The 113,383-nt window shown below is 38.2% G+C and overlaps 2 protein-coding genes across 6 annotated transcripts; one reads left to right on the forward strand and one right to left on the reverse strand.

Annotated features, from left to right (window-relative positions):
* Window positions 1–2,305: 2,305 nt before the first annotated feature.
* PITRM1 (pitrilysin metallopeptidase 1) lies at window positions 2,306–30,432 on the forward strand. 2 transcript variants are annotated; one of them, XM_027906722.1, is made up of 27 exons: window positions 2,306–2,393; window positions 2,586–2,688; window positions 3,499–3,605; window positions 4,174–4,325; window positions 4,770–4,884; window positions 4,982–5,078; window positions 5,461–5,621; window positions 6,865–6,991; window positions 7,714–7,802; window positions 8,346–8,474; window positions 10,239–10,352; window positions 10,766–10,862; window positions 15,163–15,297; window positions 17,223–17,361; window positions 18,782–18,898; window positions 20,008–20,140; window positions 20,828–20,948; window positions 21,736–21,812; window positions 22,111–22,276; window positions 22,401–22,501; window positions 23,491–23,611; window positions 24,399–24,470; window positions 25,599–25,711; window positions 26,244–26,369; window positions 27,589–27,734; window positions 29,352–29,454; window positions 29,963–30,432. In XM_027906722.1, exons 1-27 carry the CDS (start codon window positions 2,356–2,358, stop codon window positions 30,054–30,056), a joined length of 3,093 nt encoding a protein of 1,030 aa, XP_027762523.1. In that variant the 5' UTR covers window positions 2,306–2,355; the 3' UTR covers window positions 30,057–30,432. The 2 variants fall into 2 exon arrangements, with proteins under 2 accessions (XP_027762523.1, XP_027762524.1); XM_027906723.1 differs by lacking the exons at window positions 2,306–2,393; window positions 2,586–2,688; window positions 3,499–3,605; window positions 4,174–4,325; window positions 4,770–4,884 and having other exon boundaries at window positions 5,059–5,078; window positions 5,465–5,621.
* Window positions 30,433–31,043: 611 nt separating this feature from the next.
* Window positions 31,044–75,138, reverse strand: PFKP (phosphofructokinase, platelet). 4 transcript variants are annotated; one of them, XM_027906725.1, is made up of 23 exons: window positions 74,882–75,137; window positions 66,874–66,947; window positions 59,720–59,797; window positions 57,275–57,464; window positions 54,622–54,787; window positions 53,897–53,941; window positions 53,688–53,796; window positions 53,146–53,241; window positions 51,705–51,797; window positions 51,216–51,341; window positions 50,562–50,626; window positions 49,808–49,877; window positions 47,020–47,166; window positions 46,093–46,163; window positions 45,634–45,721; window positions 39,529–39,681; window positions 35,888–36,052; window positions 34,761–34,822; window positions 33,663–33,774; window positions 32,785–32,884; window positions 32,456–32,461; window positions 32,056–32,161; window positions 31,044–31,580 (listed from the first exon to the last, which is right to left on the reverse strand). In XM_027906725.1, the coding sequence occupies exons 1-23, from the start codon at window positions 74,964–74,966 to the stop codon at window positions 31,430–31,432; spliced, it is 2,358 nt and encodes a 785-aa protein (XP_027762526.1). In that variant the 5' UTR covers window positions 74,967–75,137; the 3' UTR covers window positions 31,044–31,429. The 4 variants fall into 4 exon arrangements, with proteins under 4 accessions (XP_027762526.1, XP_027762525.1, XP_027762528.1 ...); XM_027906724.1 differs by lacking the exon at window positions 39,529–39,681 and adding an exon at window positions 44,545–44,697 and having other exon boundaries at window positions 74,882–75,135; XM_027906727.1 differs by lacking the exon at window positions 32,456–32,461 and having other exon boundaries at window positions 74,882–75,138.
* Between the last annotated feature and the right edge of the window lie 38,245 nt (window positions 75,139–113,383).

A 113,383-nucleotide genomic window follows, 5' to 3' on the forward strand; every position in this document is an offset into this window, starting at 1 on the left:
AAACACATCAAAGACAATAGCAGAAGGAAAAAAATATTTTAAAATTGGCCAAGGTGTAGTATGAAAGACTTCCATCTTGTGATTAAGTTTAGGAATGATGTTTGATGTATTTTGAAATTCCTGCTCAGACTGGTTAAGTTTGTGAAAGGTTGCCTGTCAAACGCTATGTCAGTGATATGAAAAGAGACAGCCAGAAAATCATCCTTCCAATATAAACATCAACTAAAAATAAATAAATGTCTGCAGCAGAACGCCAGCCTGATGTTCCATTAAGATGAATGTTATAAACCATGAAGCAAACTAAATATTGATGACAAGAAATCTGTAAAAAGAGACAGAAGCTTATGGTCAGATTAGGAAACTGTTAGTAAAACTATGGAACTGAAAAATCAACAGAAACAGCAGTATAGCCTTTAATATAAAATTTGCTGCAAGTTAACCTTGTGTCTAATAACAAACCATAAGCATATGAGAACATTTAGAAATATTTGAAAATCGAATCATACAGTGTAAACTCATGATTCTACATAAGGCTCAGAAACACTTTTTTTAATATGTTTACTCTTTGGAGAACATTGTTCATTGTACGTTTATGGCATGGTTTATTTTTAGCTTGGAGAAATATAGAAGAATCACGAGTGGTTCTTCATGGTGTTAAAAACGTAGTTTCTGGAAACACATACTGAAAAGAAACATACTGGAAGCAGCTCCTATCAAAGTGGTATGACTTGAACCTAATCTGAAAAAAAATACAGAAAAAAAGGGCAAACAGAGGATGTGAAATGGTGGAAGGCAGGGAGGAAAGCAGGTATAATGAAAATAGGGAGCAAACAAATTGCATTCACTACTGCCCAGGATCTAAGCTTTACAGGAGTTACTGGATCTTTTCACCAGCCTTAAAAAAGAATGAGAAAGGTATGTAATGAAGACAGATGACAGGTTATATAGGTTAATGCACAACATTTAGACTCTAACTGCAGCAAGTTATTGGCTTTTTTTTAAATTTAATTTAAAAATTAATGAAATGGGAAAATTACATGGAAAACACAAACGAGGCAATCAAAGAAAATGAAGGGTGCTGGAGCAACACAGAGCCATGTGGTTCGCAGGGAGGTGGCAGATGTGCTGTAGGGCAGTGAGCTCAACAGCAGGGGCAAGAAGGGCAGGTGGGCAGTGAAGGTGACAAAATCCCTAATAGGACTGTTCGAGCAGGAGGAAGGCAACTGCATGCCAGACAGAGAAGAGGAGATAAAGATCAGAGATGGTGGAGACAAAAATTCCCAGGATGCTTTACATTCCAATTTTTTTAGTTAACATCAGGGCCAAAGAATTGAGGATAATTGGCATGAGACGTGCCAAGCACCCGTCATTTACCATGGTTTTGTTTAAAATCCCACGTAGTCTCTTTTGGCTTCAGGCCTCTTATGTCCAAATAGATAATGAGGCTCTTGGGGATTCTTCAGGAATTGGTAATTTGGTGGCTGTATTTCAAAGGTGCTATCCTTCTGGTCAACCTCACAAATGTGCATGTGAAATCAGATTTCAGGCTACTTCCTCACAATCCTATTCATTCACAAAACAGAAGGAATAAAAGCCTAGCCATGTACAAACACTTCGCTGGTGGGTACGATGACATCCTGCGGAGCTTCATTGAGGTCCCTCTTACACTGACTGGGAAAAGTGCATGGATGTCTCCGAGCTTACCTGGACCGCACTGCCCCTGTGCGGGACCTCGAGCGGCTGAAGGGGCTCTGCACACACAGGCATAGCCCCATGGTTAGACTCGATGATCTCAGAGGTCTTTTCCAACTCAGCTGATTCTGTGGCTCTGTTACAGCCGGGTTTAGTCCCCCACTTACTGCTGGTGACTTCGCCCATTCCCTCACCAAGTCTTTGCAAGAACATTTCGGTGCACTGGCAAGTCAAGGGCAAGGGAGCGATGTGGCCCTTGGAACACACTGATCTTGGGTATTTTGCCGTTTTGTTTGTTTTGTTTTGATTTGGAAAAGCAAACAACACTCTAAGCTCAAAGGTCTCTCACAACCAACGGCGCTTTCGATTTTCCTGAGAACTTACTCAACAAGGCAAAGACGTTTCCAAGAGATTATTCCTCCCACCCGAGACCAATCCTCACCAAAATGTCAAATACACCCCTAAAAACCGCCCCCCCGGGGCCCCACCGTGCCGGTCCGGCGAGGAGCCGGCGCGGCCCCGCCCGGGCAGGGCGGGCGGAGCTCCCGGGGCCGCCAATGCGGGCGGGGCGGCCGCGCCTGCGCCGGTCCCGGCCGGGCTGACCTGAGCTGAGCTGGGCTGTGCAGGGCTGTGCGGCCCGGCCTGCCGCCGATCCCCGCAGCCATGTGGAGCCGCTACCGGGGGCTGCTGGGCCGCGGCCGGTGAGGGAGCGGGGGCCGAGGGGGCCCCGTGCTCGGTGCCCCGCGGGGAACACCCGCCCTGCGCTGCCCCGGGCCCCGCTCGGCCCCAGCACGGGCAGCGCCTCGCCGGAGGCCGGCGGGACCCCGGGCGGGAGGGACGGTGCCTCCCGCGGCCGTAGCGCCGTTTGTTTAAAGGGAATTGTGTTGTTTCAGGTGCCTGAGTCGGAAGTCGTGGAGGTGGAAGAGCGTTCCCGCGAACGAGAGGGCGCTGGAGTACAGGGTGGGCGAGCACATCCACGGGTTCACGGTGAAGCAGGTGAGCGTCGCCCGCCGCTTGCCTTTCCCCTGTGCCTGTGAACAGCAGCTTTCCCGTGGTTGGGAGGCACCTGCGTGGGGCCACTGCACACTGAGGACTTATAAGGGTGTTTTGGGCGATCAGTCAGAAAAATGATGCAGGAGTTATTTGTAGTTACCTCTCTGCAGTCAAATTCTGTAGGTGCCATTAACACATGTTCCTATAGGGAGATAATTCTAGAGCAGATAGTGCACCCCGGGAGTTTGTGTGTCTGCTGCAGAAGTGACCTTTCGGTGTGGCCTCCTAAAAGTCCTGCCTGATGGCTGAACTTTACTGTGTACTGTTTTATGAAACACATTCAAGCAATACTCTGTCTTTTACTTTTAACACCTTTGCTGAGAGCCTGTGAGGGAAAAAATAATATGTTGAATTTCTTTTCACTTTTTTGAAGAAAAAAGCAGAAAGTTAAGGTTATTTTTAGAAGCAATTGCTAGTGACAGACCTATTGGTAGAACAAGGTTCCTTGGTTTTTCTTTTACTGCCCTAACCACTGGCATTTAATTAGATGCATTTTCTTTGTATTTCTAATTGAATTTCTTTCTATACCATAAGACTATGGTTCTTTGCTTGTAGTTTACTTTCATTGGGTTATTAATTTTATTTTCCATTTGCATAATTCCTTTTTCCCATCAAATCATAGGAACAAATATTTAATTCTCTATAAGATAGTAATATGTACAGGATCAACAAACTGAACATTCCTATGTCATCCATGATCTATTTGAACCAGTTTCAGTCCTACTACCCTACAGATGTTTTGTTCCAATGCAGGTGACAGCTGTTCCTGAGCTGTTCCTGACTGCAGTGAAGCTTACTCATGATGGTACAGGAGCCAAGTATTTACATGTGGCTCGGGAGGACTCCAATAATCTGTTCAGGTAAAACATTATTATATGTATAACACGTTCAATCTCAGCATCACCCTGTGGTTTTTGAATTGTAATCTAGCTTTGTGACTGGATTTTTCTGTAAAAACAGAGGGTAGTACTTCCTATGTGGATCTCCTTAGAGTTTTTCAGATTGGAACAGATGTCATGAAGTCTGTTGTTCTGTCTTCTGCTCTTAATTCAGATGCAGTTCCTCAGACATTTATGCAGGTGGGCCTTGAAAATTTCCAAAGGCAGAGATATGCAACCATAGCCTTCCACGAAGTTTCGTTTGTTTTTTTTTTTTTCTGAGCCTTTTGGGTAAAAAGAAATCTGTTTACTCATGTGCTAAGAGCTTCTGTACTACCTCCCGGAATAGAAGTGCAGAGGTTGTACACCCTCTGAAAGAGGTGGCTGAGCGCTCAAGAGTCTGAAGAACCCAATAACTCTGCATCCTGGTGTGTGTCACATTAGCTATCAGCCAGTGATGATTTTCCCATAGATCACAGCTGTAGGTAGGAGTCAGGTGGGCTTCTCTTCACAAATGAGTGCATTCCTGACTGTGCTCTCTGTCTTGCAGTATACAATTCCGAACCACTCCCATGGACAGCACTGGGGTCCCACATATTCTCGAGCACACGGTGTTATGTGGTTCTCAGAAGTATCCTTGCAGAGATCCGTTCTTTAAAATGTTAAACAGGTCACTGTCCACTTTTATGAATGCATTCACAGGTAAGCCAAAAGTAAGTAATACCACTTAAAATGCATGAGGTTTTATTGCAGTACAGCTGTCTGTTGGCTCTCCTTAATTTCACTTTGGGGAGCCATTTTTATTAGGTGTGAATGTTGTGAGTGAGATGTTAAAAAGCTAACAAGGCAAGACAACAAAATAGATCTTGTTCATTTGGCAGTAACAAAGTCCCAGTAGAGCTGGAGCTTTATAGTATACAACAATACATTTAATTCTTTATATGTATATATGGCTAAAGCAAAGCTCTTGTGGTAAAACAGCTGCAGTTTTAAAAGTCCATGTATTCCTCAGCAAAAAGACATGTCATATAGTAAGTTTCTTCTCTTCCAGTTATTTATATGGATGCAAAGTTAAAAATAAATGATGGCAAAATGCACCTTAGACATTCCAAAATGCTGATCTTTTTATGATCTTTTTATATGCAGCTAGTGATTACACACTCTATCCATTTTCAACACAAAATCCCAAGGACTTTCAGAATCTCCTGTCTGTGTACTTGGATGCAGCATTCTTTCCATGTCTACGGCAATTAGATTTCTGGTAAGACAACTTGAGACTGAACATAAGGTGCAAACCTTAAAGTGAAAAAATCAACAAAACCTTCAAACTCCCAACATTTCTGTTATTAATTTTTCAGGCAAGAAGGTTGGAGGTTAGAGCATGAGAACCCAGCTGATCCTCAGACACCTCTAGTCTTCAAAGGAGTTGTTTTTAATGAAATGAAAGGGGCATTTGTAAGTTTTGTGAATGTTTGGTTTAAAATCTCACACATGGTGCATTATTGCACCAGAGATTCTCATTCCTTTTGAAAAGTCTGTTGCATCTGTTATATAGGTACGAGTGGTTTTTTTTGTTTGTTATTTTGGGGGTTTTTTTAAGTTAGCCTGTCAAAGGTTTTTTTACATATAAAAGAGCTCTAGTGTATTTTATTGTAGAATTTTATCTTAAATTCACACAACATTTTAATAAAGTATGTGGGACTGCAGAACTAAATGCTTGTATGTGAGGAGGGGGTTCTTGAGTAAGTTGGAACTCTGAGGTCTTATTATTGAACACCTTTTATCTTTAAAATGTGTTTTGATGACTTTCACTGAAATATGGTGTTTTCCTCTTAAGACAGATAATGAGAGGATATTTGCCCAGCACATGCAGAACAAAATTCTTCCTGATCACACTTATGGTGTAGTATCTGGTGGAGATCCGTTATGTATTCCCGATCTTACATGGGAGCAGCTTAAACAGTTCCATGCCACACATTATCATCCAAGCAATTCCAGGTATCTGAAACTGGGAAGTAGTGATTTAGCACTTTGTCCATTTTTTTATGAGGGTAAGACCACCAGTACAGTGTTTCCATCCACATGACCAGCAACACAGATAACCTGTGCCCTACAGCAGTACTGAAGAAAGGAATTTTTTATAGGAGGAGCAGTGACGGTATATTTGAGTCAGGAAAGGGAGATGGCTAATTTTCAAGGTTGTTTCTGTCAGCTTGATGGTGAGGATTTGTTTTGGGGGTTTTTGTTTACAGATGTTTCACCTTGAACTCACATGGGCTGGGGGGATAGGGAGCACACTAATATGTATTTAGCAATAATAGTAAAAACAGGTAGTATAGATGAATCTAAGAGTTCCTATCCTCTTTGAAGTCAACACAGATTAAGTTAAAAGTTACAAATTAATAGCTGTTAATTTGCTCCCAGATCACATATTACTGTAGTGGTTTCTAAATAATGGATCTTTATTTGAGTCAGACACTAATTTGGTTGCTGCTAATAAGGTATTTAAGCTGAAAGTCAATTTGAAAGTTATATGGAGAGAAGTAATTGTTTCTTCTGTACTAATTTTATGCTCAATCTGTTACTCTGATTAATTCACTTAAGGAACATCAGCTTGTGTTGTGACAGTGAATGTACCAAATGTTGTTTTTCTCGTCATCCTAAGTATTCTGCTGTACCTGTGTTTAGATTTTTTTAGCTGAGGGGTAAAATTTACCTGAGACATGCCTCATGATTATAGAGTTCCCTGGAAGTCTTGTAGGTATGGGAATTGTAGGTCTTGTAGGTTCAATAGACTAACCCAAGGAACCCAACTGTGTTTTATAGATCATAGGCATAGATAATTGTATTTTATATTTTATGTGTGAGGACTGTAAGAATTTTGTCTTTTGAAACTTGGGAGCACTGGGTTTCTGGCTTCAGTTACTAATATTTTTTCTTGGATCTTTGTATGTTGCTGCAATAGAATAAATTTAAAAATATAACCACTGAACATAAGAAAAGTCATAATGCATTTTGAAGCCTCCAAAGCATAAAACCAGCTGAAAATTGTGGAATTTTACAAGGAGGTCTATGATTTTTACGTATGTTCCAAATTGGTGGGTCTTTAACTTTGAAACATTGTTTGTAAGGCCCCTCTCTAGATGTAAATGAATTATTGGAAAACATATGACATTCAGAATATATTCTAAATACCATGTGAAATCTGATGCTTAATCCCAGTCTCTTACTTGAAATGCAGGTTTTTCACTTATGGTAATTTTCCACTGGAGCAACATTTGAAGCAAATACATGAGGAAGCATTGGTAAAATTTGAAAGAATTGAATCAAAAACTGACATCCCGAAACAGAAGCTCTGGGAAAAACCTGTAAGTAAAAAAATCAAACCAAACCAATCAACCAAACCCTAAACAAACAAAAACCCCTCAAACAAAACAAATACCCACAAACAATTAAACAAAAAGAAACTGTATACATCCAGTGTTGGAAACTGAATATAGCAGGTTAATGTTTTAGCCCAACCTACTGGAGTTAGTCTTTTCTTTAGAACTATGTAAACAAGCTGAAGTATTTTTATCTTTGATTGCAGTGGGGGCAGACTTTGTTTATTTTGAGTTTCAGTAATGTAATGATTGCATACAGTTGTTTATTGTTTCCAGTTTGCAAGCCCCTCGTCATTTGAAGCACTGGTGCTACTGATAGAAATATTGATACTTAGTGTCAGGAAATACTCCTTCTAATGGTACCCAACCCTCCAGATACTGGTGTCAAAAATATTTTTTCCATTCTCTCCTTCCCATCTCCTCCTTTTCCTCCTTGGCTTGTCCAGAAAGTTTTACCATTTTTTTTTGAAACCCAGAATGTTAATTATGGCCAGTTTCTTCAACCTCTTCGTTATTGTCCACTTTTAAAAATTGAGATACCACTCACATTTTTAAGGATATCCCGTGTTTGTGTATTTGCTTACTCATGAGTATCTATAAAAACATTTTAAATCTTTAGAAACAAGATGCTATGAAGATACAAGCAGTCACTTTTTGTTTGTAACTTCTGCTCTTGTTTACTCTGTATCATTTATTTTACTTTACAGAGAGAACACAGTGTAACATGTGGCTTAGACTCATTTGCTGCTGATCCTTCCAAGCAGACAACTGTCAGTGTCAGCTACTTGTTGACAGAGTAAGTATATAAAAATGAAATTCTGAATCAAAGGCTCATTTTGGGACTTTAAGCAAGATGCAGGCATACTTCATGTCCCCTGTCCCCTTGATAAATGTCATCTTTAAGGGTAGAAATGCCGTAGGAAAATCAGACAAGTCCTGCTTTAGTGAATGGAAGTTTAATTGCTAAGCAGAATTTGTCTTTAGCAGATAGACATAAGGAAAATCAGGCGTTTTACGCAAAATTCAGTGTAGTGAGACATTTGATAACAGTGTCTTCCTTTTAATTTCCTGCCATTTGCAGGCTTTTCTGTATGGCCTACTAATAACTTATCTCCCCTTGCAGCCCAGTTTAGCTTGCTTTACTGATAGTTACAACAAGTGAGAGACACAGAGCTCTCTTAGTTCCCTAAAGTCTGGAGCAGTGTTCATAACTGACAATTATTTCTCCCTGGCTCCCACTACATTGTTTTGTAAAAGTAATTCTGAAATGACCTTGGTGATGCTGGGTGTCACACATTTGTAACTTGGTGGTTTTTAAGAACTGTTAATTTTTCTTCAGTATTACAGACACTTTTGAAACATTCACATTAAGCCTGCTGTCTTCACTGTTGGTTGATGGGCCGAATTCTCCTTTTTACAAAGCCTTAATTGAGTCTGGTGTTGGTACAGATTTTTCTCCTGATGTTGGGTAAGTGTTACGCTTTACATTTCTTCGCTATAAACAGTATAGAAAAGTTAAAAAACGGTACTAAGTTGGGAGAACTCTTCTCATGCAGGCAGTTTATATGAGAATAGTCTTATTTTAAAATTAAAACTTACTAAGAGTTTCTTTTGGTAAACTGTAAACCGTTCTCAAGTGTAATTTTTAGCTCATCAAATAATTTGATAGACGTTAAGTTAGTTCAAACAAAGTTGTATTGTTTAAAGCTTATGACCAACAAAAATGGATAGATGTTGTAAAACATGATACACCTTCAGTGCCCTAATTCACTTACATTTTTCATCTTGGACATTTAGTGTTACTCAAAAGAGTTTGGTAGCTCTTCTCTGTACCGTGTTGCCTTTTTTGCTGTAATTCTGTGATCTAGTAGGTAGATCTGTCAGAAATTTGCCCTTGTGCAATTAGGTGTCATCAACTTGCCATCACCTCAGTACAAACGGGTATTTGAGCCATCTCTTACTCAAACTAGCTCCTGCAGCCTGTCCTCTGAGTGGCTTTGTGCTGCAGCCTGAGGGTGGGTGGATTGTCTTCACTGAACCACAGGCCCAGCTGCTTGTCGTATTTTGCCTTTATTGTCCGCACAAAGTACTTTCCAGGCGTGATTCATCTGACTGATTTTTAGACTTGAGGATGACAAAAATCATGCCTCAGTGCACTGACTGTCTCAGGTGTTTGAGTGGGAAACCTTACTATGCTCATCTGTGATTTTAATGTCTTACTCTGCCTGGCTTGACCAGTCTCTGTGTGAAGTCATTGGCTTCCTACAAATCCTGTGTCATGCATGCCAGTGCCGTGCAGACATCTTAATATTCCAGAGCATGGCAGTAGAAATCCATCCTTAGACACTGAAATGTAGTGACTGGTTTGTATTTTTGGTTAGCTGAGGCTTTTCCAGGTCGGCTCTGACACAGGATTGAACTATGCAGTGAGCTGGCTTTAATTTACCTTAGTGACTGTGCCGATGAATCAATTTGCAAGAATAAGTTTGGGTCCAGAGATCAGTACTGTAGAATGTAATGCCTGAGCCTACCACTGAATTCCTGTACTTTTTGGACATGGAATAGTGCTTGTGTACGAGCTGATGAGCACCTGTTGCATTTTGTGTACTGGCTTTGGTTTGAACTGTTTGGCGTTCCATATTCCTGTAAGTGCTGATTTGTCTCTGTAAAGATGAACTTTTATGAGTAACCCTGCCTGACAACTTGGGGCAAGATTATCTTTACTGTTGTGATCTTTTTTTTTTTTTTTTTTAATACTGTTGATAATAATGGCAGCAAACATGGAAAACTTCACTTAGACCAATTACTTTCCAAACTCTGCTTTAAAAGTACCATTCCACTCACCTGCCTAAGTAGAATGTATGTGTTTGGTAATATATGCAGATAAAGTTTTCACCTCAAAAAGCAAGACTTCTTTCCCTGAAAGAAGTTACAAATGAACGGGAAGATTAACAGCAAATACCAGCTTTTCTTTTGTAACTTTTTTTTTCTCTAATACCATATGCCGTATGTTTTCTTAACAGTGGCTACTACTACTGAAATTGAACAAAAAAATGCTTTTAAGTTCCATTTCTTGCCTCTTTGGTAATTATTTTTCATTCTATTTAGCTTTAAAATCTTGTATGTGTGTGTATGGAGAAATGATGGGTGTTTTTTCTCCTCCTGCTTTTGTTGGCAGATCTAACACTTAAATTCTAGTACTTGCCACTGAGTTGGATATGTTTTATTCTAGGTTTAATGGCTCAACAAGAGAAACTTATTTCAGTGTGGGTCTACAGGGTATTGCTGAAAGAGATATTGATACTGTGAAACAGATAATTACTAGAACAGTCGATGAAGTTATTGCGTGAGTAATGCCTAATTTTTGAAAATACTGTTAGTTCTTAGTCTTTTAGGTATTAATATAATAATATGTAGGAATAAAATAACATATATATAATAACATACCTTAAAAATTTAGTTAAATTACAAAAAGATGTCAAAGAACCAGTAATATTGTTCAATACTCTTAAAACTTGTATCTGCTACCTCCTCTATTGTAGCTTTTTTTCATCAGCGTAATCTTCAGGAGTTTAATGATATTAGTGCAGTTTCACTAAATGACACAACATATTAATATTATACCAATTTTAATTCAGTGTGGAAGACATTATGTTGTAATGCTTCCTTTGTCGATAATATAATTCATTTTCATAACTTCATTTAAAGTGATTAGTGTTAATGGATATGATTTCCTTTTCTCATCACCCCTTCCCAAAGGAAAGGATTTGAGGAAGATAGGATTGAAGCTCTACTTCACAAAATTGAAATCCAGCTGAAGCATCAGTCTACGAGTTTTGGACTTGCCCTGACGTCTGTAAGTCTGTGTGTTTTTTTTAAGAAGAGAAATCTCTACTGCCTATATCTTTATAAAATATGGGATCATTTTGTAGGCTCTTGGTGTGTAAAGCTTTCTACTTAGGGGCTTTTCCTTTGTCAATCTCGTGTTCATCTCTTTTTTCAGTAGCCGTCAAACTACCTCTGGACTCCTCACTGTATGACTTAACTGGGCAGTGAGCCTGTTGTCTCTGCCTGAATAGTAGCTTTGATTGCAGTAGCACTAATTACTTCTGTGAGGGGCATGCCATACTGGCTCTGGGAACTGTATGTTTTGGCTGCATGCCTTGTGTGTTTTTAAAAGCCAAATAGAAGGACTGTATTTTTCTATGGAATTTAGGATTGTGCTGCTATAATTTAATTTCAAGATTCACAAGTGAAAATGTACACTAATTCAATTCCTGGCCTCAAATTTTGATACCAAAACTACTATGAAAAACGTGTTCCACAGCAGAATGTGTTGTCTATAAGAAGTCCTCTACTCATCCTATAATTAGGAATGAGTTAGCTGCAGTATTTGCAGTCAGTGGGTCTCCTTCAGCCACTCATTCTCTAGTGTCCTCTCTTTTGTTCTGCTCTTGCAACACCTTCAGTTGCTTGATGGCTCTTTGCTTTCTGTCTCTTAAGTGATGTATATTCTTCAGCATGAGCAGGAGTTCACTCCTTTGGCATGTACAGTTATGTAAAGAAGTGGAGCCCCAGATTAACATGAAACCTGTAAATGGGAGGGTACAACCAAAAACTGTTTAAAATCAGGTGTCCGTGCAGCCAGGTAGACACATTGTGGATACTTAAGTGCTTGTCATGTTTCACAGTAAGATCTGTAAAATGTACTTGACTTTGGTAGCCAGTACTTTGTAGCATGTCTTCAGATGGTGGGAGTGATTCTGTCTGATGAAATATTTATGCATATACTTATCTTTTAACATTTTTAAGTCTTGAAGTTGATTCAGCTCTTAGCCCCTAATTTTAGAACAGAAAGCTCTTAAAATTCCTTGCTTTTAAAGACCAGTCTTGCAGCATTTAGTGTTGGTACTTCATAGAGGAGGGTTATATTTCACTTTGTTTCTCTGAGGTCATGTTTTAGAAGTTGACTCTGAAGAGGGCCTGAAAGGGACTTAGTTATAACTAAACTGATCATAGAATCATAGAATGGTTTGGGTTGGAAGGGACCTGTAAAGACCATCCAGTTCCAACCTCCCTGCTGTGAGCAGGGCCATCATTCACTAGATCCAGTTACTCAAAGCCCCCTTCAAACGTGGCCTTGGACACTTCCGGCAGTGGGGCATCCACAGCTTCTGTGGACAATGCGTTCCACTGTCTCACCACCCTCACAGTAAAGAATTTCTTCTTCATGCTCAATCTAAATCTGTCCTCTTTCAGTTTAAAACCATTGCCCCTTGTCCTGTCAGGAAAGGTGACAGGACACCAAAAGCCTCATCTTCTCCAGGCTGAACAACCTTAAGTCTGTCAGTCTTCTTTGTAGCAGAGGTGTTCCAGCCCTCTGATAATTTTTGAGTCCCTTCTCTGGAATTACTCTAACAGATCAGTGTCTATCTTGTCCTGCAGGCGCCAGAGCTGGATGTAGTATTTCAGAAGGGGGAGCCCCTGGTGGTCTAGAGGGTAAAAGCGCTGCACTGTCACCGCAGAGCCCCGGGTTCGATTCCCGGTCAGGGCCACTCCCCGGGCAGATGGAGCTCGTTAGCCCTGTAAGGCAATCCATCTACGTCCTGAGGACCTCGCTGCCACCGTCCAAGCTCGCTTGGCCCCGGCAGATGAACCTCAAGATTAAAGGGTGGGCTCAGTTCTGCGCACACTGTGTCTCACCTAAAAAATCCAATGCGCAGGCTGGAAGGTGTAAAGACCTTCCCCGGTTCTTCGTTCGCGAAGACTGGCCATTACTGTTTCAGAAGGGGTGTATGGAAGTGGAGAGGCAGAATCACCTCCCTCAGGCTACTGGTCACACTACTTGTGATGCAGCCCAGGGTATTATTGGTTGTCTGGGCTGTGAGCACACACTCTGGTCTTATTCACAGTTCTCATCTGCCAGTATCCTCAAGCCATTCTCTGCAGGTCTGCTTTCAAACCATTCATCATCCAGTGTGTACTGATTACTGGTCATTGCTCCAGTCCAGGTGCAGGACCTTGCACTTGTTGAACTTGATGTGGCTGACGTGGGTCCTCACCTCAAGCCTGTCGAGGTCCCTCTGGATGGCATTCCGTCCCTCCAGCGTGTTGACTGCTCCACACAGCTTAGGGTCATCTGCAAACCTGCTGAGCGTGCACTCAGTGCCACTGGCTGTATATCATTAATAAAGGTGTTGAATAGTATCAGAACCAACACAGACCCCTGAGGAACACACAACACTTGGTACTGATCTCCCTTTGGATGTTGAGCATTGGAGTGCAACTGCTTGCATGTGGCCACCCAGCTGATTAGTCCATCCACTGAATAGTCCACCCATCAAACTTGTATCTCTCCAATCTAGCAATGGGACTGTCAGAGGTATTGGGAAAGCCAAGATAGGTGACATCAGTTCAGGAAAAAGCTCTTCAGAGTGAGGGTGGTAAGCACTGAAACAAGCTCTCCAAGTGTACTGGTTTTGGCTGGGGAGTTAAATCTCTTCCCACTAGCTCGTATGGGGCTGTATTTTGGGTTTGTGCTGAATACTGCTGATGACACAGGGATGTTTTCATTGCTACTGACGTAGTGTCCAGGCCTTCTCTGCTTCTCATCCCACCCCACCACCAGTCTGTTAATGGGCAAGGAGCTGGGGGGGGGACACAGCTGGGACAGCTGCCCCCATGTCCCACAGGGATGTCCCACACCATGTGACACCAAACTCAGCAACATCATCTTGGAAAAGAAGGAAAAATGAGGGCACGTTCGGAGTGATGCATTTTGTCTTTCCAAGTCCACCATTACATGTGATGGAGCCTGTCCTGGAGAAGGCAGACAAGCTGCCTGCCCAGAGGAAGCAAGGAATGAATGCTTTCTTTTGCTCTGTTCACGCACAGCTTTTGCTGTTCCCATTAAACTGTTTATCTCAACCCACAGGTGTCCTCACTTTCACCCTTCTGATCCCCCCCCCCAACATCCTGCTGTGCTGGCAGCGAGTGAGTGGCTGAGTGAGCCTGAGCTGCCAGCCAGGGATAAGCTGTGACATCAAGGGAGTGGTCAATGCCCCAAGCCTCTCCATGCTCAAAAACCATCTGGGCAATGCTCTTAGATATGTGGTTAAACTTTAAGGTTGCCTACTGGGAACCAGCACTGAATTGTTGTAATGACCCTACAGAAGCCTCCAATAGAGTGACTATTTTTATTTCAAGAGAACTAACTCAAGCATATTCTAAAAGAATACTATTCTTTAAATCATATTAGGGAGTTTCCACAGAACAGAGAAAAAGAGTTATTACTGAAAAAGGCTGAAGGCTTCCGATACCTGCTTGTAATTAAACAAGTAAGAGAAGGTAGTTTTGACAATTACAATGGATTTGTTCTCTATGTGCTTTTAGTAAGGGTGCTTTTTTTTTTTTTCATGTGTCTTGGGGTTTTTGTGGTTTCCTTTTTTTTTTTTTTTTTTTTTTTTTTTTTTTTTTTTTTTGTTATTTTCCATTCATGCAGAGTAGAAATACAGAAGCTTTTGGTATTTTGCCCTGTGGTGTATTTGAAGAACTTTCAATAGCAACTCAAGCAAACTTAATAGTCTCAAATTATAAAATAAAACCAGAATAAAAAACTTTCGAAAGAAATATCCTCGGGGCGTTTCTGATTATTTAGTATCTTCTTCCTCCAGAATCCCATCTGTTTTACATATTTGAGTTCCCTTATTATAAATAATTTCATCTGAGGGATTCCATAAATGGATAGACTGTAATATATACGTACTACTTTGTCTCTACCACCTGTTTCTGTTTTCCTGCTTTCTTGAGCTGAAAAGTTAAATTTATTTTAAATGTGAGGGAGGAAAGAATACTACAATTTATTTTCAGAATACAGATATACACACCTTTGCAAAAAAAAAGTAATGATTAAAAAGTGGGTTTGTGTGATAAAATTAGAGGCAAGAATAGAGAGAACAGGAGACAGATGATGATGGAACAGTCCCTTAATATGAACAAAGATTTCAGCTCTTTTTTTCCCCTCTCCCAATACGTTAGAACTACTTGCTATATGTCTGCTATTCAAATATAAATGATAAAGTGGTTTTGGAACACAGGGGCTGTCAGAGAAATGCAGATGGATTGTCCTGCTTATCTAATTATTCTTTACAATTCAGCATATAGCCTCTTGCTGGAATCAAGATGGGGATCCAGTGGAGCTTCTGAAGATTGCAGATCAAGTCTCTCGGTTCAGGCAGTGTCTTAAAGAAAATCCCACATTTCTTCAGGAGAAAGTTAAAACATATTTTAAGGTAGGCAAAGTTACAGAAAGTTATCTTCAGTATTAATTTTTAAATCAGAATTTTGTATTTAAAATTAAACTGAAGGCTGTTTTTTTATCACCATATTGCCTATTTCTAGGTGTAAATTGAACAGCAACACTTTTGAATGAAGCATGTTAATTTCAAATGGTTGAAGGGAAAGCTTTCCAAAATGGAAAAAATGTTACCTGGTTGGACATTTGGAGCCACACTTAATAGAACACTGATAAAATGCTAATGTTTTACCAAACTGTGATGCCTGATGCTACAGAAGGGCACATGGGTGTTTCCTGCTGAGAAGTTCAGAGAACTTCAGGCCTGGTTATATGTTCCTTAATATTGACATAGCAGTGTGTGTCTTTTTCCATTAAAAATCTTTGATTACAAATAAAATTGTTTTAGTGCTCCTCATGTTAATTGAACTGCTGTCTGAATTTTGCTGTCAGTGCCAATTACTTTCTGCTCTTTTTCTTGTTTTCCTGTCCATATGTTCTCCTAGAGTTCCTGCAGAAATAAAATCAGTAAAGGCATTACAAGACTGAATAGTTCTAAAGCCTGAATTAGCTAATGCCAGAAATGAAAAAAATTCAGTGATAGTAATGAAAATGTGGTTTGTTTTTGTTTTGTTGTAGTTGTGGGAGGTTTTGTTGTTTGTTTTGATTTTTGTTTTGTGGGTTTGTTTGCAATTTTTTTTCCCCTAGTCAACTAGTTTAAATTGTTTTGAAAGACCAGATGTGTTAAGTAATCTGATTGGAGTAAATGTTGGCTCTCATATACTTAGAGGCAACAAGAGACAGTGGCCTCAGTTGAAATCAGTTTTCCTCAAGGCAGTGTTAGTGTCTGGAGGCAGTAGGGAGCTGTTAAATTTTGGCTTTTGTAGAGAAGAAACACAGGTGCAGTATTTTTGTGAATGTCCTTTACAGTTCTGCTGAGGAGTCTGAGGCAAAAACACAACACGGTAGGAAATAATGAGAATATTTGGATATTCTTCTGTTGGAAGATTTTGCATTGTTCTGCCTCGTACCAGGAAGGTAATAAAGCAGACAGGGAGTAAGGGAGAGAATGCCATTCCTCCTGTCCATTTTATTATAGCTGGGTAATTTTGCATTTCCCTCTTCATACTCAATTGAGTTTCCATGGTCTTTCCACACAGGCATGGGGGAGATAAAGAACAGAATCCGATTACTTTGTCCCAAATTATTGGCAGTGTCTGTCAGTGACAGATGTTGCTGTTTGACTCCTGCATTGAAATGGGCAGTTTTTGAGGTCACGGTGTTTTGACTGGCCTCCCAGTATTATGGCAAATGGAAGCTGCTTGAGTAATTTTGTTGTTAGAATCCCACAGTCTGGTATAACCGAAGAAGAATTCAGCAGCAGTTGAGACACTTGCATTATGCCTGGAGTTCTGTGGCAGCAAGGCTGACGTAAAGCATTTCCGAGCAGGATAAGACATGCACATTTTACATCATATGGGATGTCTGTGCACTCAAGCTTGGGCAGGTTGAAGAAGATGTTTAATGCAACGCTCCTGCGTTTAATGAAATTCCCCATCTTAGAGTACTCTCCAGATAAAACTTGCAGCGTGCTGCTCTGTGGCATTATGGACAGTTGTTTAACCTTGATTTAATAGACTAATGAGCCCTGTGTGCCGTTGAGGGATTCTGAGTCTATGCTGAAATTTCACAGAAGGGTGTTCATGCTTGTTCTTGTGGTGAGTTGCCTCTGCTCCCCACCCGCACAGCAGATTGTTCTGGATGGAATAGAGTGTTCACACTGTGTGTGTGTGTGATACTTTTGATAACATGAAAGCCAAATGATTCACAGACTTTTTGTTTGCTGCTGATGAAGCAATAATCTGAGGCAAGGAAGCTGCCCTCAGAATTAATAATGCTTTGTTTTGGGATATATTTCTGCAGGATAATCCACACAGATTGACTCTGTCAATGAGTCCAGAGGAAGACTACCATGATAAACAAGCTAAAATGGAAGCAGAAAAACTGGAAAAAAAGGTCAATGCACTTTCTGAAGAAGAAAAAACCCAAATCTTTGAAAAAGGTTAACTTGCTTTTCATGTTTTTTTTTGTCTAACTGCTTAACCCCACATTTTTTTAGCCGATGTTCTGTAGAACGTCTTAAATTCTCAGTCACACTGCAGCATTTGCTCTGAAAGGGATGGGTTTTTTTGTTGGAAGTTTGTGTGTACATATTACAGGGCTGTGCAGTGCTTATACTACAGTGTATTGTTGGTACATTCCAGTAGTTTTAACACTCAAAAATAGAATGATCAATGTCTCTATTAGAGCAGAAGAAAGGAAATTATTTTAAAATATCAATCTGCTTGTTCTTTCCCATGTTAACTTGCACTTAATGGGAGATGAATTGACAGAATTCAGGTGATTCAGGTTGGAAGGGACCACAGAGATCCATCCTCCCTGCTTGAGCAAGGTCATCCCAGAGCACACGGCACAGGATTGTGTCCACGTTGTTCTGGAATATCTCCAGTGAGGGAAACTCCACAACCTCTCTGAGCAACCTGTTCCAGTGCACAATCACCCCCACAGTAAAGAAGTTCTTCCTTATATTCAGGAGGAACTTTCTGTAGATCAGTTTCTGCCTGTTGCCTCCTGTCCCATTGCCTGGCACCACTGAAAAGAGCCTGGCTCCATCCTCTTGACACCCTCCCTTCAGATACTTATGTACCATCATGTACCCTGAACCTGTTCATGAGCATGAGGTCTGTTCCACGCACCTATAAAACCTGTACTTTGTAATTTTATTTCTTACATTTCCTGCCTAACAAACCAACTATAAAAGTAATGTTGTGTTTAACTTCTTCTGGATAATAACTTAAACTTGGAAACTCTGGACAGTAATCTGATCTTGTGAAGGCAGTGATCTAGTCACAGAAATCCTCTGAGAATGTGGTGTTAATCTTCTGAAGCTTTGGTGCGAGACAGAGATAGGGGAGCACAAAATCAGAGGAGGCTTTCTACTTACAGAGATGAATTGGAGAGCGCTTAGCAACAGTGACCAGCTAGAATCTGAAAGGCTGAAATGTGAAATTTATCACAAGAAGTTACCTCCATCAGCGTTGTGACAGAGCACTTGAGTAAGAACTGGGCAGAATGGGTTAGAGAGAAGCTTCTTACCTGCTAGGTCTGGGTCAGCGTTCACAGAATTGGGTGACAGAGCAGACTGGCGGGTGTCTCTTCTTCAGGGATTAAATTACATGTTACTTTAAACATGATGTGGAGATGGGATTGGAAAGATAATTTACAAAGAGTATTCTGCTTGCTATTGTTGCCTGATAATCTGCAGAGTTTGTTTCAGTAAAATATTTGAAAGAATTGCAGGTAAAAGATTCCAAACTTCAGACTTCCATTCTTCTGATCTGCATCACCTCAGTAGGTTTTAGGCTTTGACATCACTTTCACTAAAAGCTGAGAATGACAAGCTGATTCTCTCCCCTTACTAGGTTTGGAATTAATTGCCCTTCAAAGCAAACCTCAGGACACCTCTTGTCTGCCAGCTTTAAAAGTGTCTGACATCGAGCCCAAAATCCCATACACTGTGCTGGAGACAACACTCACAGGTTGGTGTCACCACTATTTCGTGCTCAGAAGAGCAGCACTGTTGGGTTGTTACCTGCCTGCTTGCCCAGCTGTTGCTCCTTGCAAAGCAAAGGGGCTCACTTTGTTGTCCATAGTTATGGTCCTTTGCCTCCCACTCTGATCAGACAGATTGTGGTGGATCTGCAGTGTGGCCATGGCCTCTGAGGGGCAATGTGGGGCTGTTCTTGACTGGAACAGCCTCCTGCCCTTCCCAGGATCTGGTGGGAGTGCTCCTGATGCCAGCTCCTTGCTCTGGGTGTACTCCCCCGTTTCCCTGCAATCAGAGGAGTCTCTGGGTGGCACGTTCAGTGCTCTTGAGCAATCTTCTGGCTTTCCACAGACCTACCCAGGGTACAGCACTACTGGCAGCTGGCACATGGAGCCTTCCTTACTGCGCTCCCTCCCTGCCCGTTTTTACAGAATGTGGCGTGTGGGCACCGTGGGGAAAAATACAGAATTGTCATTCTGCATAACTTCAGTGAAAGTTTCTCCCTGCTTTGCCACTGGCTACACTATGGATTGATAAAAAATTGTTGATCTCAATTTTGTTCTGTTGGAATCTTGGAGGTAAATACTGTTGTGTAGTATATTTCTGACAGACACTTTCCTGCAAAAATGACCAGCAAGTGTCAAGACTGTATAATTTTGATGCTAAAAAAGACCTTGTTTTGCAAAAATTCTAATTTGTGTATTTAATATCTTAGCTTAACGAGAGTGTACAGTGCAGAAACCTGCTTTCCTCAGCTTTTGAGGTCATGGAGTCAAAAATAAGAGAGAAAAACTTCTTGGCTTGTTCAGAAACAAATTGCCTTTTTCTTTATTTGAATGCTGTCTCTAAAATATGACCTCTGTCTGCAGATTTCTCTCTTCAGATTGTCCAGATATCCATTACCTTACCTTGGACAGAAACAATAAAATCCTTCAGTCCAGTGTTTAGTATAATGTGCAAAATTAAAACAAGTGGTGGCTCTGCAATGCCAGCAGAAAATCATTCTTAATGGGAAATTCTTGTTAGAAATTGTTCGGCTTTTGTGTGTTTATAGTAGGAAGCTGTTGATGTCTTTGCTTTGGGATTTTTTTTTATCCCTAGCTGATGAAGTTCCTGTCCAGTACTGTGCTCAGCCCACCAACGGGGTGGTTTATTTCCGAGCTGTTTCCAGCTTGAACACACTTCCTGAGGAGCTCAAACCCTACGTGCCGCTCTTCTGCAACGTCATTACAAAGTGAGAGGCTTACTTCCTTAGAAGCTGAAGCAACAGGCTGTAATACAACTTGCCAAAATAATACTGCCTTTAATAATTTCAGCATCTGTTCTTACTGTAGAAATACAAAAAAGTTGGTTTCCTGCAGAAAGTGGTCTTCTCTCATCCCCAGAGAGCTGCCAACTCATTTTCCCTTTTCCATCACTCTCCGCATTGCCTTGTTGCCCAGCATCAACACAAGCATTCCCTGAACAGATTGGAAAATCCCTGTAAATGAAAAATAGCCTAGCAGAAATTAAAGTTTTCACTTGAATGGGCTTCTGGTCTGATTTCACCATGTGGTCACAGGAACAGTGACCCACAAGGGATGGAGGACCACAGAGCAGAACAAGTAACCTGTTCTGGGAGGAAAATGTTCTTTTTATTGATGATAACAGCTTATGTGATGTTATTAATGTAGTTCCATATGGAAGCCTGCACATAAAGCACACTTCTTAATACACCATTTTAAATTAACAGAGTGCTTTTGTTGAAAAGCTGGGTGTGAGGCTTTTGTAAGGCATGAAGTTTTATGTTTGCTTGATAATGCCCCAAATTGTTTAGTTGCTAAATTAGTATTGTCCTAAGCAGAGTACTTTGCAAATGCTGTATGGATTCCTTGTTTTGGCATACACTGAAAATGAAACAAAACTCTCTCATTTTTCACAGGATGGGATGTGGAGCCCTTGATTACAGGGAACAGGCCCAGCAAATAGAACTAAAAACAGGTGGGATGTCTGTCAGCCCACACATCATTCCAGATGATTCACACCTAGATGTGTATGAACAGGTAAATTAATCATAAACCTGCAGGTGTTACATTTGCAATAACAGCTGTTATTGTAGGTAAGGGTCAGTCAGGGCTTCCAGGTGGAGAGTCAGCTAATGTGCACTGAAAACTTGGAGTATAAAAGGACTTGTGCCTTTTTGTGTAAGGTATACATCAGACAATTACAGTAACAGTATTTTGTCTTAAGGGGAGCGCTTGATTTGGGTATCCCGTCTAAGGCAGTGCTTCAGTAGCATCTGCTGCCATGTTTTTGAGTGCTGCAAAACATTTTGGAAGCAGAGGGTAGAGGACAGAATGCTCTGGTGTTCTACATAGAGGTTGCTGTTAACATGTCAGTGTTTGCAGGATCCTTAGAGCCTATATTGGGTATAACAGTTCTAGCAGTATATCTTAAGATTCTTTCAATCTTGCTCGGGGTCTGCTTGTGGTCTGATCCCATGGGTCCTGGAGTTGAATTAGGGGGACTCCTTTGCAGGAAGGTGCACCCCAGAACAGTTTTACTTGTACTTTATGAAAAAAAAAAAAAAAAGTTTCTGAACTGCTGTTGACTGTTGAGAAGGAGGAATTGAGGAATTGCCAGGCTTGCTTTGTGAGAAGAACAGTCACATTTCATGTTTGCTCTAATTTAGTAGCACAGCCTGTATTAGAGTGATTTTGTGATGTTAGCATTAGGTTGGCATCATTACATCACTTTCATAAAATGTTATTGTGCATTTCTCAGGCCATTGCTTTGGTTATCTTGTGTGAAGGGTTTTTTTTGTGTTTTGTTTTTTATTTTTTCCTTCAGGGTGTGCTCTTTTCATCTCTGTGCTTGGATAGAAATCTGCCAGACATGATGCATTTATGGAGTGAAATATTTAACAAGTACAGTACATTGGGTTTTGTTTGTTTATGGGTTTGCATGTGTTTTGGGGTTCTCTTATACACTATTCCCTCAACCATTCTCCTCTTCTTAGGGATCTTGCCTTGGGATTTCTTTCATAACTACATCTTTAATGTCTTTCTAAACCTAAGTAATGCATCAAGTGCATGACTATAGAGTGGATTAAATGGACAACCAACAGGTTAACAGTTCTTTGTTGAATTTGGGATGATGAATTATTCAGTATAATAAATTCCATTGGCGTCCTTTTGCATGAGACCTGGTTCTATTCTTTTTCAGCCCAAGATTTGAGGAGGAAGAACATTTCAGAGTGCTAGTTAAGAAGACTGCCCAGGAGCTGTCAAATGGCATTCCAGAGTGTGGGCATTTATATGCCTCTATTAGAGCCAGCAAAAACCTTACCCCTTCAGGAGAACTGCAGGAAATGTTCAGTGGGATGGATCAGGTGAAAAGCTGATAGTATCCTTCAGTGAAGCCCAGATCCTCAACTCTGGAATTGCAGTGCTGGGATTCTGCTAATTCTTTCTTTGACTTGATCTGTAGTATTTCTGCCTTCCCTTCCCACACAGGTGAAGTTGATGAAGAGAATTGCGGAAATGTCTGATATTAAACCAATACTGCGCAAACTACCACGCATTAAGAAGTATTTATTAAATAGTGACAACATCAGGTGAGCTCCAGCAAAAAAGAAAAGGGGCATTTTGGTTGAAGAGAGGCTATGGCCTGTGAATGTGCATTTCTCAGTGCCTCTCATTGCATACTAGGATTTTTGAAACAAGAGGTCTGTGGAAAAACTGTAAGAATGTTGTTAATTTAAATTCTCCCTGCTTACAGAGTGGCAACTGTAGTAGCTATGGTAGCTCATTTTATTCAGTTTTTAATTGGTATGAGAAGTTTACAGAAAATTTCATATGTAACTGAGTTACCCAGAGTTTGTAAGTGGCCTGTGGGATTTGAGTAAGAAATACTCAAAATTCTGCCTTTTTGATTTCCCTGTAGAGTTGCCCATTAGACAAATACTGTTACATTGTATTGTAACAGTTGAATACAGTTTGGTTTGGTATTTGTTTTCTTCTGAAAGGAAAGCAGTGGCATTCTGAAATGTGCTTTATGAATATATTGGAAAAAATAAAGACGTTAGTAAAAAAAAGTAAACACATTGAGGTGTTTAGTGTCAGATGCATTAGTTCCAAAAATGGGTCTGTGTGAAGTGACATAAGTTGCAGAGTTTTGGTTTGCAAAGCATGAAATGATAAGTGAAATTATATATATATATCTATACTGTTTGAAACCATAGTAGGGCTGCCTGTAAAGAGAGGATATGGAGGGCGCTAATTTCTTTCAGAGACGTTTATATTTGCGAAACTGAGGTAGTCCTGTCTTGTGCACAGAAGTGATTTGACTGCTACTGCTCAGCTTTGGTTCTAGAGGTTTTAGGTCAAGCAAAAGAAAAACAATTGGACTGTGACTTTTTTCTTTTCTACATCAGGTGCTGGATTATGAGTATTTTGCCTTTTCCTGTGTTAAGATTACCAGAGAGCACTGATTTAACATTATGATATGGTAGAAAATGTTTAGAAAGACAAAAGTGGTACAAATTTAAAGGACTGTCTGAAAAAACAAAACCATATTTAAAAACTTGATTTGCATTTTTGACAGATGTTCAGTGAATGCAGCACCTCAGCAGATACCAGAAGCATCTAAAGAAGTAGAGAAATTTATAAAGGGCATAGCTAGAAGTAAAAAAGAGAGAAAACCTGTTCGTCCCCATGTGATTGAGGTGAGAAATTACATCATGTGTGACTAAGGCATCAAATACAGTTCACTTGATCATGTCATGACCACTGAGCAATCAGGAGAAGATTGTTTTAACTCAGATACTATGTCCCTACAAAGATGTCTGAAGAAATTTGCGAGAGTCAGCTCTGCGATCAGCTGCTCTGTGTTTTGCCAGGCAGACTGTCTTCACTGCAATAAAGTAGACAATAGAAATCCTGTAGATCAGCTGTTAAGCCTTACCCTGAGGTTACTGCCTTGGCGTGGGATGTGGAAAAAGACTTTCTTCCTTTCCCTGTTGCATAAAACTAATTTCTTTTTTAGCTGAGCTTTACTAGAAGTGTTGGCCAAAAGCAAATAGGGCATGATGTGCAGTTCCTCAGTTGCATAGGAATTTGTTTTGTTATCAGGGTGTTCAGGACAGTTGGCACAAAAAGTGCTTGATTCAGTGGAGTTGACAAAGGATCTGCTCTGTCAATATGCAGATTTGTCTTAATTTCTGATAAGAATGGAATAAGTTCCCTACCCATGAGTGAAATGATAGTCTGAAACTCTATGGGCCTCATTTAATCTCTGTCTTGGTATCTCTCAGTGCCAAATTACTCTTGGAAGGAAATCACTTGGCTTTTGCTTAGAAAATATAAAGAAGTAATTGAGTATCTTGCTTATGTTTGTGAAGGCACGGTTTGATGATTGTTGTAAAGAGGTTTGAGTGGAAGGGGTTACATTTGTAGTATTCTTGGTATAAATTGTTAAATTATCTTTTAATGTGAGGGCTGGGTCTCTTGTAGAAATCTTCAGAAGTGAAATCTCTGGGAAGTGAAATGGTTACTGGTTTGCAGATGACAAGGAAACTCGTTAATGTAAGTACATTACTGCTTGGGGATATTGGTATTACAGGGCTGTTACTGATACTTATGGTCCATCTTAAGCTGTTGCAGAGGCACAGCACTGAAACACAATGTGCCCCTCAATCCCACAGTCCTCTGACTGGATTGTTTCCTTAAAGTAGCCATCAGGCTCCTTAATCACTTCCAATTAGTCCCTTCCTTTCCTTTGTCTCCTCCCTAAGCAATTCTTAATGTGAATGACACCTGACAGAAGAGCATTAGTGACAATTAAGTGAAAATGAAAATCTGTATTTGGCTACAGGAGAGAAAAGCAGCTTGGCATACCCTGAGCTCTCCTTTGAGAAAGGGGCAAGGAGAGCTCAGCCCACGGTTTTGCCTGCTGACCAGTGCTGTAAATACACTGCTCTGCTTGGCCAGCCAGCCAGAGTTGTGTTAGGGGCTGGGAATGGGGTCTCTGAAGTTAAGAAAGGATGGGGGAATAATGAAATGGTGGCATTACAGCTACTGGAGATGCTCAAATGAGTACACAAACAAGTGTATCTGTGAAAGAGGCAAAGAAGCAAATTTTACAGACACCTGGAGACATGAAGAAGACTGGGATTTTTGAAGTGGGGTGGTAAGGAAGAATTGAATTTATTGCAGGGTGTGTTGGAGCAGAAATTCATACTGCAGCTACTGTCATAGTGGGGTTTTTTTGTGGGTTACAGTTTCTGAACCTGTTTTCCATGTCTAGAATTTAGTAGATGGATTAAAATACAATGTGGTGACCATGTATATACATGACATAGAAGTGGAGAGTTATGAACACTTGTTTCAATGGAAGTAAATCCATGGCCAAGTCCAAACTTGACAGAGACAGATCTGGAGAACTGAGAAGCTGTGGTGCAAGGATGGATAGATGACGGATGGTGTTCCTGTACTTTGGTTTCCCAAGGCAATTCTGTGTACTGGATATGGGCACAAGAGAAATGTCATTGGTTGCAGTGTGGGATAAGCGGCAGCTTTAGCATTTACATGTCTGTACGTTTGACTTTTTTGAGAACTAGGGAGATTTTGCCAGAGTTCTCAATTATATAAATAATATAAATTATATAAATTACATCATCTGCTAACAGTGACAATAATGCATCCTTCTCTTAGGATCCTACTTTCAAACCATGCCAGATGAAGACCCATTTCGTACTTCCCTTCCCAGTGAACTACATCGGGGAATGCATTCGGACAGTTCCCTACACAGCTCCAGACTATGCAAGGTGGGAAGCAGAACATCAGGGAACTTCTCTGAGTGCTGCATAGTTCAGAACAAAATGGGAAGTGTTGGGCTGACTGCAGAAAATGGAGTGTTGATAGAAAATGATTGGCAGTGCATTTGTCACAAAATCTGTACGAAGCAACTGATGCGTGGCTGGGTCAGAGATGCCCTGTAAATGCTGAGATGAAGTATTGGGAGGTGCTGTCTGCTAACTTGGAATAAACAGCCCTGCCTACTTGGATGTGTCCTGAGTTGACAACCCTAGGGCATGTAATAAAGCTTAGGATGCTGCTCTCATATTCCATTAAAGGGAAATAAATAGAAATAGTCAAGGAATGATCCAGAGCAGTGCGACTCTTACAGTCATGTCACATTATTCAGCTGTTATTAAATATTGAGTATTGCTGTTGTTACTGTTGCAAATTACAAAAAGCAGTGCAATGCAAATGGGGATCGTAGTGAGCTTTAGAGAACGCTGAGGATATTACTGTTGTCCAGTTCACTGAACATCTTTGCTGTTGCTCTTATTCCAGCCTTCGAATCCTCGCTCGGTTGATGACAGCGAAATTCCTACACACAGAAATCAGAGAGAAAGGAGGGGCTTATGGTGGAGGTGCTAAACTTAGTCAGAATGGCATATTCACTTTCTACTCCTACAGGTAACAGTGGGTTTGTTCTTTCCTGTTCGTGGCTGAGGGGACCACTGACTGCGCTTGGCTTATTTTCAACTTAATTGTAGCTCTCTTTCATGATGAAGTGAAATCAAAGGAATGAAATAACAAGGAAGTGATTCAGTGCTGATGAAATTAGATTAATTGCTTAATAAACCCTTTCTTGCTTTCACTGGTTGGTGTCTTTGGGAAAGCCTAATTTATCTCTGCTGGTAGCAACCACTGTTGAATCTCTGTACTTTGATGTTTACTGTCTTGGTACCAGATTTATGTAAAACTGGCTTTTGCTTGTTTTGTCCTGGTTTGAGGAGGCCCTAAAAAGGGAATTTAAGACCTGAAGACCTAAATTTGAGACCTGAAGTAGGATGATCATTGTTCCATAAGGTTATGCAGTATCCCTCGGTGACTGGCTGGAATCACTGGAGGTTCAGCAGAAAACATTGCTGGTGATGAGCTAGAACTGCCTTCTCCTTTTCCTCTCTTTTTTGTCAGTCCAGAGCAGTCACCTTGCACTGGGCTCACCAAAGCACTTCCAGATGGGATTTGAACTGGAGGTGTTAAAAAGTAGTTTTTAGAAATGTCACATAGCTGGAGTCCAGGCTTAAATCGTTTTCCTGGCCTAAAGGCAGCCTAACACAGTGCTTGGTCAGGATTCCTAACTGAGCAGCTTTGCCTCTCTGTGAAGCTTCAACGTGGTAGGACTTGTCCTGGCAGTAGTCCCTGACTTGCTAGTAGTTGTTAACCTGTGGCACCTGTTTTACAGAGAGCAAAAACAGGTGTAGCAGGAAAAGCAGCGTAGAGAAGATACGGCATATCATAAATATTAGATGTGGGTAGTAATGGCAGATGTGCTTTCTGTGCTGCTGCAGCAAATTGATAGTGCCCTGTGAACAGTGCTGGCTTAGCTGACCCTCTGTTATTAGACCAGTTCTCTGCACACTCTTGGAACTACTTTTAGGCAACTGAACTGCACCCATCTATCTCAAACTGAAAATCTGCCTGGTTTACAACACTAATTCCTTCTGGGGAAAAAAATCAAAAACCAAGCAACCCCAAAACCTCTCTTGTACATAAAAAGGAAGCTTATAATTTATTTTTTTCTGTGTATGTTTGTGTGATGCATAGTAAATTACAAATGAAATGAGAACACAGCCTTTTCATTTTGTAAGACTGAAGTAATTTATATTAATTTTCTTTTTCTTCTAAGAGACCCAAATTCATTAGCCACTTTGAAAACATTTGAAAAAGCAGTCGAATGGGCCAAATCTGGAGAATTCACACAGCAAGACATCGATGAAGCTAAGCTGGCAGTGTTTGCTGCTGTGGATGCACCAATAGCTCCTTCGGATAAAGGTATATTCTCAGCAGCCCCACAGTGCTGCCAGTGTTTATTTTTTTAAGTTTAAGGGGAAGAAAACAGTTTGCTAAACTGTGTCAGATGATAAAGTTTGTAAGCTAACTGCAGTTTCAAGAAGCAGTTAGTTCCTGTTGCTCCCTTTCAGACACACCACATGCACTCAGGCTCTCTGCTAAACTTTTCATTCCCACTGCTCCTTGATGTCAGGTGCATACAGTTGGAGGTGGAGGGAGATTGAGGAAAACAGCTTTAGGTTTGGAAAGGACATGAAGTGCTAACAAAAGAAATGCTGTCCCGTGATTCAAGGGAAGCTGAAGGATTGTTTTTGTGACACAAGCAGGCCTATTGACTGTGACTGTCACTAGCCCTTTGTGCGTGTTTTCTGAAAAAGTTAAAGCATGTCTGTCTGCTGGGGTGGAGGGCGTTATCTTCTTTACGTATCTGCAAACTCATCATGCCTTGGTAATATCTTCACATCTTTTCAGTTTATTGACATGTTGCTTTGCTTTCCTTGCTTTTCCCTCCCTCCTGCATTCTCAGCTGAATTTCAATCCAAAACCTGCCAAGTTAGAATACATGCCCTTCCTATACATAAAGGGTATACAGGGTTAAGATTAGTATTATTTTAAAATGTGCTTGTATTAATACTAACTTACTAAAGAAGAAAAGTTCTAATGAAGCTGACTGTTAGCTGACAGAATCTGGTTTTGGCAGTTAACCAGTGTTAGGTGTACACGGGTGCAGTGCCTGCACACGGGGTGTTGGTGTTAGTGAGGGATGACGAACATTCTTTGGCATTTGAACACAGATCTTAACAGAGCGATGGCAAACTCAGTGAACACTGAACGGAGAGCACTGTTCCATAGGCCTGGGAACTGGTGCAGAGAGAATGCGTGTCCCTTCATGCTGTTACTTCATTTCAGTCACTGGGCCCTGCACAAGGACTTGAACAACCTCACCTGGCTGGGAAGTCAGCCTTGCCTTGGGCAGGTGGTTGGACTTGTTGACAGAAGTCCTTCCAAGCCATCTTTTCCCCCTGTGCTTATTTTCCTGACAAAAAGCTTTTCTGTGATTATTTTGGAGTTGTCTGGTTGTTCAAGGAGCCATAGTACATATATTTAAATACTGTAGGCAAGTATTCCAACAAGAGCATTGAAACATTTGTATGCAGATTTCTGTGTGTAGTACAAAAAGGTGATCAAACCTTCATGCTGCACATATATCACAAGTGCAAATTTTAAGAGTTTTAAAAATAACAGCTTTATGAAATGCAGTTTGCAGCTACTCAGAAAGTTCTGAGACTTTTCATAATGAATTGTCTAAAGTTTGCTGGACTACCATTATGTTCAGATTTTTGACAAATCACTTGCCAGAATAGAATATGAATGTTTCTAGGGTTTTTTACTAAATAGGAAATTCTTAATACCTCAGTCCAGCTGCAGCCTTTGATGCTTGATTCAGTTAGATACTGTCTCAGAACCATGGCCTGATAGTAGTCTCTGTTCCTTCCCAGCACATGTTCTTGTTTTAGTTTTGCACTCATTCCTGCACTTGGCTGTGACTGAGATTCCAGTGCACCAGTGCAATGTGTGGTTTTGTTTTCTTTTCCCTAGGAATGGGTCAATTCTTGTATGGGATTTCAGATGAAATGAAGCAGTCGCACAGAGAACAGCTCTTTGCTGTTAACAGTGATAACCTGGTTGATGTATCAAACAAGTAAGCCTGTGCTCAATTTAAGAAAATGTTTACTTGAAAAATAGAACAAACCCTGATTTTTAAGAAGTCCGTGAAAGTTGTCATATGTAAGTTATTGGATTTCTCCCCTTGGCCCTTCATACTACTTCCACTATTTTCTTTTGTGACCTAGAAAGAGACGTTAATTGCATCCTGCTTTTTATGTTCTGCACTGTAGCAGATATAACTCCGTGCTACATTCTGAGTTTGTAGGAAATTATTTTTCTTTTGAGAGGTCCAGAAACTAACTGGAGTGTCCGTACACTCACTGTATGAGCTGGTTCTACTCATGTTGTAGTGTTTTGTCTCTGACTTCTGAATTTCACCGTAGACGTAGGAATTCCAGTACTGCAGAGTAAACACTAACAAGACGTACGTATACCAAAGGAGACTTTTTCCTGAGATGAAAAAAATATTTTTAAATTGTGTAGCAGAGCTTTGGATAACTGAATGCAGCAGCTTCTCACTTGTTTATGGGGGTTTTTTGCAGGTATCTTGCAGCTGGGAAGAGCACTCGTGGTCAAGCTGTACTGGGCCCAGAGAATGCGGCTATCACCAAAGATCCCTCATGGGTCAAACGATGACTTGCTGCTGAACATCCCTGCTAACACAAAACAAGCCAGTCTGTCTGACTACATCATTAGGGTTTTTTTTTTAGTAAGTTTTAATAGTCCTGTGGTCCCACTGAAAGGTTCATCGCTGTTTTTAACAGTGTTCACCAAAACTGTTAGAAGCTGCCCTTGAAATAACGATGTGAACAATTTTCTAACCAGACAGTATTTGAGAGCAAGAATTACAAGCTCTGCATGACAGACAGACTGCTACTGACGCCTCACTCCTCCAGTTGCATATGAATACTATATAAATGAAATATTTTTGTATATGTAAAACTCTAGTTTTAAATGGTGTTTGAAATCATGTCTGTTGTTGGATATATAAAGAACTGTCTCTCACACTGACGGCTTTCATTCTGTTGTGTGGTAATTCCAGCTTCCTTTGCATAAGCCACCTACAGCTAGAGGAGTCTGTGACAGTACATTCCACCTCGTGTTGAGCTGAGTGCGTAGTGAACTGCAGTGCAGTGGGCAAATCCCTAATGAATCAGGGGACAGTCTATTTTAAGTTCAGCTGTTTGCCAGTTTAGGCAGCATTCAGTCATATTTTGGTATTACACGGTTTAGTATTTAAATTCCTGTCAAGGTCCAGGTAATATAAGCTGGCATGAGGAAACAGTTTTGGCTGTTTGGCAGCCTAATTTCAAAAATCATATTCTTCTTTTTGATCATTATGGTAGTTTTTTTTAATAGTCTTGAGAAAATAAGAAAATTTGAGAAAACCTTGAGCTCTGAGAAAATGGAAACATGAAATTCAGAAGGGTATAACCTGGTCCTTGCTTCAAGTTGTTGAAGCTTCTCCTCCCTGTTCCCATCCCCAAGACATAGTTTTATCGTTCCTGTACAAGGAAAAAGGATTCTTTTTTCCTTCACTGATGTGTATGGAGAATCCTTCACCAGGTGTCATTCCCTAAATTGCTTAAAAGCAGGTGAACACAATTTGTGACACATCACACATGATGTTTGCAATAGTACTTTATTTCACTTCAGGAACATTAAGCACATCCTGTAACTCAACACAAAGCTAGCCATCTACACTTAGTTTTGGGGTGTAAGTACTCTGAAACAAAGTGCAGTAGATGAGTAACTTACAGAGTGCATAGAACGGTGTTGCACTTGCTTTGTTAAAGGGCAGAATCAGTAACTGGTGCTTTTCCATTAGATGCAAGGGTTTGTCTCAAACATAACACACATACAGGACAAAATCTGTGTGACAGCTGAACGTCTTGTTTCACATAAAGTGCTGGAACAATAATTTAAATGTTACAAAACAAAGCTGTAACGATTCTAAAGCATTGTTACTCACAATGTGCATCTATGACAACGACCTAAATGTGATGTGTTTAGATGGGTGCGGGCACTGCTTCCTTGGGGAGCATGGCCACGTGCTCCAGCTGGCCTGAGTCTGACACATCATAACTAGTCTTGTACTTGGCCAGGATCTTCATCAGCGGTCGCAGCTTCAGCCACCACTGCTCCTTGGGAATCCTGTGCCTGGTGGGGAAAACAGGGAGGTCATTGATTGATATATACGGGGGGTAAGGCAAACACCTTCCCTGTAAACAGGATCAAATGTTGACTTTTATGGTGAGATGTAGGCACTGCCCCAAAATGGGGAGAATCAAGGACAGAATCCTGGAAGATGTTATTTATAGGTAAGCAGAATTTGGCACAAAAATGCTGCCCCACTCAACTGAACCAGAAGTAATTCTAGGAATTAGAGCAATGTGTTCAAAAAGGCAGCAGAGTCTCAGAACTCACAATGAGGGACTTGCAAGTGTAAGGAGGATGAGGAGAAGGCATGAAGGGAAAAGACCAGTGTGAACAAATCAGAGTGAATCAGTGGCCAAAGGCAGGCCCAAGCCTGCAGCAGTGAGAGGTGAGGCAAACAGTGTTTGCAGGGAAGTGTTTGAAGACGAGAAGGGAAGGCTGTGCAGAGGTGTTTAACACGGAAGCAGCGAATACGTACACAAAGTCTGTTTCAGTCTTGAGCTCAGCCACGGGCTGGAACACAAGGTTGCGTCTGCGCATTCCCAGCAAACACACTGAGTCATCGGTATTGGCAAATACTTTTCCTAAAAAGAATGAAGTAATTCAGGATCTTTCTTTCTCACATGTACAAGGGCAAATACCATTTTTCTGTAATTAAACTGAATCAAAAGCTTTATTTCAGCTACTTATTACTTAACAGAATGATCATCAATTAGTGCTTTAATAGGGTTAGATCTTCACTTTTTAGCTTAGCTTTGGTAATTAGCAATGCAATCACAGTGCAGTTAAGCAACAATAAGACTTATTCTTAGCATCCAGTTTTAAATTAGATTGTAGGAAACAGTGCTTTACAGAAACTCCTGAAGAAGGCACATTACCTGCTTCTGTCTCCCACAAAGGCAGCGTGAAACAAAAAGGAAGAACACATGTAACTATATAAGCATCAATTCCTGCATGCATGAAAACCTGCAATCACACTAGCATTATTTTTAAAGAAAGATGATATAACAGCCATCTGAATTATTGACCTTGCTCAAGAGGAAATCTTCATACAGCAGGAAGCCCAGCAAGGCACTACCAAATAATAAACACATCAAGAGGGCAAGAAATACACTGACTTAACATTTGTATGTTTGCATAGTGGAGTAGTTTTATAAACTGACAATCAAATACAGTAACAAAGGGATTACATGAAACATTTCTGCACCTTTCCGGTAGGTTTCTTTCAGTTTTTTGGAGATCCACTGCATAGCTTTTGCTGAAATTTTTGTCCCAAAATTTCTATCAAACGGCGAAGGTGCTCCACCCTGTGTAAAAGTTTAAGCATGGGTTAGTCCAGATATCAAACCAAGATCTGTGTCTGTTTTATCAGTCATCTCTGCTAATGGCCTGCTCTACCTCTTATTTTCATTTTCCCCACTTGGCAACACAAATAAATCAAAAACCCCAGCACATATATCAATTTAAGGCATTAAAAAAATTGTGTTCAGGACCTGCAGAATTCTTGTGGAATTAGTGCTACATCTCACTTAAATGAACAGAGGGCACTGTTGGTCCTTTCCTCCACCTCAGCCTTGGTGGTAAGTGTAGCCAAATAAGAAACTCCCTCTCTGCCCACTAACAAGCTGCATTGTGAGATAAAGAAATGTAGTTCACTACTCTCTCTTCCACAAAAACATCCATCTGCACAGATTTCCTTAATGAAATCCAATCTCTTCCAGGGCTCAGAAGGCAGATACATTAAGGATGGGCAGATAAGTGTGTTACAAGAATGTATTACAATAAGAAAAATTGGAGCTAATATAGTCAGCTAACTGGAGCTAATATTAGTTGCCTAATATAGTCAGAAGAGGAACAAAAATGAAAATCATTAAGAATCTAATGCATAGTTTCCCTAGTTTTTTTAACAGGGATTGCAGTAAAATCTACTCCTGAAAAGAACCTCAGAACTTCTGAGTTACCTACAAACAGAAATCCACACTTTTTTTCTTTAATCCTGAGTCAGACTTCTTTGAATGCTTGAAGAGTGTATGGTCTTTGTCCATACAAAGTTTGTCTTGTCTGTAACTTTAAGGTCATATTTACCTGCTGCATGTGGCCCAATACATTTTTTCGACAGTCAAACACTCCTTTTCCTTCTTCAGAATACAGCTGATAAATGAAGTCAGTCGTGTAGTTCTCATTGCAGTTCTCATTTCTGTAATAATCAAGGCCAGGTACACTTAGCAAATTTACTATGAAGTACTGGATGCTTTTACAGCTATTGAATGTCCACTGTTTTCCCCATTTTCTTGATACCAGTAATCCTGGCTTTGACATTTTCATCTAATCACATATGCTCACTTCCCTGTAACTTGCTCAGAATTTTGCAGTCTGCATTACTGTTACTGCACTTACAACACTGGAAGGTCACTTGGAATCTACTGTTGACTAAGGCAGTAAAAAATAATTGTTTTAAATCTGAAAAATTCGTTACACAGAGGAAAAACTGCACTAAAAGTCATTGACATCCAATATCATTTTGCCCTTTATCAAAACATGGATAATGAACAGCACCTTTAGGGTATTCCTTATTAATACTGTAAATGTAGAATATTTTTCATCCCAGTCATTTAACTAGTAGAACCTGAACAAATATAATAGCACTCTCATACAGGTTATGGTGGTATTAATTTTCAGCCCTCCACTATTTGGCAAACTGAAAATAAATTCTCAAGGAAGAGAGAAGCTATAGGCTGCCTACAGAGGTATGATTTTAAAACATGGTAATATATTTTAAATATTTTCATTTCTGAAAGGTATTTTATTCTACATTATCTTCTAAAATCTAAGCAGCATTTTTATAGTAAAAGCCATATTGTATGTGTACACCTTTATGATACACACTACCTGGAGTAAGAAAGAATCTAGAATAAAAGACAAGAAAACTAAGAAAACAGACTGAAAATAGGATAAAATATTTTACTACAGAGCAAATATACTTACACAGAAAGAAGTAAGTTTTGGACTTAAGCTTTTAGACAGGTCCCAGAGTTGCCTTCTGGAGCTTTACTAAAAATCTCATGCTAAAGGAACAACCAAAGAGTATAGACTTGGGAGCGTCATTCCAAGTGGCCAAGCAGCCAACCCGTCTGGAAATGCTCAGCATCACTGATGCCATCTATTACAATTACCTTTACCTACCTCAGCACTAGACCACGCTGGATACTGGTTTTCATTTTTTCAGTCAAGTGTTCCACATTAGCCTAGAAACAACAAAACTATTTTCAAAGAGCCATACAGAACTCTTAAACCACCTTTATGAGCCTACATTTCCTGAGAACCTCTGTCAAGTATTCCACATAGAGCATTGTGTGCAAATTAAAATAACTGAGAAATTTGGAGATCCAGGATAATATGGTGTGTACGGCTATACATCTTGGGCTAGAACAAACATCCTCCCCTACATCACAAGTAACTGACTTTTATAAAAAAGTATTTTTATGTGCTATAGTGGTAGAGCATCAAGCTTGATATACATAAAAATACAAAAACTGTCACAGAAGACCACAGCTGGCCTTACTCCCCGTCCTGCCAACAGTCCTGTTATGGATACCGTGCTGTGCTGGTATTCCCCTACAGGATATGATGAGTACATGACACTGAAAAATGAGTGGGGATAAGTTATGGTTCATTGCACATCTCTGCTTTTCAGGAAATTTCTGCTGGTTTAGCTTTGCATTTGTCTGTGACTGCAGCTCTCACCAACTACTGCAGAAGTCCTCACAGGAGTCAAGTTCCGTGTCAGCTGGTGTATGTAAAACACCCTAATCCATAATCCCTAAAGCCTGAGGTCTTTATTTTAGTAACACCTCCAGACATGCTCTGAATAGCTCTGGTAACAGTCAGTACCCAACAAACCTGACAAACTAGTCAGCTCCTGACCTGAACAGCCTTCTAACACAACTCTACCATAATGGAAGAATTGGTTTTTGTTGGTTTGTTTTTTTTTCTTTAGTTCTATTTTTGGTTTTATTTTAAAACTACCCAAGTCTGTTCATTTAATCTGAATTTCAGTCAAAAGACTAAAAATTAAACAATTTATCTAGAAGAGTTCAGTGGCTGACACAATTATTTTTGTCATTTACTGAACTTGGTGTCAATAGCTTTATATTATGGCATAAGAACCGCAATGACAAGCACAGCTTTTAGATACAATATAAACTGGTTTTCTCCTTAAACGAGCCATTTACTTCAAGTGCACAGATTATGATGTACAACGATTTTAGCATCTACTTAAAAACAAGGAAAATGTTTCCAATGCTGTATACCTGGAGCTCTCGAATATCAAACTGCTCTTCAAAGATATAAGCAGCATCAGCTCCTGCTGCTAGGGCCCCCATGTTGGCCAGGTAACCGCAATAACCACCCATGGTCTCGATGATGAACACGCGGCGCTTGGTGCCACTGGCCGACTGTTTGATCCGGTCACACGTCTGGTCAGAGACAAGATGTTCTAAGTATACATTTAAAAACAGCCCTATTTTTTTTTATGTTACCGTTTGTCATGCAACTTTGCGTCACTTACAGGTTAAAAAAAAAAAAAAAAAGGCATTTAGAAAATATTTAAAAATTCCAAAATCGCATAACTCGCATTTAACTATAATAATTACCAAATAAAGTATTTCTTATAAATCATACCCTGAACAGCAGAGTCTTAAAATAAAATGTTTCTTTACTATCAACTTTCATTTATTTTCTTCCTGCAAATACTAAAACAAGAACTCAGTTTGTAAATGGACTTAACAGTTGGGTATCTGTGTTTTTTAACACAGATTCGAATAGATATAATGGAGCTTTATAATAAATTCTGGTATAAGTAAGTTTCTCTTCTTTATTCAATACTGAAGTTTGTTTAAGTTAAAATTCACTGCGTTCCCAACCACACCAAACAGTTAGAACTTTGTAAGTCCTGAACATCTGCTGCCCAATTACTTTCAGTAACAATATCTACACAAATATCTTTATTTCAAGCACTACTGGTGCATGTTTTAAAATGTTTTTGTTTTTTTACTAATAGGTACATGCTATAAAAAGACTGCAATCTTCATTTGCACCTTACTCTGACCAGCATAAGCAATGTTCTCTACAAGGAGATCTGTTGCTTACATGAAACCAATTAAAACCAATATTTATTAGAGCTGCCTAGGAGACTTGCAAAGTAACAATCTCCAGTGTGGCAAGACCTAGGAAACTTAGGAAAATGCAGAAACTAGGTAATAGGTTACAATACACCTCTAGGTTTTAATAATATTCAAAAATATGTTTGACAAAATCACCTCCTGGAATGAATTTTTCTGCCATTCCAAGTTACTTTAAAAATCATCAATTAATGTATCTTCCTTTCAAAAAGCAAGTAAGAGAAATAAAAGCATCCCATTTCCTTGTCTGAGAAATAAATAAATAGGATGTATCATGCTTTGTGACAGGAAGGATTTTGTGAAACTGATGTACCATCCCAACACCAGTTCTGTTTAGTAAAAAATGGAAACAGAAGTACCTGGGAAGTTTGTCATCTTGAAACCTGAATTATGGTAATGTTTAAAAATCCCCAAGCGTTACGGATTTCCTGAACTGCAGATGCTGTAATATTTGAGGTTTTTGCATCCATTCAGCTAACTGAAAATACTACTATCTAACAGACCACAGAACACATAATTAATTGATACATGAGAAAATTTAAAATAATAAACAAATCCTAGAACTTCTAACATAATAGAGTTTAATGCATTGAAAGACCAAGTCCAGCTAGCAAAAGATACACATGTAATTATATATATTTTATTTTTATATTTTCATAGATGAACACAGATGCAGAATTCACATGAATTTATTGAGAATACGAACTGTTATTCTGTTATCCTAAGCAGAAAGTATCTCCATAATAAACTATGTCACAAAAGCCTACTATCAGTTTTTCAAAACAACACTTTCTTTTACCTGTCTAGGATTTTACAACATGCTCAAGCACTTTTCTTTGCCATTCCAGATACTGTTTCATGAGAATTTTTTCAGAATACTGCAGAAATGAACCAGTGTTAACTCACTTTTAAAAAGTTGCCTGGAACTGGGTAGGTTTGTTTAACTTTTAAGAAAAAAATCTTGGCTTTAGACCCTAAGTAAATAAACACGTGCGAAGATTTTCACCATTTTGAGAGACTTAAAACCTTTGTAAACCCCAAGATTTCTAAAAAAGTTTTCCAGCTGCTGGTAGTAGAGTGCAATTTTCTGCCTTTCGAGGATCTCCAGGTTCTTAGCAAGGACGTAAATCATTAGTTGCTTATGGGACTAACCACTTAGATCTACTTAGAAGAGGTTTTATTCTTGACTGTACAAAAGACATTGGAGAAGCTTTTCATTATTCCTGCTTTCTCAGAATGACTCTGACAGAAACCCCCACATACAGAAATGGCACAAATCATTAATTCATATACTACTCTACAGGCTGGAAAGGCCAAACCTCAAATGCTTGGTGCGGGTTTCAGACACCTTTAACATGAAGGAAAGTGGACTCTTTTTGGAGTACTCTTTGGAATTCCATTGCTAGTTGAGCTTCATATGAACTGATCCAGCTTAACCAAAAGTCCTGATATTCAAAACTTCACCAACAGTGTTTTATTGTTAACATAAACAATTATAAACTAACCACAATAAAATTAGATACCTTTTTTACTAAGAGCTTTACTGAAAGCTGTACAAATTGCAATTAATAATAATAAAAATAAATAAATAAGAGGAAGCAGCACTATATGCAATCATTTGTTGCCCCACTGTGTTTTAATGTTTTCACTTTTAAAAGTGCATCACTATTAGAGGTCACTATTAGCAGACTTACCTACTTCTATAAATGTCAGGCTAAGGGAGAGCAGCTAATGGAGTGGTAAAAATACCCATGTCCTGCCTACAGACGTATTGCTACGATGTGCCCTCACTACACCTTAGGACATCTTCACCCCAGGGATGCTGTCCTGCAGCTCCCAAGGACCAGGCAATCTTGTATTCTGACACAGCTCTTCCAGTTATCTACTGGACCTTTTTCACTGTATATAAAGAAGTAACACTGTATTAGAGGAAGAAAACAAACCTGCATTTCTCAAGCCCCTGCATCTCCAGACTGACTTTCTTGGCCAATTACTTCATAATTAGTTACACAGATTGCCAATGAGGGGTTTGATAAAACCCAGAGCTGTTCACAGACTTACTCATTTGCTTGAATTAGACCTCAGCTCAGTTCCCTTTGCTGTGTCACCAGCAGAGTCAATAGGATAAGTGAACAACTGAGAGTGCTCGCAGAGCAGTTGTACCCAAGGGAAAAAGCTACAGCAGAATAAAACTAGAAAACTGATTGTTTTGACTGAAATGAACAACTCATTCATAGCAAGTTCTGGCCTCGAACTGTTTAGTCAAACATCAGTGACACACTTAACTGCTTATGCTATGCATGCACTTACATGCACTTAATATAAATTAAGCCTGATGGAGTCTACGGGATTATTCATATGTTTAATCTTAAACATGTACTTAAAATGCTCTACTGCACTGAGCCTGGTCAGTAGGTCATGCAATACATGGGGTATTTATTTATAAAACACATGCATTCTTTTGTTACCTAATACATAAGATAAAAATGAATTCAAACCAAGCAAAAGATTTTATTCTCAGTAAAAGCAAATACCCTAAGCACTACTGCAGCAGTCTTGAAGAACAAAATAGAGTACCCAAAAGTTAAATACACAACATAATACTTTTTATAAGGTTAATTTTTAATCAGCCTTGGAAAAATTCTAAAATATAAACCATAAAAAAAATACAGTAACTGAGTTACTTTAGAAAACTAGACATTTCAAGGTCTTTAAGTATCCTACTCTTATGCATTTTATCATCTTAACTTTTAAAAGATACACAGTCTTACCTCCACAATAGCATTCAAGGCAGTGTCGGCACCAATGCTAAAGTCTGTGCCGGGCACATTGTTGCTAATAGTAGCAGGCAACACACAGATAGGAACGCTAAACTCCTCAAAGCGGGAACGTGCCTCGTGGAGCTGCAGACAACTTTCATAGGCCTGAAGCAGTGGTACAAGCGTGAGTGACACATTCCTTGTCTTTGGATTGCTCTGCTAATGACTCCTGGCATGTGATGGTAAACGTGGCTGTCCACTGGCCCAAGCAAATACAATTGGTGAGATTATTTGGGGAGGGGGAAAATATCCTGTTCATACCACAACAGTGCACTGGGGTTGCATTGGCACAATGCTCTTTGAAGAAACGCAGAGGATTAGTAGAAGTTAGCACAGACTGAACGTGAAGTGTGCACTGCAGAGAGGTTTGAAGCAGCTGGGCAGAAAAGGATGGCATAAGGCCAGACTGGAAACCATTCCACAAAAAAGCACTTGAAGAACGAAGCTCGATACATGTTAAGGAGCTCAGAAAGTTAACCAGTAAAACCCTTGCCACTTGAAGGAAATGCTTAAAGACGCTTTTTTAAAAAAACTATGTTATCCTATCAAGACACACATCTATTTCCACCAAGAAAAGGGAAAAAAGTTTGCCCATGCCTTCAAAGATTCTATAAACATCACACATCTGCCTCTATGCACATAGACTGGATACAGGCCCAGAAAAATCCAGGAATATGTGCACATGGATGGGTTAATAAAGTCTGCAAGTATAGTTCAAGGATTCTTTGAAAAGCAGCTGTAGGTCCTTTGAAAGATTCTTCTAAATAAATGATCATGCCAAAATAAAGGTTAAGATTTTGCAGCTGATTTAAGTCAGTAAATATATTTTTTTTAGTTACATTATTCCAATTATTTCTAATCTAATCAGCATCTCTCATGATGTGTGACAGTTTTTCAAACTATGTAATGACTCTCTGCAAGAAAGCCTGATTACATAGTACACTACTTTTTCTCCATATTTCTCCCTGAAAGGACTGATGTTCGCAGAAGTCTCATTTTCTCAATTTCTCAAATCAGTTCAGAGAAGCAAACTATTGCAGATCAAAATCAGATAACCATCAAGGTATGTCCAGGCATATCTATACAGTGACTCATTTAAGCAATAACTTAGAAGAAAATAACAGGAAAAAAATTCACCTGTGAGAGTTCTGATCTCTACCCTAGGTAGAGCAGATCCTGTTAGTGAGGACAGGTTATTTTTGGCTGATGGTGCAGAAGTGCAAACTGACTTTCTAAAATCTATCTCTTCCTGTGTATCTTGTAAATGCAATTTTCAGTGAAGCTCAGTGCTAGGATGTACCTCTATTTAAAGGCTGAAACACAGCCTAAAAGACTGACCTTTCCAATCCATAAAGCTGAGAAGCAGTACAGTCACAGGAACAAAAAATGTAGGGATTTTGGTTTTTAGAGTAGATGAGACCTCACTGATGACATTTCCGTAACTGCCTGGTCCAACTCAACTCAGCCAGACTGCTTTGAATTTTCATTTCTACCAAAAAAATAAAGTCATAGTGGTTTGGTAAAACCACATGGCTTGCTGTAGATCTGCAAAACATGAGTTTCTCTAAAAGGTATTATACTGAGACTTCTGGAAAACCAAATCAAAGGGAGCTTTGGGGGGAAATAACTAACATAATTGGTTAGTCTGTAATTATGATATGTTAAGATGCATTTAAGATATGTTTTACTTGCATTAAATATTGACATTTTATTTGATGCAAGTGATTTCAGCCAACATATCCAAAGACTATACCTTCACCAAGCATGAGCATTAGATGACCGTATGCAACGTCTTTGCATCACTGCGGCAAAATACGAAAATGCTTTCAATGTAGGGTCACTAAATTCTATAGGGTAAGCAAGTGATCAGTGGTTTTAATAACTGTTATACAACTATTTTTTGTAAAGAATTACTACAGTAAAATCACAGAAGGATAATGTTAATAAAGTGGTTTAATAATTTCCAACCCTTTTATTGGATTTGTTTTATTAAAAAGGTTATTGTCATAACCAAGGATGCTTTATAAAAACATGTGCAGTCAAGCAAGGACTTTGGTTTGCTGACTGTATCTAAATGCAAACCATCATGGAAGTTGGATTGCAGTTACTGCCCTTGCTTCACATCAGCTCTTGCTAGGACTGAGGCAGATGCAAAAGTAACTAGCTTGAACAGGCTCATCTTCAGCTTCCTAGTTCAGAGTAATGTGGAGTCACATTTACTGGGAGGGTACAGGAGTCTGTGCTTTCCAAGGGACATGTGTGGAGGTTGCCTTAAGGCAATCTAACTGTAGCTTTCACTGCCCCTCAGGGGCTGTTTGCTATTATTTCCCCACAAAAGCAATTCATCAGCCTGTACCCCCTTCCCTTTGATGACAAGAAAAGACAGGTTGTCAAAGAAACACATCAGCAAGTTTTCGCCTCTTCCTTTTTTCAGGTTCCATTTTTCTCAACCTCTTGCTAATACCTTTTTCATTCCCTCATTTATTTCTACATCTCCTAAATCAAATTAATTTTATTCCATACCTTGTTGGGGTTTATCCCTTTTACCATCCATTTCCTCTAGCCTATCAATAGGTTTTGTTTTCAAATTAAATTTTCATCCTTTCCATGGTCAGCTGCTGGAAGAGTCTATCTTTTAACTCATTCTGCTTAATTAATTACAGACTAGGTTGGTGCTTTTCAGTTCCACCTGCAAAATGTATTGCTATAAGGTCTCTTTTTGATTGCTATTAAGTAATCCAACTTGAATCTGGAAAGAAATTTCCATCCTTCGCGGTTCTGTAAGAAAAAACCTAACACTTCTTGGTTGTCACATTCCTGAGGTCTGAAACAATATTCTATTCATTTCACTGAATTAGCAACATAAAGTTGAAAATATAGGCATTTTTATTATGGCAGTTATTTTAGTGATGCTCCATTTCACAGGAAACTCAAAGTTCATGTTCTTAATCCTGCCATCCTAAAAAATTTATCTTGTATGCCTATATATATATATACACATACAAGCCATTTACATGCCTTGACAAGTTATAAAGAGCTGACAGGTATCTAATAATGCCAAACACCAACAAGCCCTTATTACCCAGTACAACTGTACTTACCTTAACTACAAGTTGTCAAGATCTTACAAGAACAAACAGCACCACAGAAAAATTAAAGTGTGATGACATTTTGGTGTTCAGAAGAGGTACTACTACTCTGAGAACACCAAAAACTATGATGCATTTATTGACCTAACAGTGGTAATAAGAATAAAAAATTATATATGAACTAGATCTAATGGACAATTATCCATCTCCTACTTTTGTTTACCACAGTTGATTGTGTGATGTGTATCGAGCCTATCAGTCACATTTAACACGGGGCTCAGTTCCTACTGAACCTGATCTGAGCATGAAACGGGAATTAATGGATAGATTTTTCTCATTGGCAGATTTAGTTTTAGTGAACCACGTTCAAACAATCTGAGCAGAAAACTGCAAAGATACCAAGCAGAAATGTTTCCCCAATGCAAAAGTGCTACTTCCCACAAAAAACACCCAAATTTTATTTTCCACTCAACCAAATCTAAATCTTGCAAAGCCATTACTTTTTGTATTTATTTCTGAGAAAAATCTAGGCAAAATGAAATGTAAAAAAACCAAGACTGAAGCTATTAGCAAAAAAATATCATTTTGAAAAGTTTTCAACTACTGCATTGAAAATATGGAAATAATGACATTTTATCTAATGAAGGCAGATGATATCTAGAAACCTAAATATAAAGCAAACTAAAGCAACAAGGACAGAGAGACTGACTACAATATATCCCTCTACATGAAATAACCTATAAAAAGAAATCAGTTAATAAAGCTTATAAAGGTAAGAGAAGAAGGAAAGCAGATGTTTTGCACAATCATTTTACTCACCTTAGTCTGTGATCAGTCATTTTTGAGAGATATTTTTATTTACCAGAACTGGAAACAACATCAACATTTCTAACCTAAGTTCTCTATAAAGAATATATTCAATAAATTTTGGTTAGCTTATACTCTTATTTAAGGAAATAGTTAAGGAAACTCGTATTTCCTAACTGAAAGGTTTCTTTTGCTAAAGATAAAATTATTGGCATAGTAAACTATACTATATCACGATTAAAATTTTCAAATACATCTAAATGATAAGTTTCAAAAGCAACTTGAAACTCTTTTTGTCCAACTGACTATGCTTTCTGCCCAACCGAGTTTAGTATTAGAGAACCAGGGAACCACAGAATGGCTGGGGTTGGAAGGGACCTCTGGAGATCATCTACTCTAACCCCCCTGCTAAAGCATAAAGATAAACTTCTCTTCAGAGAAGGAGACTCCACACCCTCTTTAGGCAGCTTTCTCCAGCACTCTATCACATTCAAAGTTAAGAAGCTTCGTCTCGTAATAGATTAATAATGCAATTTTTAATTTATATTGTACTACTGGATTTGATTATTTAAAGATAACACTTCTTTTTGTTAAACCTACTATTAGTACAATAAATGTAATTCCTATTTTTAGAGGAAAATGGACCTCACATATTCTCTTAAAGGAATAAAGACATATAAAACTAAGGATCTCTTTCTGAAGAGAGCAGTATTCCCTCAGTGTTTGTTGCAGCTGGGTATACTGACACTACATGGGGATTCTTTCCCCCCTACAGTGCACCAAATGATCATCAAGTCTCCGCTGTAGTATACAACAGACAGATGTTATCTTATTTTGTAGTTTAAAAATTTACAGGTCATTCTAGTGTCAGAGGAAATCTAATGGAAGTACTTAGGATCCTAGACTTCCTCTTTTTTTAACAGGTGTCACGAATGCGGCTGTGACGCCTAAGTATAATTTTCCAGATTACATTTCCGAAGTTCTGGTCTACAAAAATATCCAGTTGTAGCCAATTGAGTCAGTTTTAAACAGAACTGCTTTGTTAGTAGTGCACACACCAGAGCAGACTTACATCAGTTATAGTGTTCAGAGCAGTATCTGCACCAATGCTGAAATCTGAACCCGGTACATTGTTGGATACAGTTGCAGGAACCATAACCATTGGAACACAGAACTCATCATATTTCTCCCGGGCAGCTGACAATTCCAGAAGTCCAAGGTAAGCCTGTTGGGCACAGGCATTGGGTGAAAAATTAGGATGAATAAAGGGCAGAGTTGGAGTGACAAAATGGGAAGGGCCACACGGGGAGCCATTTCTACCACAGCACACTTCAGCAAGTCAGAGCACTAAGGAACTACTAAAATCTAACACAGACACAAAAGAGAGAGCATTAAAAATGGGTATACATTTGAAAACAAATAATAAATAGAATATTCATTATCAACAGAATATATAATTTACACGTAACAAAGTGCTTTTTACAACACAAACTTCCCCAAGCTTCAGTTACTGTTACTCCTCATTTACACAGTTACTGGCCCTCATTTAAAAATTTTAATATCCCTGAGTTAGGGTCATAGCTAACAGCTTGGACAAAATGGATGATTTGTTCCTTATCAAGAAACAAGGAGCATGTTCTTCTCTGCTAGGAGTTGGCAAAATACTTTCCTCAGTCAAGATTTTAAAAATTCACTAGCAAACATAAAATACAGAAAAAAAAAAAAAAGAGAGAAAATACTTCTCTAGACAATTACAGATTTTGAAATGCACCATGTGAGAAGAGCAGCTTAAATAAGGAACCATAGTGCAATTACTACTAAAAGTCAAGAACTTCTGCAAGTATGTTCTACGTATTGATACAATACAGACTGGAACTTGCACTACAGAAGTCACTGATTGATTGTATTTTAATACACAAATAATATAATGCAAGTTCACCTTATTTATGCATTTAGCAGTTCCGGTCACTGTTTTGAAGGTCAGCTTTCTAAAGAATCACTGATTCACAGTACTTCTGACCCTAAACACTATTTGCGTTGTGTATCAATTACAGTTATAGCCAAATGCATTTTAAATGAAAATTGGGTAAAAACTGAAACAGTCTATTCACTTTCTTAGGAATTCTACTCTACTTAGACACAATAAGATATTTCAGTGTACCTCAAATCCACCAATAACCATAAGGGCGTTAATGTTGTTAGTGCGCATCTGCTCAGCAATCTTCTCCAAATATTTTGCAGGAAGAGTACTAAAAATCACGAAACCAAAAGAAAAATAAAAATTTACAGACTCTGCAGCAATAAGAACTAATTATTAAGCTGAAACCATAAACTGAGTAGGCAACACAATATTTTATATTTCAAATATTTATTCATACAAATAACTCTTCTAGACAACCAGTAAGGAATCATGTCAGCTGTAAAGAAACTGTAGGTTTGCAATCATTTAAAGTGTAAGGACCCCATGAAAGTTTTAAGTTGAGGTTCCAACTCTCATTTTCATTCTCTCTTCAGAGCTTGTTCTGATATATAAAGATACCCAAGCTGGAACACAATAATTTTAAAAAATCCCCAAAACCCTAGAGTTCATCATATCAATTGGAAAAATATTTTTTGTTACCGTTTTGTACCAAGAATTGATCCTCCTTGACCAGTCCAGCCTCCAACATCTCCCCAGCTGATTTCCTTTATCTATGAATAAAAATGAAAAAGGAGATTCTGTTAAGTAATTATCCAATTACTTCTCCTGACCTGCAGCAAACACCAGATACTACTTCATGTAAGACTGCTGGAACAAGTTGTTTGGCACAGACATCACTAAAACTGAATGCAGTAAAGAAAGAAAACAGCATCAAGAGGTTAACAATTTCTCTTAAATTACTACCAATCCCTTTCCATTCAATTTTTTCTTTCTTCCTTCAGACTACGATGAACCCTGCCTCCTTGTTTGGTATCTTGGTCCTATTTTCACATCCTCTCCCACTGAATGTGAAACACAGAAACCTAAAACAAAGTGTTTGAAGTTAGTTTTGGGACCTGAGGCTCCAGCCAGGCATAGACATCATTAGCCTTGTATTCAGTTTCTCTTCAGTGTACCAACTGATGCTTAACATTTAAAACAGGAATAAAAGAATCTAACTCACCTAGGGGGAGAAAAAAAGCCTCCTCCCTCAACAAGCACCATTGCAAAGTTTCTTACAGCAAAGGAATACAGATGCAACAACTCACTGTTCAGAATCAGATTATTCTGTTATTCTGTGGAAACTCTACAATATGCTAAACACTGACCAAAATTTAAACACAGGATTCATCTGAACTAATTCTGTAGCATGTGATAAGTAATAGTCAGCATAAATGACTCTATAGACTTGAATAGTTGAGAAATACAGATACAATTTGGGGTTTATATATCTTTATGAAATTAAAGAACCTACAATATCAGTTCCCACAGCACTTATGACAGAACATACCTCGTAAGAACATAAACAAAAGTGATGGTGTGGGATGGGGTACATATTACTAGCTAATGCACACTTGTGATACTGACCTTTCCTCTAGCAAAACCTTCAAATCCATCAATGACAGCGAACATTTTGTGACCTTCAGTTATGCCAACTCTCACTGCAGCCCTCACTGCAGCATTCATTCCAGCTGCAGGGGCACCAACATTTAAAACTGCCACATTAAAATTAGTCTGAAAGATAAAAGTAATACTTAATAAGCACTTTTAATTTCTACACCATGGTTAATCTGTACATCATATGCAGTTGCTAAATACTGGAATGCAGGAAAGGAAATTTCAAAGGCCCTAAATCCACTGAAGATTTAAAGTTAACTGGAAGATACAGACATGTATTTCCCTACTTGCAGAAAACCAGAGACAAACAGTTCTAAAAAAAAAAAAAAAAAAATTTGGTTTTAAGTAAGACTTTATTGTTTTTTTAGCACCACATCATTTATATGAATCATCACTACCACGCAGAGCGGAACAGACAACTTTTAAAATTAAGCTATTGGCCAGGTTTTTCAAGCAGCTGACAATATAGCAGCAAAAGGGAGCACTCAGCATCTTTCACAACACCATACATTCTCAGATGATGGCAATTTTATAATGACTCAAAATAACTGCTCTCCCCAAGTTTAATGAGTATCCCGGGTAAGCAGCTAATCTACTTGAACTGAAAAGTCTGAAAGATCAAAAAAATACACTTGCAATTTAAACCAAAGGCAACGTAAGAGAGAAGGTTGTATTTAAAATGTAACATGAAATAATAAATATTTTGGTTTATAAAGCCACAGTGCAGCTGCGCGTAAAATGCTAGTAAGCATCTGCGGATTAAAGTTTAACTCCAAAGCATGCATTGCAGATCTTCTGTACATCACACATTCCTTGAAATGGAATTCTCATTTCCAGATAAATCACAGGCCACTCTCTTTGATTAAGAAACTGTCAGCAAATATAAATCAACACAGTTTCACTGACATCAGTAAGTGTTGATATACAACAGATATAATCCATAAGCAAATAATGAAGGACTGCTACTTATTAGTTTTGTTTCATCTTTACACCTTTGAAATTAGTATTAAGAGCAAAATAAAATTAAAGAATTAAAGCTCTATGTGCCTGAACTTTGGGAAAGTTTAACCACTCTGCATAAATTTAGCTAAGAGAATTTAATTGACAACCAACTATGTAAGAAAAATGCAAGAAAACATGACAGTCTGCACATAATATACTAAAATCCATCATGGTTTCAATCAGCAGGATGACCCCAAATCATTTACGAATACTGACATGACAAAACTGTATCAATTTGGTGCTTTGGCAGAGCTAGAAGTTAATTAGCTCTATCCCAGAAGATAGGAATACTAAACAAAAATAACAGCATAGGTGTCAAGTAATGATCATGGAATCTCTCCTGATAAAAACAAAACAAGCAAACAAAAATCTAACACCACACCCTTGTCACCCCCAAACAAACTGACAGAAAAAGAGACCCAAACCAAAATATTCACGGTTTCTTTTTTAGGGCTGGTACAACCAAAGGATCATCGAAAAATGCAAAGGAAACAGAAGCAGCCAAACGTGTGTAGAAGCACTGCTGAAGAAGAGCAATCAGGTGGCTCTACTGATCTCATCAGTTCAGTTTTAATTTCGATTCCTGAGACATGCACATTTCATCTGCTTTTTAATTCCCATTCAACCTCTTTTACTGAAGCCCAGATTTGCTTAGTGTGGTCAGATCCAAGTGGTTAAAAATTACAAGTGGCGTACATTTCCTCCTAATGCCACTCATCACGAGAAGGTATGGCCAAAGTATTTTAAAACAAAATACAAAAGCCCAATGCTAATGGTCCTGATTTTGCATTGGTATGTAAAAAGCCACCACTCAAACACCTGATCTGGCAAAGAAAATGTTAAATATCCACTAAAAAATTCCTCAATTGTTTGATCTTTTGAAGGTCAATCTTAGGTCATTATTGTATTTTCAATGCCATTTTTATCCTTAATAACATTGAGAAGATATTAGTAAGCATTACTCAAACATTTAATTGGAAAAAATCTTAAAAAACCATAACAGCAACATAATTATGAAAATAAAGTATCAAATAGTCACAAAACTCAACTAAAAGAAATTAACCAGTGATGTGACATAGTCATCAACAATGATCAAACCCAGAACTATTCAATAAACATTTAATGAAAAAAAAAATCTAAAATTTGTTTGCACACAAAATTTAGTGTCTGCTCCCTAATAAATTGAAATTTATTCTTACACAAAACTCAGGAACTACAAAGAAAAGAACTAAATGTCCACTACTGCATTATGCACAGTGACTTATTAGATCAGATAAAGGTGATTCATCTGTCTTTAATATTCTATCTCATGAATTGCCCTTGCTCAAGTGATTTTGCCCTTCAAAAGGAAGGGTTAGGTTAGAATTCTTTTAATATTGAATCTTCCTTTATCTCAAGATTTTTAGAGTGTTAATCATGATTACATCACTCTTCCTTCTCTCCATGGTGAGGAACAGAGAGCAAAACAGTAACTATCAGGACCAGACACTGTAACAACTGAGGCCCAACATACAAGACAGAAAGAAACTGTCTACACAGAAATTTTCTACATACAACAGTATTTCACTTTGAAAAAATTTTACTTATTATTAGAATAAAGTTGTGTGTTTCAATCATCTTTCTCTAAAATATTTAACTAATTTTATAAACTAAAGGGAGTATTAAAGCAGGATGAGGGGCAGAGAAGAAAAAAACCACTACTTGTTAGGATACCGCAAAGCAGACGTACATTGCACACTCAAAAAAACCCCCTTACCTTTGGAAGCTCGGCATCTGGTTTTTTGTGCGACAGTAATTTGTAAGTGTTTAGGTTGTTTTCAAAGCTCCTAAATAAATAAGTAAGTAAGATAAGCAAATGAAATGGTAAAATTTTCAAACTCATAGTTATTTTAATGCAACACTTGGTGAAATATTAACACCACTGTTATTACAAATGCAAAACATGATAAAAAGTGGAAATGAGAGAACACAGAAAAATACTCAATCCTGTATAATAACAGTGATAAAATACAAACTAACTATATAGCTAGCAAATTAGTTTTCCAGATTGGGGATAAAGCATTTTACTATCAAATAACTTGAAACAAAAACTGTTCTCCTGGTAGGAGTGAAGAACACCTCCCCCCAACATTACTGATGGAAAACTACCAGCTACTTACAAACAAGCTCATAGGATTGGCCTCAAAACCTCGAATAAACAAACATGTGGTTGCTACCAGTCAGCTCACGCAGCACAGAAGCTCTTTACTTTGTGACAAGTTAGCCTACTATCAGTCACTAGTCTGACACAGCAGTGAACTACAGTTTTCTTTGTTTTGCATGTTTATATGCAAATAAAAATTTCAATTATTCTATTTAGGTAACTCTTCTTCTGTCTCCTCTCTTATTCTCAAACACATAAAATCATATGGATAGTAAAATATTTAAAATAAAATGGCAAATTCCAGCAGAACAGCAAAGCAGTTCAGCTTTTCTAGAGTAAATAAATTGATATAAGCCATTGGCCATACTTTCCACGAAGCCTCACAGCCTCAAGGAATCTTCCCTCGTCCATGGCTTTCTGGACTTCTTGAGTCTTGAAAAAAGAAGTTGATTGGTCAGTATATTTAAAAAACACAGAAAGTTGATTATTTAATATATTCCCATATATTAATATATTTCCATAGTGAAAAAATACTGATCCTTCCTCAATTTATGAGCTATCTCCTATGACAGCATAAATTACAGCGTACAGGAAAAGAAGAAAGTAGAAACAAACAACTAAAGCCTTCCTGGGACAAAAAACCCCCCCAAAAAAATTAGTGTATCTATTTTGCATTTTCTTTTTTCAGTTTAAGTCAAACAGTTTTAGTGCAGAAACCTGACTTGTGTATGATGTGAAAATGGATGCAAGCATCTGAAGAATTTGTTGTAGCAATAAAAAAAGAAGACAGTCGAAATTTGAAAACAAATTATAAAGATATATATTTTTTGTTCCTTGGTAGTTTGGAAATAAGTAATAACACACAGAGAACATACATGAACTTCATTACTCATTCCTAAATGTGGAAAAGTGCTGCACACATTCCCATTTGTGTCCTAATGAAACAGACAATTATTGTACACAGGAGTCTGTTGTAGTAAATGAACAACTATAAATTGGCTTTTTGCCACCATAAACTCACCATCTGCACACACTCCATCAGAGGCAGACGTACAGCCTGGTTTCCAGACAGGGACACAACACAGGCAGGGGTAGCTGGAGTACCTTCTAGGAGGGCAAGCACAGCTTCCACACCCATCCGACTCGCCTGCAAACAGATCATGTTTGAGTGTTTACGTAAGTACTTAAAAGCACAAGGATTCCAGTCACAGAAACGGTCCTGATTTCTCAGTAAATCAAGCTGAAACTTGGCGAGATGAGAACGTTGTGGGCTGTTCAATACCCTTAAATATGGATGATTGTTCTTACAGCTTTGCATTTTAATCCTAATATAGATTCCTCTACACAAAGTGATTCACTACTCTAAATTTGAGCTATTCAGACAGTTACTGCAGGACAATAATTTCAGTTGTGAGGTTTATCAGGTAAAGAACCACCCCACCCCCAATTAAATAATCAAAATGACATTGTACTATGTGGTGCCATGAGTAATTACTTTAGCAACACTCACCAGAATTCTATCAAAAGCTGAAGGGGTTCCACCTCTTTGCACGTGACCCAAGATAGTAACTCGGGTGTCAAAACCAAGCCGCTGAACCACAAGCTGCAAAGAATTTCAAAATATAGTGGGTTTATCACCATCATTATTTTATACACATGTGACAGCACTAGGCTGCTTTATATCCAATTGCAATAATAAAATTCTACATAGAAATGTCTTTATTTTATTCCTAACCTAAACTCCAGGTTCCTAATTTAAAGGAACATTTTATAATGGCAAAACAGTGACTTTGATGCAATAGTTTAACTGCAGTTAAAATGGTTTCATTGTGCAAAGTTACAAAAGCAGGTCTAAATATTCTAATCCTTGAAGTAAGTTCAATTACAGTGTTCTATTCATTTCATGTGAATTCACGTGCAAGATTACATGTCCCAAAAGATTCTGAGTAAAACTTCAGTAAGGATGACTTTTAACCTTATCTGACAAAGCTTTTATAACTCACAGTAAAAAACATACAATAATAAAACTATTTCTTTCAGTCACTTTTGTTCCATTTTCTCTGTTACATATCAAATCTAAAGTCATCAAAAGATATGCTTTATTAATATATCTTTAGTGAGCATGTAAGGGTAGGAATAAGTACTGAATACCATACAGTAGAAAAAAATTCTGCAAGTTACACAGTCTTTTATCCCTGGTATTTATAGTTTTTTAATGTATTAACTGGCTGAAATTTGCAGCAAGGAAGTAATGTTTCTTGTATAAATGCACAGTAATCTGCTGCTAGGTACATTTAACACCGCTTGGTGCTAAACTTTAATCCATAATACTGCAGTTCTGAATAAAGTCAAAGATTTGTCCCAAACTGGCAACTATGGAAAACAAAGCTTCATATTCACAGGACAGATAAACCCCAGGTAAACTTAAAGTGTAACAGCTCCTTTTTGCCACTGACTATTTTCCAAATTCTTAAGGGACTCTTTACAAAAAAGAGTAGAATATCTTCAGCTCAAAAGTTTTCTTAATCTTAGACACAAATGAGATTTTCAGCAAAGCAACCATTTAGAAGTGACAAGACTTTGTCCAAAGCACATAGTTATCATTTCACTGTGAGACAGAGCAGTATTATATTTTTACAAGACATACAAAGTGAAATAGGATTATAAATACTGATTTGAGCTGAATTCCAACTCTTTATCAATTAAGGCACCCGTGAATCAGGTGCTTTTGAACTGCTATGATATATTACAAGGAGAAAAGTTTCTAATTAATAGCCCCTAAAAAAATCCCCTTTAACTGGACTTTGGATTCAGAAAACAAAGCACAAATATAAAATTACAACTGTGTAATGAGCTACCTTACAGGAACAGATTTACTTCACAGAAACGTTATTGATAACAACATCTTATGAACAGAACAGAAACTGTATCACAGAGATGCTGACACTTACATCCTTAACTTTCTCTGATGTTATAGGTTTGTTGTGGCAATCAATAGCTCCTTCAGCTACAATAATAATATTCAACCTTTTCTTTCGTGCACGATTCTATAATAAAAGCAAAACCATGCAATTAATGAAAAAAAAAAACCAAAAAGAATTTACAGCACAATTTTATAATCAATTGCTTTACATTGAGCCTCTAGGATTTAAGGAAATACTTCTTATATTTGACCATCAATATTTGAAGTGTTCTCTTATATTTTATTTTCATACAGGTTTTTTTATGGATGAAGTTCAAATATCTTACAGCAAATTACTGAGAAAAGGTACACACACTGTATATAGGAAGTTCTATGTAATCCCCAGAGCAGGTCATATATTTCCTAAAAAAACCCCTGCAGAATGCAGTTCTTATGTTCAAGATCATGGAGAACTTTGCATGACACAAAAACTGAAAACTTGCTGAAAGTCCTGATCGCATTTTTTAATTACTACTTTCAAATAAACACCTGCAAAGTCATCAGGGAATCTCAAACATATCAATAGATTACCTCTGAAAGCTTAACACACATTGTATCTTCCCAGCCTTCTTCTGGTGGGTATTCAGGAATAAACACCCAATCTGCACCACAGGCTAAGGCACTAACCAGAGCTAGATACCTAACAAACAGAAGAGATGATTAGACATTTATGGTTCAGATTTCTCAGCCTTTCATAATTACACCTGCACAAGACACAAAATGCTGAAGAAAATACATACCCACAGTGTCTCCCCATAACCTCCAGAACAAAGGTCCTCTGATGGCTGTAAAAATAAGAAAACCAAATTAACTGAACCTGATATCAAGAAACAGCCTGTGTTTACCATGCTAACTAAACACAGAATTCATTAGCAAAACAGGAGGCCACATTAAACAATATATTTAAAATAACATATCTTCCAATGCATTATTTCCTTTCACTACTACTTTATTCAAAGACACGTATGGGCAGCTAGGAGATAAGATGTGAACATTTACTGAAAATGTAAATGATGCAAATCCAGTTAAGAACTGCAATGATATATCTGTATTAAAAAAAATTTACTAATTTAATTGCTTTAATTTTACTGAAACAAAGCTTATATACAAACATGCTATTTTGTACTATTCAAAGTGTACCTGGATCTTCTCTAATAGACTAAAAACCTACTAAAAACCAAAGCCTGCACCTAAAGATGATGTAGTCTCTACAATCACATGCTTAACATGCTGCCACAACAGCACTGATGAAAAAAACAATTACTAAGAGAGAAAGAAAACAAGACATTTGAAAGGTAAAGTCAAAAAGAACTTTTATTCCCACAAATCCCACTTACCTAACCTCTTTTTAAAATTAACTAATTAATTAATTAATTCTTCACTATTGTATGGCAATAGCAAACTTTGATTTGAAGCACGAACGACTGTACATTTGTTATCAATCTCTATAATATGCACTATTTACCTTTGAGCAGTGGTCATGATGGCATCAACAACTTCAATTATTCTGTGCAAAGCTGAGTCAGTACCTATGGTCATATCAGTGCCACAGAAGTCATTGTCTATGGATCCAACCATTCCCACAATGTTAAGGTAAGCATATTTCTTAACAGCCTCTGCATCAATCTTTCCTGTAAAGAAGTGTCCAGAGAAAGAGCTGTAAGACTGTTAAAAAAAATTCATCAGACATATTGCTTGGGTGCTCTACTTTTGTAAATTAAACATATCCAAACATTGAATTATGTTTAGATATTTTAGGTAACAAGGTTAGTCAAAACTACAAACAAAAGCCAATCAAACATCCAAACAAAAGAATCCTGCACAGAACTCCTTACAGTAAGGAAGGAAATAAGAGCTTTTCAGTCCATCTCAAAATGTCAAAAAATTATCAAGTTTTGTAACTAACCTTAAAATTGACGGCTTTGACTTAACACAGTATTGTTCAAATTGTAGTCTCAGTAGTGCATAATATGCAATGAAGAAGTAAAAGGATGCGAAGTGGATGTGATTATGGGCATATGTAAACAATCAAAAACCAGCATCAAACTTTTGAAGATTTCTCTTCTGCAACACTGAAAGGCTCTTGATTTCATTATTAATAAGCAAACAGAACAGAAAAGCTCCTAAGTCTTAGCTGTGTCTCCCAAGACACCAGTAAAAATGCTGCATCATCCATGAGTTCTAAAGGATCTCAAGGATGAAGTACCTCAGCTGCTTAAGCACTTAAAACTACCTTAGTATCTGTGGATGGGATGGTAGTAAATAGAATGCCAAATTTCTAATATGGGATTCGAAAACTATGTATCAGTGTGTTTAATGTCTATATTAGAGAAAACCAGTAATGAAAAATATAATTAATGTCCATGAAGATAAACACAGCATTGTGAAGAAGCATCAAAATGTTTTCTATGAATGTATACCATGCATTACAAACCTTTTCTAGAGTTCCAAAGGTGACTTAATACATGAATAAGGGCTATCTGGTTTATACATTCTACTCAGATTTCCAAAAAGCCATTGACAAGGTCTTTTGCCAAAAGATTTTGAGGAAACTAAATAGTCACCGTATAAGAGAGAAGTATTTTCATCAAGTAAATAATGTGAAACAGAGGGGAAAAAAATAAGAGACGGAGGGTCATGGTAAATGCAAGTTCTTGTATCTGAGCAAGGTAACCAATGGAGTTCTACAGGGATCTGCACTGTTCAACACACTCAGCAATAACCTAGAAAAGGGAATGAGCAGCAAGGTGCCAAAGTTTACTGATCAAACTGAATTATTAGGGTTCTAAAAGTATGGAGTGTCTGAGAAGAAATGAAGAAGACTAGCAAGACACAGTGAGCAGTAAAGTATCAGATGGAATTCATTACAGATAAATGTAAACTAAGACGCGTGAAAAATGTACCCTAACATTTCAAACAAAATAATGCTATTTCCAGCATAATATAATAATGCTGTTTTCATTAATAAATCAGCTTCAATGCTCAGTAGCAGTAAAAAAAAAAAATCAAAATATTAGAAAATATTAGGAAGAGAATAGAGAACAAAACAAAGATCATTATACTACTGTGTAGATCCATGGTTTGCCCTCATCTTGAATACTGGGTGCAGTTGTGGTCCTCCCCACCTCAAAACATGGTAGAACTGGAAAAGGTTCAGAGAAGGGCAACAAAGATGATCAAAGGTATAGAACTTACATATAGGGAACAAATAAGCAAACTAGGACTCTTCCATCTAGAAAAAGAGACGATGAAGGGAAAATAAGACAGCTGTAAAATCTCAAGTGGCATGCAGAGAGGAAGGAGGATTGATCATTCACTGTTTGCTCTAATACAAAAATTACGGGACATCAAACGACACTAGAAGCCAGCAGGATCAAAATAAACAGAAGAAGATTCTTCCCAATCTTCATTATTCAGTGAAGCTGTAGAACTCCTTGCTACACAATGCTTTTGGCAAAACTCTGTACGTTTTCAAGTAGACTGTATACATTCATGGAAGAGAAATTCATTAAGGACTGCTAATAGCATCTGGCTCAGGAAGTCCTGAAGACAGAAATAGATGGAACCTATAAGAGTATTTATACATTATGAACAACATATAATATCTACACAGCATTATTTTACTCTTTTACTCCTCCCTATGCATTATCTTAGATGCTATCAAAGACAACTCCTGGGCTGGATTTACTCTCATCAACAGCCAAGTAATGTTCTGATCTTAAAAAAATAGTGACATCCTAATTTTATAACAGCCAAGTGTGTAGCTTTTTGTTGGAATGGAATTACCATCTCAGTTTGGATATGAGGGCATAAGGCTTTTCAAGCAGAAGGTTCAAAGCTCAGATCCTGAAAATGATTCATAATAGAGGAAAAAAGGCACACAGATTGTTGCCCAGTAACTTATTTATCCTTTTTGAACCTTTATGATATGCATGGGAGGATGTGCAAAACTCAAAAACTTATTTTATGAAGAATCACAGAGTTTCCTAGAATGAACGCACTTGACCTCTGAACTTCAGAAATACCCTCTGGATACAGTTTCTGGATTTACAGTTCAGGGTGCATAACTTCCCTGCAGGTCAGACTGGAAGCCTAGAAGGTTTTAAAGGCAAACTTACCATTCTCTGCCAGTTCCTCCAGGAGTCCACTCCACTCCTCCCGGAACAGATTGGCGCCGGTTAAGCTGCCGTCCCCGCCGATCACGCAAAGGTTCGTGATCCCCCTCTGGACCAGGTTGTAGGCTGCCTGCAGGCGGCCCTCGTGTGTGCGGAAGGACTTGCAGCGAGCACTGCCAATAACTGTACCTCCCTAGGAAAAGGAAGTACAGCAGTTTTAATTCATAGTCTGGTATATTACCGTATGTTTTTAAGATGGATTAATGATGAATGTTGTAGCATAACATCCATCTTTAATTTTACAGAGAGTAAGAAGTGACGATGAACAAGGAATTAACAAACCTGTGGGAACTGATGTTCTCAAGAACAGATACACAGGGGAAAAATTAAAAAACACTCGAAAATCTCAGACAAAGAGCTACTCTGGAAGGAAAATGTTCAACGATTTACAATTAATTTCAGTAGCATTACAATAAATAGGTTAACTGTTACTTACATGTGACATTAGTATCAGTAATATACTAAATAGTTAAGTATTTAGATAAATTTGCCTTAGTGTGACATTTTCCCCCAAGTATCATGAAATATATTATAGTAAGAGAAAAAACATATCCCTAAAATTCAAAATTATCATTTATCATCATTCCACTGAATTACAGAAAGAACTGCCTTTAATGCCTTACAGAGCAGACTAATGCTAAATTTTCTCTTTTATAATTATCTGCTGAGTTTATTGATATGATTTAAAGAACTTCTTTCAGAAATGGTAGTTACTATTTTCAAAAATGAGTGAAGTGCCCTGTCACTTCACAAAGTTCCTCGGCATCTTGATGAAAACACACATCTTCTGTGTTTATGCTGTTCAGTCACTCAAGAAGTTTAATTTTTGCCTTATTTATTGTCACAGTAAAGGGTAATATCAGTTAAGACTGCAAAACCTTTTTCTTTCCTGCAAACAAATCTGGAGATGGTTAGCTCACTTTTGCATAAACATTTCCTTCACTTTAACTTATAATAAATCAGTCATGCCAATGTAAATTTGAGCTTCAAATCTGCCAAAGCTGTACTGATACGATCTACCCTATCAATATATGATTCAGCTTTCAAGCCAGTCCTAGGCACTAATTTGCCATCTATGTTGCACAGCTGCCAGTGAGAGAAAAAAAAAATGGAACAGAAGCAGTTCAGCTTTCTCCAGACTAAAAATTAGATGTACACAAAATGGAGATGGTCTTAAAAAGAAATCAGGACTAAAAAACCACATTTAAACTAGGTATTTTCAAACTTACGAAAAGCATAGGTTTTTCTAAGTGGAAAAGAAATTATATATTTGAAACGATGTACTACTTGTTCTGAATTAACAGAAATATATGTTGGGCTGTTAAACCTTTCCAATCAAAACAACTAAACACATTCTGTAAGGTTCAGCTTCACTGCTGGCCTGTTGAATTACTAGCCATCAAGTTCAGATGTTTTTTGTTATACTATGTATCCTATATACATGTACAGTATATGCCTACATCCTGCTCCTGCCTATACTCCTGTGTGGCTTGGCCAGGGTAACTCAATTTTCTCTTAACCATAAGATGGATCTGGATGACGCTCTTGGTCATATTGTTCAGTTTCAGGACTCAAGGATCCTTATGGGTCCCTTTCAATTTGGTATTTCAGATTCTGCAAGACAGATATGGGGAAAAGGAGGGGAAAAAAAAAAAAAGAGGAAAAAAACCAACACAGTGGACAAAATATCTCACAGTATTCCAGAGTATTGGTTTAAAAAAAAAAAAAAAGTCTCTGCTGTTTTATGTTTATTAGCTTTACAGAAAGCTCCAAAGAAACCCACGCTTCACCTGGAGGTAGTTTTCAGAAAGCCTGGCAAGCAGTAAGGCCTCTTCGCCAAACATAGCACCTGCTCTGGAAGAGGTAACAACATTACCATGCTGAGCAAAAGCTGAGGAGATCCAAATGGCCACACTGCAGAAACGTTGTAATAAAAACGTACAAAGTCACTGGTATTACCTGAGCTCTGCAGAACTGCACTGTAATTACATCCATTACTGTAATTCTAAATTCACTTACACAGAAAGCCAACAGGGTTTCGTAAGAAAATATTTGCCTTACAAAACACAGATGTTTCATGTTTTGGCCCTATAATGTCTTTTTTATTAAATATAGACTTCTCAATATGGCTTTAGGAGGCTAATGGCATGTGATGTTGAAAATCTAGGACAAAGGTTTTCAAGATTATTTCTGTGCACCAAATACAAGACCACACCAAGATCTTTAGAAAGTGTCAGACATCCATACCGTAAAAATCAGGCTCTGTTGAAAATAGTACATGCTGATCACTCAGTCATCACAGAGTTCAAATACATAATTACAGTGGTTGCCCGGATCTAAAATTTTGATTCTTTTGTTTGTGTCCCACTCCCACCCCTTAACACTTACCACTTGCAGGATACTTGAAACACTTTCCCATGAAACTTCTACAATATTATCACCTCCATCAACCATTCCCTGGTAACCCTGAAAGAGAAGTATTTCAGAAATCAGACTTCAAAACAGCATAACATTTCCACTGCAGTAATACTCACCTTGTGTATTTCGGTGTAACTTTAGGTAACTAAAAACATGGAATAAAAAAATACTCAATTTAAACGAAACAACATTCAAGCAGCTATCACTGCATTTTTTAATGGGGGGAAAAAGGCAAAGCAAACCCTCTTCCTAAAAGACAAGTTCCAAAGACAACTTGAAGATAATACTTTCCACAGACTAAACAGCTATTAAACTAGAATGGCAATGTGTTACTCCTTTCTAGAGAATAAATATTAACTTTAGAAAAAAAATACAAAGAACTTTGAAAGACGTTATAAAATGTGTTTCTTAAAAACAGAACCTCAGCCTGAGGTCATGATCTTAGGAATCTAGCTTTGTAACACATCATATATTCTTCCCCCCTAAGTTGGTATAAGCAAAACAAAATAAAGAGTAATAACCAAAATTTTTTCATAAAAGAAATTAGGTCACATAACCTTTTTTTTTTTTTGAGTCAGTTACACAATAAATAAGGAAACTTAATAGTTTTAGTGATACATTTAAGAAATTCTTAATATCTTAACTTTAATGGTCTTCTATGCAGAAACCACTAGTGCAGAAACCACTGCACTCTGTATTATGGAAAGAACTACACTTATTTGAAAGAACGAAAACTATCCAGTGAGCAGCTGAAGGGTTTTGTTATACCTAGCTTTATTATCTGTCTACATAAACATTAGCAGAATGACAATTATAGGGTTTTTTTCATTAGGTGATATTGTGAAGATTGACTTAGGAAAAAAAAAAGAAAATAAAATCTAGCAAAGTTCTAACCTAGAAAATCCTAACTGATAGAGATACCAGAATAAAACTGAAATTACTGTTCAACTTCTTGACATTTATTTAAATCCAAGGGGAAAAACACTCTAGGTTAAAGAAGGAAACAGAAAACCACTAAACAAAAATAACCATGACAATGTTTATGTCTCCACTTTTAGATTATGTGTAGATACTCCCCGTGCCAAAGAAAAACTAGTTACCATTTTTTTATATGCAGTTTTTGTAAAACTGTACATATTTAGTTTTAGGGTTCTCAATAATAAATCAAGTGTAACTAGAAAAGAAGGAAGTTCAGAAGACAGTAAAACTGACATTACAAATTAGAGAAATTCACTTTGGCATGATTCAGAGTATTTGCAGATTTTCTTCAGTAAGTGGTGAAATGTGCTAAGCCTACAGAGACTTAAAAAGCCATATACATTATATGAATACTATGTCAAACTTTGAGTCCTAACTATTAGGAGAGGATAAAAATTAAAGGACAACCTGGGCATAGTAAAAGTACAAGTTTCGGATTCTTGTACAGATTCCAAGGGAAAAGCAGAAACGTCTCAGTGAGACTTGATTGATTAACTTACATTTAAGATGATACCAAGGAAACATCCAGTTGGAAAACTCCCCGTCTCTAATTTCTGTCATCCAACAGACCTCTTCAGTATTATGTACATTCTCCACATAACACTAGATAGCCTGGGTTGGAAGGGACCTTAAAAATCGTCTTGTTAAAATGCTCAGGGCCCCATTCAACCTCGTCTTGAGCACTTCCAGGGATGAGGCATCCACAGCTTCTCTGGGCAACCTGTGCCAGTGACTCACCACTCTCACAGCAAAGAATTTCTTTCTATATCTAACCTATATTTCCCTATTTTCAATTTGAATGTATTACTCCTTTCCCTATCACTATGGCTCCTGATGAAGCGTTTCTCTCCAGTTTCCCTGTAGGCTCCTACCTACAGGACATACTGTCCTGGATGCTCATGTATACACTCGAAGCCAAGGCAGTATCTACACAATTTCTTCAAAATTAGAGCAAGTTGGAAAAGGAATAATGCTTAGACTACACATCAACTTAAAAAAAAAAGTAAATTATTTCTCAGATAAAATGTAAAGATCTTCAGAAAGAATTACAGAATATGCAGAGTTGGAGGGGCCTCGCCAGGATGATCAAGTCCAATTACTGGCCCTACACAGGATGAAGAGTCACACCGTATGCCTGAGGGTATTGTCCAAACTCTTCTTGAACTCTGTCAGGCTTAGTGCTGTGGCCAGTTCCCCGGGGAGCCTGTTCCAGCCCCCAATCACCCCCTGGGTGAAGAAGCTCTTTGTAATATCCAACCTAAACCCATCCTGACACAACTTTACACCATTCCCTCAGGTTCTGTCACTGGTCACCACAGAGAAGAAACATTACAGTGGTTCCCACTGAGCTGGAGGAGAGCTGATAAATTGTTAAGTTCACTCATCACAGCTGTGCTAGTTTCCTTTTTTGAAAGCAAAGAATCCAATGTTCCTTTTATCATTCATTAATGGAGTGAAAGCTTTTTGGTATTGCTATTGACAACTACAATAACACAAATATCCATAAGCAACAAATCCTGAAAGAGTAGTGTGGTGGTGTACCTTAACTCAGTTTCTAACACTGACTATAGTAAGCTGAACCATAAGCTAACTTGAGAGGAAAAATAAAAGAAATGCATCCCAAAAACTACAATATACAGTAAACATATACATAAATATATGCGTATCAGGAGACTCACAGATTAAAATCCCCAAAGCACATATTATTGAATCTAAAACACAGAAAAAAGCCAAAGGATGAACTACTATTTGAAACTGTAAGATTTGAAACATAACTAGGCTAAGGAGGAGCTATGGCCAATTCCTGCACCATGCACTCTTAAAGTAGAAAGAATTCATGCATTTTGATCAGGAGTCTGTATCTGTGTAGACAACTGAGAACTGGGGATGCATTAACAATTCCTCCCCTTACAAGGTAAGCATGAGGAGCCTCCAGAATCCTGACCTATTTGAACTGTTATATTAGCTGTTCTTAATTCAGTTGTTTGCTGAGGAGTATCTGTAAGCTGCCTCTGAACAATGTAGTTAGAATTTCCATGTTGCTTTCCATACTTTTAACAGATACAAGCTATAGAATTAAAACAGCTTTCAAGAAAAGTTAAAGGGAAAAAAAAAATTACTAATTATAATTTAAGTATTAATAATGATCATTATTTCCATTTATCGCTTGAGTTATTTTAACACTGATGGGGGCTGAACAATCCAGTTTAAAGGTGGGATTTAACTTGAATTAGGTTAACAAATAGTTCAACACTGTTACAGTAACTGAAAGTTACTGGCAGACGTGAATACAGACCTTAACAAAAAGAGGGTGGGAATCTGTCAAATTACATGAAGAAAAAATTAAATCCTTACCTAGATCCTAAAAAGAGCAGCTTGGGTACTAAGATACTAAAACTATGGGGCAAGAATGGAAAAAATAAACTGTCAAAAGTACAGAAAGCACAGTATATGAAAATCTGCCCCATTTTATGTTTAGCCGTTCCTTTACCCAAAATCTGAAAATTCAGAGATGAACAAGAGGAAATCTCTGTGGGTCAAATTTTCACCAGGTACATACAAACACATTGCAACTCCTGGAGAGAGCAGCAGGGACAGCAAACCTTGCTTCCAGTCTAAACTCTAAAGACAAAGCTTTCGAAAAAGAACAAGCCACCTTCTGATAAGTTACATGTGAGACATTTGGGGCTTTATGTGAGTTTACTTACTGAGATTTTTAAGCTACTGATTGACAGTGTAAAATACCAGTGTCACTGAGTGCACAGACCACCACATAAAAGACATGAAGTTTTCCTCACAGATATCCGTGACTGCCGTACCATTGCATTTCCAATGCTGGCCTCTGGAGAAAAAGACTCTTAATCAAGATGAAGAATCTAAAACTCCATAGCTTAGTAGTAAGAGCACGCATCCACTGGGAACTATGTGCTTCAATCCTGGAAAAAGGGCAGGTTATTCGTATAAATATTTAAGACCTCAGTTTCCAAAACCAGTTGCCAGAAATTAGAGGTATCACTTCTTCACATTCTCAATTAAAAACAACAACAAAAAAAACCCCAAACTGACTTTCATAGTTTTTGATTACTGGAAAAGAAAAAAAAGTCAACTAGCCTCCTAGAGCAGCCTGGGACTCTACATGTACTTCCATCTCCTAGATTTTCATAGCATGAGTGAAATTAATCCATGGGTATTCAAATTTTACTTCAGACTGGGGCAGATTTTAGAAACAATGTGATGCTAATCAAGAAGGGTGACTAGAGACTGTTTATATACTAAATTTAATACTTTAAAATGATAATATGTATAACATATGAAACTACGGCAACTGTGTAGAGTAGGCATTGCTTCCACAAATTAATAGCAAAATTTTGAAACATACTAATTTTAATGAATTAAGATTAAAAAGAACCTTAATTCACTGTGTTTTCTAACCATAAATTTACAGGGTTTTATATTAATTACATAAATGCTATATATCAAATTATATTTTTATATAATTATTTTATAGTCTTAATTTTCACATAGGTTGGTTTGAGTTTCTTTTTAATTTTGGGAAATGGAGTATGTCCAAATAGACCATGAATTCCAATATGTAACTGTTTCTTTCTTTGGGCTTTAGTAAAACCAACTTAAAAAAGGCTGGCAAATGACAAATCTAAATTGCTATCAATTTTTATTTATTTATCTTGGTACTCTCTCATCACAAAATGAAGCAAAATGGAGTTAGGAAACTGAAAAAAAAACAGAGTTACTGTTCTACTTAGAATACGGAGCTAGTTCTGGCCACAGCTGTAGAAGACAGATGGTTTTACAGTGCAAAAAAAGAATTGTGACAGACACAGCTACAGGATAAAAGAGCATATGATGACTACAGCAAAGTAAGCTTGAAAAGTCTGAGACCTTTAACTCAGTTTCTGGATCCAAATAAGAAAACTTGTTTTTCCTTTTGGCTATTGTCACTTCAGGTTTTCCTTCACTTTTTCAGAGCAGCTTAAATACAACTATTACTTTCCCCTGACCTACATGTGTTTAGTTAAAATGCGTACTCAAACTGTAGGCCAAAAATATACAATTCTCTTTGCTTAACACACTCGTCTGCATTTGATACACTGTAATTTAGAAGTAACACCTTAATGAAAATATTACATAACTTCAACTATACACAAAAATACATCTCTGCATACATCATTCAAAGGCTTATAATAGGCAACATTAGTGACAAGTCTCACCCTAAGACTTTTACCTTCTACTACACTTGTCATCTCCACCTGTTTCCTATTTCAAAGGGGTGAAATTAAATAGCTGTTTCATTTCCAATCTTGCAGCTCTGTTTCTCTGAAGTAGTTGGATGTATTGTGAAAGAAAACTGACTTCATATTTCAATTACCACAAAGTCAGAGAAGAATAAAGCTTACCACTGGGTACTTCCCAAAACGTAGAACTGAATGAACTAATCTAGAAGCAAAGATCTTTTTCAAAGCCCTTACTTACAGTGAAATGTGCATTTTTCTCCCAGAACACACTGTTACATTGAAGATAGAATGACAATATATAATGGAAACTCAAAACTCCCAACACTGACTTGATTTTTACAATTGCTTTTCATTCAGAAATATCTGTGACTTCACTCTGTCAAGCTCTAGCAGTTAAGATCGGAACACACTAACTTAAATAATGCTATTTTGCTAAGTTCAGAAAAAACAAATAATCAAATTTCTCTAGAAATTTATCACTGAATACACTCTGTGATACAAAACAATTTTTAAAAGGTGCAAAGAGATGGTAATTCCTGAGTCAAATCTAATTTGAAATAAATTAAAATCCAAGTTCTAGCCTAAAGATGGTCAAAACCCCTTCCTTACTTCCAGAGAAGTATCTGACCCATTTCAGCAAGGCTGCAAAACAGCTGAACACTGAGGGAATTCCAGAGATTGGCCATGTAATTAGCACACACTAAATGTTCAGAGTAACTTGGTGTAGCACTGTAGTACAAAAGAATTTTGGAGCACAGTCCTCTGCTTATTTGCATTTCAATATACTTTGCATCTCATTAGTAAATGAGCCATAGGAATAAGCAAACACGGAAAAAATGGGTAAGTAGCTACTTTTAAAAGATAAATTGTATATCTGGCATGCACAAAACTAAAACCAAAGTACTTTCCTAGCACTTCTATGAATTCTAGTACTTCTTATTTTTTTTATTAAACATTAAAATTACAGTTCACTGGGAATATTGCCTACAAAGTTTTCCCCCATATCAACTTTTTATTATGATTTGTAATAATTTTAAACTACTAAGGATCTGTACAGGAATTCAGTGGGAACAGAATGACTTCTTCCTAAATATATTTACAGTAAATCATATAAAAGCTGAAAGCATTGTTTATACAGAACTCTAACTATAACACAGTCTTCCAGTAAAACATACACATCAAGTATTACCTACTCATTTACATTAAACTTGTCTCATGATGTTTTCATATCACATGACTGTCATAGAAGTAACAATATTTATGCACACACGATCAAAAGCCACAAAATTCTGATGTCTGGACACACCACTAATGGTCAGGCTTTTGATGCTTTTTTTGGTTGTTTTTGTTTGGTTGGTTTTTCGTTGGTTGATTTTTTTCAGTTACAACTTTCCACCTACTAGCCAGGACAGATGGCACCAGCCTGACAGTACTCTTTCTCAAAACCAAGTTGTACAGTCTGTGAAATGAGGATGATGACACATCCTTATCATACACTAGGAAAATAGACTGGGAAAAGGCAAAGGATTAAAAATCAGTAGTTTAACCAGATTTAGAAAAGTATTTATAAACAATAAATGGGGCCAAACATCTAACAAGTGCACAGATACACAGCTCACTGCTGGACAATGACCATGTCTGATTTCCTCAGCATTTTCAAGCTTCTGGTAGCACATGAAGAATTCCATGCATTTAAAGAATTACTTTTAAATTACATATTTTCAGAACACCTTGACAAAAGCAAATTTCCACAAAAATAAAAAATACTAAATAAAACATATGATGAAAGGGAATGGCATAAATTTTCAATTTATACTAATCTCCATGATGTTTCCACAAAAACTCCAGTGTAGTCAGAGGACAAAGTACAGAATGAATAAAACAAAAACTAACCTCATAAACAAAATAGACTTTGGCTTTTACATAGATTCCCATGCGTACTACTGCGCGCACAGCAGCATTCATACCTGGGAAGAAAAAGCAAAATCACATTGTTATTCTGTATGCTACAAATATTGTCTTAAAAATAAAGGAGACATTAATTCTTTCCTAAAGAAAATGACCAGCATCCATTAAAACAGAAATTTGCCTAATGACAGTGCAATCAGCCCATGAACATGAAGGGTTCAGACCTGCTCTTTGTTATAATAATTATGTGGATGCCAGTATGTGTGTTCATCAGAGATTAAATTGCTGCTGACTGTAAAATAGCATTGTAAAAGTAACAGCTACCAAACAAGAAGGCAAATTAATTTCACAATAATGATTAGTTTTCTTTCTGAAATGCAAAACATTCAGCTAGTTAAAACTTAGCTTCTTGAAATGAGAAATTATATTGTAACAGTTCTTTTTTCTGAGATTTCCAAATAAAACGGGTGTTATATACACACAATATTTTGTTGGGACTGGAGTCAAAGCTGACCTGGACAGATGCTCATTTAAAAAGACAGAAATAGCAGTAAATTAACACAAAAAATGCCACACAGACTCATTTCATAGGAAAGTGTCTAAAAGCCACTTTGCTTCCAGAATTGCAAGCTGAAGTTGTAATTCCCTGCTCACAGACATCTGACAATTATACTCCTGTACATCTTCCTTTAAAGTCCCCTGGTCGAACACTTATCCTCATGAGCAAGACTGGAAGTTCCACTGGTCTCCCTACACAGGTCAAATGAATTTCTATTATAACTCATCCCTTCAGATACTGCATTACCTTACCCATTATTCAGGAACTTTTCAAAAGTAATAAACTAATTGCTTCCATACAACTATAATGGACACAAGAGATTATGCAAAGCATGAAGACAGAAGTAGTTTAGGCTACGCTGAAAGAAACAGCCTTGGCACACCAGTTGAAAAGGGTTCAAGACACATGACAATTCAAAGCACTAGGCACCAATTCTCCAAATCTGATGCAATAAATATAACTAAATAGCAAAGTAGTGGGTCAGCTCTGCTGTTTGATATAGAAGTTAAGTGTTCACCTCTCTGGAAATAAAAAAGTTGGTAACTAGAACATATAAACCCTCAACACAGCAAGCCACAAAGTATCCTACAGTATCTACCATCAGCAGAAAAAATACTGAGCTGTAATAGTCAGCCTGTCTAAATAAAGAATAAGGCTGAGGTTTTCTCTAAGATTAATTACTTAAGAACACACTAGGAAGTCCCTGAAGGTGACCAATGTGAAACTAAAAAATTAACTTTGTCAAAATCAAAAAGTTGCTTTTGCTGTTTCTGTAATGTCACTTCAACTTTAGATAAGAGTTACAAGTAACAGTTTTAAAATCAATTCTGTATTAGGAAACAGCAGCAAGAATTCTTTCAGCCAGAGTCAGCCTTGTGGCAGAGCTGAAAAAAGTTCTCAAATGCCAAGACAGCTAAAAGCACAGCTTTAGACGAAGAACTGGATGATGCCAAAGAAAAGCAGAGAATCTCATCTGACAGCCTGCACTGAAAAGGAAGTTAGCATGCTAAATCTCAGATGAAACAGATCTACTGCACGGGGCAAAGTTATCTCCTCAGGGAAACAGTTTTCACAACAAAATTAATACCCCCACCCCCCTCACACACCATGTCCCCTGAAAAACAGAGACAAAGACCTTTAACTTGACCAAACTGACAGTTCACCACAGCACTGCCATTTTCCACAAACAGGGAAGACGTCAGCACAAGTACTCCTTTCACCAAAGCCACAGCTTGCTTCTATTAATGCACATGTTGTGTGGGAGGCTTTTTTGTTGTTGTTGCTTGGCAGGAAGGTTTTTTGGGAGTTTGGGGTTTGGCTTTTTGGGGTTTTTTTTTGAAGGAGGGTTGCTGTTGTTTGGTTTGTTTATGGAGGGTTTATATGTATATATATATTTTATATATTTTTATATATGTACCTATATGTATTTGCTATATATATACACATAATACAGCCACATATTTTCTTAGGGAATACCTTCCAGTTTCCATGTTTCTTGAATGAAAAATGGGTAAAATTCACAATTTACCTGCTGCAAGAAAGGGTAAAAGTCCAGGAAAAAAAAAGCCCCACAGATTATAGGCAGAAAGCATCTTCCCAGTACCACTACTGTAACTTTTTAAGTTTATACAACACACATTTTATTATTATTTGGTGGTGTGTATTTTATCTCCTTATACAGAAAAAGGACTTGGGTGTCTCCTGGCAGGCTCCTAAGCAAGTGGCTTACATTTCAGAATGGTTGAAGACTAAAGCATGTTATCATTTGATACCTACGAAATACAGTTAACACACTGAAGCTTTAGCTTGCTACAATTTGGCTGTCTAAATCTAAATACACTGGTTGCAGTAATTCAAGTCTGTAAATACAGAAAAATTTCATAAAGCCTCTGCAGAACTTGTCTAACAAAATGTTGCCATATTTGATTATTTGTGTAGTCTTACAACAGTATTCATGAATTACCATAATAACTATGAAATGTAATTATATGCTTATTACTCAAAAAGAGATTTACTGGGTTAACCATGGATTTAGTCCTGAATAATAAATGTAGCCTGATAAACATACAGGATTAGAATAGCAGCTTCAAAAGAAAGCCACGAGTAAAACCAGTATTTTTTCTTTTTTTTAAGAATTTATAAGAATTATTTAAAATCTTTCTGAATTACCACTTGTTTTTGCATTGAAGTCTTGGAAAGAGCAAAAGTGGGGGTTTTTTTTGTTTTTTGGACTCTGCAAAAATTAGGTAAACTGCAACTACTTACATGGCTTTACAGAACATCTGAATAATTTAAGAGTTGATAAATTACTGTTTTTGATATTTCCTATTCAATTGTCTTTAAAAAAAAAGAAGTTAGTTTTCATAGAAGGGTTATAAACAGTACTGCAAAAGTCCCTAAATTATCCCTGCCTCCAAAAAAGTATTCCTCTCCTGTGCCCACATCTTGCTCCACGTACATATGCACCACTACAACAGAGGAGGTTCTACGCTATTTTGTGTTTAAGCCAAGCTTGCCTCACTTTAGTCAGCTAGACATGCCTTTAAATAAATAACTGTAATACAAACCATACAAAAGAAAAATCAAAACTATGCATCTTGGACAAGCATCAAGAAATACTTAAGTACCACCAATTTTAAAGATAAACATTGGCTTTAACACAGGTTTAATGACTTAACACATATGTTTAAGTACTACCCTGAATAAAGATTCAGACTTACAAGACTATATAGCAAAAAACACTAAGGAAAATGTCTAAACATTATCAAACAGAAAGGCTTTATTCAAATATGGAAAGGGCTATGTCACTAAGCATGTAAGAGCCTATAATCATCAAAAGAGAAGTAGTCAAATACAAGAACTGAACAAAGCTTGAAGAAAACAATTTGGGTTTGTTCCATTTACTTTTAATTACATTACAAATTTTATTGCATATAATCAGAATAATTATTCTAGATACTTGAAGAAAATACAATTTTTTGAACAGTAACACTGTATTAGATCAGAACATTCTACTGCACAGATATATACAACAGCAAAACATCTAGACAACACACATTTATTTCCTTCTTAAATATTTAAATAAAAATCTTAAGAGACCAGTTTCAATCAGAGAATCCACTAATTATAGAAGCAGTTCCTCAAAAATATTAAATACATTGAAATAGTTACACTTATTCATTAATAACTACATATCTAATTTTACACCCAAATACTATTTATAATATATCTATGGACACATACATATGGATTTCATATATATGTCTATATATACGCACTATTCTCAGCTGGGTGCCTTTGCGGGGGGGGAGGGCTAGAATTCAAAAACTCCTCATGAATATGTTCGAATCATGTAAGTGTTAATAAATAACCTCTGTAATCTGGATGACATAAGAGGGGTGTGGGTTGTTTGTGTTTGTTTGTTTCTGTCTTAAAAAAAAGATAAACAACCTTATTTATTTTACTGTATTAGTTCAGTGGCCTATGATGAAAAAAGACACTTTCCCACCAGGACAAGATCAGTACATCAGTACATCCTCGGAAGCCTGCAATGCTTCAAGAGCAGAAATACGGAGATCTTCGCTTCCACAGTCATGGTCTATGGTACTCCAAAAGTCCAGAATCCAAGAGGCTATAGGATTCTTTTTAAGCTTTTCTAAACCCAGTATTTGCTGAAGGTGTTGAGGTTTTTTATTTTTCCAGGGGCAAGATTTCTTCTTCCAATCTAAGTTACCAGGACAAGAGCCATACATCTACACCACTATACTAAATATGCCTTGAAACGTTGGGAAGCCTGTAATGCCTCAAATGTTACTTCAGCAGGATGAGCTATGATGATATTCCAGACCATTATGTCCCCTACTTATGCTGTCTTCCACAACACTGAATCTTTTGAGCTTATCTCAAAAATAACATGGTCATATTCAAAGACAATAATCTGGAGCCAGTAAACTGGGCAGCAGCTCAGCAGCCACACACATATCCTTCCCCAGCAGAGCACAATCACCTTCTGTCAGCAGCTCCCGGATGACTCTTCCTGTTGTGAAGCTGTACCTACCACAGTCCCAGAATAAGCACCTATTTGGAGGCTGTGGAACATAAGTGACCTACGGTGGCCAAAACTCTCTGTGGCAGCCACTGGTAACCCACATGAAGCACAAGCAGTGTACTTCATGACCTGAAGCAGACCATGGCCAGAAAATCCCACAAAGGGAAAACAGAAGTGTGACTTAAAACCCATCTATTAAACCACTTTTCCGAGCTGCAACCACTACAATTTAGAAATAGTCCAGAAAACCAACTCAATATTTATATTGAGGATCAATTGTCAAAACTTCTTTTGCCTCTCGAGGCACTTGTGATTATGGTGGAAAGTATTTTAGTTCACAATTTAACAGCTGGCAAGCTAACGTGATGTGGACTATCAAGTTCAGTACTTCTATACATTGTGTACAAAATACCAATCTTTTTCCTGTGAAACAAATCAGTGATAAATTCTTTAACTCCACCAAACAAAAGAATGATGATTAAACCATAATAGTTCCAGTGTGACACATATATATATTCTGTAGTCTAATATTCTACAGGTAGGAATAGGAAAAATAAAATTTTCACAGAAATTGCACAAATTGGGGGAAGTAATTGAAAACTTAACATGCCCTACAAATAGAATGGCTTGTGTAATTTACATATTGCTACTTCTAAATTATTAAGAAGTACAGTAATAGCAAAGGCAGTAACTTCTATTTTAAAATAATTTCATGCACATTTTAATCTGAACTAAGATTTACAGCCCAACCTAAATCATGGCACCTATTGGTATGAAGATTATGTGATACGAAGATTATGTGCAACAATAATGGGTGTTTTTTTCCACTCTATTGTTTGTGAGTTTAGTTTGGATTATAGATACTCTGATTTCTAGTGGTTAACAAATCCAAAACAAAACAGGAGACTGGAACTTATTTTTAGTATTAGAACTTTTTTGCCTACTTCAGAGTTAGTAGCTTTGCTTCACCTACACTTTGCTTGAACATACTATTTTCAAACAGCAGGAACAGCAGCATATTTCCTTCTGCGTTATACTTCAGGACTTCACTTCTCTCACACACTTGCACTCTGTCCTACAGAGGGCAAATGACCTTGACAGGGCATGACTCATTCTGTCCCTTGTTTAACTCCTAATCTAGCCTGCAAATTTACTTGAGGTTGCATATTTTACACATCTATGCTGTTACTGAGATAGTAAGGGTTATGTACCTCAACTGTGCTGTGTGATTCAGTGGAAATGATCAAGTTCTAAAATGCTGGGGGTTTTATTTTCTTGTTCTTCTAAGTTAGGACAACAATGCTGCCAACAAAACAGCTTGGAAGGCATCCAGTGTACTTTGTTTAGTCTTTGTGACAACCCCACTCCTCAGACAGCAACTTTCACAGGCTGTTACTTTGGAACCCTCCCTGTAAATATGCTTCAGTGGCAATCTGCCGGATAATAAAGTCTAGATGTGGATTGTGCAAGTCCTTTAAATGCCTTCATTCACATAGTGGCAAGTGCAGATTAATACTTTATAAAAGGAGATGCATCTGCTGCTGCATTATATAATCTCCAGCCACGCGGAAGCAAGTCGAAGGGCTCAGCCTCTTGCTGCTTGAGGCAGTGACCTGCCACACTTTTAAATTAAAATGGCGATTTGGTGACCAGATCATTAAGACAGAGATGCGACGATTCCCAGTCCCTCCTAGAATCATTTAGCAGTGGAACTGATGTCGCTGGGAGCAAACCGTGGATAAAACTTGAACAAGTGTAACCCCAGCCAGGAGCAAAACAGAAGCCTTTTAAACGCATCAATTTCCTTTTCCTCCAGAACTACAACATTCTCCTCTCCAATGGCACCAAATCCCTTTCATCCCGATTAGAGTTTCGGATAATCCCAGGTAAACCCGGGGGCTCCCCGTTATTCCTGCGGGCAGGGGGAGGGAGGATGCTTCTCCCAGCCCAGATGACGCAAAGAGGCGGAATCTGCAGCGACTCGCAGCGGATCACGTACACACCGGCGGTGGGAGGGAGCGCGGACACACTGGTCCATGCGAGCTACCACCACATGGACGCACCGGGGAGCGAGGGGAAAAGGAGAGGCTGCTGCTGCCGCCGGGGCAGCCGGGCACGGTTCCCTGGCCGGGGCTGCGGGCTGGTCCCGACACCTCCTCGTGGAAAAGCTGGCGAGAGACTGGTCACTGAACCACCGAGCCCAAGCAGAAAGGAGACCCCCACCCCCATTCTCTTCACAAACGAGGATGAATGCCGCATCTTTTCTAAGAGAAAGTACTTTCGAGACACTCCCGAGGAAAAAGAAAAAAGTAAACCAAGCGTAATTTAATGGAAGGAGCTAAAAACAATCATCACTTAACAATTCTCCTGGCACACGCAGAGCAAGAGTCCTCTGGAACTGTACGGCGCATTTCCCGTTTGAAACCTTAATTAACTGAAACTTCAAACTATTAAGGAGGTTTTCTGGTAGAAAAGGGGGGAACGAAAGTGTAGAAAAACCTAAATTTTTGACTAGGTATGTTGCGATGAAGCCTCTTTTCTTCCCCTTCCCTCTCAATGCCTGTAGGTCTTTTGTTCACCCTGTCCTGTAGTAGCTACGACTCCCTCTACGCTGAAGAGATTTAAGGAGGTGAGACTCCTTACATACTCCTAAGAAGGGGAGAGTAAACTGCCATCTGAGCGTTCTAACCCACGGGTAGGCACATAAACGTGTTCCTGGTGCCAGAAGGAAGCGAAAAGCAGATGAGGCGAGGGCTGGCAGAGCCCCAGCAGCGCAGCCTCCCTCCCACCCGCCGTGCAGGGCTGCACGACCTCCTCCTCCCCCGCTCTCATCAGCCATCCCTCCTCACCCCACCACCTCCCGAGGGGACGAGACATCTCGGTAGTAAAAGTTACTGCAGTGTTTCTACCCTCTCCCCTGCCTAGGCTGGCTCAGAGGAAACGTGACGAGACAGTGAGGGAGGAGGAAGGGGTGAGGGGATGTTCGCAGCTCAGGCACCCAGGCCGCACAGAAAAATTACTTATCTTTTAAATGCTCTTAGTAGCAGAGCCGGCTCGAAGGCCAGCAGGGTAAGAGGAAGGCGAGAAGCACGGCAATCCCGCTTGGCGCACTCCCGGAGCCCTCTCTCCACTCCATGTGCTGCACTCTGCCTTCCCGCCGCCAGCCCCGGGGCAGCCCACGCTGAGACGGCACCCCTGGCCTCCCGCATGGGCGTCCTGACAGCCGGGGAGGCCCTTCCTTCCTTCCCCCCTCACACCGCCCCCGAGGGGCTCCTCACCCTCTCCTTCCACTGCCCCACTCCCCGCCATGACCGCAGCTCCCCCGCGTTCACCTTCCCCTCCCTCATCGTCCCCCTGCTCCCGGAGCGAACGGCGTGAGCCGCTACCTTGGGCATCGCCGCCGCTGGTCAGCACCCCGATGGCCTTCCCGGTGCCTGAGAGGTTCTCAAAGAACTTGGGCTGGTGATCCATGGCGCTGCAGGGGCGGGCGAGGCGGAGCGCGGTGGCTGAGGGAGACCCTGGCCGCGGGGGTCTGTCCGCGCTCCGCTGGACCGAGCGATCGGGCTCTGCGGGGAAAGAGACCGGGCAGCCCGTGGGAGATGTCCGATACGGTGTATCTCCGCACAAAAACTGAGGTGAGCGAGGGGCTGTGTGAAAAAACCCTGGAAAAAAAAAAAAAAAAAAGAAAAAGAAAAAAAAAAAAGAGCCGAGCAAAGCTTGGAGCGGAGCAGCAGCCCCGCAACTCCTCACACCGTCGCCGCCACCCCCCGCCTGTGCCCCGGCGCCGCTCCCTGACAGCGCCGCACGGCCCCGCCCTCCGCCGGCCGTGCGCGAGCGGCGGTGATTGACGGGCCCGGCCGCCAATGAGAGGCCGATCTGCGGCGGCGAGCGCGGCGGGGCGGGGCGGTGGCGTTCGGAGGGCGCGGGCAGGTGGGAGGGGGCGGCGGCGGCGGCGGCGGCGGCGCCTCAGCGGGACGGGGGTGTTCGCGCTGCCCTCCCGCCCGCTCTCCCTCCTTCCTTCCCCCTTCTCTTCCCCCTTCTCTTCCCCCTTCTCTTCCCCCTTCCCCTCCCCCTTCCCCTCCCCCTCGCGCCTGAGGTGGGGGCGATGCGGGAACATGGCTGGCGCCTCAGCGGGGCGGCAGCGCGGGGGAGGGAGCTGTGTCGGCCGCAGTTGGCTCATCCTCCCCGCGGTAGCGGCTGAGGAGCGCAGCGTGTCCCCTCCGCGCCGGGGGAATCCCCAGCCCCTGCGGCGGGAGCGCCCCGGCGGCCGCGGCCGTTCTGGGGCTGCCATCAGCGCAGGTTCCAGGGGGAAATCTGCCTCCAGCGTGTCGGCTCCTCGCCGCCCGATTCCTCTGAGGCGGCTCTGCCTCCTCCGCACGCCTGCTCGGAAAGCTCCGGCGGGGAGCACGGAGCGCGGCTCCCGCTGGGAATGCACAATAGGCGGACAGCCGCTCCTGCCGGATTCTGGCAGGGTCCATGTCACAGGGCCTGGCCCTGGGCAGGCAGGGAAATCCATAGGCCCGAAGCTCTGCTCATTCTCTTTTTGTTTCTCATCCCTCCTAAGGTGTGCCTCCCTGCTGAGGCATCTCACTTCAGCCGTAGAAGTTCAGGAAGCCTGTAGGAAAAGGAGTTTATTTCAGTGAGTATTTACAGTTTAGAGACAGAGATTGAGGCTAAGAGAGCAACAGGCTAAGCATTTGGGAGAAATTACTGTAAGTAGGAATCCCAGTCTTTCTGCCTTCCTTGTTCTTTCATTGGGCACTGGTTGCGTTTCTTGGGGAGTGCTTAATACTCCTAGAACAGTGGTGTCTTAAACTCGCTGTATTGCATCGCCTCACTAGAGTACAACAGAATAATTCTGTTGATCATAGCAGTGTGTGTAGTCAGAGAAACAGTTTAAGCCCCCAGTTTTGGTAATTTAAGCAAATAAAACTGTCTTGTCCTGTATACAACTCTTTGTGCCACTTTGCATAAGTAAAAGTATTTGCAAAATCAGGCTAAGTTACTTGCCCAAAATTATAGACCAGTTTAGGGAGAGAGTCTGGAACTGCATCAAAATGCTGACTTGAATTTTATGTTTTAATTGCTGTAATAATTATTGGTTTTATTCAACATCTTCATCACATCATAGACAACTCACATTGTAAAAATACACGTGCTCATCCTGTCAGCTTTCACACAGACACACACGTGGTAGTACAGTCATTTGGGTACTTTGAGTCAAAATTACTCAATAAGTGTTTAAAGAAGCCATACCTACAAACAGACATCTGTACCTAACATGGGCAGCTCACATTTGCAAATCTACAGAGGCTAAAATGAGTGTGATTTGACAACAGAAAAGGCCTACTGCCAAATAGTTTGCATATCATGAACAATAGTGATTTTACAGGGAATTTACCATAACCTTTCCTGAATCCAAAGAGAGCTCTGAGTCATAGGTTATAATGAAAGTGAACTTTTATTATAGAAGTATGTAAACATCCATAGAGTCACAATGTATTCGAAGAGTTCTTGTTTGAGTTGGAATCATGTTAGTTTCTTGGAGAATAGGTCTGCAAAAGCTAAATTAAGGTCTTTGGGTGATCTGGGGCTTGATCCAAACCTGCAAAATCAGTAGGAATATCTTTTGCTAATAGAAACTATTATGACTACTTTAAGGTCATTGACCAGTGACCATTGTCATCTCAGCAACACTTTGAGGAAGATTTTTATTTCTTCTGTTTGGTTTAGTGCAGGTATTTTGCTATTTTTTAAAGTTTGATATTTGCCGTAGCCAAAGTGTTCAGTCTTTTTCTGGAAGTAGGCTTGTCCCTCTTGCTTACGAATAGAACCTTGATGCTTATTTTCTAAAAGTATTTTTTTTTTCCAGTTGCTTAATGGTACATCATAAACTTATAAGTGATGTCTTTTTTCACCTTTGTATAGCTAGGAATCTGCCTCTGATTTCACTTGTTCTTCAGCAGAGCTCTTGGGGAAGAACTGTGTTTCAGCTGTGTCAGGTCATTAAAGAAGAGGTGGGAGGAGAGGAAAGGATACGGAACTGTTTGTTCCTGAGGCTGTCTTAATATGCATAAATATCTACCAGCAATACAATTGCCCATAATCTTAAAAGGAGTGACTGCCTGGCTTAAGTGTTGAAGATTGTTGGGGAAAACAGTCTTACTTTGCCTTGTGGGATAGAGTTGCAATGGAGCTAGGTGCACATGTGTAAATCATACTGACACTAAGAGAATAGACTCTTTTGAGATATGCAAACTGATGAAAAGAAACTGTGTATCTGAATAAAACCTCAGCAGGTAATGTGCATGCTACATTAGGTGCTATAATTGTCCTATTACTGTAACACTAAATAGAATCAGTTTACATGGGGTAGGGAGAGGACTGGTATGTTTTGAGTATTCTCTGATACTGACCATTGCAGGTGCTCTGGTGTATCCTTTTCCCGTTGCCTGCTTGTTCCCTGTGCCGTATAGATCAAGCCTATCTGCCTATCTTTGAATCTTATCACTAACTAAAAAGTCCTGATTGACCCTCTAAAATACTTTGGATTGCTACCAACCTCCATGTACTGTGCCAGCAGCATTACACATGCTGCCTTTGAACTACAAGACTGTAATACCACCACTACATTTGGCACAGCATTTTCCATTGAATTTAGGTTAAACTGGGAAGAACAAGTTATGGCTAAAGAAAATGAGATTATTGCAGGAATAATAGAGCTGAATGAATGAATTTCCAGCCAACTGAAACTAGCTATTTTTTACAACTAGACCTTTCTTGCATGTGTGGATTCTCTGGCATCTGGTGATACATGAGCCCACACTTCCAGGTTTGTCTGAGGCACTTAGAGGAGCTATCTATTCTACCCAGCTGTTGTTTTTTTCATGACACTTATGAATCATAAAGACAAATATTCAACCTTTTAATATTATTAAAAACCAGGCAGAGGACAAAAAATGAGATGGAAGGATTTACAAAAATTCTGGCATTTTAAAATTTAATGGACTAGCTATAGAATGCACAGATCAGCATGAAAAGAAGGAACGAATAAGTCACTGAGCTATCATTTCTGGGCAGATGGTGACAGTGATTTCTTTAAGAGAGCTGACTGCTTTCTTCCATAATGCTTCCATACTTCCCATACTACAATATTCCCTGGCCATACATGTCAGCTACAGAGGATGTTTCATCTTTTTTTCAGTGAGGGTTGATAAAACATCACCATGTTCATCATGAATGAAAATCATATATTGAACATGAGGTACAACCTTTTCTTGAATGTCAAATGACTGTTGCTTTGATTTTGCTGTACCCGACGCTGCAGTTGAGAGTTTAGATACAAAGCTAAAGCATCGAGTAAATTCTGACGGAAAAAAAATTACCAGAATTTTTAATGCTATGTGAATGGCCTTCTGTAATTGAAAAGCACAAACGTAATTGCTATGTTTACTTAACTATAACTGTTCCTGATTAAAATTTAAAAATGCAGTGATTTAGCAGTATTTTTCTAGAAGTTATTTCCTTCATTGTGTTTTTATCTTAGAATCTAAATGTAAAATATGATAAATCAGTAGCAAATTAATTCCTAGCCAAAACATTTTGAATGGGAATGTTGTAACATAGCTTCAAAACCAAAAGCTATTGTTCAACTCCCAGTAGTTTTGAAGCCTCCAGGGTTTTATGGAAAATGTTCTGTAAGTAATTATATGGAAAATGTGTCATGTGGTCTTTAGGCTTGATAGTTATTTATTCTATGGTAAATTCATGTATGATTTCTTAAATGACGTGAACTAAAATTGGTGCTCAACAGGTTCATTATGTGGCACTTTTTTTTCTTCTTCCTGCTGCCAGCTGCTAAATTCACTGCTCAATGCTACCATCAAACAAATACTACTATCGTGCTGTGTATTTCTAGGTTCTCTAACTTTCAAACTTTTATTCTTGGAAAAAACCCAACAAAGTTCTAAACCCCTAAATATGCATCTTACTGTTATTTGATGTGACATGGAATCCACTTTTTTATTTAGAAGTATGTTCTTCATGTTTAATTGGGTAGAAAATATCATGGCTGAACTAAACACCACCCAAAATTATTGCAGATCAAAGAAGATTTGTGTTACTGTAAAAGATATGTTGTGTCAGATACTCTCTCTTTGGAAAAATTGAGCCATGCTAGTCACACATGTCATCGTAATTGCTCAGAGGTTTAAAAAAAACCCTCAGAAACAGGAAAAACCCATGACTAATGATTCAATAAAAGTAAACGTGCTAATTAAATGATTTATCATGCAATTGACTAAGCTACTTCTCCTAGTTTGGGGGAGAAGAATACATAAGCCTTTCTCACCTAGAAAGCTTCCACAGTGAGCCATCGTTTGGTGCCCCGGGATAATTCATGAGCTTGCCGACTGTCGGCAGCCAGCAGCCAAGGCCCACACAGCCTCTCGCTCACTCCCCCACCAGCAGGATCGGAGAGAGAACTGGAAGCATAAAAGCTGGGAAACTCGTGGGTTGAGATAAAGACAGTTTAATAGGGAAAGCAAAAACTGCGCACGCAAGCAAAGCAAAACAAGGAATTCATTCACTGCTTCCCACAGGCAGGCAGGTGCTCAGGCATCCCCAGGACAGCAGGACCCCATCATGTGGAGCAGTGACTTGGAAAGACAAAACACCATCACTCCAAACCTTCCCTTCCTCCTTCTTCCCCCCCAGATTTATATACAGATCATGATGTCATACAATCCGGAATATCCATTTGGTCCGTTATGATCACCTGTCCTGGCTGTGTCTCTTCCCAACCTCCCATGCACCCCCAACTTCCTCCCCAGCATGGCTGTACAAAAAACACCTTGACTCTGTGTAAGCCCTGCCCAGCAATAACAAAAACATCTCTGTATTATCAACCCAGCACAAATCCTAAATATGGCCCCATTCTGGGCACTGTGAAGACAACCAATTCTGCCAAGAAGGTGTATGTCTCATTGGGAAATGAGTAGGATTGTGTATATGTGTTCATAACCCGCTTTGAAAGGGTATAGGCTACTGATGGCATTCTCAGAAAGTGGCACTTCTGCAGCTTTCTATTAAGTAGTGTAAATGATTTTAAGATATCAAAGAAAATTCTTACTATTTATGGGATGTGACTTAAGTTTGTTTAGTGCTCAGTGTAAAAATATCAACGATAATCTTAGAACATTGTCTAGAATGCAGAACTTATAAAGGAGTGCCCTAATTTATTGATTATAGATGGTGTTATCCTTTGTACAGTACTTCCGATTTAGTGCATCCTTGCAACAGCTTCAGCAGGAGTGTTGGAGTGTCCTGGTCCAGAAAAATGTCCTCGTGACCGATGGCACACATTGTGGAGGAAGGTTTCACTGCACGTGGGCAAAATGTACCTCACATGACGTGAGTCATGTCTTTCTAGTCATGTGCTGTACTTGTTAGGCTATGTATATAAAAGGTGTACACTGTGGAATTTTACATGGAAGTCAGTTCTGTTGGAGAGTGGATGATATTAAGTTCTCTGAAGATTTGTTGTATCATATTCCTCAATAGAGTTAGGTTGGAATAGTGTTTAGCCATTTGTTTCGAAAAAGGCATGAATACAGGACACATCAACTAAGTGCTTATGTGGATTGAGGCCAAATGGACAATTTGGCCTGAAGCTTTGTCTGTTTTCTTCCTTCAGCAGAAATGATGGAAGTAACTGAAAGGGAGAAAGTTCTGAAAGAATCAGGAGACGTAAAGAATGTGTATGATTTGTGTGACTTAGGGCTCCTTAAGGAAACAGTAGACTCTTCCCCTGTTTTATGACCTTGGAAATCCTTTTTATGTAAAAAAGAGAAACAATCAGAAAATTACAGAAATTGTTTTTTCCACTTATATTTATGTACTCTTAACTACATTTTAAAAAATGGTAACATTAGTAATGATCTGATCTAATTCAGTTGGTTTGATAAGTGCAACTTCATTTCTAAATGTAAGCTCTGATGTTCTACAAACATCACAATGGTCATTCCCTTCCACAAAGACTAGAACTTTATAATGCAGAATTAACATGGCATTATAGTTAAAGTAATATAAATGTAGTTACATGGTTACTGGTATGATGAATTAAAAATGCAGTGTCCCAAATATTTGAGCAGCAGTTCCCCTAAATATGCAGCAAGTCCCCCAAATATGCAACAGTTCTCATGGTACTGTAGAATTTTAGTTTGTCTTAAACAGATTGAAACTATGGTTTGTGATTTGCAATCTTTGTTTGTTTTGTAATACACAAGAGTTAAATAGGTGAACTTGCTCTCTGTTGCAGTGTAAATACTCAGCTTCCTACTTACCAAATGATTTTGCATAAGTTATAGAATTTATGTTGCTTTTATTTGTACTGCTAAGCAATGAATTTGATATATATTTCTCATGGGATTCTTTTCCCTTTGATGGTAGATTTCACTGTTTGCAATAGAGTTTATGCATACTTTCTTGGCAGTTTTGTGGATTGCCTGGAAATGGAAGCTCTTAAAATAACCCAGGTGGTTGTGGAGACCTCAGGCAGCCATTAGTGCTAGACTGCTCAGATGGACAGAGTGATATATGGCTGCACTTTTTACTGTACCTGCTGTGACCCCTGTCCTTCAAAAGGCTTCTGTTATTCAGTGTGGTGTCTTGTTTAAGGAGCATTCAAAATTGCCTGAATCTAATGGAGACATTGATTTGGGGGACTGTGAGGCGAAGGGAGAGCATAACTGCTCTAAATGGAAACTGTCAGGGTAGTACAGTGCCACAAAGATGTTTTAAGGACCGAGGAGACTAGAAAAGCCATAGTAGATCAGATTGTGGGGTAGTTGTTAAACTTGTGTGTTAGCAACCATCAGACTCTTAAGAGATTGCTAGTAGTTAGAGAAAGCAATAAAGTTAGGTATTTGGTCCAGATAATTTGCACTTCAAGAAGCAGCCTTTACCTTTTTTGTGAGTGTGTGTGTTGTTTTACTCTGTTACAGTGTCATGAATAATGTATAAGAGCAAAGTTTTTTTTCTTTAAGAGAATGTATTTATTTTTACTTATACTGCTCCCTGGCCAGTCAATACCTCATTTACTAGCATCTGCTTGCTCTCTTACTTCTCTCCTTCCCACTCCAGCCTTACTTTTCTTCCTTTCATGTGTTTTCCTGTCATCTATTTTTCTTTTCTCCTCCTTGCTTTCACTACTTTCAACTTCCTTCCTACCTCTTTCTTCCCAGCACTGAAGATCAGAGTGCCTGGAGTTTTTTTTCACTCTTGTTGTTAGTTTTAGCGTAGTAGTTAACTGATACAATTTTCATATTTTTGATTGTAAATATTTTTATGACACTGATTTGGTATCGTAACTCTGATGATGAAAAATATGTAATGTTTCTATTTATGGAGTTAAAAAAATAACCTTTAATGACTGTCAGAGTAGTTTTCATTTGCAAGAAGCCAGTTTGGATGCCTTATGCAATGTGGTCTCTTTTCTTCCTGGAAGGGGAATTACTAACATCTCATTTCTCCTTGTCTGTGAAATTTAATTAGTTAGCAAAGATGTATTTAATATTGATTTTTTGGGAAAATGCATCTGTATGCGTCCAATGCAGAGTGACACCAGAAAAAGTCTAATCTCACATTCTGTAGCACAAAAAACCCTCAAAACAAACCAAACAAAAAGTCAAGCAAAAAAACCCCATATTGCACATGCCAGAACCTACAGTTTGAAAATACTATGACAGGCACAGCTGAGAATTTAGGAAACATATTTAAACTATGGAATAGAGCTGAGGAAGAAAAAGTAAAACAGGTCAGTTTTGGTTTTATTTGTGGAGTTAATGATGTTGTAAACTTCTACAGAGTATAGAATTTAAGAGTCTGAGCTAGTGCTAAGAACATATTAAATATCTGGCTTCCTACTTTTTTTTTTTCTTTACTTACATTATAATTCCTTGGAACTTCTTAGAATTCTAATTAAGAGAAATTGATTTCTTTGATTGTTTTTACAAGTGACCAAGGTTTTTTTTGAGTAATACCATTAGGATCATTATGTGAAAATAATCAGCATATTGTGAGTAAACTGAAAGGTGATTGTTGAGATCAAGCATAGTTGGAGCATGTTTAATGTTTAATATTTACAGTCAATTATCTTAGGCTTATCATTTCTCTTCCAGGAAGTCAGTGTTTCCTTGACACTGAATGCTTCTATTTGCTGCCCCACACAGTATCTTGCCTGTAGAATCTCAATGTTGTGTATTAAATAGTTGCACTTGAAAAAAACCCAAACTACTAAACAACTGCTGAAAGAGCAGGTACAATATCAGCAACTCACTGGAGACATTAAAAAGAAAATCCTCCTTACTGCAAAGGAAAATGAATATTCTAGATAAATGAAAAATTAACTCCTTAATTAACCTGATACAAGAGGTTATCTGTCAGGGTATTTACTGTACATTATTGCTTTTGTGAGTTCAGAACTTGATCAAATTAAATTTTACTCTCCAAACCATAAGGACAAGTTAGCTTACAGCAACAATTCAGTTTTTTAACATGCTGGAATGGATTCTAAAGGAGTAGATAGGAATAGGAGGGGTCATTGGGAGTTTGGGAAATAATTTTTGTTGGGCAAGAAGGGGATCAACTGAATTCCAGGTTGAAGGTTTGCTCCTGTGAAGCTTCCTTCCATTTTAGTGGCACAAGGTGGTACTCACCGGAATCACAAAAGAATGTAAACTGATATGAAGAATATTTGCTTTTCTTACAACTTCTGCTTTGGCAATCTGCAAGACCTGACTGGACAAAGCTTGGGATTCAGTGTTTACCCTTCTTTGAGCAGGAGATTGAATTTAGATCTTGTGAGATCCCTTTCAACATTTATTATGCTATGATTCTATAACTGTTACTCAAGTTTGTAAATTATTGGAGATGAATGTGTGTAATAGCTTCTTAGCTGAATGGATTAGAAGGCAATTATTTATGTATAAGTGCAGTTGCAAATAAGCAGATGATTGAAGGCATACATTTTGGAATAGTTTTTCTTTTATTTGGGCCAATAAATTATTGTTTTCCTCTTGTTTCCAAAATTCTTTGTGCCCAAGTGCCAAGGAAGGTTGGCACAGATCTCACATTGCTTTCACAAATGTTACAGTAAAGTTCTCTTCAATTTTTTTCCCTCGGAGAATCAGAAGGTCTGTGTGACTGACCTCCTCCTCTCTGTCCCAGTGTAGGATGGGACTGTACACTGGAGTATGGTATAGCATCTTCCATGGAGGGGAACACTGTAACAGGCTGAAAACATCTGGCAGAGGTTACACGTGTGGTTACACTGCTAATCTGGTCGCAGCTGCTCTGAAAATAATTTTGTTTTAAGAAAGAGCCAGTGTAGTTTTAGGAACTTGGAATCCTGAGAGGAAATCTTTGCTGTGTGGCTGTCAGGGTGAGCAGTGTGAGTCAGTGCAGGATTGTGATTAATGAGGAGGCAGGAAACACTTCATAGCTTGCAGAGAGTCAAACCCAAGGGGGTACCTAGTTGTTTAGGTAAAAGAATTTTTAGATGCATAAGGGACCAAAATAACTGATATTGCAGGCATTTCCTTTGCAGTTTTCAGGGCCAGAATGCCCCTGAAATCTGTGCACACCAGCAAGAGGCCACAGTCCGTGCTGCTGTAGGTAATGTCACCGAGGGATAGGATTTTGCTATAGAGTTAGGGCAGTACTCAAATATAACTTGTAGAGTAGGTCTGGCACTATGTAGCCAAGTCTGGAGCAGCAGTCCCTTCCTTGGCACCCTCAGGCAGCCATCAGTCAGCTGGCAAACATGTGGACAAATAGTAATAACTCTCCTTAACAGGAAACATTAGTATGGGTGTTGGAGGGAGAGGCTGCCAAGCATGCATCCAGCATAAGGGTCCCATTAGGAAGGCACATGGGAGGAGATTTGCACTCTGTTCCTTTATCATGGAGCTAATTCAGTTTTACAACCTTCCCAACCTTGTAAGGAGTTCACATGGTCATGTTTGCAGCACAGTTTCCGCTCTGCTGTGGGTTAGGCCTTCAAGTTAAAATTCATTTTCTTGAGATATCAGATATTATAAGGCAGTCTTCAAGTAGTTTTCAAAATAACTTTAAATGATTTTACCACATAGATATTGTACTTAAAAATAAAGGTTGTATTTGGTTTTCTCTTTCAGGACAGGAGAGTTTAATAAGAAAATTTCTTTGACAAGAAATAAAGAATTCAGTTGTAAGAAAGTACCATGTGACGGTTTAGTTGAAATTCAAGTGGTATAGTGCTTTGGTTTTATTAACAATGCATGTTTTGGAGGTAGGTCTGCCCATTCAAAAAATAAATACATTGAACATAATTAAACTTTTCCCCCTCTTCACATTCACAGGGCCATATTTGAATTTTAACTTACTAGAAAATTAGAGCAGTCTATTGCTTATATTAGGATGTAATTCATTAGTATTTTCATTATTTATCTGTAATGTATAGTATTCACTGGCAATTCTACCTGGATTATCTACATTTTTTCTTAAGAGGCAGAAATGATCCATGAAACAAAAAGATGGGCAGTGGTTTGATATCAGGAACAGTATCTGAGGTAATAATTTGTTCTATGCAACAACATTAAGAGCTCCATGACAAGAGAGGGAAGTCACAGAATCACGGAATGGGTAAGATTGCAAGGGACCACCTGTGGGGTCATCTGGTCCAGCCTTTCTGATCCAGCAGGGACATCCTAGAGCACATTGCACAGGATTTTGTGTCTTGAAGTTCTTGTCAGTGTAATTTTAGCAGTAGAGAGACTGGGAGCTGAGTGTCCATGGCTGTTCCAAGTTTGAGTCTGTCTGTGCTGGACAAAAGTCCACCATGATCTTCTATGTTAGACCTGCCCCTCTAGAGGGGAAAGCTGGGGTTGCAGGTAAACTGGTGAGACTGTCATAAACTCAGATCACTGATGACAGAAGTATCTTCAGGTCTTCATGCTGCAAGGAAAGCCTTACTTGGGAAAGGATTTGGTATCTCAGCTAGACTTTTCTAGGTTTTTCTAATGTTCAGTTGTAGCATATGCAGGGAAAATGTATGTGAAGCAGGAAGAATGATGGAGAGGATATAAAAATGCAACAGGAAAGGAAAGAACTTTTGTCATAAAGTAAAACCTCTTTATTGCAGAACTGCTGTTCCGTTTGTCAAAAAGTGTTGTCTGTGAACAGTTTCCACTGAAAAGAAACATTTTGATATTCTAAAGTAGCTAAGACAATGGGGCTATTAACTTGTACTGGACTTGAGTGGTGTTTCAAGAAGCAGAAATTTAGTAATGTAGTATCACAGTGGGTGAAGTAGTAAAAGTAAATTGGAAGGACTAACATGGTTGTTATAAAATCTTTAACATCTTTTTCTATAAGTATTTTAGAATTATCTAAAGCAAACTAGACACCTAGGCTTAGAATGATTACAGCAATAAGATTGTCACATGAAGAGGGTATTGTTGACAAAGTACAATAAAACAATACAAAATTATCCCTTCATCAAAGCACCATAGTGTTAGGGTTTTTATACTCAATTTGGACTCTGACTCATACAAGCTTAAGCTAAATGGAAAGCTCTCTATTATGATGAAGGAAGAAGGAGGATTCTCTGGAGTATAATTCAGAGCAGGTATTTTTTTCTTATTAGCTACAAATAGCTTCCCCAGACTGTGACAGGCCTTGCTATAGCAAGGTTTTTTTCTCTTGTATGTCTCAGAGTGAAGATCACATAAAATGTCAACATGGGGCTGCTTTCTTCTGATGTTGTGGTTAGCTTGGATTAAACTGAAAGCCATGTATTCTCATTAAAGTCTAGAAACTGATTTATGGCACTCCTGGAAAAGCCGGCAGCCCATGGCTTGGGCAAGGGCACTCTCTGCTGTGTTAAGAACTGGCTAGAGGGCTGGGCCCAGAGAGTGCTGGTGAACGGGGCTGCATCCAGTTGGCGACCGGTAGTGGTGTCCCCCAGGAATCAGTGTTGAGGCCCAGTTCTGTTTAACATCTTTACTGAAGATCTGGATGAGGGGATTGAGTCCACCATTAGCAAATTTGCAGAAGACACCAAGTTGGGAGGGATTGTTGACCTGCTGGAAGGCAGGAGGGCTCTGCAGAGGGATCCGGATAGGCTGGAGATTTGGGTTGATTCCAACAGGATAAAGTTCAACAAGGCCAAGTGCCGGGTCCTGCACTTTGGCCACAACAACCCCCTGCAGCGCTACAGGCTGGGCACAGAGTGGCTGGAGAGCTGCCAGGTGGAAAAGGACCTGGGAGTTTGGATTGACAGGAAGCTGAACATGAGCCAGCAGTGTGCCCAGGTGCCCAAGAAGGCCAATGGCATCCTGACATGCATCAAGAACAGTGTGACCAGCAGGACGAGGGAAGTAATTCTTCCCCTGTACTCTGCGTTGGTGAGGCCACACCTTGAGCATTGTGTCCAGCTCTGGGCCCCTCAGTTCAGGAAGGACATTGAGGTGCTGGAGCGGGTCCAGAGAAGAGCAACGAGGCTGGTGAAGGGACTTGAGCACAAGTCCTATGAGGAGAGGCTGAGGGAGCTGGGATTGTTTAGTCTGGAGAAGAGGAGGCTCAGGGGAGACCTCATCACTCTCTATAACTCCCTGAAAGGAGGTTGTAGCCAGGTGGGGGTCGGTCTCTTCTCCTAGGCAGTCAGCAAGGGCGACAAGAGGGCACAGGCTTAAGCTCTGTCAGAGGAGGTTTAGGTTGGATATTAGAAAGAAGTTCTTTCTTTACAGAGAGAGTGATCAGGCATTGGAATGGCCTGCCCAGAGAGGTGGTGGATTCACCATCCCTGTAGGTTTTTAAGATGAGGCTGGATGTGGCACTGAGTGCTGTGATCTAGTATTCACAGTGGGATTGGATCAAGGATTGGACTTGATGATCTTGGAGGTCTCTTCCAACCCAGTTAATTCTATGATTCTATGATTCTATGATTCTTTGATTTCTTCTTGTTTTCAGCCATGAGTTCATGCTAAACTGATGTACTGTTCTTTTCCTGTGTTGCCTGAACAGCTCAGTTGCCGTAGCTGGATGAAATCACCAGTAAGCAGAATTCTCCCATTCACGACTTTGCTTCATGCTGCTCTTGCGTGTCCCTATTGAGACACCTTTGTGCAAATGGAATGTTTTGAAATTTCAGACTTTAAATGACTAGTGTATATTTGATTTGTCATATGCCAATAACATAAATATCTCAATTTTCACATGTGCTTGGCACATGGTTCTCTTATCCTGAGTAATAGGTGGGTCAAGGACAGCTACAAGTGCTTACTATATTGGATACGCTAAAATTTACACACTGAGTCTGAGCCACGAGCTGAGTTATGTTACGTGCTTCATTAAATTAATTAGTTCAGGCTATAAGGAGGGTACAACCAGACTTTTAATGTGGTATTGGTTATCTGATACAGACTGGGGAAGATTTTAAAATCAAATTACATTGCGTAATCTTGGGAAAAGCCTGCGGAAATAAGAATGCAGGCATGCAAACCTTCAAAGTCATCATGGATTTACATGTATGTTGGAAAGAATGACCACTCTCTTGTCTCTTCCACAGGCTGGAAATAGAGACTCATTAATAAATCTGGTCTCAGTGAAAATGGTATTTAATGTAATGTAGTATTGACCGTGTTGTCCCTTGAAATATGGTCTTTAATTAAAATATTGTATTTGCTACATGTGAGGATATACACACATCTTGTATTTATCAAGGCTACTACTTGGGAATGAGGTTTTATACAGATGATTTTAAGGTGAAATTTTGTGTATGAATACTCAACTGGTGCAAGGAACTGTTCTTAAATTTTGATATTACAAATTCCTCTTGGCAGATAAAGTCATATTTGCTGGACTTAAATGGTTGTATTTTTAAACTTGTGCATGACTTCAAATGGAGGAGAGGAATAAATCTATTCCAAAAGGTTCTGTTTCATAGTGTATTTCAACTTTCATGATGAAATACTTCCAAAAATATTATAAATAAGACAATGTATATTTAATAATGTATCTACAACTTTCTGAGAAAAACTGTAGGCTGTTTAACATTAACATTTTTTCATCTTTTTATTTCTCTTCCTTATACAAATCTTTCTCCTCCAGCCTTCCCCTTTTTTCTCAGTACACAACTAGTGTTTTAGAAGATGCTGGATAACTTCTCTCCTTTTCACCCAAAGCATAAAAACTTTTAGCAATTCTAATACCATTTTTCAGGAAAAAAAAATCTGAATAAACTGTTCATGATAGTGAGTAATGTGCTGGTATTTTTTTACTCATATTACATTTTTGTTGTATAAAATCAAGATTGCAGTTATTCTGCTCTTCCCAGCCTGAGTCAAGAACTGAAACTATGAACTCTAGCCTCAGTTTTGATCATGTTATAGCCAAGTGTTTTAAAACTGGCTCAGGTATTTTTGTACTACACTGTTCTGGAGAGAGATGTCCTTGGAGCGGTCCCTAATGGAGGCCTTTTACCTGCTAGTCCAAATTTTTTGTCACTGTCTGGCCATGGTTTGTGATTGTTATCCCCCAGAGAGAAGATAAGAGACGTCTTAGTTTCATGGATCTTTCTTTAATATTGCTTTGCCCACATATCTGTGAATACACAGAAAAATATATTCCTGTGAGGAGAGCAGAGATTGTTTTATTAATTTAGCATAGAAGAAGGTTGCCAACTTTTCCAGCAACAATTAAGGTTTCTGTCCTCGGCTGCTATTTGAAATGTGCAGTATCACTGCTAGACACCAAAAAATTTCCTCATAATAATCAATCTTCCTCTATGGCAGGAGGTTGGGATAGCTACTGTAAAAATGATGCATTCATCAAATGAGTCACTAGCTGAAACTTGAAAGCCCAGTGCATTTCTTCACTCCTTTATTTTTGCAAAGTTGTTTTTGTCTGCTTATATTTTCTGCATTGAATACTTTAAATAATTGGTGTACTTTACAATCTGATTAAAACAGGTTATGACCATTGTTAAAATAAATACTCAGAGTACTACCCGAACTCAGTTTAGAGATGTCTACATATTAAGGAATAAATATATGTATTTTTAAATGGAACTATATTCAAGGGAACACACTGGAAAGGTAATGGGAAGCCTTTTTTAATTATTATTTTCTTTTTAGGTATTTAATGCTATCCGTGTAGATAATGTGCTTTCACTGGCACTATACTGTTTATGATAGAAAGGTCAGATCCATATTCAAACCACACTAATATATACCAATATCTGCCTTAGAATGCAGTGCAGTAGATGCAAAAGCACTTCCTCAGTTCAAAGATGTGGGAATTCTGTTCATTATTTTAATTTATTATTTGGCTTAGTTGAATTTATTTATTGAAGAACTTTGATTCTTGTACTGATTACTGTGCAACTTCAAGGGATTATTTTTTTCAGGTGGAAGACTGTCTGCACTCTCTGCACACTGATAAGGTCTCAGCTGAGTGAACAGTTTCCAATTCAGATGTTGCATGAATAAGGCAGTATAATGAATGTGCTATGAAACAACATGGCCGTGTTTGTTGTTAAACTTGGTGAGAAAGTGATAGAACTAAAAGGTTTAGTACTGTTTAACTGGTTATTCTTATTTTTCTTTGTAAACATAAAGGTTTTGTTTGTGGTTTGTTTTTTTTTCCCCAAAGCCATTTTTTGAAAGGAGAGCTGAGAGGATCTTAAGGGTTTGGGAATGTCATACTGCAGTGAGGTGCTTAGGCTGGCTGTAAAGGCTTGAACTAGATTTAGAAAAAACCCAAACAAAACTGATGTCCAATGTTCAAGAATGGTAAGGAAATGACACACGTATGATATTACAAATATTTTTAGTCTTTTCATCCTTAAGCAATCTAAATTAAGTATGAATGTTAAAATCTATTTCAAAATCTCCTGATTTGTTTTAACATCTGTGTTTCTCTGAGAGACAGGTTGAAAAACAGTGCCTAGAAATCAGGAACCTCGTAAGTAAGGCTTATCTCACTGCTAAAAGATGTTACGAAGCACTGTTCATTCACTGTACCCTGCCTCTCTCTCCTTCAAAACTGTCGGTTTTATAGATGTTATCTTTTTTTACAGGCTTTCAAATAATCAGTGAGCTGTTTGGAAAAATGTGCCAGTATGCAGTGCTGCCAGTGCCTGTTAGACACCATGTAAGCATTTCAAGGTGTTTCACTGTTTGGGGTCTTGTCTGTACCATAGAATGTAGAGATTTTTGTTTGTTTGTTTCGTTGGGTTTTTTAAAAAAAACAAACACATATACATATATAATATTTACATCTGGATGACCAAACTGAAACTTGGAATTCCTGAGTGGCTGTGGAAGCGTGGCAGCATGGCACTGTGGAAACAGACATAACTTTTCACACATGAGCGGCCAGGGAGCCTTGTAGCTGCAGTGGAAAAAGTGCAAGAGTGAAAATGTGTGGTATGAGATGGGCATTGGAAAAGTATTAGGCTGTCAGAGGTTCGTATTCCCATAGCTTGATGAATGTACTCTTTGCTTGAAAACAAGATTTGGGGTGCCATACCTATGATATCTGTTTTATGAAAAATGTTCCCTTTTTTTTTTATTGTAAAACAAATAAACACAAACATTTGCATACTCTTTTGTTTACTTTTTATTAATATTTAAGTTTTTATAGTAGTTTAGAAAAATATCATGGCAAAAATAAGTTAACCTATTTATAGTTCTAAATACAAACTGTATGTTTGCATCTTCCTTTAATTTTTAGATCTTGACATAATAGTTGATCCTTGAAGTGTGGGGTGGAAACTGACTTTTCTAATGTGTTGTTCTTCTCTTGAAGGAGTAGTTTTCAATTCTTTGGAGTATCTCTCTGGACAGTGCATGGATCTCTTGCCAAACGCAGTGGTCATTTGACTGAGGAAAAGGTTATTAAAAGGTGTTTATTAACTGTTTCATAAAAATTACATCTAATATTATGGCAATCAAAATGTGAATTGAGAACAAACATGTAATAATTTATTTAAATTTAAGAAAAAATATTAATTTTAGGAAGTCTAGCTAAAATACAGATGTTCTTTTGTATATGTGATGATCATTGCTTTTCCATTATCAGATGCGTGGCTAATCCTGAACTGTGTGAGGTAAAGTTTTTCTAAAAAGGCACAGACTGCCATGGGTTATGGTGCTGAATTAGAATTAATTTTTTTTTTTTAAATGATACATTGACCCTGAAATGGATGTGGACCTAAAGATTTTGTGTGAGTGAAGATCCGCAGTGTGAGGTAATGTGGCACAATCTCACGGGTTCATACAGCTCTCATCAGCAGTAGGACTGCTTCTATAAGAAGCTGCTCTTTATCTTTAAAATTCCTTAAACTGAGCGGGAAGTAAAGAAACAGCCTACTTACCTTGGCCACAAATTTATCCATTTTTTTGAAGCACTCTTTCAGTATAGATTCATGGATAATGTTCAGTCTGGGCTTCAGCTGTTATTTCAATGGAAAAGAAAAGAAACTGTGAGTTTGAACAGTAAATATAATTTCAAACACTTTATCTGATAGATACGATCCTCGAGTGAGAGCATTGTAATTCTGCTGCCATATGCAATCCTGCTGAGCTTGTTAATGATAAAGGTAATGTGGCACACACTTGCTGTGTCTACGGAGAGATCAGGAAATTAATATATCAGTGTTCAAGGCAAGGTAAGGGTTTATGGATTTTTTTGTTCTGTGACAAATACTGGTCTTGTTTATGTATGCTGTCTTTGAAGGTACAGCAGGGTGTACATTTATATGTCCAAGTTTGTTCTCCTGCAGGTTTGTTAGCAAATCTGGCACCTGGCGCAGGCATTAGCTGCAAGGGAGGCTACACTAAATCTGAGGCTTTGTCCTCTGTAAATAGTTCTTAAGCTGACCCCAACTGAATTAACTATTTGTTCATATGTTGAAGTAGTTTACTCAGCTGAAATAGGCTGAATGCAGATCTAATATTTTCCTGAAGAGTTTTGCCTACAGTTTGCATGCAATTCTTTATGCTAGCTTATCTTGACAGGAGTCATAAGTACTTGAAGAAAAGCACGTGAAATTCATATTTAGTATTTCTGTGTAAAACTAGTGCAGTCTTCAGGGAGAAGCAAGTTCAGTACTGGCTTTTTAGGGATCACATCTCAAAATAAGCTCATAAATAAAATGAGGGAATGTAAAACTGCCTGTATCGTAGAGGTCAGTAAAAGTACTGAAAGATGCCTGTAATTACTTGCAGACAGATGTTTAGGTATCACTGTTTGAAAATTTAGTCTTTCAGGTTTTCTACTGCATTTTAGCATACATGTTATCAGTTTTATTCACCATGAATATCTGACCTGAATATCATACAGTGTAAATTAAAAAAATTATACTTACACAAGTCTTGAGCTGAGCGTGAGCCTCATACATTCCTCTTAGAAATGTGTTCTTATCTTGAAAAGGAGTGTCTTCTCTCTTGAAAAACTCAGCAATTTCATGCACTATATGAACAATGGCTGCTGTGTCATATTTAACCTGTGATGACCAAAAATAAGCATAGAGAATTCTAGTTTCTGAAGTTTGTGCTTCAATGTTGTTTAATTTTTCAACTGCCTGAGTCTGGTTATCATAAGTTCTTAAACAATAATCACCACTTTTTTGTGCTTTTCCAATTCTTTTAGTACAAAACGTTATAGGTAGTAATATGCATTGCAAAGATTGTATTTCTTTGAAAATTAGGAAGTGTATGTTGAATTTCCAGTTGCAATTCATAAATTGCTTCAATTCCAAACTTTCCATGTTGCTTTCATAAGGTGGATCCTTATTTTGTAATGTAAATGTACCTTTAATTTTTGGGCTGCATTTATATGCTTAGATATGTACAATGTGTAAGTAACAGTCAATAAAAAGCCAATAAAAAGATCTTTTGAATTCAGACCCAGGACAAGAGACTGTGCAAGTTTTTCCTCCCAAGCACGGTCCATATCTGGTGAAGGGGAGCTCCCTCTACCTCAGAGAAGATGAAGTACAAGAGAGGCTAATATTGCCTTCTGTCCCTTTTGTCCTCGTGGTGTGTTTTAGAAGCTCCATTGAAGAGATGAGCTGGAAGCAAGCTAAATGTGTTGCTGGGGTGCAGTACCACACTCTCAACCAGCACCTTCTTATTTTGTGGCATTGCAGACCTGGACTGAAAGTGAACTGTGCACATGAAGTGCATCTATGTGCTAAGCAGTACATAAAATCACCCCTGCCCTGCCTTTATGGGGTCTGCTTCTGACAGAAACTGAGAATATCATGCTGTTCTTGTAGTTTCCAGGCTACTAGACTGATTTCAACCAATTTTCCTCTTTAAACAGCAGGACTATTGAGAAAACATATAGCCCTTTTTCTTGTAAAAGTGACTTAAATAATTGGAACAGATAAAAAAGGGTGATTTCCATAAATAGCCTGTCGGGGAAAAGAACTTATACTGAAAAGTCAACAATCAGATTTATCATTTAAACCTGTAATATAGTATGGAGTAATTCTAGTGTAGAAGTCTCATGACAAGGTGCAAAGGCTGTGTGAGGTAGAGCTGCTACAATGAGATATTGTCAATTTCATATATTTTTCTACTTACAGTTTTCAGCATCTGCTCAGGGAAACACAAATCTTCGTTGCTCACTTCCTCACACTCCAAAGAAAAGCCTCTCTTGTTCTTAAAGAAAACATCAGTGTAGAAACTTTAAGCATGTGCAAAATGAAGTGTACTATGGAAACAATTCATACAAGAGTCACTTTTCTGTTGGCTTCTTAACAAACAATGCAGTGTTTGAGTGACTACATCGACAGAGGACACTGTATATCATGAGTTTGGGTGAAGATTCATTTACTTGCATGTTCCCAAGTCTATCTAATATGGAAAAAAATAACTATATGTTACCTGTTTCACCTTTTCTCAAATTTTCCGAGGATCTCAGTATGTACAGTGCTGAGGGAAGGGCAGGCCCCAAAAAGAAGCCAAATTGGGAAAGGAAACGTGCTTTCCATATAGCAGATTTCAAAAACACCTTCAGAGAGTATTTGTACAAAGCTCCTTGTTACTGTGGATGTCCCTTCCTTTCAGAGGGATTTTGTTATGGCAAAGGAGATTTCATTGTTATGGTTTCAGATGGTACCAATTAGCGGGAATCCTGGATGATTGTGCTCTAAAACATGTGAGTGCTGTGTGGAGGATGTGGAGCATTTCTTGGCAAGACACACAAATGTCAAAAATTCAACAGGATAAGTGTGAATTAAAGAGCCTAAATTTAAGATGTTTGGGCTCAGTAGAGAACGGACATCTGACTCATAACTTTCTAATTATGTAAAAACAGAAACTGTGTTCAGGCAGTTATTACGTGTTTGAGAATTCCTTACACCTAAATTGAAGAAAGGTGGAAAACGACATCTATAGATTGTGACAGTGTTTTACACTTTGACTTACCAGTTCCTCAATCTCCTGTAAAAGCTCACTCCACTGCACACTTCCAAAGCACTGTTGGTGGCTGTTGCGTTGCTGGTTCCCAAGGGATGTAGCAATAAGGCAGACAGTTAAGAGGAAGAGGCATCTCCCGGGGCAATACATTGTCTAGTTCTGGAACTAGAAGAAGAAGACAGAAGGCTTAATAGAATCAGGATGGTTTTACAGTTATGTTAAGTCACACAAGAGTACCCAATCATTTGCTTCTACTTGTTCACTTAAGCTCTGTATTTACTAATGTACTGTGATAGGCCTAAAGAGTTCAGATTTTATGGTGGGACATTTAAAAGTTAAATACATTTACTCAATGTATAAAGGCAAAAAAATTGTATAAGAAAACCTTTTTTATACTATTCATATAATATGTAAATGGTTGCACATGTGTTTTTCTTTTTTAAAATAATTTTTTCTGAAATACTTATTTTCTTTTATGTTTCTGTATGGATAAACATATACAGTATCTAGAAAACTGGCATTATTTGCTGTAGGAAGTTTGACTAAATGTAAACTATTGCCTACTAATAATGAATTAAAGATAGATTTTTTTCCCCAGGAGTTTACTATGCAGTAACCTGTAACCTTGTTACCTTTAACTTGTAACATGATTTAAAGCAGTTGCTTCTAAATGTAAGGTTGTATTTTAGTCAGATTTTCTTTTCTCATTTTGTGTTACAGTAGTAAAGCAAAAAGGAAAAAATTAAATGAGTAAATTAGTCTCATCTAGAAAAATCAGTAATAAAACCAAAGAAGCCTACCTTGTGGATAGTACTCAGCTCCTGGTTGTGCACTTCTGTAGGGCTCCTGGGGTACCATTCTGCCTACTGAGTCCCTTTTAAATACTCTTCTGCCCTTCTACAAATCTCTGACCACCTCCTCTCAGTAGATGATGCAGAATGAAACTAAATTCTTTCAGTATTCCATCCTTTCAGGTGTGTTGATTTCCAGGCAATAGAGAGGCTATATGTGGGTGGCATACAGGCCACATTTTGAAGTTTTTATTTAAAAATATAAAAACTAAATGGCTGAAGTCTGTAGAACAAAATGTTATTTTTAAGTTTACTCGATTTTACTATAACTTTATTGTTAACATTTTATAACTATTCACATGCAGGTGATAAAGTACAAAGCCCGCTGTTCTTCAATATGAACAGCATTGTCTTCTATATTTACCATATGAATGTAGAATTTCTTGTAACTTACTCTATGTGATCTGTACTGGTATAAGTAATATTTAATAGTAAAGTTTAATGGTATTCATTCTATATGAACTTCTAACTTTATAGTTCTATAATTATTATATTTACTTTCAAATGTAAAAACACAAGCTCATATGCACACACGTATGTACGGCACACACATGTATATAGACACACATGTTAATTCCACAGGTTGTACCAAGTGCAAGGAAGTAATCTACCTAAGTTTTTATTTGGCTGTAGGTTGGAGGTGCTAAAGAGAATTATCTTCCAAGTAATCTAATCCCTTCAAAATCAGAAAATGTAGTAGTAGTAGAGTAGTAGTAGTAATAGTTATCTCCCTAAGGATTTTGAATCACTGAAAGTAGGTCTAGTGTCCAACTGTATTGTTCCTGTTATTTCATACCTGTCTGAGCTCCTTCATCTTACTGTCTAAAGTTTCTCTGTGATGGTTTGGCCAAATGTTAAGCACTGTGTCGCTTGAAGACAGAAAGGGGTTTGTACCAGGTTTTTAAAGAACTTTTTATATGGATTGGCTTGTAGTTTTAAAAGTCCTTGGATACCCAACATTCAGCTTCTGGAAAGCTCATTAAGATCATATTTACATCTTTCATTTGTAATATTGTTGTCAGTTTGCCCCTTTACAGAATACCTGCCCTTTCTGAAAATTTTACTTTATTAATGCTAATATAGGATAATTCTCTATGTGCCATTCATAAATCTTCAGGAATTGTAATAAGAAACCTAACATCTGTAATTAAGGGCAATTTTTACCACTTATTTGAGAATAAGTAGCTACATTGGGCATGGTAAAACATTTGATCTTGTCTTGGAAATGTCTCATGAACATCTTTTCAGCAGTAGATTCTTCATATAGGACTTAAATATTTACTGTAAGATACATGAAGCCAGTAGGGCAGGGTAAAATTGAGGGTACTGCTGTCTAAGGATAATGCTGTGTCAGGACTGAATAGAAGGCACTGGGAATAGGAAGAAGTGGACATCCTTGCTCGAAATTGGAACACTTTCAGACCTGATTGCCTGTTTCAGTGTCATCACACTTTTCTGTGTGAGCCACCTGACTACTTAATTTGATGCTACAGATGTGGATCTAAATCTTAGGGATTCATTTATATTCAGATGTCTTGAGTGAAAATTTACTTGATTCAACATCAGTAAAAATTGTAAAATATGTGTTATATGCTGCATCATCCCTGGACTTTCAGTAGGAAAGATTCAGAAGAGCATTTTGGGGGAGGAGGAGAGTTTCGTGAATGTTACCTACCTTCCTTATCTTTTGTCTTCTCATTTCTTCCTCTCCTCATTGTGGCTTCCTGAGAGATCAAGAGTACAGAATAGATAATATACCATGATTGCTGTGTAGTATCTTGTAACTAAATCATAAGTGTTCTTTCAATAATCTTATTGTACCTATGATAAAATTTGGTTGGGCCACTTTGGAGAGTGTATTCAGGGAAGAAGTGCAGTGCGGCTGCAGCTAAAACACGTCAGCCTTCAAAAGATTTCTTTATGTTATGTTTGCTAGCGGATGTTCTTTCTCAGAAGACTGATCAAATAACCATATTGAGAGCTTCCAGTTCACCTCTGTTAGTCTTTGTAATAATTTGTGGTAGTTAGGAATTCAAATGTATTCTCTTGAAGATAAATACAAAAAATGAAAAGAGGAAATGTCACATTTTTTTACTAGCTGTTTAAATAATCTTATTTGAATCTACAAATCTTTCGATGTCAGATTTTTTTAAAAAATTATTTCCCTTTAAATTTAGACTATCTCAACAGCATAAATACTACTTGTGTATTGTTAGACTTTACTTGATCTGAAAGATGATTGACAAATATTTGTGTTTGAAAATTTGCCACTTTATTTTTCCACCCTGCTTAGCTTTCAAACATTAGTCTTCACATTTCAGGATAATTTCCTTTTGTGCACTTGAACTCCATGATTGACCAGGACTGGCATCTGAAATGCTTTAGCTTTTTTGCTTTAATGTCTTCTTCCTCCATGTGGTTTTCCTTTTATAAGAATTTCAGCAGTGATGTGGTAAAACTTTTGTTCTGTCATGTTTCTAATTAAAGTATTTGCAAACAAACAAAAAGACTTGTAAAAGAATTAAGTAATGAAAATTATTTCACAGAATATTTATTGATCATAAGAACCATAGTCTTTACTGTGTTTTGGCCTCTTTCTTCTGGTTTGTTTGAGGAACAGCAGCCCGTTTTCTTAAAATGAGGTAATTGAATACTGTCAGTATTTCTATGGAACTATAAAAATTCCTTGTGCTAGAAGATCCGGTTCTGTTTGAGTCTGTGTGTGGGAAAGGTGTTTCTGTTCCACCCCACCCTTTTTTTTTTAGCTTTTTTTGAAAAGGCACACCTGGCTGTGAGAAACATCTCTGTAGAAAGTGAAAGTGACATCTTAGAGAAAGTAATTTCCTGCTTTTCAGGAAAAGGAATCAAAAAATCTTGGAAATTAAACATCTAACCTCACTACTTGGAATGCCAAGGTAAAGTCCTGTAAATGAAATGATAGCATCATAGCTCTTAAAAAAAAATTTGCTTTCACTCTTTCCTGTCATGATTTAACCATTCATACCATTCTCAGTGGAGAAGGCTGCAGGATGATGTAAACCATGGAAAGTAGACATTTTTCTTTTTAGTTTCCACAAGGCCGTTGTCCTGCAAATTCATCATGGTTTAGAATGAAAAACACTGAAACTAAAATATTTACCAGAAAGGGGAGAGAATACTAGTATTTTAAGACTGCTCTAGATGCTTTATGGGTAAGAAATTCAGGTTGCTTAAAAAACCCCTCACTATTTAATTGTCTCATTTCTTAACTTCAATGAAGTTTTGTAATAGGTTGTAGTATTTGTGACTATGAGGACATTAGATATATGAAAGTACAGAAGGTGAATGTAGAAGACCAATGGTGACTTAGTATCAAATTCTGGTTATGGGGTCTTATTTCCTTTTTAGTTGCTCTCATTTTAGTGTGCAACATTTTAGAAGAAAAGGAAAATGTGATTGAATTTGGACTGCATACCAGTGGTTTTTGTTTTTCTTTGTTTTGGAAGGTATTGTTTGAGTTCTGAACCTCTGAGTATGTAGCACCACTAGGTGGTAGGGGTAGGTTATGGAGAGTGAGTTATGGACAACATGGCCTGAAGGCATCACTCCAAAGATTTTGTGCCTTCATATTTGTAGGAAGCTGAAGGAACCTCCCTGCAGAGGATTGATGGCTTCCTGATTTCACCAGGGCCAGACCTTACAGGATACTTAGCACAGCTGTTTTGAGAGATACTTTGCTATAGAGGGACCATTTTGAACATACCAATATTTAACTGTCATTCTGAAAGTTCCCAACCTCTTAGATTCTAAAACAATTTTCTAATTGGAGTAGTGATAGATTGTATTTTGCATTTACACATAACCTTTATAAATTGATGAGAAGTATAATGTAATCCAATGTGTGCCGGTGCTGGAAGGTGGATGTGATGATTTTAGAAGTTTCTGAATATTTTTTTTCATAATATGTGAGCCAGAATAAACATTCTTCAGGAAGTTTTAACTCAGCCAGATTGAATTTTGATTCAAAAGCCAGAAATGACAGTTAAAAAAAGCTGCCTCTTTTTCAGATGTTCTCACAACCATGTCACTGCCTAATTAAAAAAATTATGCTTTTACAAATATTCTGGTTAAACATTCTGATGGGGCCTGAACCTCATATAAGAATGGTTAATCCTTGCCACTTTTGGTATCATTTCCTTCCATAGCATTTAATAATCACTGCTTTCTATTCCTGAAATGTATACATCTGTTTTGGAATTCTCATTCATTTCTTTCAGTGTAAAGTTTTCAATGTACAGTGCAATGACCAATCTCTATGTACCAAATATCCCAGAGTTCGTGTTTGGAAGAACTTTGTGGTTTCATAATCTCTTTTACCAGTATTGTAATATGAAGCATTGTCATTATTTTGGCATCCAGACGAAGGCACTAGCAAAAGGCCTGGAAGGCTTCCTGGAAGTGCTGATCACTCAGCAGTTCTGATCACTCAGATGTGATCAAATTCTGATTACTCAGCACTCACTTATCTCTGAAAATCATGATTTTAATATTCAAAATATATAAAAAATCAATTATTTTAAAAATCATGGCTATGCATCTTATAACCTTGTATTAACCTCACATCTTTTGTTAAAACCTACTTTAAACTTACTTTCTTTCTATATGCATGAATATAAGTCTTGCTAGCATTTAATTTTTATTAATTAACTCAATTCTATCAGAAAATAATGCAGAAATGTTTCTGGAAAATCTGTTAATTAGCTATAGAGTTCAGCTGTTCAGAATTGTGATGATTCATCATTCAGAATTTAAAATTAAGATCCTGATCAATTAACTGTTTAATTCCCATCCAATTTCATAAGATTTCTCACTAATTAGAGGTAAATGCAACTAAAAAGAAAGTATATCTGTGCTGAAAGCATAAATGACTGACAGTTATGACAAGATGCACAAAAAACCTGTACTGACGTACAGGAGTATAAAAATGGTAAAAAGCCACTAAATTCTCATCAGAAAACCTTAGGTTTTGTGAATGGTAGGTGAAATTTCTGCTTTGGGAAAGTATTAATGAAAGAGTAGAAAGGCCAATAAAGTAATGGAAACAGAAGTAAAATAAGAAGAAAATGTAATTATAACAAAACTCCACCAATTTTCAAATCCCTGCAAACTTGTTAAGCCTCATCATATTCATTATCTTTACATATTTCCCAATGGGGAGTCTAGGCTCCTGAGCTGGGCACAAAGGTTCCAGAAAGAGTACCTGGAAAAGTCAGATGCTGTAAAACAGATGAAAATCCTAGGTCCACTGAGAAACTGAGATGAAAAGGAAATTTTTTGGTTCTTCTTTGAGATGGGTAGTGTCTGCTGCTTACTGCCCAGATGATCTCTGGAGATTCCCTTCCAATCTCAACTGCTCTATGATTGAGTGATTGAATACAAGGGCACTCGTTTTGGGAAAGAGCAATTACTTTGTTTTACAGTGTAGGATAAAAGCATAAAGGGCCTACACAGGCAGGCATTGTTTGTCTTTTTCATCTTCTCTCCCTCATCGTCAGTACCCTGGTATTGTGTTGGTGCTTGCTGGAGCTGGTCACGGACATCTCCTGAGAATACCATGTCTGCATGGAGAGAAGAGTGAAGATTTACTTGTTTGTTTTGGGTGCTGTCTGGCTGACATGTTCATGTTAATTGACATATCTCATTCATTGTAGTTTCATTACTATAAATGAGATGTTCTGTGCCCATGCAGTGCAGGCCCTGCAGAGGCATATTGTATGTAGGGCACAGGACAATGGGATTGGCAGGTGGTGTGCTAGGTTAGGTCATCACGTGTGGGATGGGAGTTGGATTAGAAGATGTGAGTTGGTGGATTAGAAGACCTGAGGTAGTGTCCTTCATCAAGGTCTGTCAGCATTGCTTATGGACTCCCTTTCCAAATGCTAGAAAGGCTTGGTGTTCCCAAACATTACCTCATAGTACATCAACCCAGCACCAGTGTTGGTTAGACAGTAGGGATGCTTAGGGAACTTAACCTGGAATAAACTGTTGGAGAGTCTATAACAGAACTTCACCCTCATCCAAGTAGAACTGCTGGCCATTATGTTAAATTGATGTCTCTATTCCAAAGAAATGTATATTTACAGAGGAACAGCCAGAAACATGGGTGATGTCGCTCAGTTTAGAATAAGGTATGACCTGGAGATTAGGGTACCCTGTAGCAACAAGGGATGAGCATAAGAGCCATCCAGCTTGTGTGATCTGCTGGGTTTGGTTAAGTCTTGTGCCTTCCTCAACTGCTTACTGAGGCAGTACAGGCGATGTGAGAGCTGCCACAGCCTTCCAATCCAAGAATTAAGTGTTTCATTTATTACACAGTGGGCGAGAGGCACTACTGTTCTTCTCCAGATATGCTTTAAAAGCAAACTTCATTGACTTCTCCCTAGAGAGCTGATACATTTTATCTTCACAAAATACCAGACTGGCTCCATTCAGGTTGTCAGACGCTGGATCCACTCCGTGCTTAAACATGAGGCAGATGCTGGTCAGGCTCAGTAGCATACAGGGGAACAACATCCCATGGCTGGAATAAATGAATTCAAAAAGCTGAAGTTCTGTTAAATTCAGTCATCTCTAAGGCTTCCAGAACTGAAATTTTGAACATAAGCATATAATGCGTGAATCTAATATTAATTCAATGATTTTTGGAATTGTTCCAAAATAATTGTTTTTATAGAGCAGCCATTACTGCCTACTGTTATAGCTATTTTTTTTTCCTCTTCCAAATATATATGGAATGTGCACTGTAATAGATGGTCAATATGTGTTAACCTTTAACTTGGAAAAACTCCATTATTCACAAGATTTCACCAACCACCCACAAGATAATTTCATTACACAACTTCTGACATTTAAAGAGAATGAAATTAGAAATGTCCAGGGGACTTTCAGCCTTTCAGGAGCTGATAGTTTCTTACTAATTATTGCATGTAAAAGCTTTAGGATTAAAGAGAGGGGGACAACCAGGAAGAATGAGTAATACAATCTAACATGAGAAGTTTTTTTCCAGTGAAAATTCAATGTCCTTGGTTCTCATGTACATCTCCAGAAATGAGGATTTTTAAGTCTATAAAATTATAATGGATGAGTATGGACATATCTGAGATGGTTTCTCAATGACTTTTGCTTTAGTTTTCCATTCTTATCTGTAGATTTGATGAAGTAGCTGAATGTGTAGTAAAAAAACAGTGCCTCATTTTTGGCACTGGAATTGGAAGTCTTCAGAGACTAAGCACCTTAATTTAGTTTTTAGGGAAAACATAAGGCTACTCATCTCTTTAAAAATTCATAGCAAGTCACCCATATTTAAGTAGAGCCCAGCAAATAAACCTACAACCTGTTATAAAAGACCTAAGATCAGAACTCTCCTCTGCTTAATATAGTGCAGCCTCACAATCCAGGGGGTGCAAACCTTATTTGTGAAAAATATTTTAGACTTATGGCACTTGTGCAGGTATGCTTAAATGAAGGAGTGGTGCACACAAGGTAGGTACATTAGTATAATAAAACAGCGTTTTCGCACTGTGATAAGTGGACCAAGGTAGTTTCGGAATTGTTAAAACAGGGTTTTGGACTACCTCAATCCATTGATTTTGTAAAAGGCCTGAATTAGTTAATGAGAAATTTCATAAACAATAATGTTTTTTATCATTTTCAGATGGCAAAATTTTAGAAGATAGTTTTTAAATTGCTGCATATATTAAGCTGCTTACTTTAGTAACTTCAGTGCAAGATGAGTGGGAAGAGGAGAAAACACATGTGAAGAGAATGAAGCCATTTTTTTTCAGTTCCCAGAAATGGACATTTAGAAGGTATTTATTTATAAGTCACTCAATCGTTTAGATTTTCAGTAATAAGGAGCTCTGTCCTGACTTGCAGTAACAAACGCAAGTTTGAATCTTCTTTTCTTTTTTTTTTTTAAACAGGGCACTTATAGAAAAACACATCGTCATTGCAAAGGCATTTTATAAGGTCTGGTCTTAGAAAGCTATATCTAACTTTTCACACAACCTAGAAACATGAAAGTATGAAACTTTTATTTCTAATTAAAAATTTATGACAAACATGCTTTCAATTAGTTTAAATTTTTGAACACAAAGGAGTTCATGTTTTTTAGAAGAGGTATTTAAAATAACATTTAATTATTAGATATTTTTAAAGCTTTGTGATTTTCATAGTTAGCTACAGATACAATTTTTCCCAAATACTTCAGAAATATTTCAGAATATTTCACAGCATAAAGTAGCAGATTTACCCATCTCATAATCAAAGGTAAAATATGATATGTTTATTTTAATTGTTGATGCTATCAGAATTCAGGAGGACATTTTAAATGGTGAATATATAATTGCAAGATATTCTAATTCTGATGTGGACATATATGGATTTATATCCATACATAAAAATATTATTTGCATTGTTGATTTACTATACAGAAAAAAAAAAAATAATTTTCCAGAAGGTTTGAGAATGGCAGTTGTTGAAATTTTTTAAACCAAGCTTTTATAGTGACTCAATTTTTTTTAATTACAGAGGAAAATGAGACCTTAAAAACCGTTAAGTCATAACTTGTTGATAAAAGAAAACCAACAAACAAACTTGAAAAGTTACCGATTTTTTTAAACACTTCAGAGCAGAAAAACTTATGGCTGTGTGATAAATATTTAGTCTACTTTACCATGGTTTTGAAAGCAGTGTCAGTAGTGTGACATGGAATATACAGTCTTCCTATACATACATAGCTAAAACATTTTTTATACTAAATTTTCTAATTTCTTATGCTTTAGATTGTTCCAGTTGCCTAATGGACTTCAGTTTTCACTGTGAAAAATCATGATGTTCAATTCCCAGCTTTCACTTTCTGTGTTCAGAGTAGCACTTAATGGTTTCACTTTAGTCTAACCAGCTGCTGGAAAATACTCTCCACCCTTCCTACAAATTAGACACCTCACTTTGGAATAATTTGCAGAAAATTTTTAATGCCCAGCTCAGGTTTTGTTTTGGTTTACACTTCCATTTAATGAAATGGGCAATTGTTTGCACGCTGCATGCCTGGCTTGATTTTTTTTTTTTTTTTTTAATTCATAGAATTTCATTAGTGGGTTTCCTGGCAATAAGTGGAACATCTCTGGCCATGACTTAACAACGAGACTTGGGGAATTCAACAGCTAGTCCACACTTTATGACTCTCCATTGAGAGAAAGTCTGACACATTTACTTTCCTTTCCTTCTAGTGTAACCCATGGCCATTTCACAGAACTGTACAATCAGAGAGGTTGGAAAAGGCCTCTGAGTTCGTCGAGTCCAGCCTTTGACTGAACACCACCTTGCTGACTAGACCATGGCACAAAGTGCCACATCCAGTCTTTTCTTAAACAGCTCCAGGGACAGTGACTCCACCACCTCCCTGAGCAGCCCATTCCAATATCTAATCACCCTTTCTGTGAAAAAAAATCCTTCTAATGTCCAATATTCCTCCTAATGTCCAATTTCCTTGCTATGTGCTAAGTTCAGTAGGCTTCGTAGCCTGGAAAAAAGCCTTGTAACCCTTGTAACCCTTAGGCCAGCTGCCTGATTTGATCTGTGAGGGATTCAAGACTCCAGAGAATACACTTTCAGTAGTGGCAAGAAGTGGCCTTACAAGGCACTTGTAACTTCTACTGATCGTCTCAAACTTGGTTTCAAGGCTGCTTTCCAAGATGCTGCCTTTCATGTGGGACTGATGTGTTCGTCACTAGTGGATCTTGGGGGAACCTTGCAAGTTGGAATTGATGGCTATTCTTCATACTCCTGGTATATAACTGAGTGGAAAATATAAGTCACTTAAGTTTTACTTTACTATAAGGCACAGGACTTTGCACAGCCATCTCACTTGTCTGTGTATTTTGACAGAAAAGCTCCTACAATGTCTAGCACTATTGCAGCATATATTTTCCACTAGACACTAAAAGTAGCAAAAAGTACATTTTTAAGTTATGTCATGCTGAGTTAAAGTGGTAATGTCACCTGGCAAAACTGAGTACATCTTTTTTAAGTGGAGTTATTTTGTTTTATTGTAAAAATTTATGATACAGTGAAGGTAAAAAGGAACATCACAAGCTGAATGAACATTGAAAAAATGAAGTCAACAACAACAAAAATATAAGAAATAAATACAAACATACAATAAAGTCGTATGGAAATACATTATGAAGTCCATCAGCAGTGAGTTATGCCCCCATCTGTTCCCAGTCGTCCCTCAGTGAGATTTCCAGTAGATAAAATTATTTTGATTCAATCATTTTATTTATCATTCACTTTCATCTGAATTGCATAGTAAGAGTCTGTGACTTTTGAAACTGTTTCAGGTCTGGTAGACCTGGTTCTCCCTGGTTCTCCCTGAAGTGAAGCTTAATCACCACTCAAATAGTTCATTAGAATTCTTATCATGCTTGCAAGACAGAATCTCACTGAAGAACATGGGGAACTGGAGAAAATCATAGTCTTATGCATTGTCTATCACAGGAAGGTTACTTTTCAAATTCCATGTAAAGCAGGAGATGGGAAAAGAAGAAAAAGTGCTCCTTCCCCAATTGTCTCCTTAAGCCCTCATTAATATGACGTTCATTTGAACCTTTCAAATGTCAGTAGAAGGCCACTGTGAAGCCTATAATATTTACAAATCAAACTTTTTATGTCACTGTTTCTTTTTTTAAGTCAATAAATAAATAAGCTTCAATGACATCCCATTCTGAAAACAAAGATAATCTGTACCCTCTAGTGGCATAAATGACTAGTCTTAAACATGAATGAGTTGCAAGTGACTGAATTTTTAAAATTTGATTAATCTCTGCTAAACATATCAGCCTAAAGTTCAGTCAAGGACTTTGTTGTTAGAAAATGATGCTAGCAATAGGAATGAATCTGTAGAACCCGAACAATTGATTCTGAGGAGTGGAAATCTACACTATACAAGTTTTGGAGGGATTATTCCTGATTAGTCTCAGCAGAAGTATTCTGTCATGATCCTGACATACATTTTCCTGTTGCGGATGAAAGCATTATCCCCACTCACAATCTGAGATTTGCCTTAGAAACATATTCCTGACCCAAAGCACTAATATACCCTTACTCTGAGTTAGTCATTTGAGGGTTTTTTTAGCAACCAGTGAAGGTAAATAGACAACTCCAGAATGTGATTTATTGTCACTTAGACATTCTCAGGGTATTTCTCTTGAAAGCTCTGGCTGTTTATCAGTGTAAAGGAATGTACAGTGAGTAGCTCAGGCTTAGATGTCTAACAGCTAAAATTGTAGCTCTGGGCTAGGATCCAACCTCACTAATATATAAATTATATCAGTCTGCTTAAAATATCTTATTTAGTTTCTCAAAAAAATTAACATCTTAACAGTTAAATCTATTATTCTCAAATTGATCAGCATAATTTTCTGTGATCAATCTCAGCTGGAAAGTGTTTGAGGTTTTTAGCCAAAGCCATCTCCTGACAGATCCATTAAGTGTTTAAAGAAATCATTGTTGAGTGGTTCTGTAACATAGTTTCTGGTTTATAGGCTAAGGAGTGTAGCTTGTGATTATAATGGCCTATGAATTTCTAAATAAAAAATGAATTTTTTATACAAAAAAGCATATTTTTAAAAAAATTATTTCTAGTTCATTTTCTTCATACTTCTCATCTAAGGTTTAGTTTTTCTCTAGAATTTCTGTTTTAAATTCATGATTATTCTGGGTGTTAAATAACTAACAAACTAGTTGTGTAGGGTGAAGTGTAAGTTTTTTTGTATGGTATTTTGTTTTGGGTTTTTTGCTTGTTTGTTTGTTTTAATGAGAAATTTCCTGCATGAAGAGTAATAAAGGTTGAATTTATTTTGTGTAATATTTGCCATCTACTAGATAGCATTTATATAATATATTTTCTACAATGTTAGGCAGTGAAGAGATGGGGATTTTGGGTAAGTCACTTCAACCTAGAACAAATGGAATAACTTTGTCCATAGAGGAATCTGTCTTAAAAGAGTAAAACAGATGAGAAAAGAACTCTGGACGTTATCTGGTCCAGCTTCCTGCTCAGAGTGGGGCCAGACTTCAGGCAGGTTTCACAGCTGAGATTTGAATATCTCCAGTATGAAGAGATACAGTCTCTCTGGACACCCTTTTTAACTTTTTTGATTACTCTCATTGTGAATGTTTTTTTATACTAGTCAGAATTTCCCTTATTGCAGTGTGTCCACTGCCAGTTGTCCTATCACTCTACACCACCGACTCTGGCTCTGTCTTCTCTATACCCTCTCTTCAAGCAGTTGTAGACCTCCCTTTAGATGTCATCCTTTCAGGCTTACAAACTCAGTTCTCTTAGCCTCTACTCATCTTGTGTCCAGCCCCCTAATTATTTTGGTGTCCCTTTTGCTGAACTTGGTCCAGTATGACAATATTTTTTTCTATTGGGAAGCTCAAGCTGGACACAGTACTCCATGTGAGTTCTCACAAATGCTGAATAGAAGAGAATAATCATTTCACTGGACCTGCTTGCCAGCCCTTGCTGATAGAGGCCAGTATGTTTTCCAGTGGAAGGATGCAACATTGATTCATTTCATGCCCCCCAGGATCACAGGTTCATTTTGCAAAGCTGCTTTCCAGCTGACAGCACTCAGCATGTGCAGTTGAGTGGGGTTATTCCATCCCAAGTATGGGACTTTTCATCTGCCTTTGTTGAATATGATATCAGTCCATACCCCTAGCCCACTGAAATTTCTCCACCCTCCTGTACTGACCCCTTCCCTCCAATTTGATATTCTCTACAAGCCTGCTGGGACTACATTCACTTCCATTGTTCAGGACATTAAAAAAGACATGATGGAAAGTACCAGCCCCAGCACAGGCAGCTACCCCAGAGCCACCAGAGCTGGGCTGAGGGAGTGGATTCCTCACTGTGACTGGTTCAGTGTCTTTTCCAACCTAAACAACTCTATAATTCTATGATCCGATGACTCCTGAGGAATACTGTCAGAAATTCATTATCAGTTGCCCTTTATGCTGTTGACTGCAACCTCTTCCCTGCCCAGTCATTTTTCCCCTCATAGCCCAAGTATTGAAACTGTATTTCACCGGTTTGATTAAAGACTATCTTGGAACACCATGTCAAAACCCTTGCTAAGATATTAGTTGAATGAGTTACAAAAGCATGGAGAAAGAGGTTTTAGTCGAAGGTCTGGGAATCTACAAGCCTAACAGTATAATCAGAAAGAGCTACAGAATATAAGTTCAAACGTTTTAACTTTGAATGCAATTTGCCAGAGTCTGAAACTATCACATGATCATTGTGCTTTTTGCCATTTGAGTGCTTTAGATAAATGGGAATACAACTACAAAGGCTCAGCCAAACATTCCTGATGATTCATCTTCATACTTGTTTCATCTTGCAGCTCCCAATATTTACTCTGAGTGTTATACCCTATTGTATAACAGCTGCTTTCCCTTCTCTGAAGATGTTAACTGTGGAATATGCATTCCAGGCCAGTGAACAATAGTTTCAGTCAGGAAATAATTTTCTTTTCCATTTGGATCTAGTGAATTAGGTTTTGAATCTCACTAGGCCAGGATGTTCTTATATTTAATTAAAAATATAATAATGCACCATGTGTTTCAGTAAAGGTCCTCAGATTAACTAGGATTACGAGACTGAATTTACAATCAAAAGCTTTAGTAGGTCTACTCTATACTTCAAATGCATACATTTTACATGGAACTTGTGCTCCTGATTCTCTTAGGCTGTGTTCAGACACCTCCGAGTAATTATTTGTTATTACCTCTCAATGCGTGCCCAAACCATGTTGGGACAAGAAATGAATCTGTGTTGGGATGAGGCAACACCATTTCCCCTCCTGTTTCCGTATTCTTGTTCCCATTTAAAGAAAATGAATTTACAGATGCCAAAATGGTATTCAAGGCCAGCTGAGGACCCAGCATGCCTCAAAACTGCTTTTGTTTGCCATGTTGGTGCAGTAAAACTAGCAGGCCCCATATGTGGGGATGATTTATTCTGGCAGAGACTGTCTCCTGCTCTTATTTGGTATTTTTAACCCTAGAAGGGCAAGATCTGAAAATTTTCTTTCTCCCTCTGTGAAGACATACCAAAACTACATAGCTGTAAATTCTGTATGTAACCACTAACCTATAAGAAAGATCAAATATATTTTTTCCTAAAGTGATACTTAAAACTTAGCTTTCTCTGTCCTTTAGGGTCTGGTTTGGGTTGAGTTAGGTTGGGTTTTTTCAGGTTGTTTAGTTTGTTGTTGTTGTTGTTGTTTGTTTTTTGATTTTTTTTTTAATAAATAGAGGAATATTTCTGAATGGGTCTAATAAAAAATATATTCTTACTAATAAATTGAAGCAGATCATAATATGAAATAGTCTTTCTGAATACTGCTGAACTCATATATATGTGGGAAAAGAAGTAACTCAGCAGATACATTGGTAGTAGTCCAGATAAGAACTGACCAGCAAACAACCAAGACTGTTTCTGCACTATGTTCCATTTCATAGTTTTGTTAAATGCTCCTAGAAATAAACTGCACACTAGAGGTGTAATATGTACTGACCTAAAGACTTCTCCAATCTATTTTTTAGCTTCAAAGAATCCAAATTAATGCAAATCTTTTCTCTAGCTGCCCTAGACTGAAAAGGAGAAAGGAAATAGAGGACATTTTCTTGCAGAATAGAAATTAGGCAATTTTTTTTTTTTTTTAAACAACAGACTGTGCTTAAATGACATTTTCTTAAGGCCTTCATGACCCCATTCCCCACATGAACCATGACATATCAAAAAAAGGCATCAAAGTGATACTGAATTACAGTGTTAAGTCCAGATTTTAAGTGAGGGATTTTCATTTGAATCCAGCAAGTTTTCTGTTCATCTCTTCTTTCCCCTTTCTCTCTCTTACAAAAAAATTTGCAAGCTGAAATGAATAAAACATTCAACATACAACAGGAAATGAGACCTTGCAAGATATTTCATCATGCTTGTTACAGTATGTAGAAAACCACAAATTGTTTCTAAAGGAGAACAGGTTATCCCTGAAACAACACAATAAAATGAGGAAAATGGAACTCAAGATGCTGTACAAAGGGAACACCTCGGGGAAGTATGTTGAAACATGAAGGTGAAATCTGATGTTTCTATTGCACTGAAAGGTCACTGGGAATGCGTGACCTGCCCTAGATCACCAGTAAGGTTTTGTGGAGAAGCACTCCAGGAACTGTTGCTCTCTGGAAGAACTCAGATATACACAGAACATTTTAAAGAATTCCTCTTGATTCTTTTTTTTCAAATGCATACTTTTTCATTTTTCTGTTCAGTGTGTGCTTTCAAGTACCCATCAGTGCCAGCAGCAAACTCTCACTGCAAGGGAGTCAGTTGACTCTGTGCTGCACCTGTGTGTCTCTTAGACATCACACAGCCTATGCTGTAGCTGCTGAGCATCTCTCAGCTTTTCTGAACCTGTTGCGGGTATATTCCTGACCATTACCAGAAACAAGATACCTCCACCCTCAGACCTCTGAAGTCCTTAGTTCGGCTAATTCCTTGAATTATTTTTTTATAAATAACCTTATGTACTTGACCACTTTTGTTTATTCTTTCCATTACGTTTCCTTGCCTCCCATTATGACACGATTCCCAGCAGAATTACTCCATTTGATAGCATTATGGGCAGGATAACTCTCTGTTTCTATTTTCAATCCTTTGAGTAGCACTATGCCAGGAGAATCTTTTATAAATTTACTTAGAAAATAATTTTGGTGTAGATTGCCTTTATCCATTGTCATGGGCAGAACAGGAGCTCCAGACAAAGTTTATTAGAGAAGCCCTCCTGCTGAGTCAAGGGGTGCAGAAAGGACCCCCTTGCTTTCTGAGAAGTCCAGGTGCACCTGAAGCCAGCCTTAACCCCAAGCTTAATCAATGGTTTTTGTCTAAAGTATTATCTAGGTGTAACTGATCCTTTGCACAGCTTTATCCTGCCGGATTAAGGATGGAAAACCTAGTATATTCATAAAAATAAAACAAACTATTGATTTTAATTAATAGTGATAATGATTAGACTGGAATATCTTAATTGGAATTATTTGCTACAGTGTATATATATATATATATATATATATATATATGTCTACAACTACTAGTATAAAGTACTAATTATTTAAGTAATATTGAAGTAATGATGTTAAATCTACCAAAATAATTACGAAGAAGAGATTGATGTTGCTCACCCATACGAGTGACTGTGGGCAACTCTCTTTTGCTCAGCCTCAGAGAGTAGCCTTGAGGGGCACCCTCACTTGAGGGAGGAATCTCCACACACGCTCCAAGAAAGGGTGTGTTAGAAGGACCTGCTGTCTGAAAGCTGTACTGGGCATAAAGGATAAAGGACTATCAGTCATATGTCGCTGGGCCAGCTGTTATCAGTGCTATCACTAGTTGGTTCCTTTATCAGGAACTTTGTCTGCCACACCCTCATCGTTTCCAGTGTCTGTCAGGAAA

This window comes from Empidonax traillii, unplaced genomic scaffold, assembly GCF_003031625.1.
Source record: "Empidonax traillii isolate 1590-97213 ecotype Southwest subspecies unplaced genomic scaffold, ASM303162v1 scaffold1346:size125991, whole genome shotgun sequence".
Lineage (NCBI taxonomy): Eukaryota > Metazoa > Chordata > Aves > Passeriformes > Tyrannidae > Empidonax > Empidonax traillii.

What these genes read in the sequence shown, in the direction of transcription:
- PFKP (XM_027906725.1), bottom strand. Translation starts at nt 74,966, where the DNA reads ATGGATCACCAGCCCAAGTTCTTTGAGAACCTCTCAGGCACCGGGAAG. An exon ending in CAGCGGCGGCGATGCCCAAG is followed by an intron (nt 66,948 to 74,881) that starts GTAGCGGCTCAC and finishes TTTTCTTCCCAG; the next exon opens with GTATGAATGCTGCTGTGCGC. An exon ending in TGGTTATTGGTGGATTTGAG is followed by an intron (nt 39,682 to 45,633) that starts GTACACTGAAAT and finishes CCACTGCTTCAG; the next exon opens with GCCTATGAAAGTTGTCTGCA.
- PITRM1 (XM_027906722.1), top strand. Translation starts at nt 2,356, where the DNA reads ATGTGGAGCCGCTACCGGGGGCTGCTGGGCCGCGGCCG. An exon ending in AAGTTAAAACATATTTTAAG is followed by an intron (nt 15,298 to 17,222) that starts GTAGGCAAAGTT and finishes ATATTTCTGCAG; the next exon opens with GATAATCCACACAGATTGAC. An exon ending in GCTGGAGACAACACTCACAG is followed by an intron (nt 18,899 to 20,007) that starts GTTGGTGTCACC and finishes TTTTATCCCTAG; the next exon opens with CTGATGAAGTTCCTGTCCAG.